This window comes from Triturus cristatus, chromosome 5_1 (assembly GCF_964204655.1).
Source record: "Triturus cristatus chromosome 5_1, aTriCri1.1, whole genome shotgun sequence".
In the NCBI taxonomy this organism is placed as follows: domain Eukaryota; kingdom Metazoa; phylum Chordata; class Amphibia; order Caudata; family Salamandridae; genus Triturus; species Triturus cristatus.
This window is the reverse complement of record NC_140587.1, coordinates 920569575-920713753: the sequence shown is the minus strand read 5'-3', so window position 1 is coordinate 920713753 and position 144179 is coordinate 920569575. Positions and strand designations below refer to the sequence as shown.

At 45.5% G+C, this 144179-nt stretch overlaps 1 protein-coding gene across 1 annotated transcript; it reads left to right on the top strand.

Annotated features, from left to right (window-relative positions):
* The first annotated feature begins 41958 nt into the window (after positions 1 to 41958).
* LOC146831609 (galectin-3-like) lies at positions 41959 to 117215 on the top strand. The gene is made up of 6 exons (XM_085605959.1): positions 41959 to 42096; positions 70454 to 70472; positions 85810 to 86238; positions 95307 to 95395; positions 100028 to 100193; positions 116994 to 117215. Exons 2-6 carry the CDS (start codon positions 70458 to 70460, stop codon positions 117147 to 117149), a joined length of 855 nt encoding a protein of 284 aa, XP_085462085.1. The 5' UTR covers positions 41959 to 42096; positions 70454 to 70457; the 3' UTR covers positions 117150 to 117215.
* Positions 117216 to 144179: the final 26964 nt, after the last annotated feature.

Genomic DNA, 144179 nt, shown 5'->3' with positions numbered 1-144179 from the left:
AAAGGACCTTCATCTTTAGTTCTTTCGTTTTCTTATCTGTTCTATCTTTTTCGTCTTTGTCTCTATTCTCATAATACTGTGCAGTAGCCAGTATTTGCGCTGAAGAGGAAACAGCCCAAGAACTTTCTGAGTCGTTTAATTTCTTACACAACTCGGGTAGCAGATTCTGCACAAATTTATCAACAAATAACCGTTGGCCACCTTCAGTGCTCATGTCTTGACCACTGTGGTCGATAAACGTTTCTTCAAACCTGGTGAAAAAATCAGACACTGTCTCATCTTTCTTCTGCTTACATGCGGATAGTTTATCCCAATTTACGCGCATCGCAGGCATTATAGTTTTCATGTGGGTAATAATTCTACCAGGGAGCGCTGCTATGAGGGGCTCAGGTTTTGCACCACCAACTTGTCTAGCGTCTGCAGCAACGATATTAGCCCATGTATCACCCAATTCTGCAGCGTGATCTACATTGCGAATGGATCCCCATAAAGGCTGTGGAACCACATTCCCAAACAGCATATCTATGTCAGCCAAATTCATTACACATGATTCTGCAGTTTGTGATAACTCCTTATAATATCCTGCAGGGTTTTTACGGGGATCAGGTAATGTCTGTTTAAGTGCTAACACCTCAGATCGCTTCCATGGGACATGTACCCAAACACGTTGAAAATGTGCTGGCATAGCAGCAATACCATGAGCGGCATCAGCCGCAACAGCTTCCTTCCATACCGGAGGGACTTCTCTCATAGGGTATTGTCGCGCTTTTCCCTTTCTCCCCACAGGGAAATCTGGTTCACGACTGTTGACAATCATCATTCCTCAAGGCTAGTAAGATCGCAACTGCTCTATTGACATCGGGGCCCACAATCATACCTTTTCCAAAATCGAATCTCACTCGACATAACTCCTGCGGGTTTGGGTTTGCACCATTATCCTCCAATTCCTCACAGAGGAATTCACACATTTTATCAAAGACATACCTCTGTTTTGGGGCATCCCATTGGTGAAAAACGTTAACAACTGATTCCACATCATAGAGTGAAGGGAAACCAATCCACCTACGCGCCAGATGATCTAACACCTCTTTCTCATCGGTACCAGGCAGCTAACTGCGCAATTGCTTACGCTGTAAGCCAGGAGTCGCACTAGATGACCCAAAGAAAGGCGACATTAGACTAGTAACTACATTAGCTAGTCGTTGTCGTGCTGAAGGAGAAGTTGAGGCGGAAACAGGGGGATAGACAGAGGGAAGAAAAACAGGTTCAGATACAGGTACCGGAGTAGTGCAAGAAGGAGCGCCAGAGGAGAGCGCTGGCGTGCTAGGCAAAGTCGCAGGAAGCGCAGGGGCAACAGGTAGCAAAACTGGCGGCCCTTGAGAGGGCTGCACTGCAGGGATAGGAGCCAGCTGAGGAGGAGCTGGCGGCTGCGGGAAGACTTGCGGCATATTTACCGGAGGTTGCGCATTTACAAGCTGTGGAGGTGCGGTGGCATTTTGCGCATACGGGGGTGGCGAACTTAGCAAATGGGACATTAGGGAATCTTTCTCTTTCTCTTTTTTCTCATCTTGCACAAGGGGTGACAAAACAGGGTAACATTTATCAATCCCTAGTTTGCGCTGTCTATGTAATTACTCATTCCTTTGTTCCTCCTCATTATCTTTAAATTGCACAGCTGCTTGCATCACTGACATACCTCTCTCTTATCTCTTTTCGCTAGCTTAATTTCCTTCTGTTTGGCTTCCTTTCGCCATAGGCGGAAAGAATCAAACATCGCCGGCCGGGCTTTCTTTTTAAACAATCTTACTTCCAAATTATCTAAGATATCTGTATCGAAACTACCATTTTGGGGCCATTTTAAAACACCGTCCTTTCTGGTGTATCGGATCCATATTTCATTATATGCAATGGGGCCCACGCCATGTTTTACATAAAGCTCATAAGTTGGAGTTCCAATTGGAGGAACCGGACATGAATCCTCTAACTGGAAATCCCTTCTACAACTCAAACAAAACCAATTACCAAATACACTAGCACCAGGCATCTTCGCTCACTAGTCTAGTTTCAAACGTCAAAGGATTATCGAATACGATAGTCTCATGAATACACGAGTCCTCTGGCTTTGGGACTTGCAAGCACCAAATCAAAATGATCCCGAAGGATACCAAATTCAAACTAGGAGACGCTCCACTTATACTTAACTGAATATTGATGATCGATGGCGTCACCAGAAGACTCTCTCGATTGTTTCGCTCTACCAAAATCGTCAAGGGTCCAAAACAGGGCGATTAATCAGGGCAGCAGTCCTTCGTAGCCGTCGGGATGCGGAGAACCTCGCAGAAAAGACTTTCGGACCACGTCGACATGCAGGGGTCGATGAAGTGGCGGCCTTCCTCCACAATTTCCACACGAAGCTCCTCACGAACCTCTGGCTTGGACCGGTACCACTGAAATTGCGCCGAGTTGGGTGCCAACTGAAGTACTGGGTATTTTAAGCCCAGCGGTGCAGGGAACACACCCTATGACTTCGGGGTTCTTCCTGTTTCAGACCTACAGAAACACAGAGTCTTCTGGGTGAAGTCAAAGATCAGTTTATTGGCTGCAGACCAATTACAGGCGTCCTAGAAGTACAACAGCATGTATGTTCTCAGGAGACTGCTGAAAATCACAGAAACGGGCTTCTTCTTAAATACAAAATATCCTGCCTCAGGCATACATTCCTTAGTTTTATGGCATGGTCATATAAAGTATACATTACAAACGAAAAAGCAGAATCATGATGACCATCCCACATTCCAGTTAAGCCAGCCCGCAATTATTTACACAGCAAGGTTCAGATCCCACATCAGATATCGATAGGCCCCAATAAACATGAGCATCTCCTGTTTGGGAAAACAAGCCATAAAGCAGGAACAGTCAGGTGCGAAAGAGCTTAGCTGGAGGCTTGTGTAGGATGAAAAGACTTTATGGTGTGTCAAGCCCTGATGCTAATCACAGGTGGCCAGAGGACGGGGAACTCGTGAGACCAGTTTGACCTGGGGCAGCGGAGCCAAGCTGCCCAGGTCACAGAAAAGTCAAGGAAAGGCACATGTGCTCTAAAAGGCCCGTATTCGCTTCATGCTATATAGCCTATGTGAGGGCAACCATAAGATGGCCACCGATACAAAATGGAACCCACGTAGTGATGTGGAATAGCGAATACACAGTGCATCCACAACTAAAACGTTACAAAAAGCACTTGTACATACCGCATTAACCATTCGCGGTTCACTATTACCAGGATAGACAGGGGTAGGGCCTTGCCTCCTACGCGGTCCCAAATTCTAAAGTACGACACCAGTTAAAGTGAGACGACGACGTATCTCTGCCCCATTTGGCTTTGATTACATGTTTAGCCCTACACAAAGCCAAAGCCATTACCATTGCCTTCCCTTCGTTAGAGTGTAGAGGGTGTGCCGGGCATTGAGGAGTCTCAGTAGGACATAGATAGAAAGTCAGAGTTTATCTGTGGCAAACATTTCATTGATATCTTTCAGCACTGCCTACCGGTAGCGTTTGAGTTTGGGACAGAGCCAGAGGAGATGTGTTAGTGTGTCTGAGTGGCCGAAGTTGCATTAACAGCCATTAGGATTTCACCTTTTGGCTGGGGTGCAGTACCAATAGTGTGTAATCTTAAGCATTGCTTCTTTTCCCGAGGCACAGAATGAGGAGGTGTGCATTTTGTGGAGGATGTCAGTCCATTTCTTTTGGATGAAGTTAAAGTCCAGCTCAGCCTCCGAGCTGCGGGGCTAGAATAGGTGCACAATTCCCATGTTTTGAATCGTGTACCCAGACCCGCCTTCTCCAGTACTTCTCGCAGAAAAAAGCTAGTGCACTCAATGGAAAGACTGGTCTCTGTCAATTGACAAGAGAAGTGCTGAGACTCACTCTACAGTGAATGTGTGCCTGTCTGTCAGTCTCTCAGACACCCTGGAAAAGATAGCTGCACAGTGTGAAAGATTATGTTTATGGCTGGTTCTCTTTTTCTTTATCGATTTAAAGAAATTTGGGGCAAACACGTTGGATTGTTTCTGCAGGACAGTAGGTTGGAGAAAGAGGTTGGTCTTAGTTTTGGGCTGATGATCAATAAACCAGGAGTTGGGGAAACTAGTGAGTCTTGAGTAGTGGCATCACATGTTGGTAGGTTGGGTGTTGGCAGGAGATACTTGAGTTGTTCTCTGAACAGTAGCAGGTTGGATGGGTTGTGATGCTCTACAGGAAGTCTGTTTCAAAGGCTGTTGGCAAACATTAAATGGATTAGCCCTCTGCGGAATATTTGAAAGTGAGTTATTGGGAAGACGGTGTGTGGTTGGAACACAGCCTATTTTTGGGGGTGATTTTGTCCTTGATCGATAGTGGTGCTTATCAGTACATGGCTTTGTGAGGTAGTGTCGTGGAAGTTGAAAAAGAAGCAAGAGCGAGATGCTAGCATCCAGGAAATACAAAAATGGATTGTTTAAATACATCCGTCCAAGAATGGTAACAGACAGTTGCATGTGTTAAAAACCTTAGCCCTGCCTGGTCTTTACAATTTATTATCATAGTGTGGACACCAATGTTTCGAGCTTCCCGGGGGGCAGTTCCTACGGCATAGGCAACTTCTCACGGACTGCCGCAGGCAGTGGCGTGGAATCGATACGGAGCCCCCCACGCACCCGGTCATCCATGCGATACTGCAGATGGGGTCAGGTCGCCACCTTGTCACTTGGATCTACAAAGCGGTACGGACCCTGCGGAGTCCTACGCTGGCGCCCCTTAGAGAATGCTGGGAAGATGACTTCCAAAGGCCTCTACATGACAGGGAGTGGACCAGGGCCCTGGAATACACTAACAAAAGTGTCCCGCAATTATCGGTTTAAGAACATACAGTTGCATATACTACACAGGGCGTATCTCACCCCCGAAAAGCTGCAGAAATATTTTCCTGACGGTGAGTTCGGTTGCCCCAGATGCCTGGAGCCTGCTGCCTCATTTAAGCACATGTTTTGGGATTGTCCGACGCTCTACAGTTACTGGCACACGATCCACACTGCCCTTACAACGGTTACGGGGTTCCAGGACCTGGACACATGGGAGGCGTGTGCACTGGGTATTCATGGGCGACATAAACATCAGAAGGTGGAGAGGAGGTTTGCTTTCCTGGTGTTGCTCCTAGCCAAACGATGCATTGCTATGCACTGGAAGACGCCGGGGGAGCCCCCTCTAGCGGCATGGGTGAGAGCAGTCAAGAAGTGGGGCAAGGCGGAGGAAACCACACTCAGAACAGAGGAGGCCCCGGGGATGCGCAAACACCCGATCTCCATGCCCTGGGCCATGCTAATGCACGCTTTCGCGCAGGAAACAGCGGCTGTGGAGAGTTCAAGACTGATTGACCCTCCGGGAGCGCCCACGACTCCGGAGTCCACCCCGGGTAATGCGCAGGCAGTCCAAGCACCCGGTGACTCGCATAGGCAGACACCACAGGTCCCACCGCCAGGTCCCTCATAGGCTATGATCGTGCTCCCGCCTCCCTTGCCCCCCTTCCCTCCTCCGCATGCGTGACCACCCCGACTTTATCCCACACGCTGGTCCAGCTCTCAAGCGCACAGCTACAAGTATTCCTGGTAGGCGACATAGTGCACCCCTTTTCCCTAGTTCTCTGTCTCCGGTTAGTTAACGGTTAGCTAATGGCTGCAACCCTATAGCCCCTACGACGCCCCTTGCATGGGTTCACTCACATTGCACGGCACCCAAGCGGCGAGGCGATCACTGCGCGCTCCAGTAGGGCATACCCAGAGGCTGGTCCCGGACACATACCTGCAGCCCCACTCAGGGTAGAGGCGAGTGGCCTGAGGGCCCACGAGACTGAGAGACCGAAAGGGCTGTGACTGGGCACTCCTGATATGTAAGCCTCTATGATAATGGCGCTATCGCCTGTGCTTGCGTGTATAATTGTTTATAAATGCCAATAAAAAAATGTTTTACAAAAAAAAAATAGTGTGGACACCAATGAATTAGAAAAATTACAAAAGGCAGCAGGGAGAGATTCCAAGACCAGGTTTACTAATGTCACAGCTGATGGAAAATATTGATACACGTACTCTGACCACAAGAAAAGTGTAGATCCTCTTTAATGCTGACCTAAATGATGCACCTCATGCATTATACTCTTTTTTTTAACCTTTTCCTATGTGGGAATATGCCTGGGGGGTTTGGGGAGTTGTGCCAATGTGGATGACTCTGTATATGAGGTATTGACCTGCTGGGAGCTTTTTTTTTGTTTGCATAAGAGTCCAAAACAACATTTCTATGTCACTGTACAGAAAACAACAAGAATGCTGAATGTATGATAAGGGAAGTGAAGGGGTTTGAACAAGGCTATTATACATGGTTTAAAACAGTGCTCGTGGTGGGTCAGAGGTAAGAATGTGTCCCCCACTCCAGCAAAATCCTCTCCTCCATCTGTGGCTTTTTGTATGTGTGTGAGTGTGTGTGCGTGTGTATGTAGATATAGAGAGAGAGAGATTCAAACATTTTAATCAAACAACACTGATTTGCTACAAAAGGTAGTTGGACAATTTAAAGAGTGTGGCAAGGTGCAATGTCTTTTTTTTCGGTGTTGTCACCCAATACATTGTGCAGCTGTAGTGGTAGGCACTACGGAAACCAGGACAAATAGCACTGGGGAACTGGCACCATCTGACCTCTCTAGAGACACCAGTGAAGACTCTGGAGTAAATAAATACAACCTTTGAGGCTAGGGGTCTGGGAGAGTATGAGGAAGAAGGGCAATAAGGTCTGTACAAGATTGATGAAGAGCATTGTGATTGACAAGAATGCACTGGAAGCGCTAATCAAGGGACCCAGCGAGAAAGTATGAATGAAAGAAATCACGAGGGGCTATAAGGACAAGGTCAGCTGGAAAGCTGACAAGGAAGATAGGGTGGGGTATAATAGAGGGAATGAGAAAAAAGAGAGGTAGGGAATGGAGAGGGTGTGAAAATGGACAAAGGAAATACAAAGTAGATAGCATAAAAAGAGCCAAGAAAGAGTGTGAAATACTGCACAGGAGATAGGAAAGCATAATGGAATGATTTTGACGGGATGGAACAGAAAAAGTTGGAGATAAAAGTGACAGAGAATAGAAAGAAAAAGGCAGGGATGAGAATGAAGTAAAGATAGGATGCTCAGAAATAATGGAAAGGAAGAGATAGAAACCAAGAGGGAGGAAAGAGGCGTGAAAGAGAAGGAGCAGTGGATGCACTTTTGGCAAATCTAAACAATGAGTGGGCCAGATGTTGTATATCATGACAGGAGTCTGCATCAGGAAACCCACCTAAAATAGGGCAAACTTCCCCTGAGTACTGATGGCAGGGACCCTCTAGTGGATAGATCACCACCTATGATAGACTGCTGGCAGAGTATACCCAACTATTAACTTCACTATCCAGGTTTACTTGTAACGGCTGTATTGGTAACATTGGTGTATCAATAGCCCCACAGCCCCTGCAGTATGGCGGGACGCTGGCCTGAGAGCTCTTGTCTGGCATGGAGAATGGGGGGGCCACCTCCATGTACTTTGCAGGGGGGCCCCCTCAAGTTTCGTTACGCCACTGACTTTGAGCTGCTTATTATCTCCCTTTCGAAAAACACCACCAAATGCCCCCAAATAGTCCTACCCCCCACACAAACATCTTGGTAATGAAGATCTGGATGTTCTATTGAATAAGCGATAAGGTCAGAAAGGGGCAATACCTGTTATTATTCTGTTTCTCGCCACAAAGAAAGGCTTTTGTCCTGTCTTGTACATACAATACCTCAGCAAAGTTCTGGAGAAAGAAAAGATAAAAATGTAGGGGCATATTATCAAGCACGTCGTTAAAATTATCGCCGCTTTAGGAGCAGAAAACTGCCGCTAAACTGGCGATAATGGGCTTGATAATATGCTGCAGAAAATTCCCATAGAAGCCCATGTTAACACCGGAACATGGGCTTCTATAGGAATTCTCCTAATTTGAATAGCACTAAAGCTGATCATCCCTTATACGACATGTAAACATAATTTGACAATGAAAACTCTAGTGTGCACCTTGCACGCGTTTTGTAAAAACAACACTGAAACGAGAAGAATAGAAGTACCAGCACAGTATAAGTGTGTCTGGATAGGCAGAAATAACAAGATTAATAATTTAATGAATTTATCATGTTCAAATTACCAATTATCTTATATATCAACAAAATTGTTATGAAAATTAATGTTGAAGTTTAACATTTCTATTGATTTCATTGTTGTGTGCCATACCAAAGTTAGAAAATGGTGCAAAACGTTCATGAAATGTGCTAGATGACAACTTGAGTTTATTGATTTTTAGAAATAATTTACATGTAGATACTTTAAAAAAAATTGTAGTAGGCCACAATTGAGGCTGAACGTTGTGTAATAATCACTGACAATTTAAAAAGAATTTCTCATATATGATGTGTTGACTTATTTCATTATGCTTGAACTTAATCATGAGTTTATTTGACTAAATAAGAAATGTTAACTTTATGATGCATTTGAATGTTTTTCCCCTTACTAGGCTAGCCTGGTGCAATGGACTTTTGTTGCGTTTTCTAAACATTGCTTTATCTGTCCCGTTCATGTAACATGCTTTCTTCACTGAAAGTGTAATTTTCTTAATAGCTCATTGTGCGGATTGGTGGGCATGCAACGCTTGAATTAAATTCATGAAGTGCAATAAAGTAAATAAGTTCTTTTCAACTAACCTGTGAGGACAGAATTGACCGTCGTTTCTCATGAGTCGCATAGGAAAATCTGTTGGTCTAGCAATTTGTACCTGATGAGCGAAGGAAAGGTCACATGATGATAAGATCATTGTGGTCCAACCATTGGTGTCATAGTGATAAATATGGACTATATAATATGCCTTTCTTAGGAGGAGGGAGGCTACCCCCTTTTCACTTTCCTTGCCTCCAGCCTGCCTGCCAGACCTTTCTCTTTTATTACCTTTGCCTTTTACCCTTGTGGATGAACGTGTCTGTTGGACGATTTGGGAAGTTTGGTGAGAGACCAGGCTTGAACTTTTCTGATTTATGCTCCTTTCCCCTTGCCTATACTTGTGAACTTTACCCTTGTGGACTTTATCCTGATGCCTTTGCCAATGATAAGAGTACCTTTGTGAACCAATTTCCTGCCTTTGTTGGTAGCAGGAATCTTTAGTGGTTGGAAACTGTCCTATTATGGATGCCGGCATTTAGAAATTGATTTACTTCGACTGGATGTGTGATTTTATATTTCAAGCTGTTAGATTTATGACCAAGCTTCTTAAAATGGTACTTCTATGCATTGATTTTGGATCTTTAATACAATAACCAAATTATCTCAATTTGTCTAAAAGTGTCTTAATGTTCTTTCTACAGAAACTGTGCTTTTTGATTGTATGATTTTTAAATGCATTCTAGAGGCATAGAATATTTACACTAGATACTTTTGATTTTGTTCTGTGTAGCCACAGCAGAGCTCTTAGTGTGCATCTTTCTGGTTAGACTGAACTTTTTTTAGGAGGTTTGGTCTTCCAATTACAATACTCTATTTCTTTAGTATGGTCTTGAGAGTAGTGCATTTGAAATTGATTTCAGATTTGTAAAGTTGGCTACCAATGTTTGGTCCTCATTGGGTAGCGACAGCAGGACATCCTAATGTCTCTCACCTCTCACTACGATGAAGAAAGTTCATCTGAGGACCAATGCCTCTGAGGAGTGTGATTATGGGCCCAGTGCAAGTAAACCCCAGAAAATAGTGCTTATTCCTCAACACTAGCTACCCTATGAGCATTTCTATCAGTGCAAAGGCTGAAAGCCATTTCAGCCTGCGTATCCTCTCCAGATCAGGGTTCTCTGGTTAGATCGCCAGGGTTTCCAGTGGTTTACAAATTCCTTAAAGGACTTCTGAATACCCTCCAACAAACTCCTTTCTCAGTGCTGCAATGCAATCTTGGCCTTGAAATTCCTCAAGGTACACCTTGAGAACACACACATTTATATCTTCACTTAAATAGCTCACATGGAAGGCATTTGCATTTCTATTTCTATTTATATAGGTGGTTCATTTCCTGGGGAGCTACAGGCATTGTCGACTTCCCGTCCCTTTCCCACTGTTTCTATATATAAGTTGTGATGTGGGTGAAACCTACCTTTTTTTGCCGATGGTAGTATGGTGGTTCTTGGAGTCACACACAGTACAAGTGATTCTTTGTTTCCTCCACATCACTCCTACTCCTCCAAAAAGGAATAAAGAATACACTTGCTGGGCCCATCAAGGGACCTCGGTCACTTTATTCACAGGACTAAGGAATATGGGGATCGAGAACAACCTCATATTTGATACCGAAGGCTCCGATTGCTGATGGGCAGAGCTGTTTAAAAAAATTTGAAAGGACTGTGTATTTTCCAGAAACCCATGAATGATACTGGTGCTATCTCCCTCAGCCAGTCGCTAACCTGGTTTGGCTGCAATCTTCTCATAGAAAAATGGAAAGGACAGTGATGATCTTAGTGTACTGGTGATATGTGCCCCCCTTTCACATTGGTTTACGCTAGATTGTTTTTCGTACATATTTCCTGAGCTGCCACATATGTCACACCAGCACATATGACCATACAGAGGAGTGTTTTTGTTTCAAAGTTTGCTGTTCAATGCCTGTGTACTTTGGGCACACAAATTAACCAGCAGAATCCATTGCTCATTACTTAGTTGCCTGAGGTATTTTCCAGTTGCTTATGTGATTATGGACATGCATGTTGTGATGGTGAATATCATGTGATGGTGATCGTGAAGATGTATGTGATGTAATGGTGGATAAGATGGCCGTGGATATCAAGGTGGATGTCATGTTAAGTTGGTTCTCAATGCTATGTTATCTGATAGATGAGAATTATTTGCAACTGTGATGTGATTCTGGGTGTAATTGTGGATGTAATGCTGAATGTGATTGTGATGTTATGCTCAATGGGGTTGCGATGTTATGCTCAATGGGGTTGCGATGTGATGCTGACCGTGACTATGGACCGATTCTGGATCTAAATGTGGATGTAAAGGTGAATGTGATGTGATGCTCAGTGTCATTGTGATGTGATGCTAGATGCCTTTGTGTATGCAATGATAAATGTAATTGTAATGGTGCATGTGATTATGAAGCTGAATGCAATTGTGAATGTGAAGGTGGATGTGATGTTTAGATGTGATGCTGGAAGGGATGTTATGGTGTGATCTTATGATGGTGTAGTGGTATTTTGTATGTAGCTTAAAGTTGGATGTCTTGTTGAGTATGATGTTATAATGCAGTGCGCCATTAGATGTGAATTTGAATGTCATGTTGTGATGTGATATTACTTTGATGTTTTGTTGGATGACATGCTATGATGTGACGTTAGGTTGTTATCTTGGATGTGGTTTCAGATGTGATGTTGTATCTGGTACTGTGATCTGGTGTTACCTGGAATGTGATGTTGAACATTCGAAGCGATGTTCGGTGTGATGTTTTGATGACAATGTGCCGGCCTTTGAGGGGAGAGGCTGCCAGAGGCGGTGTCTCAGTTAATGATGGAGAGTGCTGTACACATCTGCCAATGCCTTCTGAAAAAATAAACACAATCTGGCATCCAGCAGTAACCTAAGGGCATCAGATATCCTGAAAACTTCCCCGAGGCAGAATTGTTGTTTGCTATTTAAAGCATTTCAAATACAATTCCTCAAGCTGCTCACCTCTAGCACAGCATGTATCTGTTTTGAGACAGTGCTGCTCTTGACCAGGGAAGGGTTTGAAATCGGCTAGAACCATTACAATAGACAACACAGTAACCTACAGTAGCCCAAAAGCTACACGCTTGGAGAATGCTTGTTTGTTAATTAAGTACATTTTATAGCAGGATCTAAAGCCTTAAAAAGCGCAGGCCCAGTAAAGAAGCCCCGCCCCAACCCCAGGTGTGACTGCCTTGGGGGCCTCTATGTCTGTTGTCTGTGTTTGTGTGGTTGGCTCACCGTACATCTGTAGTGGGGCCAGGCTTGCTTGTCACACCATGAAATCGATGGGATATTTAATGAGAGGCCCTAAAAACTGCTTGCTGGTTAAAACCTGCAGGAAATGTACTTGTGCTGTTAAATGCTCTATTTAGCATTTTTTTCAAAACGTTCTTAAAGAGAGAACCCACTAATGTGCAGCGGGTCAGGCTCGAACACTACACTCGATCACTTTGAGAAATCGTAGATGTATTTATGTCCCACCCTTACTGGTTAATGCTTACATTACATAAGAATAGGAAATCGGTAGCATTATTGTAAATGGCTACTAACGAAAGGAACCTCGATGGTGATGTGTGGTGTTCTCTTTATTGGATTCCCATACTCCTCAGAGGGGGGGAACTGTTCCATCTATCGTTCGTGGTGCAGAGCGCATGTTTTCAAGTAGCAGAAATGTCAGCAATAATCTAGTTTCAGTTGAACAGCTAAATTTCCGCTTTGTCGTGCTCCTCTTTGTATCTACCGAAATATCACTCAAAGATTTATTTATACACAGATCTTTCAAAAATTTCTTAATTCAATATGTATTTGTTTATGAATATATGCCATCATTCTTTACAATTATATCTTCCCCAGAACCTTTTGAATAATTACCACCAATTTTGGAGGATTCCTGGAACATATTTTTACAAATGTTTTTAATAACTCAAATACTCATATCCTCCTATATGTTCAACACCCCGGGTACACTATAGCAAGGTTAATGCAGTTCCATCTGCAAATACAGTGAGTCATCCAATCATAAAGTCAATTGGATCAAATCCACTCATAATCCAATTTATGGGTGTTGCCATTGCCAACCCAAAATCCAGCGCATACCCCAAATGCTTCATGTGCAAAACAACTTCGGATACATGTGCATACACGTATCCTTAGACCTGCCGAAATGCTTGAATGTGATGTAAATATGTATTCTCTTTTATTCCAACTCAAAAAAGTTCTTGCCATCTGGAGTATGCTACCAATTATTGGTAAGGATGCTTTCTTTAAGCTGATCTCATTCACCCCAATGACGGCAGGTACTGCAGAACTTTCCATATCTCAGTCTACTAAATTCCTTCATTGGCATAAAATCCACTTAAACTAATTACCCTTGGGCAGGGGTATCTCTGAGAGTGTCATACAGTACATGTGTGCAATCAGACTAAGATGAAGGCCTCTGTATTGCTTAAATCAAACTCTACTACTGGGCCGCTAAATTACGTCCCATAAACGATTGCGTATTCGAGGATAGACCAGACCTGATGGCTAGGCTTGAAGTTATTATTCTGCATAAATATGCAGAACTTAATCAATCATTCAGTAAAAAGCCTGCACAAGCATTAGCCCGATCACTAAAATCCCTTTCAAATGCTGGCACCGAGCACAGAAGCTGATCAGATGGGATAGTGCCATAACTCTTGAAACTCTCATCTGGCAGGGCACATGGTTTATTCGGTTGAATAGCATTGACAGCTTCCAGTTGTGGGATCTGATTTTGATCTCAAAGACCAAAGACAGCTGGTAATCTTACTGTGAGGAAATGCCCTTTTTACAGCATTGCCCCCACATTTTGCCTGGAATTTTGGCTAGACTTAGTGCTGATTCACTGACTCTGAACACTGGGGTGCTGATTTCCAGCACCCAGTGTATCTGCTCTGACCCTTAAGGTTTATGATCAATTAGCTAATACCTGATTGGCATATTTAACTTACATATACGTCCCAAGTATATGGTACCCCATGTACCCAGGGCCCATAAGTTAAATGTCACTAATGGACTGCAGCAAACATTGTGCCACCATTAAAGTGATAGTGCAAAACGTCTTCATGCAAGCCTCTACAGCCTGAGTGTGCAGTTTTAAAACTGAAAATTCAATCTGGCAAAATAATCCTTTTGTCATGCTTAAACCTGCCTTTTTACTACTTATAAGTCACCTCTAAGGTAGGCTCTACAAGACTATAGGGCAGGGTGCATAGTATTTCAAACATGTGACATGTGTATATATGTTGTACATATCCTGGCAGTGGAAAAGCTCCAAAGTCGTTTTTTACTGTGACAAGGTTTACTCTCCCCATAAAAGGACTCAAATGAATAGCAATTTTGCCTCCAAATTGGTAGAAAAGTTGGATTTTAAATTACCATTTTAAAAATGCCATGTTTAGAAAGTTGATGTTTTTCTGCCTAAAACCTCAAGTAGCCCTTTCAGAGATAATCCCCAGCTGTCACCCGGCAGTGTGCTGGGAGGTTTAAATGCTCTCAGGAAAGGAAACTAAAGGGTCTTGGCTGGGAGGAGGTGTGACCTCCTCCTGACAGAATGGCCTGGGGGATGTGGCCACCAACTGTACCAGCTTCACAGGGGAAGCCTCTATCACAGGCAAATGTTGCTCACACTTAGGCCTGTTCTTGCCATTGTCTAAGTAGCCAGAGTAGCACCATTGTCAGTAGGGGAAAACATGTACCAGAATTGGTTTTGCAGTAGGAGTTCCTCTAGACACACCTCACACGTGTACCCATAACTCTAGCCCATGGAAGCAAGATTCTGACACCTTGAATTTGGGTGGAGAGATGCACTGTGGGATTGTTTGGTGCCAAACTCCAGAGGAAGTGAAGTAAGAGTGAGGAGAGTTGACAGTGGGAATTTAGCACCCATTGGCCAGGGATTTTTCCTGGCCCACAACTAGTGCCAGGTATAAAAGTGGCAACCCTGGCTACCTTCCTCAGAACACTGCTGGACCTGTGATAAACAGAAGACCTGTACCTGCTGAACGAAAGGACTGGAAATCAGGACTGAACACACTTTTTCACCTGTGTAAAAAGGCCTGCTCCCACTTGAACTCAGAACAGAAGAAGTGACTCGAAGGGCTAGTTGGCTAGTCTCCCATTAAGCTCCAGGGACACAAAACCTGCAAGACTCCTGCAACAAAGAAGAGCCCAGCTGACCAGCTCCAACTGGATTTGCCCTGGACCCTGCAGATGGCTTTTGGGAGATTGAATCCTAACTCTGTCAAGTGGTACTCAATGGGTCCTGGACCCTTGGCTGGTGTTAGAGTGTACTCTCTCCTCCTCAATATAGCAAAAGTGGACACTTAGAAAGTTTTTCTGAACTTTTTCCTAAAGAACCAAAGGCTACTATGTGACTGCCGAACCGCAACTGCAGTCATGGCACTGCCGATCGGATTCACCTTACTGGTTTGCCCCACTGAAATCAGCTTGACTTCCAGAAAAGTTTCTTAGTCCAATCATGTAGGGTTTCAGTAAGATCAACACTGACCCCTTCACCCGACCCGGCCGGCAGCCCGCTGTGCGGACGAGAGAATTCCTCTCAAAAATAGATGAAGGGCCTGATTAGGAAGTCGGTGGAGGGGAACACTGCGTCACAAACATGATGGATATCCCGTCCGTCATATTATGATCACATTCTATCCTATTGGGATTGTAATATGGAGACATGATATTTGTCATGTTTGTGAAGAAGGATTCCCTCCCCCAACTTCTAAATAAGGCCCTGAGTCAGAAGGTGAACTTTTCATCAGGATGAACCTGGACTAGATAGCCAACCCATAATGGCCGGCCTTAACATTTGACTTTCAACCGGTCTAGTGCGACCAGATACCCGTGGTTGGTGCTTTGCAGTTTTTGACACTAGAAAACTCTAAAATTCCTAAAATTCATATCTCTAGTTTTCCTATATCTAATTTTTGTTGTTTTGGTGTCTATTTGCTCATTACATTTTAGTAATTTTATTTCGTTATTGTGTTGTGTTTTCAACTTATTAACTGTTTTGGCTACACATTTAATTCCTTTGAGTTAAGCCTCACTGCTCTATTCCACAGCTACCCAGGACTGAGGTAAGGTTTAAATTAAAGTAAACTTACGGGACCTGATACAGAGTAGTGACCTCATTGCTTGTTAAGATCTCACAACCACTGCAACTAATAATTCACTTTCCCACGCAGACAATATTAAATCCTTTGAAAATTAGTGTTGGAGTTCTTACTACACATTTCTAAATTTCTTTGTAACTGTAAATATACCAATCCCTAGATATGTATAAAGAAGATCTGGGCTTCATCCAGAGTTCAACCCCTTGGAACGGAAGTTCACAATGAACTACCTTGAAGGGAAGGGTATTTCTGAACTTTACCGATCTATAGTTGTAAATACACGTGTTTCTCTCATAACGCTTAGAACTGGATGGGGAAATGACCTGGGGGCAATAGAAGACAAGGAATAGATGGAAGGCAAAATGGCAGTCAGAGAGTTGACAATATCACCTAGAAATCACATGATTCTATTAAAGTATTTTCACAGAATATATCACACTCTTGAGAAAATCTGAAAATGGGTAGAAGTGAGAGTCGGCACTGCCTATGCTGTAACAATATCATAGGCCCCTACATTCCCACTGCAAGGGAATACTCAACTATTCAGGATTATTGTGCCTGCATACATGACATCCTTCAATTAGTTACCAGAACTTGTTTTTCACTGGAAACCCCAAAATGGTATTATAGAGCCTAATGGAGAGTTGGGCCAGATCACGGGGATCCTGCTTGTTAGGTTCCATTGGCCTAATTATTGGAAAACAAGTCAATGCACATCACTGGCGGTTGAACCAAGCTCCACCCATGAAAGAATGATTCAAAGGGACAGATTAGGTTGCCATTGCAGAGGAATCAGTCTATAAAGCTTGTAGATACCGTAAAGTGTGGGACCCTGGTGGAACCACTTACAAAACATACCAGCTGTAATATAACGATATGCTTAACTGACCTGTATATATGAAGTGGTTATGTGTCAAATGCTTTATTGCATTCAGCCTTAACTCTGCTCTTAGACTGTTTCCCCATCGTAGGGGCCTATTGTAGCTTCAGTGGCTTAGCTTATTTCCTTTCTCAAACCATTAGCCAATGGTAAATAATTATTCCCAGACCATTGTCTAATACTAGCTTGTCCAACATACGCGCCGTGCGCTAGAATGTTTCACCTAGTGCATTCTGGCTGCCTGTGTGTGTATCTTAAGTACATTATACCTGAGTTGCCTCATTACCCAAAAGCAGATTCTAGCGCAGACGCTACAAGCATTTCCCATACCAACTTTGCTACTGGTTGTAAAAACAGATCAAACAAAAAAGACATAGGCCTCAAGCCCACTTGTTAAATTTTAGCTTGAGTAGATAGAAGCGTACCATTCACACCAGCCACCCTGTCAGCATGCCATGAGGTGAAACACTGAGTCACACCTTCTCTAAGAGATAACCCAGCCCTCCTCACACCTTTCCCTTTCCATTCTACACCTATCTCTTGTCAGTCTTTCATGCCTACCCAAGATGGTAAGAAAATTCTTGCTTTGACTCATTGCTTCATTTGTTAAACTTTTTTTTTTTTTAAAACACATAAGCAAGTGCATGGAACCAAAGATTTTCTTAGGACCCCTTAGCTGATGCTTTCAAATGCTGGGATTGCTAAAGACCAAGCATACTTTGTCTTGATTTCACCTTGTGCATCTTTTTTCACCACCCTATGTGCCTGGTCTCTAAATCTCATTCTTGAATGTTCTATTTCTTGATGCCCCTGTGTCACTGCTTTTACTGTTTTTCTATGTTTTTATTCATGGATCCTTTTCCATTTCCTGCCTTTTACTCTCCTGCTCTGGGTCAAAGTCTAAATATGACAATTAGGTCCTGGGCATTAGCATGAGAGTTCATGCCTACCCTCTACACTCACCAGTGCAAATTAAAGGACTATATTTGCTCAGGAAGAAGATTGGTAACACTTTGTTTGATCAAAGTGAACTATGTTGTGCAAAAACTTGATTTGGAAGAAATGCCAGATAATGGCATGGATTTAATTCAAGATTCTGTGTGTTTGGCATCTAAGTAGAGACTGCCCATTTCAGTTTACATTTTTCACCATCATCTGAAAAATTAAGCCCTGCTAGGATTCAAACGTACATAGAGCATGTATATTTTTCCACGCAGGTGCACAGCCAACTGAACTATTTCTTAGGATCAGAACCTGTGAAATACATGTTACATAACGATCTCTACAAAAGTTGCTTGTACCAACTGATCTATTTCACTAGAATCTGACTCAGCGGCCTGCAAGTTACAGCTTTTGCGGTGCAGGAGGCACAATAACATTGCCACAAAATTGTATGCCAATGGTAACAAGTAGTTAAAAATACAAGTTTGCCTGCATCCACTAGAGAGTGAATGCAGGTGCCTGGATTTTCATTGGGCTGGGGCAATGAGGGCAGGCTGGCAGGAAGTCACAAGTGCTGTGAGAGCCAGGAATCTCATATAACACACTGGTATTAGAAAAATGACACATACCTGAACTATGGCAAATGACCTCGGATCTCAATTGCAGTGTGCCTTCAAAGATTATCTGAATAAAACCTATGACTTTTGATTTTACTGACAAATTGAATCTGGAAACCCCAACGATTGCCCTATAATTGTACATTTTTTCTCAGAGGAGATCCACCTACACCCCTGAATTTGTTTGCAATTTAAAGCATATCAAATATGGTCAGCCCAGCTGCTTAACTCTAGCACTTCGTGTATCTATTTTTTGACAGTGGCCTCTCTTGACAAGGAGGGGTTTCAACTCAGCCTAGAACCACTAAAACAGACAGCACAGTTACCTTAAATCGCCCAAAGCTACACACTTTGCGAACCCTTATTTGTTAAACATGTACATTTTCTTGCAGGAATGTGAAGCCTTTAAAACTATAGACCCGTCATGGGGTCCCTGTCCCACTCCCCACTTGTGACTACTTTGTATGCCTCTATGTTCGTTGTCTTTGTTTGTGTGGTGACTCTGTGTAGATCCGCATGACTTGCTTGTCACACCATGAAATCAACGGGATATTTCACGAGTGCTCCCCAAGAGCTGCCTGCTGGTTAAAACCTGCAGATTTTTAGCAAATTGCTCTGAAAATTGAGTTTTTAAATCCCCATTTAGCACTTTTTTTAACATTCTTAAAGCAAGAACCCATTTATGTGCAGTGGGTCAGGGTTGCATACTGCGCTCTCTCAATTTATGAATTCAGAGATGTATTTATGTACCTCTATTGGTAATACCAATAATATTGTAGCAGGCAATCTCAATCAATGGCTGGACCCCTTTTCAGACAGAAAATCTAAATGCAAATACAGCCCCGACAAATCCCATAAAGCTTTCCAAGCGGCCATTACCATACGTCCATTATTCGATGTATGGAAAACGTATAATCCTGATATATGTGAATTTACGCTTTTTTCTAATGTTCACCATACCGAGTCCAGAATTGCTTATATTCTAGTTACCAACTATACATTTGTCAGAAATTGGTTCCATTTTTATTTCAGATCATGGCCCAGTTGTATCTTCTTTTGATTTTTCTCTTGGTAATTCTAAAACTTGTTGTTGGAGGTTTAATAACCACTTGTCAGATCATAACTTTATAACAGAAGCTACTGCTTTTATTACGGAACTTTTTTCAAAAAAACAAGTCTACTGATACATCTATTCCTAATAATTGGGATACTTTTAAAGCTTCTTTTTGGGCCTTCAATGTTGCTTTTTCTGCTCCAAAGAAACATTAAACTCTCAATACTGTGCTTTGCTACAGCAAATTAAAACTTTGGAACGTACTTATTTTACCTCAAATTCTTCCACTGTTTTACATGAGTTAATTACAGCCAAATCTATTCTTAATAAAATTGCTACTACTGATGCATGGGGCATTCTACTCAATATTAAATCTAAATACTACGGAGGTCAAAATAAGGCTGGTACAATGCTGGCAAATTACTTAAAAATCAAATTGGAACGTAAAGCTATAGGACCCATTCGTAATGAATTGACAAACACCACCGTGACTTCAGATTTTTCTGCTAGTTTCCAATCCTTCTTTCAATCATTATATATAAAGGACACTACTCCATCAGATCCTAATATATAAACAAATTTCAATCGTCTTCCCAAATCCCCTTCTCTCTCTAACGTTTAAAAAAAATTAGAAGCCGATATTACCCTTCAAGAAATTATAGATAAAACAAGCTAAGGCACCTGGCCCACATGGTTTTCCCATTGAATTAGTGGAGTAAATGAAGATGCAGGGTAGCCAGTAATGCAGGTGATAACAGGATGGTTCATTCTTTTAGATAAGAGTCTTAGGTTCCAGGTGAAAGATGGTAAGAAGGTATCAGGAAAGCCCCACCGGAAGCAGCATCCTTGTTGCTCAGCCCACGCACTCCAACTTACATTCAATCAACCAGGCACATATCAGCATTCTATTCCCTCACACTCACACTGGCTGAGCAGTAGGGGAAATAAAACTAAGGAGAGAAGGCATAGCATAGAAATGAAGATACCACAATTAGTTTCCTCCTTTTCCTCTTTTTTTGTCCCCAAATTATTAGACCTCTTTAATTATTTCCTTGCATCCTCTGATGCTAGTGGTTCCTTCATGCAAGGCCTAATTATTCTCATACCCAAACATGATAAAGATCACACCCTCTGTAAGAATTATCAACCTATCTCATTAATCAATTATGATTGTAAAATATTTGCTAAGATCCTTGCATCTTGCCTAGAAACTGTTATACCTCTCCTTGTCAATCACGATCAACCTGACTTAATTTAGGGTAGAGATAATGCCAGAATGTTTTTTAATATTCTCGCTTTAGCTAAAAAGCATAAGGACCCTCTTGCAGCCCTGTCCCTTGATGCTGAGAACGGTTCTTGCACTTCATGTTTATCACTTTCCAACGGTTTGATTTTAGTTCTAAAATAATTTAATTTATAAAACTATTATGGTTAGACCCTAGTGTTAGTGTCTTTGTTCATCATTGTTTCTCCTATTATTTCAATTTACATAGAGGCACTACACAAGGCTGTCCTCTTTCACCTTTACTTTTTATCCTTTGCCTAGAACCCTTCCTGGAGCATATTCGTTGCAATGCACTAATTTCTGGATTTAAACACAATTCCCTTGAGATTAAACTTTCAGCATATGCTGATGATGTTCTCATTTACATGTCTAATCCCGAATCGGCTTTAGATCTCTTTTTTACAAGAGACTGATTTATATTCCAGCATTTTGGGATATAACTTATTTTCTCCAAAACTGAAATTTTACCATTAAGCTCTTGCTGTTATCAGTATATGCTTGCAAATACTAAATTTACTTAGTGCCCGTCCAGAATTAAATATCCCGGTGTTTGGTTTTCGCCTATTATTTCCAATATTATCAATCATAATTTCAGTGTTTTAAAACCTAAAATTACAAACATCCTCTGATCCCAGGCTCCTCTCCATTTATCATGTTGGGGTGGATTGGATACTCTTAAAATTATGATTGTACCGCATGCCGGTTATACACTTTCTATGTTACCATTTAAGATCCCTAATTATTATTTTTCACAAATTAAATTTTTAGAAAATGTATCTGGAATAACGAACATCCACGCATTGCTTTATCTAAATTAAAACGTCCAAAGAATGAAGGCGGTGTTAAATTTCCAGACTTTAAACTGTTTCATTCTGGTTTTTTGATTAGACAATTTTAGGCTAAAACAGTGATTTTCATGACCCACCCATACCAAGATGGATTGTATTTAAATTATCTTTTCTGAAAGATTTTTCATCCAAAGACATCATTCATATGTCAAATAGTTCCTTTACTTCTAAACATCCTATTTTAAAATATTCCCAGCACTTATAACATACAGTGATTACAGCTCATTATGACTCTCAACAATGATTTCTTTCCTCCTCAATCTGGTATAATAAGTTTCTCAAATTTCGCAATGAATGCTTCTACTTTAAACACTGGAAAGAAAACGGTATTATGTTTGTTCACCAACTGATATGGGGTGATTCTGGTATACCCTTTCCAAAATTGCAAGCAAAATACAACCCACCAAGCACTTTTCTCATAGAATATGAATTGCTACCTTCTGCTATCCATTCCTTTTTAACTATTCACAACTTTCTTCCTCAGCCAGTCCCACCCCTACCCTTTCCACGTATTGATAATACTCAATTTGACTCTACTCCTAAAGTTGCTTATATATATTAACTGTTATTAACATCAACCTCTGAACGCACAAACAAATCTAATTGAAATATTATGGGAAACTGATTTTTCTGTCTCCTTATCTGTTCGGTACTGGGATAAATTGTGGCTTGAAATATTCAATATTTACAAAGCTGTGCACACAACACAATCTCTGTTTTTAATTTATAATAGAGCTAATATTACCCCAGAATGTATTTACAAATTTGATTCAGCTGCCTCCCCGCTATGTTGGCCGTGCACCATTTTTAATGGTACTTTAACGCACTTACTCTATTAGTGTTCACAGGTTTATAACTTTTGGAAAGATATTTGATCTAAATGTTTACAAATCCTCCATTGTAATATTCCATTAACAATACAAAATGTTTTCCTAGGATCTATGTCGCCTGACTTGGAATACTTTTCCTTGAAACCTTTGTTATTGGATCTGTTTATTGCACTTGCTTTCAAAGTGATACTATCCTATTGGAAACATGCTTCCAAGTTATCTGAGATCATGTGGTGGAATTTTATTTGCGATGAACATAGAATATCTACTGTTTCCTCATTGTCATTATGCCACAAAATCGAAGCGGATTTATATTGGTTATTTTTATTTATTTTTTTAGAGTTTTATATAGCGCAAACTAGATCCGAGAAATTGGGTATCAGAGCGCTTTACATGAGCACTAGTTTGGTTACAGATGGACAGATTCATTTTTTTTAGGCACGGGGAGATTAAGTGATTTACTTAGAATCACAGGATGTTGAGCGTCGTTATCAAGACTCAAACCCAGTTCCCCAGCTACTAGGTCGACTGCTCTATCCATAAGGCGACATACTCTGCCCTTCACTACTTCTCTATCTTTGCACTTATCGTAACATTAATTAGCTATCTTTCTTCCCATTCCTTTTCTTTCTAGTCTTCTCCTGCTCCTCCTCTCCTATTCATTTCTTTTTCTATTTTCCTTTTCCCTACCTTTTTATATAAAATAATACTCTTCTTTCGTATATAACAGGTTTTAGTATTTTCGTTTCCATATTATTAGAATTACAATACTTCTGACTTATAACTGTTTTATTGTAATGTTACCCTTATTCTTACGATTATAATCGTTCTCTATTTCCTCAAAGAAAAATTATTTAACAAAAAAAAGAGATGTATTTATGTCCCAGTCATACTGGGCAAAGCTTAATTTCATATGAATAGCAAATCTGTAGCATTATTGTAAATTACTACTTATGCCATTGGTTGGAAAAGGAACCCACAATGATGATGTGTTATGTTGCATTCAGCATTCATGGTGGAGAGCACATGCTTTCAAATAGCAGAGTCTTGAGCAATAATTCACTTGTAGTTGAATAGGAAAATGTACCCTTCTTCGTGTCCCTCTTTGTATCAACTGAAATATCACTCACAGATGTATTTATACACAGATCTTTCAACAATTGTTTAATTAAATATGTTTTTATTTATGAATATGTGTCATGATTTTTTACAATAAAGCCTGCCCCAGAACCTTTTGAAAAATTACTACCAATTTTTGAGGATTCCTGAAACATATTTTTACATATGTTTTAAAAAAACTCAAATACTCATATGTTCCTATACATTCAACACCTCATGCACACTAAAAAGGTTAATGCAGGTCCTTCGGATATATGGTAACGCATCTGATCTTAAGGTCAACCGGGATAAATCCATTTATGTTCCACTTAATGGGAGTTTTCAACCTATACTCCAGCGCATTTTCCAAATGTGTCACTTATGAGACCACTTCCCATACTTGTGCATACATGTATCCTTAGACCTGTAGAAATGCTGATCCTTCTCTCTTACACCAGGTCAAAAAGGATCTCCACATCTCAAGTACACTGAAGACATCTCCAATTACATCATTAATGACATCACTGATTACATCATCCAACGAGTGTGACGTTTGCTAAATGCTAAGGTATTCACTGAGTTATATCTAGAGAACATTTTCTATAAGTTCCATACTGCTAATAATTGTAAGTGTTTGCAACATGCTTTGCCTCCTAATGGGACTTGTGTATGTGGATGGTGTAGGGTCTCCATGAAGAGCTGAGCACGGGACATAGGTTATGTATAGAAAGAGCTTGCCACCTAATGGGGCTTTGGTTTGTGAAGGGTATGGTCTCTGTGTGAACAGCTGTCCCCACGGCAAGAACTGTGCGTAGTAGGGGTTTGCCCACACAACAGGGTTTGATATTCTATGGGTATTGGCCTCTCCCTCTCTATGATTAGTTGTGCAAGGGAGACTGCTGTGCATAGTAGGCACTTGGTAACCTATGGGCTTGAGTGTCTGCAGGGAGTGGGCTCTCTGTGAAGAAAAGTGCACATGGTAAAGACTGAGCTTAGTAAGGGTTGCCCACCTAATGGGGCTAGGTTTTGTGCAGAGAGTGAGCTTTCTATGACGAGCTCTGCACAGGACAAAAGCTGTTTCTAATAGGGTGTCAGCAATCTATTGCGGCTTCTGTGTGTGTAGGTAGATGGCTTGTTTAACACACAGTGAAAGGAGTGGGCTCCATACACACATACACTATATACAGCTCTACAGAGGGCAAACACTGTGCATAGCAGAAATGTGACCTACTGATGGGTCTTGGGTGTCTGGCAACAGTAGGCTCTCTTCTATTGGTTTTGCACATGGTGAAGTCTGTGTGTAGCATGTCTTTGGGCACTTAATGGGATTTGGGTATCTAGAGGGATTGGCTATAGTATAATTATTTTAAACAAGCATATATGTTCATTACATTTATGTTTTATATGATTCTGCGCCATTTAATACTGATTTACATATTTCAAAGGCAGTACTGGTATGCAGAGTAAAGCGAACAGTGATAGGATGGATGATTTCATCATTGTTTTCATCAGTGATGTCATTGAACATGTTGTGAGTGATGCAATATGTGCAGTCATAAGCAGCAAATGATGGAGGCACACATTACAGTGAGCTCAGTAAACTGTAACTAATGTATTTAGGTGTTTTAAAATAGTATGGTTTAACTGACATTTTCACCAAACTATAATGTCACCTCAATATTGATTCTTTTCAATATATACATACATCACAAAAAAGGTTAAATGGTTGTTATAGTTAGGTTCAGATTTTACACACACAAAACCATAGAAATTCAGCATTTATAGCTATACTTATCTCAAGAAACTATAACTTGTGCCCTAAGGTAACTATAACTCGAACCCTCGCCATGCAGTTTTCTCATCAATACTTTTACAGCAGATGTTGCAGTGATATTATCAATGATGTCATAGAAGATGTCATGACTGATGTAATATGTGGGGTAATTAGCAATGCATGGCTGGGCCGTGAGTTATAGTTACCTTAGGTTACGAGTTATAGTTTAACTAGATAAGTATAACTGCTGAATATCTATGGATTGTGTGAGTAAAATCTGAACCTAACCATAACGTCCCTGTAACCCTTGGTTTTATTAGTGAATTTCTATGTTTTTTTAAAAATTCTACTTCGTAACTAGAACGTCCCTGTAACCTTTGTTTTTTTCAGTTAACTTGAACAGTTTTTTAATAATATTTCCTTGCCATAACATCACTGTAGCATTTGGTTTCTTCAGTGAATTTCTAGGATTTTTTTTTAAACGTAAAGCAATATTTAATTACCAAACGTCAATCTGACCGCCTCCACGCACAGCATGGGGTTGACCACAGAGCCTGGCATGTGGCAAGGCCCTGCAGCCAATTCCCCGTATGCTGCCAACATCATGCCACGCACCGCCTTCAGCCATGCGCAGCATGTGGTTCCTGCACTCTGGCCAACCCCACCAAAGGCAGCCAATCCAAGAGGGGGGCATGCACCCCCCCACCACAGGCCAATTTTGGCCTCAGGAAACCCATCCCCCGGGGCCTTCGACATTATTTCAGGGGAGGAGGTACATGGCCCCCTCCCTGGGCCTTTTGGCCCCGGAGAGCCCAACCCCCAGGGTCCATCGCTGTATTTATGGGGTGCGGTGCACGCAGTCCCCCCTCCCTGGACCAATTTCAGCCCCGGGACTCATCTAACTGGGCCCAGGCATATGATAAAGGTGGACAGGGGCATGCAGCCCCCCTTTCCCAAGACAATTTGGCCCCAGGGACCCACTACCCAGCCATTTAACTTTTGAAATGGGGATAGGGTATGCAGCCCCATCCCTGGGTCAATATTAGCCCCTGAGGAACTCATGCCCGGGGCCTGGTCAATTAAAAATGTGTGAGGGAGTCATGTGGCGCCTCTCCCCAGCTAATAACTGAAGGGGGACCCACGGCACCCCTCCCCAGGCTGATTTCAGCCCCGGGGACCCCATCCCTTGGGCCCAGCTAATAACGAGGTCTCCAGGGTACACACTTCACAATTATTGGGGGCCACTGGGGAGTCCCAATGCCCCTGCGGCCCCAGCCGGCTCCCTGCTTCCAGCGGGAGCCAGAATTGCTCCTGCCAGCAGAGAGCAACTAAAAATGTTGCTCCCAACCATCTATTAGCAGAGTGAAACAGTTCTAAAGTAACAGGCCACACTGAATAATTGAGTTCTAGATCAATTAAAAGTGAAAGGGTTTTATTATAAAATTTAAACAAAACGTATAGAGTCAATGGCATGAAGGCTTTCACATGCAGAGTAATACAGAACATATAAAAATCTGAAATTATTTTCAAAGGCAGGAAAATCATAAGCAAATCGGGCAGCATCCATAGCAGCATATGAAAACTCAGGAAATTTGTCACAACCCCAAAATCAAGAAGTTAGTCATTGAGCTCGTAATTAAGTGTTGCGATAGGGAAAGTTACTCCCTTACACATACATTGGTGAATTGTCCATGCTACATCAGTATTAACAGAATATAGTGCAATTTTAATAAATTAAAAATCCATGGATCTGAACATGAAACTTGTTAAAGGTATCTGAGCCACCATTGATATAGAATCTTTTCACATACATTACGGATGAGTTGATGTTTAGTCACTGTAAACGAATAGGGAGGGCCCATGTATTGATGAATATATAATCATCAAGTGGTGTCTACCTTGGTCACAGCATCTTCGGAAAAAAATCACCAACAGCTGCGGCTGTGACTATACCAGTATAAAGGAATCTGGATTTCACACATTTTTGGAGCTACAAAAAGCAGATCATTTTCAGGGAATGATAAAATGACTAAGCGAGGCATACCTTCACCCTTGACATCGGCTTTGATGTATATGTCAAGGATCAAGTCTGGAAATACAGTTCAGCCTTCAGTCTATTTATTTATTTATTTATTTTATTTTTGCAATTATATATAGCGCGGACATGGCCTGAAGGCATCAGAGCGCTTTGCAACAGTAGCAGGACACATGGGTTACAGTGAGTTCCTGTAATTAAACTTGAACCTTTACATCAGTGGACGCGTGCAAGAGTTACCACATGAGACAAATGCAGTAGTTGGTCAAAGGCGTACACAGTTAAAGCATCCATTTAGATGGTGGGGTCACATACCGAAGGTAGATTGAATCCTGATTAAGAGAGTACTTAATTATGGTTGAAGGAGATTAACCAAGGTGTCTGTCAAATAGGAGGAGATTGGGGTCCCTTTTGAAGGTGACTGGGCAGGTGGTTCGGCGGAGGGAGGGAGGCAGAGAGTTCCAGATTCTTGTGGCACTACCAGAGAATGACTGGCTAATGTATCATTCTCGACTGAAGGTGGGGTGGTCCAAGAGCAGGTACTGGACATTTCTGGAATCCCTGTTTGCTCCCATATTTCCAGTTTCTCATTTAGATAGGAGAGTGAAGAGAAGTGCAGCGCCCTGTGGCTAATGCTGGTGGTTTTGAATTGGGCCTATACTTCAATGGAAAGCCATTGGAGGGGCTAGAAGGGCAGGAAACATTTGGTCAAATGTCTTCAGACCTAAAATGAAGAGTGCTGCTGCATTTAGTGTTGTTCTCAGTAGGCGTAGGTGAACTTCGGGAAAGCCTGAGAGAAGGAGAATTCCATAATCTAGTCTGTAGAGAACGAGAATTGCACCAATATGTTGAGGACTTGTTTCGGGATCAACTGTCTGATGCCCCAAAGCTGCCTGAGTTAGTGTTGTGTGCTTTTGGCCATTTGTGCGATGTGGCTGTGAAGACTAAGATGATTGTCAAGGGGGATACCAAGTGATCTAGCACTCTAGACAATGACAGGGCATCCATCCAGGATGGGAAAGTTAGCTATCCATTCCTGTATTGGAATTTTTGCTTTCAGATGCAAAATCAAAAAAACTCTGTTTTAGTTGGGTTGAGCTTTAGATAGTGGTTAGACATCCAGTTTTGAATCTTTAAGAGTGTGATTGAAATTAGGGCATCTTTTTCAGGGAATGAGATTTTCATGTATATTTAAGTGTCATCTGCGTAGAGGTGGAAGAGAATCCCTGAGTTTCTATGAATCACACATAGTGGTTCTAGATAGAGGTCAAAGATGGCTGAGGAGAGGATTGAGGCTTAAGGGACTCCTTGATATATGCTGACTAGTTTTGAGAACAAGTTACCCATTTTCACAATTTGGGAATGGTTAGTTAAGTATGAGGAGAACCAGTTGAGAACTGTGCCTCCAATCCCATTTGTTGTTCTAGAGTGCGAAGCCAGTCAAGATGGTTGACAGTGTCAAATGCAGCAGATAAATCCAGAAGGACAAGAAGGTAGGAGTTACCAGAGGCGGGGATTCTAAGGGAGTCATCGACTATTTGGAGTATCGCAGTTTCCGTATGGTGGCCCTGGTTGGATTGGAAGTGTCTTGGAGGTTCTTTGTTCAAATGTGTTCAGCGAGTTAGGACGCTCATCTCTTTGTTTGTAAATTGAATAGAATAATACTGTTTAAAATATCAGAGACACAATGGCGGTTTCTGATGATGGGCGGAGAGGCTGCGCCCCAGAGGTTTAGAAGCCCTATGGATGGTAATTGCAAAATGCAATAATAACATACAAATTGACATTGCATTGGTTGCCTAGAGTGACGCTCCTCGATAAGGACGTCAGGCAGTGAGGCATTTTTTCTTGGCCACATGCGCTGGTGCGCATGTGCCGAGTTATGGACGTAAAATTTCAGGAGCCTAGGGGCTGACATGGTGCCAGCCCAGGTCTTCAATAGTTTAGGGTCCCTGAGGACCGCCCAATAATGACGCGATGTAGCGTCGTATTTTGACCGCAACCATGGGTGTGTACAGTATCAGCCCTGTACTTCCTGGGGTTGCCTATCAATTCTAAGCTGCCTCTCACCACCCCTCCTTTTGAAAGGGAGGTGTTTCAGTCTTTGGAATAGTGCCTGACGTCACAACTCGTGGCTCTGTGAGGCCCTGTCACATGCTACATGCTCTGAACAGATACACTGTGCATGCTTCTACGCCTTGTGTATCTGTTTAGAGCACTTCAGCAGCTGTCACTAGTTGATCTAATATAGGGACGAAAACAACACAAAGCAAAGCATTAAACTGGTCGACGCGGTCTGGTGCCAGTTTACAACGTGGACTGGGGCACATTTATGACAGACAGCAGATTTTCCGACCATCGGGGAACGTGAGCGAAGGTGATAGGTGCTCGGCAGTTCCAGGACAGTCCAAATGGACAGCTGTAGAGTAAATACAGCACCAGCAAGCCTGCCCCTGACCGCGGCCCCCGCAGGGGGCCACTACAGCGGTCAGAGCCCCAGTGCCGTCGGGGCACCGGTCACCCCTCCCCACTCCCTCCCATGGGGAGGGGGCGGGGACGCCGGCCGGTGTTCCCCTCTCCTCGTGCTTGCCGGAGCTGACGCACAAGCGCGTCACTTCCTGGCCCCTGTGGGGAAGGGGAGGCTATTTAGCCATCCCCTACCCTCCTGGCGACCTCTTTGTCGCCCAGTACGCTGTATCGCCGCATCTAGGTCGTCGCTTCGCCATCGTGCTTGTTTATCTAACGGTGAGTCTTGCTGCACCCACTCCACCCCGGCCCTGTCCCTGGGCTGTACCAGGTCGACGGGGCCCTGTGGCACGGATTGCCATGGGCGGAGGGGGCGCAAGATACATGTTTGTGCATCGACCAGAGAGGGCGGTAAATTTGAGCAGGGGGGGGAAGCGTGAAACGCACTCGGCAGCCGCCGTTGTGATGACGGCCGCGGGGGGGGGGTTTAACGCTTGCGTGTTCTGTCGAGCCTCGAGGTCGGGTCCACTCCCAGTGACTCCGGGCAAATCATTTAATCTCCCCTTGCCCAGAAATGTATTTAAATACGGTGCTCATGCACAGCGCTCCGAGTACCTTCGGGTCGAGCCCGCGCTGGGATCTTGGGCAAAGCATTTAATCTGCCCATGGCCGGATTTGTATGTAAATACAGTGCGCACGCACAGCGGTCCGATTACCTTCAGGTCGTGATCACGCAGTGACGCCTTGCGAATCACTTAATCTGCCCGTGCCTGGACATGTACGTGAATACGGTGCTCATGCACAGCGCTACAATGCCGTCGGCCGAGTTCATGCGGTGATGCTGGGCAAATTATTTAATCTTCCCGTGCCCGAATGCAGATGTAAATACGGGGCTCATGTACAGCGCTCCAAGGCCTTCGGGTCGAGCTCGCGCTGTGACCCGGGCCAAATCACTTAGTCTCCCAGTGCCCGAGTGGGGATGTAGATGCGGTGCTCAGGTACAGCGCCCCAATTCCCTCGGGTGAGTTCGCGCGGGGGCTCTGGGCAATTCATGTAATCGCCCCGTGCCCGAATGCATATGTAAGTATTGGGATCAGGTATAGCGCTCCATGGCCCTCGGGTCGAGTTCGCGCTCTGACCCGGGCCAAATCAGTTAGTCTCCCAGTGTCCGCGTGTGTATGTAGATGCGGCGCTCAGTCACAGCGCTCCAATGCCTTCGTACCGAGTCGCTCTGTGGCCCGGGGCAAACCACTTAGTCTCCCCGTGCCCGAGTGGGTATATAGATGCGGTGCTCAGCTCAGGTACAGCGCTCCAATTCCTTTGGATCGAGTTCGCGCGGTGACCCTGGACAAATCACTTAATCGCCCCGCGCCCGAATATGTACGTAGAAACGGTGCTCATGCACAGCGCTCCAGTACCTTCGGGTTGTGCTCGCGCGGTGACTCGGTGGTAACCTGAGTCCGCGCGACAGAAAAGATAAGCCCTTCTCCACTGGGCGGATGGCAGCTCACGCTCTTCCCAGCTCGGAGGCTGGCAGCGGTGGCAGTTAGGCCACACCCCCCGTTGCTGGGTCTCACATGTCACATGCAATTGATTGCTTAAGGTAGGCCGCGTTAGGTGCGATTTTCCCCATTCATCCTGCCCGCGGCTAGGAACAGTGCAGACCGGGGGCACTGGCTAGAAAGCGCGACCGTGGTGCAGGAAACCAGGGCTAGAGCCTCGATGTTGCGTCCTGGGATATGGGTGGGGGAATATGTAACGGTCCCCAGGTACAGCCGGCGACGTTATGAAGGAAACCCGGGCTAGAGCCTCGAGGGCGCGCCCTGTGATTCTGGGCCAATCGCTTATTCCTCCACGGGCCTGAATATGGAGGTTAAATGGGGTACAGGACTCAGGGCATGGACTGCCCACACCTGTTTTCCCGTTTGTAGTTTATTAATGATGCCAAGGCGGTTGCCTAGGGGCGCGTGCAAGCCCCGGGTAGACAATTGCGGGGGAGGGAAGGCGAAGGCCCCCCCCCTCCTGTGCGTGTTGTCCTTTGCCTCACAATGGTTTGTTGTAACAGCAGCGTTGCTCGACGGATTAGAGTTGGACGAGGATAACGGAGGGACCAGTGAACGATACCGGACAGCACGTCCATTGCACTGCTCCCCGTATTCAGCGTATTGGAAGTGCTTGCCCCGAATAAGATGGATAACCAGGGATCCCCATCGCTGTTTACAATGGGGTCCAAAGTCGAGGAGACCCAGGCAGGCAGCTCAGAGGATGCTCATATTGTCGCTTTTCTAGATTTGGCCAGGACCAAGGGAACTGTTGAGAACCAGCAACCCCGCTGACTCTGGCATTGCCAGTGAAGTCCCGCCCACCGAACGGGAGCACAGCGAGGAAGCTGGCCCATCTAGGTCCAAGAGGACGTCGCCCCACAGTCAAGGACTTTCCGGCGGAGCAACCGCCGGCGAGGGGCAGAGCCGTTGCTCCCCCCAGAGCCGCACCCCCCCCCCTCCAGGCCCCACTGGCCTTGTGCGCCGGACCGTTTCCTACACCTCCCAGCTGCCCTAACCAGGTGGCATTTGCAACATCAGAAGACCTCGGTAGCTCTCGGACACTTTGAGAAGCTTCATGGCGGAGGTCAGAACGGGCTTAATGCTGGTTAGGCCGCCCACTGGGGCAGTGACCGCCGCCCCTGCAACGGTGCCGGGGGCGTTTACACAAGTTTGGGGGGAGGGGGGCAGTCCGTCCAGCGCCACCGGGGCGACCGAAATGGGAGGACCGGTACCTGCCATCCCTCCGCCCGTGGGAGGTCCGACCAATGCGGCGGGGGTCCCCACACCGACGACCACCCCCGCAACCGATATCCACAACCGATATAGCGTCAGACCTAAAAGCACCTTGTGTGCACCTGCGGTTTCGAGGCTTCCTGTCTTTGAAAGACAAAGCGCCGGCACGCCAGGTGCTTTTAGCCGGAGCAGTTACGGTGCTTAGTCCAGGAAAAGGACACCGCACGATTGGTGGCCCAGGCACAATCCACGGTCGCCAATTGAGTTGTTTGCTAGAGCAGAGGTAGGACATGGTTGAGCGCAGAAAGAGAGTCTCCTCTAATTTGACGCTCTTGGCGGTCCCAGCATTAGGGCAGGTAGCCTCCAGCACTATGCCCACAGTGTGGTCACTTGCACATCACTGCGGGGGCACTGGAGGGCGAGGTCGACCACGCTTTGCATGTCATGTCCCCCTCCCCCATGCCCACGTGGGGCAGGTGGAAATCAGGACAGGCGCCCTGCCGTATGTGTTTAGTAGGGTGAAGTCCTAAAGGTTACTAAAGCATATGTGCCACTTTCACCTTTCCAAATGGATGCACTTTCTATATACAACTCACCACAGCCATAAGTGCTGCCCAGTAGCATATGCAACTACAAGCATTGACGGAGCCAATAGAAGGGATTGCGTTGGTGCAGTGCACCTTTGGTAACATATGTTGGGATGCATCTCTGACCAATTGGTTCAAGATTTAGGCTAGGTCAGAATTAGGGCCAGCATAATGGCAGAACCCAGGGGAAATTTCTTAGGAACCAATGGCCAGCTGTTTAAGCTCAGAACACCCCCGGGCGGCAGGCCATGTGTCCAACCTCTCCGGAAGCAAGGCCCTCACAGTGAGGTAGCCCCCATCTCCCAGTCGCGGCCAGGTCTTATGGGCCTGCAGCCATGACCATTGGTACTAGTTGGACAAATGTTAATTTTAAAAAGGGGCGTAGGTCATGTCACCAGGTTAGTCCGGGCCAAATGGTGGTTGGTTGACTCAGGCAGGCGAAGGCTTAACACAGTTCTTGCCCAGCCCGTCAGTCCAGAATTAAAGCGTACCTGAGGTATTCCGGGGCCTATCCCTGATGGGGCATAGGACAATGGTTCGGCTCTAGGAAACTGGGACCTTACGCCCTGGTTCCGTCTTCCTCGGCTGCCGGCTACTTGCACATTGCCCAATTTATACTTTCCATGGCTGCCCCGATGCTTGGCAGCGCTGGGGTTCTAGGTTTATGTTGAATCTGTTTACATGCTTCCATGTTGGCATGGAGCCCACCGCGGGACAGCCATGTTGCGCTGTTGCGCTCCAGCCCATTCGAGGGCATCGCGACATTGTTGTAGTATCTGCAACGATGCCCAACAGCCTGGAATCCTGTGCAAATTACTTAACATCCCTGTGCCTTACAATATGTAGGGTCCCCGGGCTACGGAATTGGTGCTCATGTAAAGTGCTCGGTGTCCCGACGTCTCGGGTCGCAGCTCGCGCCATATAAAAACTCTATAAAGAATTTAAATAAACAAATAGTCGTAGTCCAGCCCTGCGGGCATACTAAGATCCGGTGACACAGCTGCCCACAGAAAAGGCAGTGCCAGCACACAGTGGACACATGCTACCGATAAAATGCAAGGGCTTTTATGGTTCTTGTCAGGGACCTTAGACGCACGCTGCAATTTTGCACTGGCCAGTCGCAATGGGGGACTAGAAGCAGCTACTTTGGCTCAGGTGCGCTTACCATGGCATTTTAAGGTTAGAGGAGGAATGCCCACTTGCGTACTACAGCACAGGCGGTAGTATTAGCAGCTGGAGCAGCGTTGGTTTTGATAAAGCCCAGCACCCTCGTTTTATGCCCACTCAAGGGAAGGTACTGACAGTACACGGGCGTGGCGCGTTTTCAACATGGTTACACAGCAGCAGCTCACTATTAGTACAGAAATAACAGGTACCCTCCCTCTTAGCATACAGGAGGTTCTGTTTACCAGTGAAACCGGCGAGTGATGGTAAGTGTGGAACACATGGCCTAAGCAGCGCAGGGGGAAGCTGGGCAGATAGGCACACCAGGGTCGTTAAGTGAAGCGCTGTGGGTGGGTATCGTGACAATTAACGTTTGTTTGCTCCCACAGGGAGAGGATCGAACGGAAACCAGTTCTTGGTCAGCACCAGCGGATAAAGGATGGTGTCCTTTGCAAGCAATCGGAGTTGGATAACCAGCGGGTTGCTACATACAATTAGGGGCCATCCACGAAGGGGACAATTCAAAGGGTGGTCCAAGCAGACCCAGGCATCATAGGTTAAGGCATTCACGAAGGATATTGAAGGACCAATTTGAACATCCCCGATACCCTAGGCGTCGGTGTTCCCAGGACCCAGCTTTGCGAGTACGAACTCCCGGAGCTGCCCCGGTCCACTGGTCTTTGGTTAATACGCTTTCATGGCTGCAGCTCCAGGGTTTTCAATTTCTGTAGGTTCAGAGATAGCTCTCCACCAGCCAGGTCACATGACCGCAGATTATGCGGAGGCATGTAAAGAAAGCACCTTATGTTAGTCAGCTCCAGATACCACCGGGGTAAGGTATTCAATTAGTCAGAAGTGGAAAGGTGAAGGTTTTGTTCCCACTAGCACAGGAGCTTTTATGCAGGGGTGCTGTCATTCGCAAGGCTAGGAGGTTAGCTTCCCTATTTTAGAACAAGGGCCGTGTATGTTACTCCCTGTCCTCTCATCCAAGTACGGGCTAACTTCTTGGCATGTTGGGATACTGTAGAGAAAGGGTTATGGGACACATAGGCTGGGTAAGGGACGTACTCAAGAAAGGTTTTCATGCCCAGGACCTGCCTGCATTGCCACTGGTCAGCAGCCCTTCAGTGGGAAGTATAATTGCATTCTCACCCTGGTAGTTACAACCCAAAGAGAGGCGCTGGGAAATGCTGATAGATAAGTAACAGTAAGTGGGTAACAGTCTCCGCCCCTTCAGCGACATCGTACCCTGGGAGCACGCGCGGTGTGCAAACACAGAGCTCCGACCTTAAGGGTGCCGAGTAGCAAAAACCAGTAAACATGTGCAAGGGTTGCGTCTCTGGCCTCACAGCGGTGTGAAACTACCATCATTTAGAGGTACGCCCAGGTGAGAATGGGGCGCTTCTTAATGTTCAGAGGACCATTGCGGTTTGTGGTATCTCCCAGCGGATCCACTGGGAGTGTACTGCAGCCAGCAGTAAACTGGGAACCTGGGACACCGACACTTGTGCCAAGCTTGGGGGGGATGCGGTCAGCCAACATAGTGTGCTGCCATCCCAATAACTGGGGTAGCAAGGTGTTTCAAACACAATGGGACACCATGGCAATAGAACATTTGGCACGTCCAGTGTGTAACCAAAGCTAAACTTCAATGGAGCAGGTAATTTGTCACCGCTAGGGATGCCCCGGGTTGGCAGGAGGTACCCCCCTGCCGCCCCCATACCGGGGAGTATTCTAGGATGGGGAAGTAGGACATAGTCATCCTAATGTTTGGACCATACTGTAGACAGTGCGCACTGCTCAAATCAGACAGATTCTCTAAGCTGGTATGCCTGGGGGGTTTCACCACAGAGGGAACCGAGCGGGCATACTTTCCATAAGGAATAAGGGATACATGGCAGGGGCAGGAGGGCCCCTTGCCCATTGTCATGCACGTCCGGTTATGAGCACTCCTGTGCGTCAGGATTTAGCAAACATAGGGACTGTTCAAAGGTTAAGTATAATCCTTCTCGCCTTAATAGCCAAAGTAGGCAGGCGGGTGGGGGAGTGGTCACCTAGCATGGGGGCTGCTGTCCCATAGATGGGGCACGCAGGTGTTCAGGCACACACGGTGCTAAAAAGACGGCAGCTAGGTGAGATCAGCAAATAGATGGGGCAATGTGAGCCTTGGTGTATGCATTCGCCCCGCCCACAGCTGGCACGGGGCAGAGGCATGTGATGCAGTGGAACATACCCGAAGGAGTGTGAATAGTTCTTGGCACAACTTCTCAGGCTTAACGGGCCTTTGGTTTCATCAGACACTATCTGACCCAGGCTAGCGTCAAGGGCTTTGGGATACAGATGGGGCCATCCATAACCAGTTGGGATGGTTCTCTGCATCTAGATTTGCAGGAAGCTCTAGACAGAAGAGGCTGCAGCTGTTCTGGTGGGGGGCCCAGGCGGCGACGGTGAGCCACCTCCAGGGCTGTGGCGGAGTTACAGGGCGATCTGGAAGCAGGCCGATACAAAGGGTACCTCTGTGCGGCACCATAGGGGGTGCCTGAGCCAAAACCGAGGAGCCTCAGGGGAGGGTCCCGGAAGCAGTGTCGGCGCCCCACTAGTCCTGCGGGCGGTTGTGGGCCTGAACAACCGGGGGGTTTGCTATGCGACGCTCCGCCCCGAGAGGGGGGGCGTGAGTAGAAGTTACCAACGGCACGTGATCCTAGAAAAGAATGACCTGGATGGCAGCAAAGGCGGGGTTCCCTTCCGCGCTGCCGGCTCATCAGGCGGGCAGGCGGCCCAGTTGGTTGCCTGCCCTTGGATCGCCCGTAAGATAACCCACCCATTACATATTGTAATATGTAATAATCCTGCAGCAAATTTTACCCAACTCAACAGTCTGTGTGTGTGTTATTTGGGTAAGGGGGGACAGAGGGGTGCCCCTGGCGGTACTATGCTGCCGACCGCAGCCCCCACAGGGGGCCACTACAGCGGTCGGCGCCCCAGTGCCGTCGGGGCACCGGTCACCCCTCCCCACCCCCTCCCAAGGGGAGGGGGCGGGGATGCCGGCCGGTGTTCCCCTCTCCTCATGCTTGCCGGAGGTGACGCACAAGCGCGTCACTTCCTGGCCCCTGTGGGGAAGGGGAGGCTATTTAGCCTTCCCCCACCCTCCTGGCGACCTCTTTGTCGCTCAGTACGCCGCATCCCTCCCTACCGCTTACCCGGCGTAGGGGTCGGTGGGGCGGTTTCAGAGCGTTGTAATGTTTCTTTTTTCGTTGCAGGCGGAGTTACAGGGCGATCTGGAAGCAGGCCGGTACAAAGGGTACCTCTGCCCGGCACCATAGGGGGTGCCTGAGCCGAAACCGAGGAGCCTCAGGGGAGGGTCCTGGAAGCCGTGTCGGCGCCCCACTAGTCCTGCGGGCGGTTGTGGGCCTGAACAACCGGGGGGTTTGCTATGCGACGCTCCGCCCCGAGAGGGGGGCGTGAGTAGAAGTTACCAACGGCACGTGATCCTAGAAAAGAATCACCTGGATGGCAGCAAAGGCGGGGTTCGCTCCCGCACTTCCCGGCTCATCAGGCGGGCAGGCGGCCCAGTTGGTTGCCTGCCCCTGGATCGCCCGTAAGATAACCCACCCATTACATATTGTAATATGTAATAAACCTGCAGCAAATGTTACCCAACTCAACAGTCTGTGTGTGTGTTATTTGGGTATGCATTTTGGGGGGTGGGGACAGAGGGGTGCCCCTGGCGGTACTATGCCTCACCATGAGCTTTTGTCCCGAGCAAGGACAGTAAGTTCTGTGTGATTATTTCCTCTTCCAATACCAGCCTCTCAGTTTCTGACTCCAGTACAAACCATTCACATCATGGCACCATATGCATAGCTCAGGCTGCAATTTCAATTCATAGAGTCTGCTTCACTCGCATAGCAGCAGGGCTTTAAGTGGGCCAGGTCTCACCGGTGCTGAGCACCAGCAGTTTTTTAAAGGAGGTCTCAAAACGGGTCTCTATTGGGCTCTGTTTTGTGCCCTGGCACAGGCGGTCCATTTTTTTCCAGACTGCAGTGATAGCAGGCACATCATGTGCGCGTGCTCATACTGTTCTCTTCTCACTAGTGGAGAAGTTACGCCATGACGTCATGGCAGGTGAGCGTTTTAGGGGAAGGGAAATACTTTAAAGAGTCATTTTCTCTCTGGATTTACCTTCTCTTTTTGAAACTCGGGAGCAGCAACATTGTCATGGTGTCACTAGGGCTTTAAGTGGAAGTTTTTATAATATTATATACAAGCCAGAGTTGCTGCTTATTTATCTTATGCAACTGACAACAATTGCCAAAGCCAATAGTCCTGACTTGTAGGTATGATGTTACTTGTTGTTCATATATCTAAATGCAATGACAGAAACAGAAAAATATGAGTCGGGCGGCAAACTATCATAAGCACAGATGATTTTTAGCTTATATGTTTTAAAGCCACACCCTTAGTTACATTGGCCACATCCCTTTGAGAGACCCCCCCCCCCACCCAGTTTTTTCATCCCACTTAAAGCCCTGCATAGCAGTAACACTGAATTCCACAAACCGTTCTCATGTGCACCACTTTCGTTCTACAAAGTATACGGGGGAACAAAATGGTGAGTTACTGCTGTTTCTTTGAGACTCAGGTCAATGTAGTGGAATATCTGGGGTCCTGGCCAATACGTGTATCCTCTGCCCTCAGGTTGTCTTTGGGCCTCCTCCCTCAAGATAGTCTTTGCTAGCCCCTGCCTTTCACAGACCAGGGTGTCTTAACCCACACTCCTCGGAATAAACCACGAGCCAAGTTGCTTTTAGTGTGCACTAAACCGTAATTAACTTTAAATGTTCCCTTTAGGATCGGTAGGGGGGCAGCACCAAGATACAACATCCGTAAAAGAAAGCTGTTTATTCTGCGCTATGCTGCTTCAGTAAAGCTACTTCTACAGACTTGTTACAAGTAATCAACAGATCTAAAGGCTGCTTGAGAGCCAGTTTATGGCTTTAAATGATGAAGTCATTTGAGGATTCATGATGAGTTATTCTTTTTCAGATGTACTTTAAGAGTTTTACCAGCTCATACAGTAGTGTGTTGGCCCTTCTAATAGAAACGTATAAAAAAGGTTTTGCTCTAGGTTAGGTACTGGCTGATTTCAATATACAGTTTGAAAACATTTCTTTAATTTTAAACACTGATGTTTTTGTGGCAGTCTATTTTGTGCTGTGTGTGGTATAGTATTATTAATAATTTGAATATTTACAGTATTTATGTTGGGAGGCAGGGACTTTGTAGCTTTATGAGTGCACATTTTGCTATTTACCTCTCCACCAGCAGGTTCAATCCTGAGACTGGGTACATATAAACTTCTGCAGTGAGATTGCATTAACAAACTGACTTTTCATAACGTAACAGTACATTTTCCACCAGTTTCTTTAATTTGCATTTAATTTTCATGTACGCATGTGTGTGTCTGTCAGTCTGTCTCTGGAGCGAGGGTTTTCCTCTCGTCTTTTCGGCCTCTTTGCAGAGCGCATAGAGCAATGGTCACATATTCCAGTTCTGATTCTGTGCAAATACGTGTGAAAGAAGTATACAGTTGTCAACATTTTGACAAGGCAAAAGTCAAAGAGAATGCAGTGCTTACAGGTGAGTTGGTGCATAGTGTGTTTGGGCACGGTGAAGTGAAGGAGATACAAGCGAGTGCATTCACAAGATGTGGAGAGAAAAATGGCACCAAAACACTGCTCCAAAATACACCAGTTTTTTTTTTTTTTAAATGCCAGGGGGAGGACCCTCGAGCCCCCACCCCCCATTTAAACATTGGGCTTGTTCATTCATAAGAAAAAAATAATTAATTGCTCTTAAACCTTATGACTTTAAAATTCCACCGGCCGTGACTGACTAAGGCGCTGGGAAATGTACTGTATATCAGTCATTCCGCTGTCTAACTGCCTGCCCAGGAAAGCACGCGCAGTACTCATTGCCTTCCCGATTGGTTGCAGTAGACTAGTGCACGACATATATCATTGCTGGCTAGTGTTTATCACGCGCAAGGATCACTTATGAAGCAGCTCGGTAATTGCTTGCCTGGGTTAAGCAAGCAAGCCTGCAATTACAAAACCAATCGATTCAGCACAGGCAGCACATGCTGCACAACGATTGGAATAACACTACTGACAGCGCAGGCAGCAGTGAGCTGCCAAATAACACTAACGGAGCGGGTCCAGGCATTACTGCGAGGCGCTGAGAGAGAGTCAGCCTTTAATTCATTTTGATTGCGTGACAAAGATGCGTGTGGCATAGTGCCAATATCGGCAACTGTTGTCGCATAACACATAGAAGGGGCGGGGACAGCCTTAAATACCCCTGCCCCCTCCCCCGGAAGTAACCATTTGCCGGACGTCTGCCCTGGCTGAGCCCAGGCACTGGACCGAGTGCCTTCATGCGGCACTTAGGGGGGCTGCTGAGCACCCCCCCCCCCCCCCCCAGCCTTGCACTTGTTCACTTGTTGCAATGTCAGCCATGAACGACCCTGTGTGCCCTGGAGAGGTTAGCAGTCTAGCTGCTGTCTGGAAGAGGAACTGCCAGGAAGGGGAGGAAACAGGAACGGGGTAGGGGCAGTATAAGGCAAAGTAAGTGCAGCCGAGGCAGCAGGACATTGCAGGCGGCAGAAATAAAGGCAGATGCTACAGTGAAGCATCGTGTCGTTTCTATGATGGAGAGACTTAACTCCTGTTTTGGCTGTTTCCCGTCTGACTGCCTCTGCTTTTTTAGAAGTCAATGGGGAAAATACATCCTCCCATGTTTCCCCCCAAACCACACTGTTTTCCTGTTCTAACATGTTGGCATGTATGCAATTAGGAAGGCAGGGTACGACTCACCGCACCAGTCTACTTGCATTATTAGCCATATAGTGCTTGGTGTTAAATAGAGGTCGTTGCTGCTACGCTGATCCTGGGTGGGGTTACTGGTATATTACAGGCGCATTAAGACCTCTCAAGTTTCACAGATACGCGTAAAAACTTTATGGAGTTCGTATATTTATTTCTCGGCATTCTGGTACTTGAAGTTTCGATATTATATAGACTAAATAGGCCTGCAAATCTCAGAATGTGACGAAAGAACTGACCTCAATGAACAAGAAACTGACCTTGAGTTTACTCGCGCATTAACCTTGGAAATATTAAAGCCCTGCTCTTTTAACGGTGGGATTATTTCCTCGATGTGTTTGGCAACGTGCGACACCGCCATCAGCACATTAAAGCACTTTGAGGCCCTGGCAAACGATAGGTAAGAGTTATAGTAACGCATAGGTGTGCGTGCGATGCGTTCTGCTATACCCCCGCTCAAACAGAACTTTTAAAAGGTGTGCCTGCCATTGGGAGCGTTTTAAGCAAAGATAGGATTTGTAGTAAACTATCATGAATCACTTCGCAACCGAACGTTGACACTTGTTTATCAGCAAACACGGTCCTTTTTGCACACTGTTTTGAATAGGAAAAAAAATACCACCACAAATCCAGTATGAGTCACAGCTTGTGCAACCGCACAGAAGACCGGGCCTGCCCCGAGTAACCCCCACCTAACCATGGAATGCATCACCGTGGGGCGGGACCCTCCGAACCGGTTTTTTGGGCAGACCTTAAAGGGTGTGGCCAGATCCTCAGCCATAAACGTGACTGAGCCGTCTAAGTTTCCTCGCGGAGCTCGCGCTGCACGGATCATCTCCCAGGCATCCCCCCGGCTCCAGACACGGTGAAAGCTACTCCGCAGCGGCAGGTATGTGATCGCACCCTCCGAAGCTGAGGTGGGGTATCCCCAGGACAGAGGCACGGTAGAGTTCACCTCCCAGGGCTGTGGGGGAAAGGAAACCACGGGAGACCTAGCAAAATTATATTTACTCACTTACCTATCTAATCACACAATGTTTTTTTATTTATCTTTAAGATTTCACTTTTTTTTTCGGAAACGGGTGCTTTTAATCCAATAGGATCTCTATATAGTACTCTTCTTTCTATTTGCATACCTGACAACACTCTGGGGCTAAAAGAGGTGGGATTGTTTAGTTCCCAAGAGGGTAATTGCCGCTGCCCAACATACCAGTGATCATGACCAGACTCCCGAGTGTTACTGCCGGTGTCATCCATTTGCCCACATTCAGTGGTCCCAAAGCACCCATCGCACTGCATGTCCATGCGTGGGCCCCCAATGCAGTGCCCCTCGTATATGCTTTATCACTGTGGTGCAGTGCCCCTCCTTCTCGTATACACCTGATGTGCACAAGGAAGGAGGAATATTGGGGTGTTTCAACGGGTGCGAGTGTATGTTTTAGGAAGGCTTCCTCTATCTTGGACTTCTATCTTCATTTTCCCGCTATTTTCTCCCACCCTTCAAACACATTTAGCCCCCTCTGCCCTGATCTCCACTTCCGACATCTTTGTTTTCCTCTCTCTGTCAGTTTTCTCTTTTCGCCTGCCCCTCTCTTCTTTCTTCTCTCGTGTATCCCCCGCTTCGCTTTCCTCAGACCCTTCAAGTTAGCCCATGTCATCTGCAGTGGCCTAACGAAAATTTAAAGCCCCCCCCCCCCCCCTGCAAGGTACACAGGGGGCCCCACTCCGGATTTAATTCGGAGCTGTCAGGCCGGAGTACAGTGCTGAGGGGGCCCCCTGCAGCTCGGGTACGCCCCTCTATAAGCATCTCATGCTTTGCCGTTTTGGGTCTCTCCTCCCAGGCAGCACACACTGAATTTGTCTAAGACCTGTAGTCAGTTTACAGGGAGCATATAGACAGCCCATTGGTTGGCATTATTGTCACTCATTTGCTTGCAATCATTAGCTTCTGTTGGCTTTCCTTACACTCTTGTGTCCATCTATTTCCCTCTTGTATCCCCTTCCCACCTGCGTGCTGTGCTCCTCACCTCCTCTCTCCATGTTGGCTCACACTCGTGTGCTTCCCCCATCCCTGCATTGCTTTCATGTGCCTCACCCACCCTGCGCTCCGCACTGCTCTTGCCAAGGTGCTTCTCTCCTCTCCCGTCTTGTTCTGGGTCGTATCCAAATTTGGATGTCTGATTTTGATGTGCTGTCCCCACTTCAGGCAGGGTTTCGCTCACATATTGGGACCCTGGACCAAGTATTCAGGGTAGTACTTCTTTACTGGAAGGTAGTTTTTCTGGGAGGTGGTAAGTTGTATGCGGCATTTGTGGACCTAAGGTCTGCGTTTGACCTTGTGCCGAGGGATAAGTTATGGAAAGTACTCTCGGATATGGGCATGCCAAAAGAATTGGTATCTTTTTTGGTTACCATCCATGAAAATACGTATGCCCGTGTCCGCTGGGGTAAACCTGGGGAGGTGACGGATAGATTTAAAGTGTCTAAAGGTGTTCGACAAGGGTGTGTGCTCGCTCCCACTTTGTTTTCATTATTCATCAATGGGGTTATAAATTATTTTTCCCAACAACCCTACTGATGCACCTACCCTGGCTGGAATGAAGATTCCCCTACTCATGTTCGCAGATGACACCCTTTTGATCTCGAAGACGAGACGGGGTCTGCAGCTAGCCCTGTCTCGCTTCGAGATCTTTTGTCGTGAGCATGAGTTGGAGATAAATGTTGGGAAAACCAAGTTTATGGTTTTTCGTGGTCCCCGGCACATTAAGGCGGAGGTGTGTCTGGGTGGTGTCAACTTATCCCAAACGGCAGTGTTTACTTATCTTGGGGTCACCTTTAGCGAGACTTGCAGCTGGTCTCACCAGCTGGATCTTCTCGCTCTCAAACATGCTCAATTGGGAGGAGCTTTGCTGAAAGAGCATAAACACTCCTTAACAAAACCAATAGCTCCACTCATGAAGATCTACGGCTCCAAGATTCTACCTGCCATTTTATATGGTGCTGAGATCTGGGGTTTTAACTTGTCTAAGTTGATGACCGCCCAGAATAAATTCCTCCGGTCAGCTATTGGGCTCCCTCAATCCACTCCGCGCATCCCCTTATTGTACGATCTGGGAATCCAGCCTATAGAGGACTGGGCTGGGTATAGACCTTTGGCGTTCTGGCGTCGCCTGTGGACTACTCCTGAACTAACGACTTACGCAAAAGCCCTCTTGGAGATCAAAGGGTTGGAGGGGTCGCACAGGATACCCTGGCTGTCTAGTATTAAAACCCTGTTGATTGATCTTGGGATGCGTGACCTATGGGCTAACCCAGATTCAGAGGTCTTCCCGTCAAAAAAGGTCCTTAAGGATGCATACTGGAGTTTTATTAAGAACAGGAGATGTGCTTCCCTCATAGGCACCACGATGACTGTCACCTTCCTAGTTTTTAAGGACGAGTCTGTTTATGAAAGTTACTGGGATACTATTCTGAAGTATTTTGATCGTAAACTGTATCACCAGTTTAGAGTGGGCGCCCTACCACTGCGAGGACTCACCAAAAGTTGGAGTCCTCGTGGTAGTGATAAATGCCCCTTTTGTGTAGACAAGATTGAAACCATGGATCTTTTTGTTGCCCAATCTACCAACTCCCTCGACGCGTTTGGCTTCGACCTGTCTGCAGACTAATGACAGGTTGCTAGTAGAATATTGAAAACAGATACTTCAAAACCTGTAGTAATAGGTGTTGCCAAATTTATTAGTTGGGCATGGATCCTTGGGGCAAGGAAACTTAAGTCGTGATTTGTGTTTGTTAGTTGCTATTAATTAGCATCATATTATGGACCATTAGGTTAACTGGCGTGTCCCTAATTGTATTTTTATCATGTTGCGATTATTTTAAATCTACTGTTTTATGTAATATTTTAAAGGTTTATGAGTCTTATCTTGTATTGTAATATGAATTGCATTGTATATGAATTGTTTTAATATGTGTAGAATGTCTTTTATGATGTGAATCGAATAAAGACCTATTGACTGACTGGCTTCTCTCCTCTCGCCCTCCATGTTGCTTCTGCCCGCCCGCGCCCTCCATTTTACACCCCCCTCACCTGCCATCTTACTTCCTCCATCCTCATCCTCTTTGCTCCTTCCCTCACATAGGTCCACATGGAAGGAAAGGTTGGGGTGTTTTCTGCTACAGGTGTGAGCTTTTGCTGGTACAGTGGGAAAGAAACCAGGACCGTGGCAAAAAAAGCCCTACGGGACTGCATTTTTTTTGGGTGGAAATTAAGGCCATGTATCAAAAAAACGGCCCAATATGGCTAAATGGTCCTGGAAGGTGTGAACATGTAGTTTCCTCGTCTGCTGCCAGGCGCCCCCCCCCCCCTGCAAAGTAAACGCCACTTTAACACCTACAAGGCCACCTCTTTCAGGGTTGCCAGGTTCTCAGTTCGATTTTTGTCTCTTGTGTGACACTTCGGCCTTTGAAATGTGAATGTGAAATGTTCCTATGTGTGACATGTTGAGTGACAGTTTATCGCTGGCATTTATACTGCTCTAATTCTTCTTGGATATATGTATATCCCACAATTGTGTGAATACAACACCACATTCCAGTCTCAATAAACGCCCCTCTTCAATATGGTTCGACTTCAGAACCCCTCCGCAGGGTTCACTGCAGGGCCTTTGCTTCCGGCCTACTCCAACATGGACAACCCAGAGGCCTCTTTAAACGCAGTACAGACTGCCGTCCAGTGTCGTGTGTCCCCCCCCCCGTGTGTGCGCGTGTATGCATACAACGATAAATCCGAAGTTGCGAAATGATGATGGGGTGAAAGCCAGGGCTGGCTGAATGTCTCGCATTACAAGGGTCCTTTGGCTTCTGTGCCAGTTTGTCCTCGTGACACGCCCCTTGTCCCAGCTCCTCAAATTAACCTTTTCATCCTCCAGTACCGCACTGGTCAAACTTCCCATTAAACCGCACAGCACTTGTATGAGTGCTGCTATGAAAACAGTGCCATAAACGGAATAAAAAATGGACAGTAAAATAGGAGTGTAGTCTGCTGACATAATACGAAGGGATTAAAGGATGAACTTTCCAAGGGTCAAAACATATTTTGGATAGACCCCCCCCCCCCCCACCACCCCCCTTGAAATGCCGTTTGCTGTGAATTCTAAGACCAAATTATAAATATTTTCCGGTTTATCGACATAAGGACACGTCAGTCGGAGTAAAGATGCCAAGTGGCTCTTTAGCAGACTGTACTTGCATCCTCGGATTAGGGGCACATATTTATTATGACTAAAATAAAACTTCAAATACCATGATTCAGAGAGGCGTTGAATAAAAAGCCAAGACTTGCTTACAGTCACTGAACATGACCTGTGGCAACTTGGTGCAACAGTCACAGAAAGGAATGGTTTTACTTATTTTTGAAAAACCATTAGAAAAGTTAAAATGTTGCTTAATTTTTTCATAATCTATCAAAATTGATGCTTTACCAGGTAACGTGAAAGGAAGGCCCACTCTCCTGCTGTCTGTGCCACCTGTCTCCCTGATTTAAGCTACATTGTAACGCGCTACCCATGTAGGCAAACCCCTCCGTGCCTTGCATAGAGTTCATAATTGTTATATATATGTTGCAATGTAATATCTGGCAGTTGCAGCAGACGGCTGCCTTGAACGGAATTGCTGGCTGCCGACCGAGATGCTGTTTCTGCCCCCGACTTCACTGGGTGGCCTTTGGTGTATATCACGAAAACATCTTCTGAGAGCTCCCCCTCTGGTCCAGTGAGCGTCCACGGGGCTTTTCGCGCTGCACCTATCTGTATCCTCAATGGTGAGGTCTTTCCTTTTTATTCCCCCCTCCCCCTCCGTAGCAGTTCTTCCCTTGTGCCGGACAGTTTTCCAGTGGGTGCACTTCCCTTCCACAATTTCTGCATCGGGCCCTAGTGTTGCGGTTGGTTGCTCCCAACCGTCTCGGTGTGGGTGGCTCCATATGGCATTGACTGTCTCTGACTCGATGTGAGGCACTTCACCTTATTGGAGCGTTGCTGGGACAGTCAGCAACTTCTCCATTACCGCGGTGTGGTACACCAATAACTCATGTGAGGCTCAGAATGTTCTCGTCACAGATTCCAGGCTAGCACAGTATTAGGCCTCAGTCACTGACCTGCAGTCCTGTTGGGCTGGGCATCTTTTGTTTGATCATCTTTGGTGCACATGCTTGCCAACTCAAGCATGCGAAAAATACACAGATGGAATCCCCTTTCCACTGCTGTGCTTGCATTAGGTCCATGAGTCACAGGGTCAAGACTGATTTGCATATGGCTGGGTCTGAAATGAGGTGGCGAAGTGAGCTAAAGAAAGATGATGGATTCAACTCCGATCTGTGACTGGGGGTGAGTGTCTGAAAAGTTTCAGCGCTCTGTCCATCTCCTTGTGTTTGATTTTTTCGCCCTAAGTTGGCAGGGTATGCCCAGATGTGGGTCCCTTGCTCAGTTTGCTACTGGATTCAAGCTAGCCTGGCTGATGAGGGGTGTTACCCGGAAACCGGTGCCAGTATGCTTGCTTCCGGTTCAAGGAAGACCTGGCTTGGCAGTTCAGGCTGGACTGTTCCAATGAGGCACAGGGTCAGACTGATTTGCATATGGCTGGGTGGGACCTGGGATGGCAAAATGAGCTAAAGAACGATGATGGATTCAACCCAGATCTGTGACTGGGGGTGAGTGTCTGAAAGGTTTGCGCACCCTGTCCATCATCTCCTTGCTTGCATTAGGTTGAAACATTTAAAATAAGTTTTGGGTCTCCCTAGCGTGCGGTAGCTTGCAGGCCAGCTTCACTGGGCCTCTGCATGGTGCTGCGCTAGGCCCAAGGTGCTGTAGCAGGGATGTAGGGGTGTTGTGGCACTGTTGCAGCAGAGCAGTTCGCTTGTGTTCTTATGGCAGTCGGGGTGATCATCGGCATCTGTGTCCTTGTGATATATTCAGCTTCTTTCTCTATCGTTCATGGTCTTCCAAGTTCTTATCCCTAATTGGGCCCTTACCAGCAAGGCGGGCCCTCTGCCGAGCTTGGGTTCTACAGCCAGGGACATCTTAAGGATTTTGAGGGCCTTTGGCCAAACCTATTTTTCGGGGCCCCTTTCAGATCCGCTTTTAACCTATGATCCAGGTTCAGCTTTTTCATGCCCTCTTTGGCCAGGTCGCTGACCGTGCACACACACTCGTTCAAATTCTAAATGTGTTTACATCTAATACTTGGGGATGGTGATGTGTGTTTTCAATATTGTAACACGCAGCATCTCATTAATAATACTGTGTGAATTATCCCCGTTCCACCCTCCGATTTCTCATATGCGAGATCCTGCTTGGATCTAAAAACATTTTTTTTCTTTTTTATATATAGATGTATGTTGCACAAAACAAACGCATTTGTTAGCAGAATGTTGGATTAGTCTCACACAATATCCACATTATTCAAGGTCACGAGGGCAAGACTATCTGTAGAACAGAGCTGGCTCTACGGGGGGGGGGTGAAAAGCTGGGACCAGAGCCCCCTTTGCCCATGCCTAAAAATGTCTCTAACCACGCCTTCCCACACAGCTCACCTGCGCTCCCTCCAGCCAGTGAGGGTGAGGCCGGAATGCGGGTGAGGCCGAGTGCGAGGCAGGTGCTCCCATGCGGCGGACTCGGCACGGTTGAAGGGCATGGGTGTGTCGTAAAAGCTCCCGCCTTCTCACCCGCGCGGGGCCAGCCACCAATGACTGCCGGGTCCGGGTGCCTGACACAATAATGATGCATACACTGATCTGGGGTACAGACCTGGTCCACGAGCAGTCCTGGCTCCTTTTATTTATGTCCTCCGGCTGACGGGTTGCAGGAGGTCAGGGGTCACTACGGGGAGCAGGGTGGTTAACTACAAGCTTCAGGTAGACTTCTATCAGGTTAAGCTGTAGCGAGTTTGGTTTCACCGTACTGTCCTTCCCGAGCATTATGAAAATGCTCTAGGATGGCAGTTTGAAAGTGTTGGGGAGTAGGATTACAATTTAAGCCGTGGCCTACCGCCTAAACCAGTAGGGGGCAAGTATTTATTTGTTTACATCTACAATGTGAACGGCACCTTCAGAGCTCTAAAGTTAACCAGTTTCATGCGTGAGTAACTAATCCATAATGGTTGTCAGAATTTATTGTATAACATCTAACTAAGGTTGTAAAAGTTTTGTTATACTTGATGGAAATATCATCACTATTGAACATAGTTGATTATTCATACTTGCATACTCTGGTCATCCGAAAGCTTTACATTCTAAATCTTTTCATTTTAATATTTCATTAAAAGCGTTAGGGCAGTTCTGAGGTTAGTTTTGAATCGGGGCTGAACTGGGAACCAAAAGCACTCTGTCTCTCTTCTCCCCGAACCCACCCGCACCCCCTCCCCCTCCGAGCTGGGCTGTCCAATACTGATTTGAATGTGACTGGCTCTAATCTGAGGTGGCATGGTGGGCAAAAGAACAGTGGGTTGGATACTACCTTGAGCGATTGCCCTTGGTCAGACTTATTACAAGTATTCCTCCCATCAGCTTTGCGTGTTAGACAGTGACCGGGCACATAGGGCAGGTCTGGGTTTTTTAAACTGGCCTCCAAGCGAAATGCCTGGTGGAATAAAAGGCCTGTCTGGTCCTGTTCTGAGCAGCTTCTGCATTCCCCTCATTAGGTTTCTAAAGTTAAAAGTACTTCTATGTTTTGGGCACTCGCTGTGCTTCTCCTCTGGTCCAATTTACCAAATAACAAAAACATTGGCCTCTCACAGAAGCCAAATACATTGTGTCGGCCCTCAAGGTTTCCAGTGTTCCCACTCTGTCTCGCCAACCTCGGTGATGAGTGTTACTACTCAGCAGATTAAAGTGACTGTGGGCTTCAGTCACTGAGACGCTCTGCTTCAGGTGCAAAATCGGGGCATTTGCCCTTCCGCATCAGCCAGGTGCGCGACATGGGACAAATGGCTAGAAAGCAGGGCAGACTCTCAGAAAATGAGAAGTTTGTCCACCCTAGACATATCCAATTTTGGAATAGTTTCTTGTCGGAGAGTTCACTCCCACCCACTATATTTACAGTTGTGGACCTGTAAGAACCCAACATTTTATGTTGAATGCAGAGCGGAGCAAGCCACAGAATTAATTGACAGGACCCAGTTTTTAAATAACCATTTTGTGAGAAGGCATGCAATTTTCAAGAAAATTTTCAATACAATTTATATAATATATTAAATAAAAGAAATGTTCAAAGGTCAGATATATTTTTGATGTTTGGGATTCATTTAATACATAGAATTACATCACTGTATTGTGTGTGGGTTTCTTACATGATTCACTGTGAGGTGCAAGGATTTGCTCAGGATCACACATTTTGGTCACAAAGTTAGGTTCTGAGCCCTGGTCACACAGGTGCAGAATCTGTTATTCAGTCACAGACCCCATGTGTCTGTAGTGTGTAGTATAGAACACTGATGTTTGCATGATGTCTTTCGAGAGCTAATATATTACAATGCACTGTCCCTACCTCTTAGAGTGCAATATACACCTTTGAAATATTTGGTTATACGGATATCTCTTGAAAAAAAAAATGTGCACCTTTAATGCGGTTAGACCTATTTTGAAATGACACAAGGCATTGAAGGGGGTGACCATCCCACTGCCACTACCGGGCAGGGTGCCTCTGTAGGAAAACAGCTGCCCTGCCAATAGTCATTTAGTTATTACAAAATGACATTCCTAAAGAATTCTTCAGGAAATTTGATCATAAAACCAGGACACTAGTGTGGGCTGGTGGTGCTTCCAGGATGGCATTGAGAATATTGCAAAGGACCACCTATGAGAAGGGAAAGAGAGGTGGCCACCCTTAAGGGATTTAGGCATTGGGATGATATGGGGACATATACTATATTAATGGTCAACTCGCAGAGGGAACTGAATAGCGTTCAAAGTCAAGGGGAGTGCAATATAGAGATGTTAGATCACTTGTGGGACGAAGCTATGAAGATGCCAAAAAAGCCTGTTTTCTGGCTGGCACCCCTCTTATTACTCCATAGGATTTATTACACAAGGGCACAGCGTTACAATTTCAGTAAAACTCTGGATGGTACATGCTCGGGGGTATGTGGTGGACAGGGCACATTCTTGCACACAATATGGGCATGTCTAATGATGAAAACAACTGGTGACACATGATGGGTAAGATGCTGGGAAACGCCAACCACTCAAAGTTGCAGCACCAATTGCACTATTGGGGGTATGGGAGGCTTCACCCTGAACGGATTTCGGGAACTACTGGTGAACCAGGGCCTTATTGTGGCAAAAAGATGGCCAAGAAATGGGGATGCCCGGAGATTGGGTGTAAAATGTGTACAGATTTGGAACTGAAGAAAAAAAATTATATATGAATACCTCCGTCTCCCAAAGTATGGAAATCTGGAGGTTGGGCGGAGAAGAGCAGCTCCGGCTAAAGTTATGTGGTTTGTTTATCTGCTGATAGACTTCTCCATTACTAAAGAATATTAAAAGGGTCCCTGCCTCACAGCGACGGTGGGGCGAGAAGGAGGAGAACACCAATAGGAATATGAGCATGTACCTCTGGATTGAGCCAACATTTGCTTTTCTGTTCTGCCAATGACCTCACTGCGTTGCAACAAAGTGCAAGTTTTGACAATGTTCAGTAAAACTCAAGGCTGGCCCATCATTCAAAGGTCTCCTTGGGCCGAGCCATAACTGGGACAATTGGCTAGAGCCCGGGTCGGGTCTCAGTTTGCTAGCTAACCTATAGCTGTGCACAGTTGTTTTGGTGGCCTGTAGAGCATAAAGACACGCTCATACGGTCTGTTGGCACTAGGAAGGTAGAAAAGGAACGCAGCCTGAAATGTTAATCTATAAATAGTTTGAACAGCATTTTAAGAGCTTACTGAACCAAAAACACAGTGGAAATGTCCTCATTTAATCAATGAGCTTCATAAGAAAGCGGCCAGCGAGAGAACCATGTGCGTTTTCTTACATTGAGGGAATACCAGATTCTCATCTGCAACAGATTGCAAGGGTAAGCTGAAATGATAATGGGTAAACCGTTTATGCAGAAAGAGACCAGCCAAAAATGTCTTGGTGAACCTTGCGCAGAACTTTGATAAAGAGACTCTCGCCTAAATAAGCAGTCAGTTTAAGGTCCGGAGGACGGATTTTCCATGCTGAATCTGGGAATCCTGGTAGCCAAGCTAGTAGTGTTCTGTACTCCCGCATCGTTTTTAAAAGTGTGGAAGGTAGGCCTAATAAACTGCATTGCAATAATTCACATGAGAGCCAGTAAAGGCCAATACAACCATATTGTGGCCCTAAGGGGTGGAGATAGGACTTGATTCTTCACAGTTATTAAGTTGGACATTACAAACCTGCACCACGGCAGACAATATGTTATCCATTTGGAGGTGGTCATCAAACGTCACCTCTAAGATCTTTACCATTTTAACAGGGGTAGGACTGTGGAGCAGACACCGGAGATCATCAAAATCTTAGCTGTGTCCTCGTGAAATTTCTACCAACTGCTGCCTATTATTCCTTGACTTCCAACTTGCATTTCTGGTAGCCTGATTTCTGGCCGATCTTGGTACTGCCTGCATGAAGTGTATGGTTGGAGGCCATGGGTATCGATAAGTCCAGCAAGTGATGCCACACAGTGGTTGAAAAGGTGAGGTCACTGAGGATCGCTCGTGGATCCTCCAGGAAATAATAATGACCTTCAAAGAAAAAAGGGAAAAGTTGATCCTCTAAATGTGACTTGAGAATGACCTGAGGGACCAGGCTCTGAATTGGTCAATCTCATTAAAACCACTGCCCCAGAAAGGGAAGGCTGCTTTTGTGAGTGGAGGGGTGGGCCAAACCAAAACCGTGTGCTTCTTCCACTGCTAACTGACGTGTTGGCACGTGAATACCTGTGTTCTCTCTAGCGGTTGTACATCAGAGCTAGGCATGTTCTCCCCTTTTTCTTCCTGTCAGTGAAACCGATTTGTCTATTTATTGTTGTGCAAAATAATTTGTACATTTTTAAGGGGTCAGTTGCATGCAAGAAGGTTGACTTGGCCTCAGTAGTCCAAACACTAGTAACCCAATTTATGGGAAGCTCTGAGTATGTTAGCATAACCTTGACATAAAATCGAGGCGATGAACAGTGGAGGATCTGCAAAAATGTTTTTTTTTTTTTTTGTTTTTTTGTTGTTGTTTTTTTTACTTAATAATTCCCTTCGTGGAATGATCTGTATTTCACTTTTTAGGTCTGGTGTTAGCCAATACCTATTCAATATGCTAAAATATGTTGTTCTACTTCTAGGGGGTTTTCAGTCAGTACTCTTAATCCATTGGTCTGTTATTTAGTCATTCTCATTTTTCTTCAGCCCACTACTGTATGCAGCTTAGGGCAGTGAGTGAGCCCACTTCAGTTATTGGCTGACTTCATTGTGAGTGATAGCAGTTTGCTCTTTCGCCAGGAGCACATCTGCACACAAAGTAATTCCCTTTGTTGCCAGGGATTACTATGGCAATGTGTGCTTTTTGAGACCCCCAAATATATTTTTGCTTTTAGCCTGTCTTTCACAAAAACAAAAATATATATATATATATTTCAAAGAACGATGACTACGCCATGTGCGGGTTTAAACATTTCTTCTGCCGCCACCAAACGCGTTTCGACTGCCAAGCAGTCTTGCTCACTGGTACAAGTATTGTAAAAACGCGGCCATTTTTTAAAGTGCAACACGTGCAGATTGTTACTACAACTCTAAATGACATAAAAAACAGACTCGTAGTTTATGGCAACATAATCACATAAAATGTTTTCTAAGGCATAATACTTTGGTTGTACAGTTTTTCTAATGAGCAATTTATTTGTTTCATTTACTTGTATCACGAGGGCAATTTAATTCTTGTATTCTCTATGTTATCGCTGCTGCGTATATTGCATATTCAAGCTTCAGTAAGCTTTATTGATACCGCATGCAAAACGACAAACGTAGTCATTTAGACTAACGAGAGCCTGTTTAAATTTACTCGTATATTATAAATTAAGCTCAAGTGAGATTCATTAACACAGCGCATTACATCCTCATTTCGCTCAAGTGAGCTTACACTTACTATATAATTTGATGAAACCTCGGCTCAACAAATTAACTTGAATACAAATAATTCATTCATTTGCCCAAAAATTCATGCCCAAGTGGGCTTAAATCAATCGACTTTTAACAACCATTCCATACTATTCATATTTAGTGATTATTCTGAGTCTGTCATGTTTCTCTCTCTTCTTAATTAAAACATGCTTTTCAAAGGCAACGCTTGACTATTGCCAACTATAATTGAGTGTGTAAATCTTCCTCCATGTTCAGGCCTTCAGGTTGTTTAGAACTCAACTCTATAATATAGCGAGACTCAAGTCTCCGCAGTTTCTTGACTCTATTGCCTCTTCTCACAAAAAGGAAAGTCCTTAAGCAAAATAATAAGCTCAGGTTTGGTTACGTTTTACAGATTACACAGCAGTTTATGGCCCTTCTTTTTCTTGACACTGGTAGATTTAGCCGCAAAACCAGTCACCAGGCCCGTTTTTGGGTCTGGCCTAGAGATGGCTTTAGCTGTTTTGCCACCCTCATGCCCCCACCCCAAAAAAATGGCAAAAAGCAAATGTATTTGCAGGGACTTTTTGTCCCTGCAAACTTCTTCTTCCATTGATCTGTTTCAAGTTGGGGTGGTGTATTTTTTTTAAATTTATTTATTGGGAAACAACCTTTACAACGCAGTCATTGCATGTCACTACAACACAGTCATTACATCGCATGTCATTACGATGCATACCATTACAACGCATAGTACCCCAACACCTACCCAACTGTTGCACCCCCTGGAGTTAGAATAATAATTTTTACCCCTACACTATCCAACACTTACCTTAAATGCAATGTAATGGTATGCGTTGTAATGGTATGTGTTGTAAAGGTATGATGCGATGTGATGGAATGGGTTGTAAGTGTAGTTTTAAAAAATGTTTTGTAATGGCATGCGATGTAAATGTTTGCTTTACAAAGGCTTTTGCAATGTAAAGGCATGCGTTGTAAATGTATGCATTTGTAATGTCCTACTTTCTTTTTATTTTGGTATGGGGGCGCTTTATATAACGCATACTTGGCCCAAGGCATTAAGCAGATTACTTGAGAATACGATATTTGAACTGAGTAGTTGTTGTGATGCCTTTTTTAGGCACAAGTAGGTTACGTGATTTGCCCAGAATCACAGTAGGTTGAGCCAAGGTGATTTGTTTTAAAGGCAGGAGCTCTAGTCCTTAGGCTACATCTCCTCCCTGGTGTCATTCACATTTTGCTTTTACTCCCCACAGCAAGTGGCATTGGCCAATGGGTCAGTTCATTTCATCTATATTGTCTCTTATGCTGTGACTGATGGGAGTTTTGCTGCTCACTCATGCCCAGCTGGGAGAAATGGAGTGCTTTTCAGTGCCAGGGCTGGTGTACCTTTGTCTTTTGGCAAAACGCATGTGTTTGCAAAAAAAAAACCTTCATATTAAAAGGCTTGCCAATGCATGTTAATGTGTGCATCATCCGTGGCGCATTTCATGGGCTTGTGTCTAAATATGATCAAGGTTATATTCAGAATTGGATGGATTAAACCCCGGTTCCAAATTTTGGGACAAGGTTTGGAGCATTGCTTAATTTTTCTGTTTCTGGTTTTTTTTTTTTGTTGTTTTTTTTTTGTTGCCTTTTTTTTATTTATTTATATATATATATATATATATATATATATATATATATATGTATTTATTGGTCTTGCTACATATTTGGTTCAAGGCCAGTGGTTACTAACGTTACACTTCGGTGTTTTTGCACTACTAGAAGGCTTTTATAGCACTATTTGGGGCATTCGTTTGTGGGTGAATACATCGTAATGCTAAAGAAAACACAAACGGTATCTACACAAAAGCAAACTAGTCTCTGCGCTCATGCAGAGCGCTGTCATTCATGACCCTCCCAATAGATGTCTGAGTTGCTGTTTACAGTGGTTCTGCAGTTGAAAGACCTGTAGTTACTATTAGCAAAGTAAACACAACCGGGAGTGCCCGAGTGAGCCAAAATACACTGAGCTAGCAGGGTAACAAAAGCTTTATTCTTTTCTGGAAACACCGCGTGCACATGAAATGTAGCTGCTCCTAACAGATGACCTGCTTTATTCTTTTCTGGAAACACCGCGTGCACATGAAATGTAGCTGCTCCCTAACAGATGACCTTAAAATTGTAGGCAAGCATGCCAAAGTATTTTAATGTAATTGCATTTATATAGCGCTTCATACCCTTCAGGTGGCGCCAAAACAAATGTGCAGGTATTTAGCATGCTGATCTCTGAAAGTGCCATGATGGAAGAATGTGGGCCATGTCGGTAGTATGAGATGCTGTGTGCGAGTACCAGAATTGTGCTTTTCTCATGGGTATGTCCCTGTATGTAGGAATGAATCTGAAAAGGGTCTGCGGAATAGGACGTGTACGCATTAACAGCAGGTGTGCGAGGGTAGGAATGTGTGTGTTTTGTGGGCATATGTGGGAAGTGTTAGTGCATAAGCATGTGGGGGCGGGGTTAGTGTCTACATGCAAGGAAGACACTCTGGGCCATGATGCTGCAAGCGTGTAGCTGAGCCTGAGCACTGGCTGTAGGGAAAAGTGAGAATAGATGCTTTCACGAATTCATATATCAACAATCTGTGGAAATGTCGGGGAGCTACAACTCATTTAAGATTATGGCATAATAAGGCCTGTCTTTATGCGTGCCTTACAGGGCTGTCGTAGCCTGAACAACAGTTGTTGAGGGCCAGACAGGTCCAGTGTAGGCAGGAAACCGATTGACCAGTATTAAAAGGTGTCCTAAATCTAGCCATGGTGTTTTATCAATTGTCTGACCAGGAGTAGCAGACGAGCCTTACAAGAGAAAATATGGATATAGGGCCGGATTACGATCTGGCGCTCTATGGTCTCCTGACCGCCTTATTAGGAGTCGGGCAGTCTGACTGCCGCAGCCACCAGGGAACTGTGTTGAGGTGGTGTAGAGGCATCCATATGCATGGCGGGACCGCGGCTGTCTCGCCAAGTATATTAGGAGCTTCCTCTCTGCCAGTTTTTATGGCGGTTCCACCCTGGTGCCTCTGCACCCTGTGGATGCACACGGGGGTGAGGGTGGGGGGGGGGACAACATGTGCCATATTTTGTGCATGCACACCTGTTCCAGTACGGCATGGACTTAAGTCCATGCTGTGCAAGAACTGTTTTTGGTGTTTCCATTGCGGTGCCTGTTTTTAGAGAGGCTCCGCTGTGGGAATGCCAAAAAAGCCCCCCAGACATGAGGAACCTCATAATCGGGTAGTGCGGTGGCAGGGCAGACCCGGCACCGCACCCCCAAAATCATAATTGGGCCCTTGGAGGTAGCACTCAAGAACCTGTGGACTTCAGAAGCCAAGGATGATTGGATACCTCCGCAATAATGTGGATTACTCTTCACGCTAGTGACACTAACCGCCAGCGTTTCCAACTGTATCATTAAGTTCAGGCAAGGCTCAATGGACTAACTGCAGCATTCTCTGTGCAGTAGATTACATTTCATGCCAGCGCTGACCCCCCACATTACATGGGCAGATCAGGAATACATTTAATATCAAGTGGGTCTTGATGAGTCCACCTAGATTTGACACCGATAATGGACATAGTGTGATGTTACAGGTTAGGTCTGGAGCGTAAGGCAAGCATTCCATGGATGATTGGGAGAGATTGGTGAAGCCTAAGAAGTGTGGCCTGTTGTGGCCATAGAGTCTGATAGTTCTAGCAGTACCCGAAATACAACTCGCCAGTGCCCGTGTTAATACAAACCCAGGGCAGTTTGAGAACTCATTTCAATTCATGCTTCCCTCTTACAAATTGAGTAATGTACCGGTGATAGTACAGCAAGTTACCATTGATGCCGGTGGTGCTGTTCATGCAAACATGTCAAAATCAAATGCATATCACATATGATCAGCTAGTGAAATAACACAACCACACGAATTGCAATTTCCTCCACTGCCACTGTTTGCACTAGCAAGAGAACTTGCATCCCTTTTTTGCGATCTCCCTACGGATAGTTCCAGCAGTCTGTTGGGAGTTAGCACTGTATACCATACTCCACAAAGCCAACCCATCCTCCAGATGGGTTAGCTTTTGTGCCCTTCTCAGTCGCCTTGGTCCTGTTTGTTGATTTCCTCCATATCTGTGTTTGACCTGCCCATGAGCGGTTTAGTTTCCCCGTCAGATTTGTCATTATTCCTGCTCCAAATGCAGCATTGCAAACCAGCGCTGGTTTCAAACATGAGAGGCTGTATTACTGAAGTGCTCCAAGGGCGCAACGGGCCCTGGCACCCGCTTTGCGTGTTCCTGTACCACTTTGGAATTACAGAAGGAGACGCAAAGACGAGAGGCTGTATTACTGAAGTGCTCCAAGGGCGCAACGGGCCCTGGCACCCGCTTTGCGTGTTCCTGGGCCACTTTGGTATTATAGAAGGAGCCTCAGACACTTGTGTATCCCCTTCAGTAAGGATAGCGCTGGCACACATAAAGCACCAGTGCTATCAGCGGGCGTTCCCTCGTTTGCATGGGGTCGTGGCTTCATGCAAATTAGGGAATCCCTTTGCCTCTGCGCCGTATTATACGTGAGCACAGAGACAAAGAAGCTGTCAGGCGCACTGACAGTACGACACCTAAAATGTTGTGCACTGTCAGTGTGCCCCCTGATAGCAGCCCTCTGGAGGGGAGAAAGGGGGTCCCATGCCCTTCCCCCCCCCACCCCGATATCCCCTTGCAGATGGGTGCAGTCACTCATTTCACCCACCTGCAAGCGGATCTCTAATCCTTTCAAAACAGCAGCTTAGGTTTTTTATATGAATGCGAAGCCCTGGGGGCAGCGCATTCATCCTAATGCATAGCATTTTCCTTGATTGCGCCGGGCGCACCCTTTAAAATGTGCACCCGGCGAAATCCAGGAAAATGCACCATATGTATAATATGTCCCCAGGTAGCTGACCTTTAATGCCACCTAGTGATCACTAGAAAAACTGCAGCACAAACGTGGAAGACTCAAGATTGATCTTGACAGACTAATATAAGTAAGATTGGTAATGCTAATCGGTCTTGATTAAAGATAAGCAAGACCAGTGGCTTTGCCAATACTTGTTTGTTCACCTGAGACATGCGTAGATTAAATATATACATTAATTTCAGTTGAATTGCAAGAAGACTAGGCAGTGTAGGGACAGTTCAGCAATTACGCTTTACACCACCGCCACTGTTCACCCCAACAGGAGAATTCATATCCCTTCAATTCAAGTGTGAGCCTTAAATGCATGTTGTAATCCTAGTTTCATGAATGAATCTGCAAAATGCATTAAAGTCTCTTACACACCTCCCATTTACAAACCTGAAAAACATTCGTTTTTTTTTTTGCTGGTTCATAATTAAGCAATGTAGGTTTCATTTTTAAATCGTAACAATTTTTCGTTTTTGTGACGAGCATGTCTAGTAACTAGACACATATAGGGGTTGTCTCAGAGTCCACAAATGTGAGATTTGATAATACATGTCAGTTAATCCTTACTTAATGTTGGCAGTGAGGACTGTTCTAGGCTAAGTGGAGGATCCGTGTAGGACCCCTTTTGTGGGGCCAAAGGACAGACAGGCGCCTGGGCACCAGCTGTGGTGGTTGAGGTTGTTTGCCACTGGTGTCCTGGGCTCCGCCCTAAAAAGGGCTCTGCAAAGTTGTCCAAGTCACCCCTTGCACACTTGACCCTCCGGGTAGGGAGGGCAAGCAATCGCAAGCTTCGGAGGGATGTAGTGTGGGGCGCACAAGCTCAAACTGCTCCAGGAGACCACAGAACTTCAATGTCTGAATAAAAAAAACAAAAAACTACTTTTATTCTGACAGTATAATGGAGGGGGTCTCAAACAAAGTGGTAAACCTGGTTGTGATCTTCAGGGGAGTGTTATGCCATTCCAGTTTTCTTCCTCCCACCAACGGAGTTCTCTAGTTTCAACAATCACTGGTAACATGGGATAAGTTGCTAATAAGGCACAGATGCAGTTCACTCTACATACCCTATAGTGTAGCTGTGCACAACTGTTCACTTTTCTTTTATCACTACCGGTTCTTCCAGAAGCCTGAAGTTCATATAACAGAACTCCTACTGTTTCTTAAGTCTCCTGTTCCACAAGGAGTTTAGGCCCTGTGGCTACCTGTATTGTGTAGAGGCAGTTCCAGCAGTACAGGAGGAGTGCTTGTTGCAGACCCGCTCTCAAGGCAGCTCTCATCTATGGGGCCATGGCTGCGACCGAACTCGTACATGTGGTGCTGGGACGGCAAGTGCAGCTTCTGGGCCAGTCGGCAGCAATAGGCGTCGTTGGGCCTCAGGGCTATTCAGAGCTCCCGCTTTGGCGGCAGCAAACGACTTCTGACTCCAATATTGGCTGTGGCAGCACCAGTCTCTTGGTGCAAACAGGCTATGCCTGGCAATTTCAAAGTCTCTGCACAGTCCGCAGAAAGAACCGCTCCGGGAGACTAGGGGTGCCTTGACACACAGGCTACTTGTGTCTTCACGTTTTTTGTAGTCACTCACTCCTGTGGGTTCCTCGAGCTGGGAGCCCGCTCAAGTCTCTCTTCCGGCAGGACAAGGCATACTCCTTCGCTCGCTCAGCAGGCAAGCAGGCTTCAGCATAAAGTACAGACTTCAGGTAATGCTCTTCACCTCTGGGAGACTGGCTGCCTCGCTGACACCAGACCTTTCTTGGGTAACTTAGAACCTGGAACTGAAACAAAGTAATGTGGTTTGGGTCTCATTTTTTAGACACCTTTTCCAGACAATGAATATGGCTCCAATATCTAAGGTTTTAGAGCTGGTTTGGATTGATTCTATTTCAAACATCATTTTCTGGCTGTTCTTCAGACACCGCTTGTGTGCAAGGTAATGACTCTCACAGCAGGTAGCATTTGTGCCGATCCCATGCGAAGTATCCGAAACATGGACACAGCGAAGTGAGGTCTCTGCATCTGGCTATTATCAGCTTTCCTAGAGCATTCATCTGGGACACACACCAGGGCAAACCAAGCCTAGAATATTCCTCTCCCTGAACAAAATATATTGCAGTCGGACCCCCCCTACCCGCCTCACCCCTGCCATCCACCAAATGGCAGTGCACAGGAACTAATCGGCAGCCCTTTCCTAACCAGACCTTCATTGAATTGCCAAAGGAAGCCATTTCTGCACCCTCCTTCACTTTCTGGTCACCAGCCTCCAGCTGGTGGATTGCAGACCATACACTAACCACTGTCTGGGAAAGCTGATCCAACCTCCAACGTATGCCAAGCTAAACCAGGGGACATAAAACCTGGATCACACTAATACAGCTCTCGGATTCTCACTATAGTCTTATTACCATATAAGCATGTAACATTTAACTCACACTCACACTCTTTTTCAGGGGACTTGTGACTGGTAAGCACTCCAATACTTTAGTCTCGGATTCTTTCCCAGCAGTGAATGCAGGATTGGATTTCTGCTAACGCTGGGCTCATGATCAGGCGGTCCAAGGAGCCTTATAACACTCAAGGTTGGCTTCGGAGTCCTTGACTGTTGAACCAAGCTGGTAATGTTGCATCAACAGGTGGGTGTAGAGGGAGATGGCCATACCATGCCCTTAGAGGAGCTATGGTGGAGGGAGGATGCAGGGGATTCTCATGCGGATGAATCTGGCTTAGTGGGACCCCACCTCAACCTCTGGTGTCCGGACCCGACAGAGGAGTGCAATGGAGGATACACACAAGTCTTCTCTCTGACAAATACTGAGTTTAAGAAAAATAAGATACCGGCCCGGAGAGACTGGGCCTGCATGAGACAGGTTGTATTTGAGTTTTTCAAGTTATGTACACGGGCACATACTCCTCATAACCTGCCATCCATCCCCCAGCCAGCCTGGTACTCAGTCGCATTCACCCCAACAAGGGTAAATAAACATTTGATGTCTGCCTCTCTCGTACAATATTCATAGCCATTTCATATATATTCAACTAGTTACGCCACACAGACAGCACCCCTGTCTTGTAGACAAGCACTGTGACATTGGCACTGTCACCACCACCTTTCCCATACTGGATGTCTGTCTGTGTTGGTGAGCCAGGGCAAACTCCACCTGCTCAAAAAAGTAATATCTGCATGCCAATAGTCTAAAACATTTGCAGTGTTGCCTTAACAATGTTTGCCCTGCATGGCTGCAAGAAAATCTCCCCATTTGCTGCCCCCAGAAGTCTCAAAACACCCCATTGAGCCTGGTTTCAGTGCCCACCAAGCCTGTTCTTCAGGTAAAAAATGAAATACTCTGGCACTTCCCACTACACCACTGCTGAAACCACACTTGATTTTCTGCTCTGTGTCCATTGCCCCTGAAGACTTTCCCATGCATTCCCCCAGCACCCATTACCCCATACAAACCATTAACCAAAAAAGAGATGTTTAAGTACCACCTGCCAAAATGGAGTGGGTCTGGGGCCCAGATACATACTATGGCAGAAAATTGGCGGTGCTCTTGCGGGCACAACTGGATTTTTTAGAAAGCAAACTGGTCGCCACACGACTGCACGGGCAGCTTGATGATGTTTGTCAATGCTTAGTTAATTAATTTTTGTTGATTAAAGTGGTTACCGCATGTAAATTTTTAATGGTGAGCCTGACACTAAATACCTGGAAGCAGGGTTGATCTCAGTAAATATCTGCCAAGGTTTTCTGGCAGTAACCAAGGGAAAATAAACATCGGCAGTGGTTCTGCTTTTATTGCAACTGTGGTTAGCGGGGCATAGACATATCGTTTGTTGCTTGTGTTTACAATGCGTGCTGTGCGCTATACCCGTTGGGTCCATTATGCTAATAAATGTGTTCTACTTTTTTAGGTCTGGCCTTTGAGACCTCTAAAACTTCCCCTGCTATATAATACACATACATAGAGGTGCTTTGTATCGGCAACCTTTCACCCATTGGTCTGTTAAACTGTCATTCATGTTTATAGCATGGGTCAGTGGATCAGCCATCTTTATCCTTTGGCCCCCTTCACTTTGAGTGACTGCACAAAGCCCATGCACATTGTTCACATCCGCCAAAAACAGTTCCTTTCTCCTTAGTTGGATAGCTGATTCAAAGTTTGCCTTTTATTGTTTTTTTTTTTTTTTTAAATATTATTTTTGAGTGTCAGCTATTACTTTTCCATCCCCTCTTTTTTTTTTTTTTACTTTATGCTCTAAAATGTTTAAATGCAAATGCCATTGTAACATAGCTGCCTGTGATTGAGTGCTTGATTACGTGATTTACTCCCATCTCCTTCACATATATTAAAAATAAAATGCGTGGTGCAATTGAAAAAAAAGTGTTACTTTTATTTTTTACTTGCCTAGTAAAATAACCTCAAAGCTGAATGTTTTTTCAATTACATTTTTTAATAAAGATAAGACACACTTTTAGAGGACATGCAAAAAGATCTAACCCAGATCTCTTGACTGGGGGTGAATGTTTTGATTTGTTCTGCATTGCGTCCATCAATTGTGTGTCTTACTTTCAGAGCACAGCATATTTTCTTCATTTAAACAAAAATATATCTTGTGCTTACATAAAAAAAATATCACTCTGGCTTCCTAGACATATTGGCTATGGTAATGCTTGTTTTAACTAGCATCCCAGTACGAGGAGTGCAAGAGTTAAGTGAAGCAATGAAATATGTTTTGAGTAGTATAACCATGTCATCCTTAGATGTGTCTGGGGCGCAAGCTAGCCTGTGAGGCGTGAACGAGTCACACGGCGTTCCTTGGCGTGCATAGGGATGAGAGCGGCCAGCTTGGGTGTACCGGTCGGTGTCCTTATAAATAATGCATACATTTAATTTACAATGCCACTCCCATGGAAACCAATCCTAATCCACACAGCAGGTCGGTTGGATTAAAGCCATTGTAACCGTACATGGGTACTCCTAAATTGGGTCATTCTATCTACAGATATTTACAGCTACACAAAGGTGTAGGTGCAAGACTGATCCATCAAGTACAGTAGACAAAAATTCAAATTGCGTAAACTGCTAACTCCAGCCGTATTTAAAGGGCAGAGTGGAAATAAAAATTGATTTCTAAATATCGCATTATCAGAATACTCAATCTTCTAAATTAAATGTGTACTAGTCCATGCTATGTACAAAAGTCCTACATTGAAGCATTTTCTTTTATGATAATGCTACATTTCAAAAATAGTTCTCATTTAAGTTCTTGAAAAAATAGCGGAGTTGCTGGGTGTCTTGGTTGGTCCAGCTGTGTTCTCTACTCCAGTCAGTGACTGGCGGCTGCTGCAACATAGCCCCCCCCCCCCAACAGTGTGGGCGGCTCGGCTGGGCTGCAGGTGTGAGCTGCACAGCCTGAGTGCTGGGGAAGCGGCTCCGAGCCAGCCCGGGCTGAGTTACGGTGCACCATGGTTGCTGCCCCGCGAACAAGCAGTAACCAGCCACGGCACTCCCTGCTGCCGGACAGGACTTGACCTCCGCATCTTTCATCACTCCCCGCACTCTGGCAGGCAGCAGGATGTGAAGTCACGTCCGCTCCCGCGACGCCACAGCGACACAACCTGAGTGGGGCAGGGCTCGCCCAGGTGTCAATAGTAGCTATTGGGCATATTCCTGTTGGACGGGCATGACCTTAGGCTATGTGGTGACTCTGGAGCGCGGTGGGAATTAAATGCAAAAGAATACATTTACCACTCTGAGCCGGCAGCTGCTGCTGCCTTCGTGCCAATATCGGCAACACTAACCATCCCCCCCCCCATACAGCAATCTCTCAGCAAAATAACCAGATAAGACACCTTCTTTGTGGAGAAAATTGCTGCAGGTTTATTGGCATTCCACAATGCCAAGATTGGTGGATTAGTTTACGGGCGATCCCAAGGCAGGCAGCCCCCCGCCGCCTGCCACCTGATGAGTCACATTACACCGTGGCCAATCCAATCAGTGTCAGTCAGATTTGGGGGAGGGGCTACCCCTCCCACCGGTAGACCGCCAGTCCACTCCCTTGCTCACGCCCCAGAGGGGGGCGGAGCCTTCAGGCAACCCCCGGTTGCGCAGGTCCACAACCGCCCTTAGGACTAACGGGGCGCTGTCGCTCCTCCAGGGTCTAATGCGAGGACCTCCCTGTGGATATTTGGTTTTAGCACTCTTACTGTGCTCGTGCAGAGTGTACCCTTCTGTACCTTACAGCCTCTGGATCGCCCTGTAACTCTGCCACAGCTCTGGGTGTGGCCACCATCACCCCAGAGCCTCCCACCAAGATAGGCTTCCTTACCTACACCTTGCTGTCTCTGAGACCTCACCCAGAACAAGTAAAAACAGGTCGAAACCCATTCTGGACAGGTGTACCCCCATCCTCATCAAAACACCCTGTGGCCTTGGTGTGCAGTAACCCCTTACGGATGAAGGCAAACCCCCTTAGCTCAGAGAATTCCTTCATGGCGCTAATACCTTCCTGCAAGAGACCTCCCTGGCTTCCCATGATTGTGCGCCCTGCCCGGTGCGTTATCTTCGCCCTCCATATCTCACAGGTCCCCAGCCGGTTGCTCAACTTACCTGTGGTGACCGTCAATGCTTGAAGCAGTGCCCTTCTCCCCAGAGATGCCAGATTATTCCTTCCCAGGTGTAAGACCAGTACATTAGGAGGAGGAATGCCCCCCCCCCCAACCAAGACTGTTGTGGCTTCTTCATCCAGCCGGTCCAGCGCATGCCTGGGTATCCTAGCCAAATAAAGTCTACTTTGAACAGTGAATTTCCGCATGATGCGGTTAGCTCATTTGCACAAGGCTTCCTGGCCTCCCTAGACCAGGCTCCTTTCTTCACTAAGCAAGGGGTTATCCTTGACCTCTATAACTCACATGTCCCTCAATGGACCACCCGGTCTGTGCCACAGCTATCTTCGGCAAGCTGTCCTAGCGCTAGCCTAGGCCCCCAAACCGAATTGACTCAGTGGTGAAGACAACACCTGTCTCTGATTCCTGCATTCCGCCCCTCGTGCCATCTAGACGCACAAAAGGCCATATACCCAACCAATGGTCCTGGCAAAATAAAGAAATGCTGGCTTGCTTAACACCCTAAATTGAGTACTGCACACCTTTCTATACACTCTAGTTTGCACCTAAGCCTTTTTACCTACATCCTGCTTGCTCGAGCCCCTCTCAAGGTCCAGCAAACCTGTCCATGCCCCCTCTAACATGGGTAGGCAGCTTGCCTACATCCAGCTGATACCTAGGCCTCGCCCCGGTCCAGCAAACCAGTCCAAGGCCACCTTAGTTTTCTAACACCCTTATTGACAACCGCAAACCAGTATAAACAACTACTCCAGCTGGCACATAGTTGCACAATAACACTGCACCCCATCAAACCCCTGGTGCTTCACGGTGTGCCTTTGGAATGCTCCAAGTTTGCCCGCACATGATACCTTAACCTATCTCCCGGCCACTCCCCGGGGAGGTTGCGTACGGCTGTACCTTATAAAACCTTGGGATTCCCATAGTCTCCCCCCCCCCCCCCGCCTGATGCGTTCCGTTGCTGATTGCCCATAGCTAGCTTCAGAGATCACACGGTTCCTGGCACGTCAGGGTAGAGGGCAATGAGGGCGCCCAGTGGGCGAGGTGAGGTATATGTACCTCACCCACCCACCCCCTCTAGCCGGAAGTGATGCAGCACGCCAGACCCTTGAGGGTCCTAACCACTGGGAGGCTGCCTCTTGTGGCACTAAGGCGGCCGCCCTCTTAGCGGGTCTCCTTCGTGGACCCCGGGCAGCCGGCATTAGCGCACCAAGCCTGCAGGAGCAGTCGCGCAGGCCACACACCATCTGTTTCAGGGACAGCACTTGTGTTGTGATTACTGAGACTATGCATAACAATATCCTAACGATGTGTTTCAGTGTGGTGATGCGTTCGTCTAACGCCTAATGCGTGGTACTTGGCAGTACTGCTGGTAAGAGTCTGAGTTGATGATTTACAACCTCCATCCCCACATTAGCAGAGATCTGAGACAAAGCGTTTCTTTAACACCATTCCCCCTAGCCTGTACTCCACCTGTCACGAGAGTCTCCCGTCCAAGTCTCGCTGGAGGGACCGTTTATTACAAAGAATTTCTGTTTTAATTGTGACGTAACAGTCAATTAGCTTGCCTGCCTCAACATCTGTTATTCATCTCGCCGTCCTCCTGACTACTTTTGCGACTTAGGGCGAAGAATGTGCGGACATGTAGACACTTAAGCAAAACATTTTACACCTGTAAAGCACCCACGATATTGTACTTTTGTTAGCTCTGCCCTGCCTGTGTATAAATAACAATTCTGTGCAGCGCTGTGAAACCCTAATTAATCTTAGTTGGGCTGTACTTAAATTTGAAGAGATGTTTATTTTTCAGCAGCCAGATATGCTCTTAGAACAACACTCCCAATTTCCGAATCTTAAACACGTTCATGGTTGTGTCTTTCACGTTTCTGACTCACTGCCTCGCCTTAGCTCGAGGCGGCATTAAAAAAAAAAAAAAAAAAAAAAAAGTTTTCTTAACAAAATGCTCGGTTACTCTGGAAACGGACCGGTTTAAAACAAAAACGCAGCCTAGTGGACTACATTGTTAACCCTGGCTTCGGCTAGTTTCATTGTCCACTTTTCAGGAGGGAAGGGCCTTGTGCAAAAAAAATGTGAAGTCTTTCATTCGAAGACCGTGTTAGGTGAGTTGATTGTTTACCGTGAGTAAGAGAAGCATTCTGCCTCTACACGTCATTCCAGACGCCAGCCTGCTGTCACTTGTTCTTTGTTTGAAGCCTTTGTGGAATAAAGTCATGTAAGAGGACCTCCGACTGATAGGGTTTCAGAGCGATCTATGGGCAAGGCACAAGGAAAGCCGCCTTTTCTCCGTAAGATATGCACTTTTGTGACCCACAGAGGACCTGCTGGTAACTGTAGTCCAGATCCCACATTGGTGGATGAATGTAGCTGGAGAGGCGCATCTTCTCTTGCTTTCTTTCGATCCTTGAATATAAGGCCCTGTGTAAAGCAGGTGCTGGAGAAATGACCAGGAGCTGCCTGGTATCTTGTGATGGGCTGCTGTTCTGGAATTGAGCCACCGTTTCACAAGTTCGATCCAATAATTCCGCATGAAATGGCCTACTCTTTGTCAATTTTAGGATTACAGACCTCACTAAGAGTCCAGTGGAAAACTGGGTGTAGAACAGGCTATCCAACTGAGCTGAACAGGGTTTCCTCTGCTCCTGACCGATGTTGGCATGGTACCTTCGGAGGGTGCAGCATACTAGACCTTATTGCGACATTGGACTCTAATGCGTGATGGTGGAGTATTATGTCAGATCCCCAAGTAAGATGAGAAGGTCGGGGCAGAGGAGATTAGTGTCCTTTGCTTAGAGACTAACTTAATTTGAGGAAGATCATCCGCCGCCCCCCCCCCCCCCCCTCCTACAGGAAGTCCTCCCGGTTGGGAAAGGAGGGACGTTTGTCTACCACGGCCCTTGTGGTAGGAAGGGTGAATCTTTACGTCAATGTGAGCCCTCCGTGCAAAAGCAACCATTCCAACCCTCCTTTTCCCAACTGAATAGTATGGCAGCCTGTCCCCTTTTTATTTTTCCCTTATTGGTTTACAAACTGTGAGGATACTTGGATAACGCCACCCACAGTTTCAGCTTATTGTCTTTTTAGCACTTCACGAGCAGGAGGTGCCCTTTGATGAACTTGGGTGGCCTGAATCCTGAGTAGCGCCTTGAGACCCTCACGGGTGAGTAGCGCACTCTATAAATGGTTTGATACCAAGGGCTTAGTTTGTTTGTTTTATGACAAACTGCTCCAAGCTCAGTAAATGGCACACTTACGCCTGCTTTTTGTGTATTCTGCAAACCCCCGCTTTTCGGGATAGGGATTAAAGTAGATTTTTGGAGACGCTGTGCTCTTGCACGTTTATCATAATGCTTCCTACTCGCATGACGATTTGCAACGCAAGGAATGATATGAAAGAATCCTATGAAAATAAGTAATAGGCACTGTGATACTTGGCCTTCCCAGTGTGCTGGAGTTTCATATAAAAAAAAATGTGGTTCAGACCAACAAAACTGATCGAAGCAATTGAATGTGGAAAACATGCCGTCTATATATCAGTGGGATCTGGATTTTTAATTAGGTTGACGCAGGTAGATCACTGCACAGGAGAATAGCACAGTTAGTAAAGAGTTGCATAAGATTTGGGAGCAGATTCATTAATCTAGGCACCCAGGTCTGCACATATGGCTTGCCCACGGCATAATCTTTTAGAATTGCAGGCTTCTCAATGCAGTTTTTCAGAGGTTAGGACATTTATTCACCCTTCTACAAGCTGTCTGATTACAAAAGGCCTATTGTGGGCATACAGCCCGCCCATTGCTTACTGTTCATTAGCTGGCTTACTGTTACTCATTTGCTTACCTCTAATTCAAGAGATTTCCTTGTCCCAGCTGGTCCATCTTGTTTGTCTTTCCCCTGAAGCATAACCTCGTTACCGCCTCCGATTGGCTGGCTCCTGCCCTTCCATTGCTTATTTTAAGGGAACTACTTTTTCTTTTTGCTTAAGCACTCCATGAGATGTGTTTTTCAGCTCCCCCTCTTGTGCTTCTACCCACCTACCAAAAAACTCCTAATGAATACTACCATAGAATTACATGATGGAACCAGACTGAGCCACAGTTATTCCCCATTCTTGCTTGCAATTAGAATTGATATTTTTACGAAAATCTCTGGAGTGAGTGGCGGAAGTAGTCTGAAAGCACCATATTGTGACAACCTTATGCTTATTTTACAAGTCCACAGGATGCTGATTTCGATCTATCCATTGTACTCCATGCATTTAATTAGAGAGTTGGAGTCTTTCTCTTGCGTGCTCTTTCTCCTCCCTCCTGGCAAAATTAAAAATGTATCTATTTCGCAATTTGCTCACCTTGATGGGTCTACCTCACATGAAATCGCATAAGCACCACATTGCTAAGTGACTATTTTTCCTAAAACGTTAGCTAATGTTTATTTTTCATATTTAAAAACAGTATCTTTTACTTGAATAACTTTTCATTATCTTTTTAATTGCAGGAAGATGTCCGAGTTTGATGTAAGTACCCAGTATTATTTCTCTCCGATATCCAGGTCATTCTATGTATACATTATTTTGAACAATTTAGCATGTGAAGTGTTGCAGAATGTTTTGCTTTAACTTGTCAAAGCTAGTGTTTACTGCAAGATTGCTTTAAAAAATAAAATAAAATCTCAGTGTGATGCCTTTTCAGGGATTTAGTGAAGTCGAATATTTCAATACAATTGTCTGGGTTTTTTTATTCAGCACTTTTAGGAGCACTTAGGCACTCTGTGTAACTCTTATTGACACTATGGGTCAGGGGCACGTAGACCATTTCATCGTATATCAGACCGGTCTTCTAAATCCTTAATACAAGATGAAAGGTTATAACTATAGCCTATTTAACAGGTTCTGATTCGACATCTTACGTGGAATATAATGGTAATTTTCAAGATTCAGATATGGTTTATATATACCTAGCACTTTAACAACTCTCGCTTATGAGAACATTTATTACAAGGTCAAAAATATATGCATTCAAGCAAGTAATAAAAGATTGTGAATTTGACTTTTTACTATGAAGTGGCCGAATTTTAAATCAAGAGGTATTAACTTTAACGATTTTTGAACTTCTATATTTATCAATGTTTTATGTCAAATCCTTTGAAACTCATTTCAAGTTTTGCAACATTCCAAATGTATTTGCACTTCTAAGCTATGGAAAGTTTTGTACTTGCCTAATCTTTTTAGCATAATGACCACGAAAGTCTGTTGTCCATGACTATACCGGTTTTCGATTACGTGATGGATGCTGCACTTCAAAAGTTAGAGCTGATGTGTGCCTCGTTATGTGAACAAGCCCAACAAGGTGGGCGGAACGCGTCCTCGTGCCATTTTATCCCTAATCAATTTTGAACAGCACAAAGTGGAGTCAGTGTCCCCGTTTCCTGTGAAGCAGCACGGTGGGGATTCTTGATTAGCATTTATGCGTGTGTGTGTGTGTGTGTGTGTGTGTGTGTGTGTGTGTATATATATATATATATATATATATATATATATATATATATATGATATAGATATAATTATTATTGACTGTGCTATGTGAAAATCAAGCTGCAGCACACTTAAAATGGTGAAGCACATTTAATCGGTCAAGTGATGTATTTGTCTATGGCCTTTCTCCAACCTGAATGTGATGCAACATGGAAAAGCTATTGATTCTTGTATCCTTAAGCCCACCAGGGATTATCTGATCACATGTACGAAGTAAACCTCATTAAATAAAATCATAGCCCCTGTTAAAAATTACTACTTCTTATTTATTTTGCATTTTAATGACACACACATTTATTTTCAGGTTAAGCAAAAATAAGTAACAATCGGATATAAATGGACATATTTACTTACTAGGCTGAAATTCGGATAATCTGAAATAAATATACCTTAAGTAGCGGCCATCAGAAATTGTGAAGGTTGAAATTGTGACCTAAAACCGATTAAGTGCGTCTTTGTTGAGTTAAGATTTGTGGCTTATGAATAATGGTGGGGTAAGAAAGTATAAACATTCTTGGATTCTCTTTTGGCTGGAGTAGTGGACAATGCACAGGGTGTTCAACTTGATCCTTTCCGTGTCTCTAATGAAGGCAAGCGAGGAGCGTTTTTTGTGCTGATTGGATGTGCTCCCGTCACAAAGCTTCTGGCGGTCTGGCCACCTGGTTTTGCCATCTTTGAATCCCTGTGTATGTAGCATTGCAGTAATTGAGGTATCCCATGGCCAATGCTCTTGTGAGTTCACTAGATAGGCTATTTGCAGAAGAGGAAGAATTTGTGAGAGAAAGAAAAGCAGGACGTTTCGCCTCATATGAGAGGTTTGCATCAAAGGTAATTCCCGGGCTTCTATCTTTTGGTTAAGTAGATGTCAGAGCTTTGTTCATGGAGAAGAAGCCTTTTCATCCAGTGGAAAACGTGCTCTATCTATAAGGTAATGTTAGCCCGGGTTTATTGACTTGGGTATTATCGTTATACTTTTGGGAAGTCACCTGATACTGCTTGAGGAATCTTGTCAGAGGGCGTATTGTGATGTTGTAGAGGAGGCAGGAAAGCGGTGTATCCCTGTCGCATGCTGCATGGGACCAGTCATGAATAAATTTCATTCGATTGTGATCCAATCCTCCCTTTTCAAACACTTGGAAAAAATAAAAACAAAGTCAAGACCTATTTAATCATGCCTTCCTTATTTTTCCAGCTTTCCTAGGAGAATTCCTTAGTCCACCGTTGATAATGTTGAAGATTTCGAGGAATGTTATGGCTGATGTTTTTGTTGTTTACCCATGGACAGGAGGAAAGTTTGTCCGCTGTGGCTGAGGTGGAATTCCACTCCCCTCCTGGGTCTGATTCCTGGCACTGGGTATTTTTAATGAAATGATTCTGTTCCATATATTGTCATGGTTGCCTCCTAGATTTAGTTCCCAGGATTGTGTTGGGTAAGATAAATTAGAGATTGGTCTGTGGTTTCTTAAATCTTTGAGTCCACTTATGGATTTTTCTGGAGTAGTATAATGGTTGTGTGTTTTGAAAGGCAAAGGCACACTGTTTGAAAGAGTGGCATGTGTCCTCCATAGGTGTGGTAATTGTTTGATGCATGTGGCTCTGCACAATTCAATGGGTAAGTTCCAAAGCTTTTATCCTGGTGGCCTGTTTCGGTACGCCTCTTTGAGGAGTTTGCAAGGATGGCGGTGTCTTGTGTGCCTCATACTGAGGAGCCGCACTTGTGAGGCCTTTGACTAGTGCCTTTTGTGCCCCAGCTTGTTGCTGGTTCATTTTACCTCTGCTGGTTTCCTGTTGAACCATTTGTTCGTTGAATATGATCTTTTGAACAGACACCTGTCACCCTCTCCATTTTGGTTCACACGTCAAAGCTGATATGGTGCTTATTTTTTTTCCAGTTGTCCAGTGGCTGACCTGTGCACCTGAAAGATAAGATTCTATTCCAAGCATTGTAAATTGACCTGGTGGTGTCTTGTTTCTGTTCACATACATATGCAATTTGAAAATGTGTACTGTTAGAACTGGGGGTTTCTAGTTGGCAGAGGTAGGTACCTTTGACCAAATAGGGACCCTTGCTTCTAAGTCAGGGAAAGGGGATTACACTACTGGATAACCCCTGCTCACCCCATTGGTAGCTTGGCACGAGCAGACAGACTCCTCTCGGAGGCAGTGTGTTAAGCATTTGCGAACACATACAGTGAAAACACTACAGATGGACACCACACAGGTCGTATTAGTATTCTTTATATAGACTTATCACAAGACCATAAACGACAAAAATCCACAGTACTGTACTCAATAAGAATTCTTCAAGATGGTAGAAATAGTTTAAAAATAGGTTCTTCACTTCAAAGCAGTTTTTAGAAACTTATAACCCCAACGGGAGTTATCACGACGTCAAGGTCAAAGAAATCCCAAAGTATGGCGCATACCACGAGGTGAGCGGCGTCTGGCCCGGAGTCAAAACAGGCCCACAAAGAACAGTACCTTGGAAAAGCAAAAACAAAGACCGCTCACGGTATCGGGAAGGTGCGGCGTAGTTGGCGCGTCGTCTGTTCCTTGCTTCGGGGGGAGATGATGCATTGGGACCTGGATGCTTGCGCAGGCAGGGAAGGCGTCAGTTCCTGACCGGAGAGGAGGTGACGTCACGATGGCGCCGAAACCACGGTTCCGTACGATGTCGATGGATTCTTGACTACCCACGTCAACGATCGGCTCCGCGATGTCTGCTTCGGAGTCGCTGCGGCACAGCAGCAGGTGTAGGGCCGGCGTCGGAGCAGCGCTCACGGCTATGGCAGGCTTATGATGTCATTCACTGATGTCGATGTGGCACGGCGGCCGGCGTGGGGTCTACGTTGCAAGTCGGAGCAGCGCTCACGGCTTCGGTGCAGATGACTGCGTCGTTCGCCGGCGTCTGTGTTGCAAAATTCCCTCTGTAGCAACTAGAACAGCAAGTCCCAGATGCAGGTAAACCGAAGGGGTGTAGTCTGGTATCCCTGAGACTTCAGCCAGGAGGCAAGCTCAAATCAAGCCCTTGGAGTAATATTCTGCAAGATGATGAAAGTTCTTTTAAAAGTTCCTTCTCTCCTTGGCAATGAAGAAAGCACTGCAGGCCCACCCAGCAACACAGCACACTCGCAGGGGGCAGTCCAACTCCTACAGCTTCCTTGGTTCTTCTCCTTGGCAGAGGTTCGTCTTGTTCCCAGAAGTGATCTGAAGTCTTGGGGTCTGGGTCCCCATATTTATACTACTATTCTCTTTGTTCTCTGAAGGCAGAGAGGCCTGGGCCTAGTCCAAACCAGTTCTGGTCAGTCCTGGAGCACTTTGTTGACAAGACTCCTTTCCTTTCACAGAGTAGGCCAGGGACATCAGACGCACCACAGGAGGTTGAGCCAGCATTGTGGAGCGAAGGCACAGCCCTATTCAGGTCCCAGGTGCCACTCCTCCCACTCACCTACAGGCTGATCTCTCTTATCCGCCCTGTGCTGACTCACCCTGTCTCCTGTAATCCCCCAGACCCTGTCACTCACAAAACCAGACACACAATACACAACCTAGCAGAGGCAGGCTTGGATAGTTAGGCACTTTCTCAAAGTGGTATTTTCAAACACAGAATGTTAAAACCAACTTCACTAATAGATGTATTTTATCATTCTGTGTTCAAGCATACTAAACTCTAATCACTACTTAGTTCCCTGAGTCAGTTAGGATTATAAGATGTTATAATCAAACTGATCATTCTGGCCTATGGGGAACAGGTAGCCTTGCAATAGTGAAACGAAAATGGCTGTAATTCACTATTAGGACGTGCCATACACCAGGGCATGTCCTACCTTATACTTACAATGCACCCTGCACTTGGGCCTACCATAGGGGTGACTAATATGCAGAAAACTGAAGATTTTCGGACTGGCAAGTGGGTGCACTTGCCAAGTCGACATGGCAGTCAGACTGCACACCGGCTCTGCAATGGCATGCCTGAGACACACTTTACAAGCTGCTTCTGTGGATGGCACAACCAGTGCTGCAAGCCCACCAGCAGCATTTGATTTACAAGCCCTGGGCACACATGGTGCACTCTACTAGGGTCTGACAAGTAAATCAAATAACCCAATCATGGAGTCACTAATCAATACATCAATTTAACATAGGGAGAACTTGCACTGTGGCACTGAACAGCAGTGGCACAGTGCCCAAAGCATCTAAAACCAGCAAAGAGATCAAAAACCCAGGAGGCAATCAGAAAAAATGGAAGGGAGACTCACGCCAATGGTACCAGGTCTAATCTGTACTATGAAAATTCAAAAAAACGTAAAGTGTCCTTCATATCTGGTACTGTTGAAAGGTCATGTTCTGCCCACTTTGATTGATTGATTGATGTACTTATAAAGCGCAACTATCACCCTACGGGTATCTTGGCGCTTGCATTGGGAACCCGTCCTGGTTTTTCCCTGTAAGATAACCCGTACTGGGCATCCCCAAGGTGAAAGCCAGGCATCCCGCCGCGGGGGGCCGTTGTGGAGATTAAGCAGGCTTGTTGCCCAGAGCTGCATAGTGTGAACTCGTGCTTAGAGTGGGTACCAAAGCGAGAATTATCGAGTCCGTGGACGATTGGGCTCTGGACCCTGCCGCGTCGGGAATCGAACCCAGGTCCTGGGTCTGATCTCTGCTTCAGGGTATGCCTCCTCTAACCAGTGAGCTACACTTCTCCACACATCTTGGTTCCTGTACACCTGGTAAATTTGGATCTCACCAACTCCAGTACATACATTGCCTATTTCTCCTGCCACAGTAGAACTGTTCTTGTGCCTCGTTCCAACTTCTTAGAGCTGGGTACAGGCTATATTTTGTATAGGAGTAAAAATTCAAATATGGGCCTAACCTGTCATATCCAGAAATAATTGTGTGTACTGGGAACATTAGCGGAAGGAAGCCCAGTTTCAAAGGAATAACAACTGCAGGTCCCTCCGCATTGACCATATTAGTTCAGTGTACTGCTGTCAGACCTCCTTCAGGGAAACATGAGGAAAGCAGAGGCTACTGGGCAACAACCCTGGGGGCAGGGATTGTTTGCCTGTGATATTTCAGGGACCGGCCTACATTGGCTTTGCAAACCCCCTCAGCACTTCATTCTCAGTGGTAGCGACAGTGAGCAGTCAGTCTTCTCAGCCAAGTAGGTAGTGTGGGGATTCATCAAGCCATGAACACAATAGTCAGCCATTAGCTTAATAAATGATTGTCCAACCTAGAGCTTATCTTTTAGAAAAGAAAGTACTTTAATGCACCCAAACCATATGCTACATCCTACAATATATAGCCACGAATCAACTTGTGCAGGGCCACTGACTCGGGACTTAGTCTACTACTTACCCCCACGCCTGGATTATTACTGAAAGCAATATCAGTTTTGCCTTTAGGTTTAGCTTTTTCCTTCCGTTAGTTTTTGTGAATGCCATTTTTTTTGTATTTCTTCTTTTTTTACTCTCATTAATGATCGTGTGTGTATCAGTCATTCAACTATCTTCCTACTCGATTGTTCAGTGTTTGTCTGCCCTGGTATATCCCAAACCATGAATCAGATTTTTCACTCATAAGGCCATATTGCGTCAATGACTGGGGCGCTGTGCGTGTTTACACCCGCTTTCTGCTCTTGCTTACTTGAGAAGAGGCACCAGACATTTATGCTGTTCTTATGTAGTATCCAGTTGTGCAGATGCACATGTATCGCCAACACAATGTAAAGGGGGCATTCTCATACTTGCAATGGATTTGGCTACATGGAAATAAAGGAGAGATTTTGCCTGTGTTTTATTAGACGCGGAGGAACAGACAAAATGCCTTCATGGGAGGAGGGGGGAGTTTAACATCCACTTGAGAGCACACCTATATTATCCTTTCAGGATGCATGAAAGATACTAAGGGCCACCCCACAGGAAGCTGCAGCCATTGACCCACCTCCACAGAGGTTTCATGGTGTGTGCGAACAGTGAAACACTAAATTCCAGTTTGAATTGCTGCCTAGTGTCTAAATCATTAGCTCTATCCAGCACAAGCCCTAGACTGAGAACAATGCTTCCATAAAAAAAAATATATATATATAATAATTGGACCTGCGCTCCTGTTTGAACTGGGCGAATCCAATTTAGTGTGTTGACTAGTCGTCATAATTCTGACCCCACCCCCCCCCCACCCCTGCATGTGGTTCTGTAATATGGTCCCTGGTCTCCACGCAACAGTTCTTCCTTTCCATATCCTCGGTCTTGTGGCAGAGTACTCCCTCTGAGTCTACCAACTATCCAATGAAAAGGAAAGTCTTCTGCCACGTCAGGCGGAGCTCTAACCTCAATATATTGCACCACTGCAAGGCAATCAGTTGTTTTTAAATAATCTCTACTAGTTAACTCCTGTGTCCTCGATCATAAGTGGTCTTTCAACTCACTTTTGCAAACAGGATAGCATCTCTTAAAATCATCTGTGGATATGAGTTGTGGTGTGTGTGTGTGTGTGTGTTTTTAAAAAATTTTTTTTAATTAAATGACGGTCATTGAATCTTTCATTGAAATCACTACACTGAGCCAGATTTTTCAATACCTGAAATGGGTTTTCATTGGAAGAAAAGATCGGGCAGAAGAAAATTGTAAAAACTGCATTGTTTTTCAATGAAACGTCTGCAGTAACAATTTTGCATATCTTGCTAAAATGTTTTTATAGAAATGCCTTGAAACTTAACCATCGGCATAGCCCAAATACTGTCTCTACTCTAACCCAAACATCGTGCCTAGCAATTCGTCTGATCTAGGCTTAATCCTAATCAATATTATGAGCCTAGCCGTGCGTTTGAACCTCTGCCTGGTTCTAGCCTTGCCTTTACCCAAAACCAACAGGCTACAGTTAAGACCTTTCACTGATCTTGAATTCTTGATCCTTCACTTTGTCTTAATATATTTAAGTATTTCTTTGAAATATGTCCTTGTTTTATCATTTCAAGAAGGTTATTACATTTATAAGAAGTAAACACAACCAAGTAAAGTGACATATAAGAAGTAAGGAGGAATAATCTAGTATCTTAAAAACACAAACTGAAAACAAAAAGGTACAAAATGGAGAAGAGCAGTAGTATAGTGCCGGGTGCAAAGCATTGCACTGTTTGGGGCCAAACATCACATTAGCCCATTGATTTTCATGAAGCAAGAGTGCAGCTTAAACACATACTTCAATATTCTCTGGGTCATTCTGTAGCCTAAGACCGAGATATGTATTCCAATTCGCTCTTAACATAAGACAAAAAGTCGGTTCTAGTATTGTGGTGAAGATATTCAATGCGATAGTATAAAATTGATGGAGGACAACTATATTGCCCAGTACTAAGATTGACAGTGAAATTTGGTTAACCATGATGAGTTTACTCACAGCTTAAGAAAAAGTAAGTGGAGCTTTAATCAAGGATATGAGTTTGTCTTGGCCCAAGTAAGACCTCAGATTTCACCTAAATACATTACCTAGTTGGGGTAGGATTGAATTTAAAAAAACAATGGCAAGTTCTATAGTGAATTCCTTGACCAGCATGATCCCAGGCAGTGTGAGATTTCCTCATCTGTCTAAACCGGGCTACATTAACATTGCTATGGCAAGGCAAGAAAGCTAAATCTCTTTCAGTATTAACCACCAGAGTAAATGTAGGGAAGCGTATTGCACACTTATGTGGCTACCAAACAGCCTTTCTTTGCCGACACGTGAGCCGATGGGTTTGAACTAATCACCCAAATCTATTGAGCTGGCTACAGGTTGAAAAATGTCTTGTTTCATATTTAATTTCCCTCTAAACAGAAACCGCCCCCCCCCCCCCCACTTGCTAAGTATATTATTAGACACAGCACAGACCTTGAAATAGCTAGGTGCGAAGCTCACTATAAAATTAAGAAAAACATTAAAGTGTCTGTTTGGGGAAATATAATAGATTTAGGGCTACATCTATCAAAATTGAGAATACCTAATTGTGAATTCTTGATAATCGCAATTAGGTCATCGCAATTTACAATGTATGAAACTCAAGTTTCAGATAGCGATTGCTAGCGGTTCGCAAATCGCTCTACCTCATTAATGTTAATGAGGTAGATCGCAATTTGTTAACCCCTATGAATCGCAAAAATCACTGGGATGGTAGCCTGCTGAGGTCCGCAGACCACCATGTCCGTGATTGCTTTAAAGCCGGGAGTGAACTCTACGTTTTTTAAAATACTTGATTGTGTGTTTTTAACTAAAGACCTACTCACCCCTGCTCTTGAACAGCGTTCTCAGCGCTGCAACGATTCCTTCATCGCCATCACAGAGGGCGAGGCGCGTCCTTAGACACGCCCCCTCAGCTGGCCACGCCCCCGTGACGCCCTCCCTCTTAGGTATAATTCATGTGCCTCGCCAGGAAGCGCAGCGGACGGGCGCAGCGGGCGCGCCGTCTGCGCGCCGAAGGCGCGCCAAAGGCAAGCCCGTCTGGGCCCGTCCGGGCCTGGACCGGGCCCAGGGCCTGTCCCCCTGTCCATGCTGCTGATTCCGCACGTATGTGCTGGACCAACTCCCAGCTCCACTCTCTTAATCCTTCCCTCTGCGCGGCCACTACCCCCTGCAAACCTATCCATCTTGAATCAGCTCCATTTCATTGCTCTCAATGCAACTTCACTCTCCCGCCCTCCCTTTCCCATTCGCTACCTTATCCCATGCCGCAGCTCTCAACCCCTAATCATCGGACGCTGAAAGCAGGCTTAGTCAACTGTCGGTCTCTCCCCCGTCATGCCAACGACATCTGGTTGTTGATTTCCTCCGAGGAGTGGGACATTTTATTCCTCACTGAGTCTTGGATGACTGACTCCTCCTCTCCGGACATCTATTTAGCCATTCCATCAGGCTATGACATAAAATGTGTTAATCGTGCAGGGGGAAAATCGGGAGGCGGATTAGCAATCCTCTTTAAATCTTATTTTCAGCTGACCATTACCAAACTTACCAACATTGGTATCATTGAAGCCCTCTATTTCTCAGTATCCGATTCCGCAGCTGTTATTCTTGCTGGATCTCTAGTCTATAACCCCCCCTCGGCGGCTTCTCTTTCTCTTACCGCTCTCACTCACCAGTTAGCTGATCTAGCCTTGAAACATCAATACTTTTTAGCTTTAGGTGATTTTAACCTTCATGTCGATAATTCCCTCTGCTCAAAAGCGAATAATTTACTGGAAATCATGGACAGCCTTAATTTTACTCAACTTGTCACTGGTCCTACTCATGTGGCGGGTCACACCCTGGACCTTATTTTCGCTAATTTCCCCACTATCACCGTCTCCCCCTCCCTTCCTCTTACCTGGTCCGATCATTACCTTATCCCTTTTTTTTTGGCCTTAGACCGTAAATCTATCCCTCCTGTGCCCAGGAAAGAGCTGGGAAGGAAGTGGCACAAAGTCACTTGCGCTTCCCTGGACCCGATCTTTCATTTCCAGACGGACCATCTATCCCCGGATATCGACTCTAATATCGCCAGGCTCAACTCCGCCCTCATCAACGCTATTGACCACATTGCCCCCCAGAAACTCATCACTTCCACTAGATCCCGTCCTTCCGCTCCCTGGTTCTCCACCTCCCTCCGCGAGGAAAAAAGTAGCTGTAAAGCACTTGAACGGAAGTGGAGACTAAATTACGATCTTGAAGCTAAGCTTGCCTATAAGGCGGCCTTGAAAAAATTTCTCAAACATAAAAAAACAGCCATGAAAGATCACTTCTCGCTCCAAATTACCAAAGCCAAAAACTCTTCAAAAACTCTCTTCTCCATCGTTAAAGATTTCATTACCCCTCCGGCCAGGACCACTCAGGTCGCAGCTAGCCAGAAACTATGTGAAGGACTCTCGGACTTTTTCCTCGATAAGATCAATAAACTCTGTGTTCCCTTCCCTAAAGGGCCAATGCCTCGGCCTCCTTCTACCGATCCCCCTACCTCTCCGTCCCTCCTTGCCTTCAATAAACTTGCCCAGGAGGATGCTATCAGACTACTCATTCATTGCAAGTCTGGTGCACCCTCTGACCCCGTTCCGGCCAAAATTATGGGTGAACTGGCCCCCCTGCTAGCCGACCCTTTCCTCTCCGTCTGGAATGCCTCTCTGCACCATGGCTTTTTCCCTACCACCTGGAAGGAAGCCTTGGTGATCCCTATTCTAAAAAAGGCAGATGCCGATCCCACTGTTTTCACCAACTACCGCCCTATTTCCCTCCTCCCCAAACCTGCTAAGGTTTTGGAAAAAGCCGTGCAGTTGCAACTCTCGGAGTATTTGGAGAACAACCTACTACTGCACGACTCTCAATCTGGATTTCGGGCGGGATACAGTACGGAGACGGCTCTGCTGGAGGTCTCGGAGACCATTCGGGAGTGCGTGGACAGAGGCGAGGAGGCCATGTTGGTCCTCCTCGACCTGTCCGCGGCATTCGATACGGTATCCCACTCCATCCTCCTTGACCGACTACGGCATATGGGCATTGGCGGCACTGCCATCAGTTGGATCGAGTCCTTCCTCTCTGGAAGAAGTCAAAGGGTGCTGTTGCGACCTTTCAGATCGGAGGAAAAACCCTTATCTTGCGGTGTGCCACAGGGCTCGGCCCTCAGCCCTCTGTTTTTCAACATATATCTTGCCCCACTGGCCGGCGTGGTGGAGTCCTACGGAGTCAGGGTGGTCTCTTATGCTGATGATACTCAGCTAGTGTTCTCCTTTAGAGGCCACTCTGACTCCGCGTTCTCTAACTTCCGCCGGTGCCTTAACAACATCAGTGATTGGATGTCTGAAAACCATCTAAGACTCAACGCAGACAAAACAGAGGTGCTGTTTTTTAACCAGAAAAATTCCATCCCCTCCTCCTGGTGGTGGCCCACGGCACTCGTTCCCGCTCCCTTTCCCGTCCATTCAGCCCGTAACCTGGGCTTCCATTTCAATGACTCCTTATCATGTAAGACTCAGATTCAAAAAGTGACCTCTGCCTGCTTCCTGAAGCTACGCATGATCAGGAAAATCCTCCCCTACCTCCCTTTGGATTCCCGCCGGACAGTTACCCACGCTCTCATCACGTCCCACCTGGACTATGCTAATAGCCTCTATGCCGGAGCTCCCCAATACCTGATTGACCGGCTGCAGATTGTCCAGAATGCGGCGGCGAGGCTGATTGGCAATATTTCTTATCGTCAGTCAGTTGCCGCATATCGTAAGGAACTGCACTGGCTACCTGTGGCCAGCCGTATTCAGTTTAAGATCCTCACTCTGACTCACCGAGCCATTAATGATCGCGGACCAAACTACCTAAAAAAACGAGTTTCAATATCCCGGTCCATCAGATCTCTGAGATCCAATGACCTACGCCTTCTGATCTCTCCCCGCTTTAGACTATCTAGAATGGGTGGCAGAGGATTCAGTGTCATTGCTGCAAAACTATGGAACTCCCTGCCAGTCGATCTCAGATTCTGCCCTTCCGAATCTATCTTCCGGGCCAGACTCAAAACCTGGCTCTTTTCCAGACTCTGATTTATCATGCCACTTCCCCTGTTGCTCCTTCTCTCCCCTCTAAGACTCAGGTTCTAGCGCCGGGACACCCCTTCGGGGGTAGCTGTGCGCTTTATAAGCTACATAAATAAATAAATAAAGTAAAGCAATTTTTGTTTTTGTTTTTTGTAAAGCAGACCGTTTTCCTTAAAGGAAAATGATGGGTTACAAAAAGTAAAATAAAGTTTTTCTTCATTTTTTTTTTTTTTTTTAAGAAAAGGCAGTGGTCCGTGGGACCGCTGACTGCTCTTAAACGCTGTAACAAACCTTCACAAAGGAGGACCTTCCCATTTGCAAATTGGTTACCACCCACTTCAAGTAGGTGGTAAAATGCTAATGTTTTGTGACTGCATTTCGGTCACAAAACATTCCTACATGGCCATGCGATTCGATATTAGGAAGGGACGCCCTAAACACGCCCCGTCCTAATGAATCACAAACCCATTTTGCGATTCGGTAACAGGTTAGCGAATTGCAAAATAGGGTCTGCTGCATCTGAAAAGCATTTTTTGCGTTTGCAAACGAGCCGAACGAATCGGCCCATTTGCAAAGACAAAAATGCAGTTGCCTCTAAAATCCTAGGATCTCTGTTGCTGGTAAAATTCGTCAAGGATGACATCTTCCTTGTCTAAGACATAGTCAAACTGGACTCTCCTCTGTTGTATTTTGAAATTTGAAATCTTTGTAACTTATTTTAGAAGTCTGCAATTTTTTTAAGTAATTATTTCAAGGATGGAAAATTGTCAGATAAGTGCTTGCTTTAGATGAGAAACGTGCCATTCTGGGCCACATAGCTTCAAAGATGTATACCAGCACCAAAAGTCTACGTGGACCCTGATAGTAAAATCCTAATTGGACGAAGCAGCATGTTTAAGGAGCCGACCTCCTTTGTCACAATTTATGTTGGGACTTAAAAGTAGTCAGCATGATAAGAGATGTGTACCCCCATCTAGAGTGCCCAACTGCACTGTTGTCTGGATCCCTGATACTCACTTTGTTTTGGTCATAGGCAAATAAGGATCCTGTATATGCGCCATGACATAGGAAGAGGGGAGCGTTAGGAGCAAGGCCCAGGGGGGGAGCCCTATCATGAGGACTCCCTGTGCACGGAATCCGCTCTTGTACCGATCGGGCTGTAGCCCATGTGATTGATTGTTTCAACGACTCCTGTGGCGGCCGCAACAAACAACGGGTGGAGGGAGCGCAGGGGGAGGGGGTAGCGAAAGGGAGCACACGTTTGGGAGGGGTGTTAGATATTTTTTAATTTAAAAAACGAACCTGAAGCCGACAGCCGCCTCCCTAGTCACACTTCCTCTTCTCTTCCTGGCAGCCCCTGCGACAGACTCCCATCCAATCTCTGTGCTGCTCTCCTAGGAGAGCAATGCAGAGATTGGCCTGAGCAGGCTGAAAAGATGCTCTACTCAGGCCAGGGAGTCTGTGGGGGTTTCTCCAGCCCGGCTGTTCAATGCAGCTGGGCTGGAGAAACCTAAGTGTGCATGTGTGTTTGAGACGGCCTGAGACGACCGGCCAAACGCACATGGGCAGGAGTGCACATAACACTCCTCCTCCCGTGCTCCACCCCTCCCTGCACAAGCTGGCTCCGAGCTGTCACATGAAAAATAAAACTATGCTAGAACATAGTTTTATTTTTCATTTGCTGCCTCTGAGCCAAGCAGTGGGGCAATGGTCCTCCCCATTGTGGGGGAGACTCCCCTGCCAGTGAACCCCCCCCCCCCACACACACCCAAAGAAGCTTTGATGGCTTGCCCAATGCTCCCTAACAGTCTGGTGCAGAAGGGGTGCTTGGTCCAGTTGAGCAGGGTCCATAGACATCTGGGGTATAAGGTCTCCGCCAAAACCGGCTGGGTGTAGTAGCCTCATGCTTGTCCAATGGCCCTATGAAAGAGGTTCTAACATTTGGCCCCTCGTCTGGGTCTTCCCCTTCGTCTACAGAATGACCCCATTCTTGGGGAAAAACCTTCATATAATCACAAACATTACTAGGCACCTTCTAGACTTAAAAAGCTTGGCATTCTACCCACTGATACATGTTAGAAACGCGTTTTCTGTGGATAAAATGGATAAAATCTTAGGATACACATTTCTTGTTACTGTGCTATGAGGACACTTCCATGTTTGCGGTTGCTAAAAATAATGTTGCTGTATAATTTAATTTAAATCAAGTGCTATAGGGAAACTATTAAAGATAGTATCTTGCCTCAGGATTGTTGCATTTATTATTTTCCTTTTTCATTTTACTGTATGATTGGTCTGAGTTATGCTTTGAATTTCTTTCTTGAATACTGTGACCATATGTTCTGCAAACTAAGCTGCCTGTCTAAATTGCCAACACACTATTCTGCACTGTAATTATTACTTGAGCTTTCACTCGTGGTTGCACAGTGAGGATCGGGTCCTTGGGAAGAATGCTGCTCAATCCATTAACAAATGCAGTCTTAAAACCTGACGTCACAAGGGAACCTGCTCTGGGTAGACATGCCCCCATGCGTGGCGTTTTAGATGTGTGTTCTTTGTAGTCACATGAATGGTACTATTCATGGGTCACCACTATGCCACCGAGGTTTGTGTGAAAACATTTCTAGCTACAAAAAAAGACCAATGTTGGGGACACAGGTGAGAGTGAATGCTTCTAACGAGGATGATTACCTTCGTTCCATTTATGCCTACCCGAAACTTTGGTGAAAGCTATTCCATATCACTTGGCCTGCTTTTTCAAGGTTTTTTGTTTTTTTGTTTTCCAGTTATCCGATGCAGTGCCTGGAGGAGCAGCACCTACTGTGCAAGGGTCTAACCCACAGCAACCTCCTAACTGGTCTCCAAATCCTTGGGGGCAGTACCCAGGAGCCGGGCAGCCATACCCGGGGGCACCTGGAGCCGGGCAGCCATACCCGGGGGCACCTGGAGCCGGGCAGCCATACCCGGGGGCACCTGGAGCCGGGCAGCCATACCCAGGGGCACCTGGAGCCGGGCAGCCATACCCAGGGGCACCTGGTGATGGAAGCCAATTCCCTGGAGCGCCTGGTGGCGGGATGGCATTCCCTCTTTTTCCTGGTGCAGGACAGACTTTCCCGGGATTTTCTGGTCCTACACCAGCACCAACTGGACCAAGTGCCCCTCAGCCAGGTGTTCCAGGTGGGCCTGCGCCACAGTCTGGGCCTGCAGCACCACTGGTAAGTGAACAATATGAAGTGCCATTAAAACTGCACATTTGTGATCTTGTTAAACAGATTGTGTTTTTTTTTGTGTTTTTTTTTTTTTTTTTTTTTTTCATTTTTTTTATTGCACGTTTTAACCAATAGTTTTATTTATCATGAATTGGAAAACGTTGGGGTACATGGAATTAGCAATTGTTAGGCTTCTTTCTCACTATCTTCCACATTCTAAATGAGCAGGGAAAAAGGCATAATGTTTAGCAAATCTACTATGCCTGGCTATTTTATGAGAGGAAGGGCTTGTTTATTGATTGGTGAGTTGTTTGTCATCGTAACTATGGGTTAGTGGATAAATGTGAGAAAGTGTCAACGAATGGATCAATGAACGAATGAGTAACCCGAGTGCAAGGATAGATGAGTGAGTGAACTTATGGATAAATAAATGGGCGAGTACATGAATGGTAGAATAAGTGACTGCATGGATTACCGTGTTTTTAACGGTTGTGTGAGGGCATCAAAGGAGGCAGGTAGCTTACATCGCTCTTTTTTTTTTTTTTTTAACTGACCGAGCCCTCAGACCGTAGTTGATCATTTTATACAAATGAGAACTACCAATATTATGACAATGCAAGCAGCACTTTGAGAGGGACACCATCTTGCCAAGAATTCCCCCACTATGTCATAATGCTCAGATCTGAAGCAGTCTAGTTCTTTCAGCATGTAGGCTGTGCGACTGTAGAGCTCCACTCCCTGCATTTAGCAGGCACAGTTCAGACGGTTGCCCAGTTCCAGGCAGGAGTACGGAATGGAGAGCCGCTGCAGGAGTTGGAGGGCTGTGGCAGACCAGATACTGTTGTCTTGTATTAGTGATGAGCTCAAAGTACATTAGGAAGCTGGTGCCTGCAGGAAGCATTTAGAGCGAGTGACAAAAGACCAGCCTTGATGGCATCTACCCCAAATCTGTGCGCTAAAGAAAAACTTGGAAGCTCCTTCACCCCTACCCCTTTCTTTCAAAACTGGCCGCTGCTCTATTGGTAGCGGGGGACGGGCAACCGACTAACTTTGGTGGGCACTTCACTATAGTAAATAATAAAGTTGATGCACTGGAGGGTGCAGAAACACTAGCAACTCCTGTGCCATGTGGAGAGCAGTGATGGCACTGCAACCTCTCCACACCGAGAGGACTGTGAGATGCCCTCCACTGACATTTTCACCAAATTGCAGGTAGTTTGCAGCTTAGCTGCTCCTACATCTCCCATTGCATTGGAGTAGAGCTTCAACCCAACTGCCCAAACTTTGCATTAAAGCATCCTATCTAATTATTTCCCAAGCTGTAATGTGAATGATGCACAACATAGGCATGTTTTGTTATAATTGTGACCTAGTTCAAGCGGAGAATAAACTGATGACGTCTCGGCGTCTCATCAGAAAAAGAAAATCTCTATTTTGTTTCACTGATTCTTCTGGTGGTGAGTGTGGTGTTGTGAGGGCAATTCTGCTCGGGCAAGAGTCTGGGAGTAAATGGACAGCTGGGAAAGAGAGAGCAGCTGATATTTATGCGCTTCACCAACTGTGTTCATGGTGTCTTTCGGATGGGACTAGTAGACCCCATTTGACTAAATACACCAGAGGTGCCTACTGAAATTTGTGCTACCAACACCCCTGAAAGGGCCTCAAGGATGTTTGGGTAATTGAAGAGTCCTGACCTTGACTGACACTTGGGTCGGCCAGTCGTGCGTCCAACAATACTGAGCGGACCTATTCCATTTTACCCAGGTGTTTATCAATCGAGTTTAATTGATCGAAAATGAAGTGCAGTTTCGCCTCTACAAGATGGCTGATCTTCTCACAAAGATTACGAGAGCACTCTGTGGGACCTACAGCCCGTCTCCTGTTGGCAGGATCTGTGAAGTGGAGTCGGCCTCAAGTGACCTCTGCTTCTGCTCTTGTTTACTACACTTTACAGTGGACCAATGCCAGAAGACCACACAACAGCCTCTGAACTAACATTCTCCTCATTGTGTAGCTTCATCCTATTTCCTGGCACAGTATCAGCTGAAGAAGCAATATTCTGCACCTAGAACGTTAACACACTCTGCAGGGCGAGACCCGGAAGGGCCCCTAGGCTGTGTGCGGGAAGCAATAAGTGGCTCTCTGACAGTCTAATTTATTTAGAAATCAAAACGCCCACGACGTGCTGATATGCCATTGCTGGCAGTATGACCGTTTGTCTTGAGTTGGTTTGGTCCGTTCTTCCATCTTCCAAATTTGTAGTAACAAACCAGAGAACAGTATTTAACTTTTCAGAATAGATTTATTATCGGAACTGACAAACCAGCAAAAATCTAAGGATGGAACGGCTTAAGGGCCAGCCACGGTAAAAGAAGACCCTGTCAATGACACATACTTTAGAGCAAACAAATTAAGCCAGAAGAGTAGAAATAAAAGTACCTGGCTTGTAGAGTGCTTTTCAGAAAAACCAAGAAGGGTGGTGGGGATGGCCCAACCCAGCCTCTTCCTGGAGATGATAGGGGAAAATGGGCCCCACCCTAGGCCCAAGCTTTGCCTGGGAGCAGGCCGCACGTGTCGTGCACAGCCGAGGGATGAATCTGGCTTTATGCGCCTGTTAAGAGGGTCCCACCTCCATCACCTTCTCCTGCAGGTCTAGAAAGCACAGATGCATACTGGGACTTGCAGTCACCAGGGAGAAAGTCACCTGCGCCCCCTAGTACTTGCTTTTGCTGCAATTGTGCTGCCGTAAAGTAGGGTTGCAGGTCTAAAATGACAGAATCCCAGTAGTAATGTCTTTGTGCTCTTCTTATCATATGTTTTTAACATATGCACTAGCTTGCTACATGCAGTAATCACACACTACATATGTAATCCTTTCTGCTCTGGGAACCTGCAGTTGCTGCCTCCAGGTCCTTCCACCCCAGTGACAGATATTATGTTTCCTTCGTCCTCCCTCTAGAAGTCCTTGTAGATCTTCCTTCCTCCAGGCCTTCCCTGCTCTCTTTGCTAAAAAATGAAGAGTAGCAATGAAACCCAGCGAACTCCCAACAACAAAAGTTTAGCCCAGGAGAGAGCAACACAAACTTAGTAATTACAATCAAAATATCAGATTCATCTTTTACCTTAAGGAATCCGGTGTATAAACATATGTTGGTCAATCTAAGTCTTCTTTCTTGGCATACAGTTGCAATGTCTTAGGAGGGTGGCTTGGGTAAATGATCATGGTTTTTTTATTTCTGTGCATTAAAGCATATGTTTTTCCTTGTTTTTGTTTTTTAGAACTTGAATTGTTTGATATGCATGCAATGAAAGTTTTTTAAATCTACTGAAATCGACCAAACTATTTGTGATTTACTTCCCACTTACATTTTACACTTGATCACATTTATTTCTAGCCATTCAGCGTAGTTCGTCTGCTGAAGCAACGATTGTATTTGCCAGTGCTTAATTTACAAACAAATAAACAGAACCAGTGCAGGGGCTCAACGTTTTCCACTGCATAAGGCCCGAGATGCCAAATACCAAGGCTGCCTAGTCTTGATTCCACCACTCTGACTTTTCTTCCACCACTCTTTCTCTCTCTTGCTCTGGGTTTATCACTGATGATGAAAAAGAAGCCCTGGTTCCAAAAGTAAGTGCCCACCACCTACACAAATTAAGCACTGGTATTTTTGCAACTTGGACAGCTAATATTCTATAATAGTTAAACAAGTGATCACAGTTCTGTGATATTAAGAAATAGGGTAACTTGAGTTCATGGTTGATAAGGCTGACGGCAAATGTCTAAATTACTTACCGGTAAGGGCATTACTCTACGTCCTGTTTCCTCTCTTAGAGCCATTACATTTGAGGCCGTCCTGCCGCCACATATGCCAACCCCATGTAGAGGTTGACTTTGGCAGTGAGGGCCGGAACCATCACTAACACCACTGTCAAACACCCTGCCTAAAGGAAACTCAGAATACAACGCTCCCAACTCCCTTAATCGCCTGGCTGTGTTAATCAACACCATAAAGACGGTCTTAAGTGTGAAGAACTGCAACTCTACCTCCTCTTAAAGTTCAAAGGGAGATGACCTCAAAGCCTCCAAGACCACTGTCAAATCCCAGGAAAGGGCTAACCTAACTGACCTGGGACAGGAACTGGACTGACCCTTTAAGAGACGTGACCGCAAACCGTCCTCATCCAGCAAACTCACAGAAGTAGGATCTAACCCCCTTCACAGCACACCCTTGGAAAAAGAACCATCAATGCCTATTATAGGAACACTGAGTCGACCATTTCCTAGAAGCCTGCAAGATAGCCAACAAAGCATCCAAAACACCCTGACTCTCAATCCCCCTCCTTTCAACTTCCAGACCGTCGAATGGAGACTCCACCCTCAATTTGGGAAGTCCAGAGGAGACTAAACCAGTGGCATAGGCCACGCCGCAGCCCTCTGCATCCTCAACAGAGTAAACCAATTGGCTTGTGGCCAACAGGGAGCCACCAGAAATACCCTGGCCCTCCACTTCCAAACCCTCACCAGAAAGGGCCTGATGAGAGCAAATGGAGGAAAAGCATATATCGGGCCATCTGGCTACTGACATGACAGCATCTGGAGCCCAAGCCTGCACATCTCTCCCTCTGGTACAGAACCTCTGAAATTTGACTTTGCTTCATGAGACAAATAGATCCACCACTGGAAGACTCCACATCTGAGTCGGGGGGGGGGGGGGGGACTCACCGATCCAGGGAAAGTTCCTGAGAGGCAGAAATGTCCCTGCAGAGTAAATTGACTGACACAATGGATGATCCCTAAATGTGAAGTGCCCTCAGAGCCCGAAGAGCACCCTGACCCCAGGAAAACATCTTGTAAGCAATCTTGTTCAGATTGCTGGAGCAATCCCCGCCCCCCCCCCCCCCCCCTGCCTGTTCATATAGACCTTTGCTGTGACATTGCCTGTCCTCACTAGAACCGCTCTGCCCCTGCAGCTGGGAGATGAACACAAGAGCCCTTCTTACGGCTTTGACCTCCTTCCAATTTGCGGAATGGCTTGCCTTGGTGCGAGTCCAACATCCTTGCTCCTGCAAGCCATGTCATCTCTTCCAGCCTGACAAACTGGCGTCTGTGGTAAGGATCACAGGTTTGGGAGGATATAGCATCACCCGTACAACAGATTGTCTGAGTAAACCACCATGCCAGATCCTCTCTCACCTATCAACAGAGAGGAATAGAACTTTTCAAATCCTGTGATTCTGGATCCCAATTGAGCAGAACCCATGCAGCTAATCTGTGGCGATAGAACCGAGCCCATGGAAATAAGAAGTTAGTCGATGCCATGCATCCCTGGACCCTGAGTCAAGAATCCATCTTTGGGCAGTCATGTTCCAACAGACTCTTGATCCAGCAGAGTTAGGAACTGTGACCCAATGAAGACCAGGTCTTTTTACTGACTTGAAGACTTTCCCCAATTGATATGGAAAGCCATGAGAAAGAAGCTCATCCTTCTGCCGATGGGGCCGGCACCAACCAGTCTTCTAGAGAAGGGTGTGCAAAAATTCCTTTGGAATGCAGAAGTGCCACCAATGGAGCCAGGACTTTGGTGAACGCCCTCAGAAATGATTGAGCCTAAAAGGGAGAGCTTGAAACTTATGGTGGTCGCACTCCAGAGCAAACCGCAAATATTTTTTGATGCAAGGTTTTGAGTGGGACAGGGAGATGCGTCTTCTAAACCTATGGACACCAGCCAATCTCCGGATCTTATTGGAGGAATAGTTGACTGCAGAGTCACCTTCCGAAAGTGAAGGGTCTGGGTCCAAACATTGACCGTTTTAAATCCAGCCCCTGTCTGTAATCTCCCGGCACCACCTGGACTAAACATAGAATTGAATAACCACCCCTTTCTCTTTCTTCTGGAGGGACCTGAATGATTGCCTTTTTCTTGACCAACAGTGCTTCTCCCTGTAGCAGTGTCAGTTGTTTCTGGCCCGTGCTGGCAGATGGTTCACCTTGAGGCCGATGCATGGAGGAATCCTCCAATACTCCACTGCATATCCATTGCTCACCATGTGGAGTACCTATGTGTCCGTGACATCCTTTCCCATCCCTCGACCAAGTGACGCAGCCTCCCTCCAACTGGGAAATCTCCTATCGTCCCTTAAGTGTCGAGCGCTTCTGCACTGGCCCCTTTTTTTAAAATCTTTCTTTGGTGCAAATTGTCTTGGATGATACTTCTGCTCAAAGGTAGAAAATGCCTTGAACTCCCTACGGGGAGATGACTGGGAACTCTTGTCCCAAAACCTCTTATAGTCCTATCTACCCTTTATAAGGAAGGTTATGTTTTCGGTCCTTAAAGGCTTTCAAAGTCATGTCATCCAGCTGTTTGCGCACATAGCATTTTGCCCAGAAAAACAATCCTCACCAAAGCTGACTTTTCCCCAACCATAGGTGACGCCTGGCTGCCACCAAAGCCCTTGAAGAAATTGCAGTAGCTTTCGCTATATCCAGAGATATCTGCCAATAAATGGGCTTGATGCTTCATGCCAGAGAACAGCTGCAAACACTCATAGCCCTCCTGGATTGCTATTGCCAGCTGATCAAACTCTTTAAAAACAGGTTGTGCCTACCCCTTAAAATCGCGCAGAGGTAGACAGATCGCAATAGCGCTAGGGTCGGCCCTCCAAACCATACTTACACATTGGCGATCCCCCACACTCCCCACTGTCACCGGATGGCTGCACAGACTCTGGCATGTGCTCGGGATGGAGAAGATGTCGCTGGCAGCGGCAGGGGAGGTAGAGCGGTTTCAGGAGCTATGGCAGCCATTCCAGTCCCTCCTGGTCACGGAATTTAGAGGACTGACCTGCCCGAGATACCTAAGACTCTTGCGGCTGACGGGACAGGAAGATTCACCCTCTTGACCATGCCTGAACGGGGGAGAGCTGGGGAGGGAGCCATGGGACCGCAGGGGATTAGGCGATGGCCGCACTGGACGAGGGGAGGGGGAGGGGGGACACGGGGGGTCGGGGAGTTGAGGGGAGGGAGGAGGGTTGTTGGGGGAAGTTATTGTTAGTTTTTCTTTTTCTGTTATAATTTTTGGGAACGGAGCAGTGCCTCAGGGACCAGTCTTAGCTGAGGGGCCTGCCACCACACCGGAGCCCTTATTGCCAGGGGACGGAGCATGTACCTATGGGCTCGCTTGTATAAGATGTACCCCTTACGGGGTGGGACACGGCGGGGTAGTTCCCCAACCTTAACCCAGGGCGAGAGAGGACTCTATGATGCCCTCCAGATTCAGACGCGGCCGGCCCCCGAGGGGGTTGTAGGCGACTTGCTGTGTATCAAATTGCCTTAGCAATAGCGCCCGGGAAGAGCCTACGATGCGCTGATACTTACGTTTGATTAATTGCCGGCCCGTGGGGTTGTAGGCTGCAGAAGCAGAGGCCGTTGACGGTTTTGTATTAATGTCAATAAAAAGATTTAAACCTAAAAACAGGTTGTGCCGTATATGCCACTTACAAACTAGCCTTCAATGCTAGATTTTCTGCCGCAAAAGCTTTCTTCACCCCTACATCAGTCTTTTTATCAGCCAGATTAGTAGGTGCACAATCTGAGTTAATGGAAGTCTTGCTGATCAGGGTAGCCAAAATAGCATTCACTTGAACATTATGCGGAAGCAGCTCATCTGCCTCCCGCATGTAGAGTTTTTGCAAAAAACGTGGAACTGACTCCTATCCACATCTTTCCATTCAAACATCACCATGTCCTTAATTGTACCATGAAAGGGTATCACCATGGCACTAGGTTTAGATTACTGTGAAAATAAAGCTTCCTCCTCCATATCCAGGTGAAAATTAGGAAACTCCAAATTCTGACGCACACTAGATCGGGTATCCCACATCTCGTGTCTCCTCGGCTATTTCCCCGAAGAAGTAGGATGATCAGAGTCTGAAGAAGATGAATCATTTGATGAATGAGTTTGAGAAGTCCTGCCCCCCCTTCTTTGAACTGGCAGAGGCCAAAGCCTTGGCAACTGTAGCTTGCAATCATATATTGCACTTTCATCAGACTGAGATAACAAAAGAGGCAAAGACTCTGCCGAAGATCTGCTACCAGATGCCTCCTTATCCGGAATTTAGACATCAACCAAGGAGGACCAGGAATAAATAACCAGCTTCCTCTTTGCAGCATGTTTTCCCGACGTTGTCGCCATCAACAAATTGAAACAAGCCTGCATCAAACATCTCTCCTTTAAATACATTATGTGCCTTGTGTTGTTCCAATGCCCACATCAAACACAATACCACCAATGGAGGTCACCCATATGTCCTCCAGTCTTTGTTAAACGTATATTTAGTGCCTAAAGAGATGAATATTGTCACACCTGGGGCCTTACCGCCTTAATTGGGAAGCTCCGCTAACCTAGAAGCGGTACCCCAGTCACCAAGAGACCGCGACTCCGTCCAGGTGTACCCCCCCACCCCCCACGCTGCAAGTCTCTGTTGCCCCAGAGTAGAGAACACTCCAGCAGCGTGGCTTATTGTATGTGCTCCCCCGAGGCACTGTTCTAAAGTACTCATGTAACATCCTTCACTTGCCTCCTGATTCCTAAAGGCGGTTACAAAAACACTTCATTACCATTGACATGTAGCAGCATGGCTCCAATGGACGTATGTGGACAACAAATTATCTCCTGATCCAAATGGCGGCCAGCGGGGGCCCCACCATTGCCGACAAAGACTGGCAAGGCGACAAAAGAACAGGAGGTGTGACAGGGGGCTTTTTATTGGTTAAGACTACATGGAATTGGTGTCTGGGGAGGCAGGAGGTTCTCCAATGCAATGGCTGCAAGCGAGGGAAGGACGAGGAGGTAATAGTAGATTCTTTCCAAAGTCCTTTGTTGGCTATGCTTATGTGTACTCAGATGTTGCTATTACTTGTCGAATTCCCCTTTATCTAGAGTATTTTATGCATGTTAAATGTGGTTCTTATGCTTATAACTATGATATGCATTTTGTAATAAATTCAAAGCATTTCTCTAACCAGCCTTTAAATACTAACTTAAAATATCTCGTTCTTTTCTTGTTTACAGAAAATACCATTCGACTTGTCACTGCCATCAGGAATAATGCCACGCTTGTTAATAACTTGTACTGGTGCAGTTAATAAGAACACTCGCAGGTAAAGTAAATTGGCCAGTCATTTGTAGTCTTAAGTGTTTGTTTTTTTAAACAAATATTAATTGTATCATACCACAGCTAGTAGACCATATTGTCTTGACGATCCTCTTTCTTCCAAAAACCTTATTTTTCTTAATATTGTGTTAATGATTGGCACTGGTCCTTGTACCCATGTCCCCAACATTATTGGAAGATGGCTTCAAAATAGTACTCATTGAGCTGGTATTGAAATGATTGCTAAATAGATAATTCGTGGTTTTGCCTAGGTGGAAGTTTTCCCAACGTAAAACGCCTCTGCAATACTCACAAAGCGTAAATTTGCATAATCTGTAAACCGCTTCTCCTAACTCACTCGACATCACACACTTTTTTAATAAAAATTTAAGGCCCGATTTAGAGTTTGGTGAATGGGTACTCTGTGGCAGTGCCAACGGAGTGCTCTGTCTGACAAACTGTTTGCCTAGGCATTTTTAGGTCTCGCCTGACCCAGCGCATGCGCTGGTCTGGCAAGACTTATTGAGAGGGCTCCAAAAAGTGCTACCAGGCCAGCCTAGAGCTACAGTGCATGTGCGCGGGCGCCGCGTTTTAGCGCGATTACTTTCACTTTCGCGGCCGCTTGGCATAGCCAATAGGTCTCGCTTTTGGGACCTTATAAGTATTTAGTTATGCAACTATTGCATGGCTAAATACTTATAAGGTCCCAAAGGCGAGACCTATTGGCTATGCCAATGCTTGTTGAGTCTTGCTGTCTGCCAGGTCTATGCAAACGGAATAAAATGTATTTCTTCTGCATCAACCTTCATCCAACAACTCCAGTACAGGCCATCGGAGGTAAGCCATCAGACAGTCTACCCTATTTAGAGTAGGCTTTCAGATTATTATTTTAACAATCCCTTATGGTCCGGAATATCTTGGCCGTAAGAATAAGTAGAAATACAAAAAAAATTCCCCACCACTCCATGGAAGGAAAATCCCATGTTGGTGGGCTATTTTATACTTTTCCAAAAACGAGTTCCTTCTTTGCGAGTTTGTTTTTGGAAAAGTAACAAACTTAAAAAGTTTGGTATAATCGTCCATCAATGGTGGATGCAAGCCAAACTTGTAAATGGCGTCTCCCACCTAAGATGTCAAAATGCATTTGTCTGCCTTTATTGACTTTTTACTGCACACTTCATATACCACATCGTATCTAGGTGCTAGAAAGTTACCAGCAATAGAACCATAATTGGAACAGACACTAACGTAACGTAACATCCATCTTTTAAGGTTGTTCTCATAGAATGTCATGGATTGATTTTCTAGTAGCTCAATTAGTAGCCCAGGCCCTGAGCATGTTCTGTCACTGCGTGACTTGTGATTCAACTGAGCAGAAAAATTTTCAGAGCCAACTTCCTGGATTTTGAGGGATAATTCGGTTTGCTTAATTGGTTCCTCTGTAGCTGTTCCGCATACCAAAGACCAGTCAGATTGCCTCATTCTTCACCCAATGGAGGCTGGTCAAGTGATTTTCTGAATGCCACAAACAATATGTGATCATATTAAAGCTTGAGTTTGGGCACCTCCACCCCCTGAGAAGAAAAACAAAGCATCATGTGGAGCTAACCTATCCTAGACTTGTATTCCCATGCCTGCCGACCAATACTTGATAAGACACACGTCTGCATTCCAGATACATCTGAAGTGCAGAAATTCATTGGACCACCGCATAGGAAGGGAGGACCTAGGCCACAGTGGGATGACACATGCATATGTTTGAGGCCTAGGAACGTTATTTCTGTCTTGTCTGCTTAAAGTTTCAATTGAATGGGAGATGTGGCTTAATGGCTAGAATGGCTGACTTTGAAGCTGGGGAACCAGATCACTTCATCTCACCGAGCCTAAAAATTAACGTGTCCACCTGTAATGCAGCTGGTGTTCATGTGAAGCTCTCGGATACTTTCGGGTAGGATCGAGTTCGCGCTGTATAAAAAAAAAAACTAAAAAAAACACAATATGCCCCCCCAGTCAGTAAGTGATTTTGCTGAAACTAAATAAATATCTCAAAGTTGTTGGTAGGCCCACCTACCCACAGATGGATCTGAAAATCGTCTCTGCATTGGTCTGGAATTAAAGCCCTTTAGGGTGTAAAGCCTGTAGCAAATAACTTGTATAGATGATAAATTACAATAGGGAGAGGGCCGAGACTAAGGAACCCCACAGTGAACTGCTTGAGAGGAAGAAAGATATGGTGTCCGTCTAACAATTTGTTTTACGTATTTTTTTTTTTAAACTTCATGATTCACTATATGCAGAGCCACTACAATCATGTGGCAGGGGAGGACCAAATTATGTGGCACGTTGACTAAATCATGTGGCAAGAAAAGGCAATTTATGCAATGTAATGAGTCACATTTTGTGATAGTAGTACTTCATAACTTTGGCATTTTTATACGTTAACTCTGGGCAAATGTTTCACCTCCTTAGTACCAGTTTAACATCCAAATAAAGTAATCAATTATAGGGTGACCACCACCTTTGTATAGATTTTTTTCACTGTGTGGCAACATGTGTTGTCCCTGCCATATTCGTGATCTTTGATTCGAGCTGAACATAATTTTGTTTTGGGTTAAAATCTGTGGATCATGCAGCAAATAATGGATTATATGGTTAAAAAAAAGGCGAAACGGTTAATATGTGAAAAAATCCCAATTCCTGTGCCCTGACTATAGTGTTAATTCTGAGGCCAATAATGGTGATCGCTTGCGCTTCAAAAGCAGTGTATCGAAACCGCCAACTGGATGAAGTGACTAATTGTAATTTGTGCAAGGCATACACCAGAGTAGTTTAAGGACCAAATCTGGGAAAATAACCCATCTGGAAGGAATCCAGGATATGATTTTCTTCAAGATGAGCCTTTGATTTGCACACCACAAATACCAATGCATTTGCCCGTCCAAAAAATAAATTTGCAAAGCCAAAATCCTGTTTCTTAGTCACAAAATCTGGAAGGTTGGGGATTTATTTCTTTGCAAATTGGTTTTGCTCACACGGAAAGCCCATCAATATGGTGCAATTTGTTTGTATGCAATCTAATTGTATAAGCAGGTATGTGGGCATTCCTCGTGGATCCAGCAGCAAGTGTTGGAGAACACCAACCTGCGGTCGTCCGCCAAACATTTGTAGGCGATTTACCACCATGAAAATGCTTGCGCATGTCACATACACGAGCGCGGTGTTATAGGGTGGAGTTGGGGAACCTGCTCCTAAAATTGGGTCTGTGGGAGGGGATTTCTCCACCGGGTAAATATTTCCGCTGTAAGAAGAATAATGCAATTTTGCATCACATTTCCCCATGCCGTGTGCATCTGTTTTATTTCTTTTAGCAGAAATATTTAAACATGGTAGTACCCATGCGTTTATGTGAATTCCTAAAAAGTCTTAGATTTACTCTAAATATAAGAGGACGACAACTCGACTAAAAGTGTGGTTAAAAAAAAGTTGGGTGGGTAGTTGATCCGTAGGAAATGAGGTGTTGAGTCCACGCCAAAAAGTGTCATTTAAAGTTTTCTACCTAGATCCGAGAATTATGGCACATAATAAGTAGGCCTGGGCTAAATTTCCGTTCAGCTCGCGGAAATTGCGATAATTTGACATTTTCGCGTTCCGCGGAGAGCGCGAAAATGTCAAATTCCGCAGCCTAGCGATAATTTGTTTCTTGCTCGCGCTGTAAAATAATACATGCGCGCGCGATCGCCTTACCTGAATCCCCGCGTTTGCCGACAAGTTTTCCCGATCCGGTCGCGTTCTCCACGAGATGTTGGATTGTTGGTAGCCATTTGCGCTGTCTCGCGACAGTTCGCGCCCGCAGTAATGTCATTGGTCGCGCAATCACGTCTTTCTTCTCGCGATCATGCACCGCGAGAAGAGTGAAAACAAGATGGCCGCGCCCGCGAGCAACCGCATGGTTAAGTTGGCGAGCCGCGACCACGCAGAAAATACCGCGAACGGGCGGGAAAAAAACTTCCGCATCTTTGCGATATTTCCGTGTGTTTGCGGAGCTTTTTAACATTTTCGCGATAATTTGCCAAAGTCACTTTCGCAAATTCCGCCCACCCCTAATAATAAGGACATCTACACAGTTACGTTGTGATTGAAATGATGGGTGTAATGCCACTCTAGAATTGAGAAAATGTTCTTAATTTATTCCTGCAAAAGAAAGGACTCTGTATTGCGTCAATAACTTGTTGTTTGTGGATAGACATGAGAGGAGTAGGCCTACACCATAAATAAGCTGAAAGGGTTGCAGGACAATTGCTTGTTGATGTAATGCCATACTGTTTTGTTTACTCAATAAAAAATAGAAACGGCTAAAGTTCCTTTTTTAAAGACTTAATTCTCGAGTGAGGTTTTTTTTTTCTTTTCTTCAAATTGAGCAGGTTGAACCAATTGCAGAGCTTCGGTACTCTGTATTTAAAAAAAAAAAAAAGTAAATACATGGATTTGAAAGCTAAACTAGAATTGATTTTTACTAATGAAACCAACGTGGTCACAGTGCTTATTTCACTGAACACAGATCAGTTAAATTGTGTGTTTTACTACAGATTTCATTAAATAATTATTGAATCCTCTTTTATTTTATTTTTTTATTTTTTAGGTTCACCTTTGATTTTAAAAGACATAACGACATTGCTTTCCACTTCAATGTACGCTTTGACGAAGCCCCTAAAGCTATTGTGCGTAACTCCCTGATAAATGATCGGTGGGGATCCGAAGAAAGGCAAGCTCCCAAGTTTCCATTTGAATGTGGCAAACCATTCCAGGTACATGAATTTTAATAATGTGGATTGTATCTCTTGAAATATGTATATTATGCTACCAGGTGGTCTCCTTTCCAGAGGCCTCATCATCGGACGTTTATTGCCAGAGTACATGTCCACCATACATACCCCGAGTGTGCAAGAAAGCTAATTGTGTGATCGCGTAGTAGATAACAAAGAGGGAAATTGTACTTTCATACTTGAGAAGCAATGTAGGTATGCCAGATCAAGCCCCTAGTTCTATGCTTGAAGGTAGAAAGCTCCCTCGTACGGTTAACTAATTTAAAACTCCTGTACAGTAGCGGCTACTGTTTAAAAATAAATAAATAAATATGGTGAGGCATGATCACGCCAAACTCATCATATTGCTGCATACCTCCCTGGCGTCACACGAGCAGGAATTGAAGGAATTTTTTCTTGCTCAGTGGAACGCGAATCCAACCAATCCTGGAGCTGTAGTCATCAGCGTGAGAGCAGCTCCAGGATTGGTGGTAGCAGGCTAACCCAGTGCTCATTTTGAGACTGGAGGCCTGTGCCAGCAGCCGGGGGACTGCTGAGTCTACAGTGTACATGTTGGGCTGGTTTAAGTAGCCAGCCAGCCAGCCAACCTGACATGCGCACTGAAAGGGACTGCCGTAATCTGCAATTGCAGGATTCAGACCCACCTTCTGCCTCGCACTGTACACAAAATAAAATGACATTATTATGCCATTTTATTTTTGTGTATGCCTGCTGCGCTTGTAACAGGCGGGGCGACGCCCCTCCGCTCTCGTGGAGGAGTTGCCGCTGCTCCAGTAGTAATGCTACTGTAGAGACCTACATCAATGGCTGAAAGCTTAATTTGGATTTCAGGGATATCCTGAGTCTTCGTCCTTGTTGGCAGGAGGTCACGTTTTGATTCTCTGAAAATGTTTAAAGATGAATATGATGAGAATAAACTGAGGTATAAAACATGGAAAAGTGGAGTTTCTATTTCATTCAAGGACCTAGCCATTGCCAGAAAAGTCTTGAGACTAGAGCAACATTAATATTAAAAGAAAAATACAGTCCACAAAGTGTAGTCCACTGTCGCATATTAAGAATCTGATCACGTAATGTAGACTTGGATGCAAGAAGTGGAAATTCTATGCATTATGGCCACACGTTGGGCCCGTTCTCTGCAGAGACTGGAAATTCAGCAGGTGAATTCAGACTTTCTATTTGTACAACAGGAGTTTTGAAAAGAGGCCAATTCAATTGTAGGTGGACTGATTTCCAAGGTGTTAGACTGTTCATTGATCTTAACAGGGCTTGGTATATGCTCTTGTTTATAGAGATTAGTCTTTTTCTTGGTAATGGCAGTAGGAAGAGGTCAATGAATGTTTGGCTTGAGTAGGTGGTTGAGGTCTAACTTCACTAGCAGTGTCCAGACCGATCCTGAGATTGTTTTCCTAGATTACCTTCTTCAGTTACTAGTTGCCTAATTCTGCGCGGTTTATCATGTTTTTGATGCCCTTATTCAAATATAGTTATGTTAGGGATATTTTTAAAGCGCAATGGTTAGCCAAGGGTGCCTGGCGCTAGTTACTTCTCCTTTAGACAAAAAACAGAAGGAAATAGTTTTATTTAGCAAAAGGCCAGGTTTTTAAACCCTTCCTGAATGTTAACAACGCAGTAGCATCACTGGTAAAGGACACTGCCTTTGGCCATTGGAGGAACGAGTGGATCCCTTCTGGAGATCTTTATACTTTTCAACAGGATTTCATTGTTCTGTTGTGGGCTACTAAAGGGTCAAGGAATATCCATGCAACATGCTCATTCTCATCCGATGAGCGAGTCACATCACCCCCCCTTTTTTTTGTGTTGGTAATCGACTAGTTTCCATCCACTTTTTGGATCCAACCCTGAGTGTTTGTTGCAATGCTAGACAGACCCTGGTACTAGGTAGAGTGCATTTACTAACTTTATTCAGGGTGAACGTGGGAAGTAACTCCTTTATGAAGGTAATTGGGCACAGTTTAATTGGTTAGTTTGAAAGAACTTTTAAACTTGAGGACTAATCTACTAATATTTGATCTGCTTACAGAAATGCTGTAAACCAATGTTGGTTGTTTGGGAAGTTCCGAACGTAGTCATTTTATAGGTTGTTTCGTGTGTGTCCCTGTCCCTCCAACTGCTAGTTTGTTTTTTGTTCGTGATCAGATCAATATAATTCCAAACAAGAAAAGGCAACATTCCTGCAGGTGTTGTGAAGGGAACACTATCGGATTCTGTGATATAGGGGTACTCACCCATGAGTATTTACTGGAATGCGACATCAGTAGACCCCTCAACCAGAGTGATGATACATCTGGGTCGACTCAATTGGAGCTATTAATTCTGTAGGGATAGTGTAAAATGATCTATGGTGTAAGCATACAAGACAAATTTTAATGATGGTTATCCTGGTCAGATTAAAAACACATCCGTACTAATCTTAGATGCAGGACGGTAGTAATTGCCTCTACGCCACTTGTCTGATCTACATGTTACGGTCTTTGCTATTTTGCCCATGTGGGTCAGGAGGCCAGTTTTAAATGTCTTTTAAAAAATAGGCTTCTGTACGGTTAATGTGTAGTAAATATTGTTAAGGGGAAGTAAGGGTTTATTATGTTTAAAAGGTGGTATGAAGTTTTGGGGGCTCAGAGGTGGGGAGGGTATAAGGATAGTAAGGGGTTAATAGGTTTAAGGGATGGGTAGGTGTTTTTACGGTTCAGCGGAAGGTAGCTGTAAGGGTTTAAAAGGTTGTTGGAATGGGTAGGAATAAAGAGTTGTAATTAAGGCTCAAGAATGGATACGTAAAGGAGTAGTAAGGCATTTTGATGTTTAAGTGATGGGGGGGGGGTGTATCATAGGATTTGTTTTATGTATTTAGCATGTATTGGCTGCAGACACTCCTGCTATGCACACTCCTGTCATCTAGTGTTGAGCCCGGACTTTGCAAGTTGCTGTTCACAGGGGAGTCTTTTATGGTCTGTCGTCTTATGTCCTCCTCCTCGGCATTGTGCATGCTCAACGGCTCCTTTGTTAGTTTATTTTTTTTCCACCAGATGGACTGCATTGAAACTCTGTAGTTTTTGATGCTCCTGTGGCCTATGAACTGCTAAAGGATCCAGCAGATCGAAGATCAACGGAGACAGACACAAGGCTTTGGCAACCGCAGAAACCGTGTACTAATGGTGAAAGCCCCCAACTTCCACGTCGTCGCCATTTACATTGATTGAGAATGTTCGTCTCGGGGTAATGGAGGCTAAAAAGAGTTTATTCAAGAGGTGCCCTCGATGCAACCTAATATGCCTATTCAGACACTCTCAAAGTCCGTAACCTGTGCCTGTCGCCAGAGCACAAGTGGCAGGACTAGGTTTCCTGCAATCTTTTTTAAAATAAGACCAATATGGACATGGCAGCGGAGGCGGACTTCTCACAGGAAGAATTCCACAGCAAGGGTGAAATGGACACAGAAACCAGCTGGGAGGAGGGGGGGGAAATGTCATCGCCAGCCCCTACGACATCACTTCTGATGAACCCAGTGGGGGAGCAGAGTCTGACATACAGGTACGATACGCAGCAGACTCCACTACCAGGGTCGGGCCCAGAATAAAGACCATCTCAAGGGCCATGAGTTCAATTGACCTACCCCAGGTAAAGAAGATTTTACATAAGCCTTGCACACCCCCTTCTCCCCCCCCAGCCACGCCACAGCCCTCTGGCTATGGTCTGCATTGAGAGTGAGCCTTGGAGCCGAGAAGGGAGGAGAGAATTTTCAATCCCATTCAGGCAACAATGTCTACAGAGAGGGCTGGAGCTGACACAAGGCTGGCATCGATGCCAAGACATCCATTGACCTCGACACACATCCGTGCCGACAAAACACAGGCAAGTGGCTTCGGCATCAGATAAGGAATTGTAGCCAAAGAAACTCTCAGCATCGACCCAATCGGAAACGAAACGCACATCGACTCAACAGAAACTAAGAAGTGCAGTCACTCTTCGACATACAACACCTTTATGACACCTACACTTAAAACAAAGATGCCTTCTTCGGGAACATCAACAAAAGTTCCAGGGAAGCAGGCAAAGCCAACACAAACACACTCAAGAGGAAAAAAGCAATGGTTTTGAGGGTCTACACAAAATAATGCAAAAGAAACACCATAAAGAACCATCCAAAAGACCGGGTCAGAAGTTGGATGTGCCACAGCCCCTACCCAAACAAGTGGCAACTGAGCATAGGCCCACAAGCCCCATGCCAATCAGTCGGCCTCTTTTTCCTCATATAAAGTCCCCCTCACCGACTAAAATGTGATGGAGGTGCTGATAGCCCTGAGTACGAACATGTAGATTACTTCTCAAACTCACACAGGGATGCGCAAACCAACCTAGACCTGTGGGATGACTATGATGTGGTCCTTCCAGACACCAACATAGAGCCACCAATACCAACGAAGGCTTTCCCACCCGAAGACACCTCGTACCACAACGTTATACAAAGATAAATAAATAAGCTACCAATGCACACAACAGAGGAAGAAACAGATTTTTTAATAGAAACTCTTTCCAAAACAAAACGGACAGTACGATACTTGCCTCTGATAGGATCAATGCTATAGGTATCCAAAGATATTTTTAAAGATCACATCAAATTCAGGGTACTTGCACCCAAGGATCGAACGAAAATACAGGCCTTCTCCATCAGACCCTATATAAATTGGAGTACATCCTGCTGTGGACTCTCTAGTAGTCACAACAGCTTCACTGGGGAAGCTCCACCTCCAGACAAGGAGTAAGCAAATTGATGCAACGGAGAAAAGGGTGGCAACCGGACATGCCAATCATTGGCAAATCGTCAATTCAGTAGGCCGTCTGTCACGATACAACAAGGAAAACTGGGTTGAAATGTAAGTTATTGCAACATCGCTCATAACAATATAAGAAAAAAAAAATGTCAAGACCAAATTGCTAAATGTAGACCAATATCCAAAGCATCAATCCGGTGTGCTCTGGATAGTGCAGACACAGCGGCCAGAGGAATCAACTCATCGGTTATGCTACGTAGGAATGCATGGCTATGCATATCGGGGCTCAAACCCAAAGAGCGACAACACATTCTTAGCATACCCTTTGAGGGCGAACATCTATTTGTTCAGAAGGTTGACACACAACTAGAAAACAATCAAAAGGTAAAAGGAAACGGCCAAGTCAATGGGAGCCTGGAAAATCTCGACACAAAAGCAATGGTTTTTTTACCCTACCAATAGAGAGGGGAATCTAAAAGATCACACCCCAGAGATCCCAAGTTACCAATGCCAGCAGCAGCAATACCACCAACAATCAGGAAGAGGATATTAGCACAGTGGTTATAAGTGGAGAGGCAAAGATAGAGGAACGCCCTCAAAGGCAGCCTTAAAGAGCAAGCAGTGACTTCCCAACCATTCTCCATGATAACACTTCACCTGTCGGTGGAGGCTACAACAAATCCACCAATTGTGGCCAGCAGTAACATAGGACCAATGGGTCTTGGATATCCTCAGTCTAGAATATTTTCTAGAGCTCCAACAACAACCACCAAACATCCCACCAAGAAGACACACCCTCGATCCTCCGCACCTACTCCTCCTGAAGGAAGAAGTACAAGCGGTATTACAAAAAGGGGCAATATAACCTGTCCAATTCAAACATCAGGGTCACGGATTGTACTCCCTATACTTCCCAATACCCAAAAAGGATGGGACGCTCCCTTTTATACTAGACTTGCACCTACTCAATAAATACATCCTATCTGAACACTCTCACATGGTGGTACTACAGGATGTGATACCACTACTGCAGGGAGGTTACTTCATGACTGCGCTAGACTTGAAAGACTCCTTATTTCATATACCAATCCATCTGGCACATCACTGATAACCTCCACTTTGTGGTAAGTGGATGTCACTATCTGTTCAAAGTCCTGCCCTTCGGGGTAACAGCCCCATGTGTATTTACCAAATGCCTAGCTGTAGTAGCTGCAAAGCTGAGGAGGGAGAATATACACGTCTTCCCTTATCTAGGCAACTGGCTGATCTAGAGTGCCAGTAAACAAAAATGTCTACAGGATACCCAAAATAGTATCAACCTCTTACATGGGTTGGGATTTACAACAAATGCGTCCAAATCCCATCTGCAGCCACTCCAGATACAACCAGACCTTGCAGCCATACTCAATTCAATAACAGCGAAGGCCTACCCCAATCCTTGGAGGGTTCTAAATGTCCAGACCCAGCTGGCTCCCTTTCAGTCACATTGTAGCTGATCAGTGAAAATGGTGATGCACCTTTTGGGTATGATGACTTCTTGCATAGTAATAGTACCACATGCCAAACTCCATATGCAACCCCTACAAGAGTGCCTGCGACTATTGTGATGCTAAGCAGAGGGCGACATGGAGGATCTAGTGTTGGTTTCAGCCAGGGTCCATCGGGCACTACAATGGTGGAACTCACAAAAGGTAGGAACCTTCAAAGGCCCAATTCTGCCTGTGACCATTACAACAGATGCATCACTCATGGGTTGGGGTGTTCACATGGAGGACATCACAGTACTGGGTCACTGGTATGCACACCAAGCAATGCACATCAATGTTCTAGAACTACAAGCCATAAGGATGACTCTCAAAGAATTCCTACCTAACATTACCAGGAATAATTTTCTGCTGCGCACCGACAATGACTGTGATGTACTTCCATACAGAAACAAGGAAGGAACCATTCCTTACAACTGTCTCACCAATCACAGGTCAGATGCAACAACAAGCCCACACTTGAATCTTACTAGGATACTTCCAATGGTGGGGGAACTCCAATAATAGATCTCTTCACCACCGCACAAATGCAAAATGCCAACACTTTGCATCCAGGCACCCATACCCACAATCTGAGGGCAATGCACTATGGATGAACTGGTGAGAGATATTTGCCTATGCTTTTCCACCTCTCCCACTCATTCTGTATGTGGCCAGGACTTCACTAACAATGATACTCCTAGCTCCAACATGGGCAACTACCACCAGGATGTATGGACATTCTCAAGAAGCCAGAAGGCCAGCCAGAAGGGTGTTATGCAGCAAAATTGAAACTTTGAGTCCACTGCTACGCAACATAAACTCTTCCTCACCATCTCAAAAGCAACCAGTATGTTTGTTGCAGATGCAAAAAGCACATTTAGCATACACAGCTATAAGACTGCATTTAGCAACAATCTCTGCCTATCTACACAACAGGAAACATCAATCTCTGTATCATACCCATCATAAAAGCTTTTATGGAAGGACTTAAAATGGTAATTCCACCACATTCGTACCATCGTGGAACTTTAACATTGTGCTAACAAGGCCATTTGAACTTATGAATAAATGCGAAATACAATTTCTAACATGGAAAGTGGCATTCCTTGTTGCGATTACATCGCTACGAAGAGTCGGAGAAATATATGCACTTACTATAGAGGAACCTTATTTCCAGCTGTTCCAAGACCAAATTAGACTGCTCACAAACCCAAAGTTTCTGCCAAAAGTTATATTGCCTTTCCAGACCTTAGATTTACCAGTTTTCTTTACAGAACTAGAAACCTTTGCAGAAAGTTACATACACTAGATGTCAAACGCACTCTAATGTACTATGTGGAAAGAACCAAAACATGTAGGTATACATAACAGCCGTTTGTGGCTTTTGCAAACCCAAGGAAAGCTAATCCCATCTCAAAAGCAGGAATCGATAGATAGTAAAATGTGTACAAATTTGTTAAATCAAAGCAAACCCTACCTATGCTGCCAAGTGTTCATTTTATAAGAAAGCAGCATTAATGGTTTTCTTAAGTAATTTTCTACTAACAGACATTAGTAAAGCAGCAACATGGACAAACACACACATTTTTACCAAGCACTATTGTGTGGATGTACAAGCCAGACAACAAGCTCTGGTGAGACCTACCGTTTTGCACACATTATTTCAGGTAAATGCACAATTTGATGCGGTAAAGCCACTGCGAGATGAGTACTGCTTTACAGTCTATGCCTAGCATGTGTATCTACAGCCAACACATGCTACAAATGGAGTATGGTCCTTACCCTGTAAAGAATCTATTTGTGGTTGTGGTGTATAGTGCTGCAGATTAACATACACCCGCTCGCTTCCCCAGCAGGTTTAGATGGTGGCACATAAACACAATAATATTCAGCATGTTCAACAGCACAAAGCAAATTTAGCAGACTATATCCTCACTTCCCATATGGCAGGGAAAAACATTAAAATCTAACAAAGGAGCCATTGATCTTGTGGAATGCAACGCACAATATCTACTATAAAAGATTTCCTCGAACAACTTGCAAAGTCCGGCCCAACACAGGATGGCAGGAGTGTGCATTGCATGTGAATCTGCAGCACTATACGCTACGAATAGATGCTTACAGGGTAAGTAACATGCTCCTTATTTATTGCAGAGTGTATGGTAGTCACTCTGTAGCTTGGATTCCCAGAGATAGGAATTCCTTGGATTTTTGCCTGCTGATAACTTTGTCATCATTTTACTGTACAACACTACTCCACTTTATGCCCCTCCACTCTATGCCACTTTAGGGCACTCTGACACGACCTGCCTCTCCACTCTGCGACACTCCATAACAATTCACTACACGCCACGACATACCACTCCAATGTATGCCTCTCTACTCAAAGAGACTCCAGGGCACTGTATTCTGACATGCCTCTCCGCCCCTCCACTGTAAGGCTCTCTGACATGACACTCCACTGTACTCCACGGCATGCCACTCCACAATACTCTACTCCACTCTATGCCCTTCCACTCTTGACACTCCATGACACACCACTCCACTCTCTGCCCTTCCACTCTCTGCCCTTCCACTCTCTGCCCTTCCACTCTCTGCCCTTCCACTCTCTGCCCTTCCACTCTCTGCCATTCTACTCCACTGTATGGTCCTCTGTCACACGTCAATCCACTGACACTCCACTCTATGCCACTCCATTCAACGCTATACCAGTAGACTGTACTACACTCCACAACACTGTACTCCACAGTTTGCCACACCAATCTACAACACTTGCTGACACTCTACGCAGCTCCCTCTATGCCATTCCATGCCACTTTACTGTGTAGTAAAGTGGAGTAGTGTCGCTCTGCCACTCAATGCCGCTCCACTGTATGACACTCTACTCAACTATGCCACTGAACTCTGATCCACTGCACTCTGACACTCCACTGTACTTTGACACTCCACTCCAACCCACCTCGCCCGCCACTCTCTGCCCCGCTACTCTACTCATTATACAATGCTTTGTTACACGCCACTTTCTCTGTGACACACAATGCCACTCTGCTCTACTCCACAACACACCACTTTGTGATACTCTTCGACACCCTATGCCACTCCACTCTGACACTCTATACCACACTGCGACACTCTGGGACACTCTGCTCCACTGTACGAAACTTCCTCTAAACCACATCATTCCACTTTCTTTGACATACTACTCCACTCTACACCACTCCACAACATTGTACTCCACCATGCTACACTCCACCCTGAAATCTGCAACACACCCCTCCACTGTACTATGACACGCCGCTCAACCACACTCCACTCTACACTATGCCAATCCACTGTAGCCACAACACTCCTAATAAGGAATGTTTAACTTTCATGAAAGTACTGTGGTAGCAAAAAATGTAAAAACAATTAACACTATACTAAACAATATTACAAGATTTCAAGTACATTTATCTATCTATATAGAGATAAATATGCTGACCTCCGTACATAGTATTGTCAACTCGCTAGCCTCACTACATTAACTACAACTCGTGCCTTCCCCATGCACTGCTTATACCCTTTCATATTACATCACTTATAGCAAGTTAAAGCCTAGCATTCATTACTAGACTCGAGCCATCTCAAATGACACAATTTATGAGAACATTGTTCATGGTAGAGGGGCGAATTATAGTTAATTTATTTTGGCTAGTGAGTTGAAAACACTGTACGGAACTGTGCAAGTTATAGTAAGGGTTGGGTAGGGCGCAAAATATAAATGTGTTATAACTATAAAATTCCTAGAGTCCGTAGTTTAAGTAGGTTTTCTATACAAATTATGAACTAAATTATTCCTAATTATAACTTCTTCTCAAGCTTTGTTTTTTCCCCTTTTTTATATATATATTCAGCAGTTTCACATTGTAAAGTACAATATGGTAAAACACCGCGTTCTAAGTTGCCATGTGATAAATGGCTATGTGGTAATGTCCGATATTCACTGTCGGAGACCCCTATTATGTATTGGTCTTTGGTTTTGGATGTTGAATGGTCCTGGATGTTTTGTTTTCTGTGAACCTATTGAACTCCTACCATTTTGGAGACTAGCATTTTAGCAGTATGGTTTGGTTTCTATTCATCTTCTGTAGTGCATTGTGATTTTGAGTAGGATTTCTGAATGTTTCCAGGAAGCAGGAAGTTCACATCTTGTCTCTCTTTGCCTATCCTTGAACTGCATCCTTGGAAGTAGGACATGGTTGTTCACCGCCTAATTCTTTGTGGAGTTTGAGCTTGTATATGCATGCGTGGCCCTGGGTTTGGCAATCTGGTATTAGAAACAAGCTCTGCATAAGTTCTTTGGCTTGTGCTGGGGATTGATCTTGATTAACAATCTGAGCTTTGTGGTTGATTCTGTTTCTAGATTGGATCTTTCTGTTCTTTCTTTCATTTTGGATGTTAGTGTTGTCTACTTAAGGTAGCAGCACAGGTACATTTCTCCCAGCCCATTGGGGGTGGTGATAGTGCAAACATAACATCATAGATACTGTGCCTGCTCAGCTTGGATCTGAAAAGACAATGGGTCCTTGTACAGAATTCACTTAGGACAAAAGAAAATTAATCTGTGTTAATGCAACTTAAACAAGATCGAGAGGGATCTACGGAAACAAATGCAAAGGTGTCAGGAATGTCACCTTTTTATCATTCCTCTGCTCCCAAGCTGTTCCAAAAAAAAGCAACTTGGCGTAATATTCTCTCTACAAAATGAGAACTAACACAGATCTACAGTATCCTGAAATAGAATGTGTTATGGTAACATATAAGGCAATGATGTGCAGAATGTTTGAGCAAGAGAATGGGCCCTCCTGGAAGCAATATATACCTGGAGAAGGCATACGGTTTTTAAAGTTGTATACTAATGTTCTGCGTGTTCCCATGGAGGGACTGGGCCCTACAACAGCTAAACATTGTGGGGAGGTGTGTGGATGTAGCTGAATCTGAAACTTCTGTAGCCATTCCCCTCTGTATGTTGTAAGACCAAACCAGCTGGCTTCGACACAGAGTGATGGTCTCTGCCCACCCCACCGCACCACTTTTCAGGGCGCAATGGAGGGTGACCATGCAGTGATCAGGGAAAGCTGCAGCACTTGAGTGCTCTCGGCAATGGCGGCTCTTTGTTAAGGAGAGATGGCAGAAGCTCTGCCTAAGCTAAACGCTTGTAGTTTAGGCTTTTAGCAAAGATTCGGGCATGACGGAAGCATGCTGGGCTGTTAGCTGTTCTTTCTCTTTTCTGGCAATCCTCCTATGTGCTAAATCTACCATTCCCACCCTGCTTATACTACTGGATCTTTGATGGAGGGAAATGGTGGCTGGGAGTTTGTGGTTGGCATAGCACATCTGCTAGTTTTGAAGATACATCTGGTAATTGAAGCATTACGAGATGGACCTATGCAGGAGAGGACTTAACGTCACTAATAAAGGAAAGGCAATATGGCACGGGTTACCAGATGAACTAATCTTATTGGCAGCCTCAACATTTACAAGGAATTGTTGGCCAAAGTGGCCAACATTGGTGGGAACCACAGCACTGGGATGGTGAGGTTGAGGACGATATGAACACAAATTATAGGAAGGCCTATCAAGAAGTTGCAGAAGTGGTGATGCATGGATATAGACCACCTCTGGAGGCACCAACACTTATCAGCTGCTTTGCTACTAGGATATTACTGCCCCTTCTTGAGAACATTGCCAAACTTTTAGTGGTCGGTAACAATACTTCTCTGCATAATAAATTTGAACTTTTAAGGTTCCGATATTAATTGGTGAGACCCTTTTGTGTATGGAAAGTGCTGGGCAGTTAACACAGAATTGTGGCTACCCTCAATCCATCTTAGCATTGCTTTACCCTGTACTCTTTTCCAGCCCCTTGAAGATGGATCATTCTGGTGATATCACTAGGCTTGAATATGTGAGGCATGCCCGAGTGATTTACCCTGTTATTTGCCTATGGGCAGGCCCTGCCTCTTGCCTTCCAAGCAAAGCCAGATACTCAATTTAGTGTTTGGCTTAGCTTATGTATTTATTTGAATTATTTATTTTTTACACTACATGAAACTCGCGACTTCGCTCCAATTCAAGAATCGGTACAAAATGGTGGTTGAATCTAGTACTTAAAATGGCTGCTGGTGAGCTCGTAGAATAAGATGCTTCCCCCCCCCCCCCCCCCCCTCAGGAGTGCCTTATATTTTCTGCATGTCTAGCTACCCCTTACCACTGCGCTGGGCTATGCCACATTTAGGGTTGGCTACCCATGTCCGTGGAAACCGCTCAAGTCTTGAGTAATCGCTGACTCAGGATTTTCAAAATGAGTAGAAAAAAATTCAGCCATAATCCAGCCAATAAGACTGTGACAGAATTCGGCAGCGAGTTTAATTTTAATGCAAAACTGTAAATATCTTGAATGCCACCGGCACCTTTTCTAAATGTGAATATCTGGAAAAACAACTGTAAACACTTGCACCAAATCAAGAAAACATGGTTTCCGAGAGTGAAATTCTAGTTCCATTCCAAGTTTGATTATAATCCATTTAGTTTAGTTTTTTTTTTTTTGCTCAATACTTTGGCAAAATTTCCCATGGGAGCTAAAATGGGAATTATACACTTTTTCACCCACATCCCTCTTAACTTTGTTTACCATGGACGGAACTTAACAAACCTTAGCTGACTGAGTTAGCAGATTGTCAAAATTTGTGCAAATCTATCCTCTGGGTTAAATTATAAGCCAATCTAAAACCGCCTTTCAGTGGAAAGTGTCTAAATTTGACTAGTTCAGCCACACTTTCCATTGAAAATATGTATATATTTTTTTTATATGGCAATAACGTTTGACCCTGTGGACTGTTCTACGCCAAACTTGCCAGTCACTTGTCTCAGTCATCCAAGTCTGGGATGCCTATTTTTGAGCAGATCGGTTGTGGTTGGGAGGGGGACATAAAAGAAGGGAGGGTAGAAACAAGATGTCATTTGAGATACAGGTGTGTTACGACGTTGTTGAGAGGAGTTTAGCACTACTGTATATCTCCGCGGTTTAAAATTATGTTTCAGAATAGCGCAAATCCTGTTCATCCCAATTTCCATGTTTTTCTCAAATATGATTGGCTTGTTATGGGGAATTTTTTTCCTAATATCTTAATGTGCAACTTTTTGTCATGCTCTGACAAAGTTTCCAGTGATTTTGGGGGGGGGGGGGGAATCGTGAGGTGTCGGACCCCCAAGGGAGTTCCCTGAGGCATGGAAAATAGCCCCAAAAAATGAGTTCACTGTGAATAAAATCGTAATTTTTACGAAAATGGTGATTTAGGGGCCACCATTTTGTGTGCGTCAAAAAGGGTACCATTTTGTCCTGAAAGTTGTGAAATGTTCACACAAATAGGGGGAGTGGCAGGGGTTGGCATTGTACTGCCAAACATCAATGGGTTAGCATCAAGGCTTAGCCCTTGTCCAAGTCCTGTGGCTATCTTCCACTGTGCACGCCCAAAGGCCATGCACAGCAGGGGTTGTGCGCTCATGATGGGTAAAATGCTGACCTGGCCAAAGGCCTGGCCCAGCTTCCAACCCCTGCTGTACAAAGCCGAGCTGCCTGCAGCAGAGATTGGCAGCCTGCCGCAGGTTGGTCCCTGAATCTGCCCACAGGCCAGGCCCTGCAACCACTGCCTGCTAGCGCACAATGGTTCTTGGCCACTCATGCCGGTTTAAGCCAATGGCCAGGCATGCACGTGGCCAAGGGTTGTTCGCAGCAGGGGTTGGCTACCTATGATGGGTTAGGAACAGGGCCTGGCATAGCACAGCAGCCTCCCAGGAGTATACCAGATTTTGAATGCACTTCGTGCTGAAGCTCTATGCTCTTCAGCTGGAGTATGGAGACACTTTGTGCTTGTTTCTATGACTGCATTTTGTGGCCTGAGCAGTGTTAAGAGAATCAAACATGTTTATTTATTTATGAATAAATAATGTATGACAGTCATCTTTATTAAACCTGGCAATGTGTGAATTCACAAAATATACATTTGATTATAATTATTGTTTTGTTTTGTTTTTTAAAATCTTTGTTTTTTACAAAGACAATAGGTCTGCTTCATCTGTTTTATTTTATTTAGAAAGTTTTATAGAGCGCAAACAAGATCCTAAACGGATATCAGAGCGCTATACAGTCAGTAAAGTTACTATACAGCAAATATATGTTAAACATAGCGCATACACAGAGCATCTTGTGAAGGCAAAGCAATAATCAACATGAAGAAAAACAAAATGTCTAGTTGCATAGATGGTCTATTATCACCATCTAGATAGGGCATGGATGTGATTGGAACCCAGATGTCTATAGTCCAAAGTTAAGTGAATTTGGCCATGAGTATCGATTTTACCTCCATTTTGAAAGAAGCAGTGGAGGGGTGAAGTCTGGTTTCAGGAGGTAAGGCATTCCAGATTCTGGGAGCCATCCCGGAGAAGGATCTGTTATGTTTTCTTCTTGTGGAACCTTTGTGGTTTCAGTAGTAGGTTATCCGCACTTCTTGAAGGTCTGATCCCGCCAGAGATCGTCAGTTTCTGTGCCAAATAAGTGGGTGCATTGTGATGCACGGCTTTGTGCGTCATACACGCAATTTTCAAATGAATTCTGGCTTCAAGGGGTAGCCAGTTCAAGGATTGAAGATCCGGGGAGATGTGGGAATTTCTTTTGGATCCAGTGATGAGTCTAGCTGCAGAATTGATAGAGGCTCTTAATGGTGCAGTTGATACTTTGGGTAGGCCACAAAGAGAGAATACCGTATTCCAGTCTTGGTATTACTAGAGCTTGTACTGCCTGTTTGAAGTTGTTGGGTGGTAGGAAAGGTTTAAGTTTCCTTAGTGTGTTTATCTGGAAGTTTGCTCCCATTGTAGCAATGCTGATGTGTTTTTGCATATTGAGGTTATTGTCAAGAGTAATTCCGAGTGATTTCGCTGAGTCCACGATGGTAGGTTGAACTTTGAGTGCCGTAAGATGTTTAATCCACTCTTTCATTATGGGGACTTTGGCAGGTGGAGCTATAAGGAGGAATTCTGTTTTTAGGGCATTCAGTTTGAGATGGTTTTCTGCTAGCCAAGTTTGTGTGTTCCTAAGCGTTATATTAAGTGATTTGATGTCTTCTAAGGAGTGGATCTTGAGGTATAGTTGTGTGTCGTCGGCGTACATGTGATATTGTATGTTAGATGCTTGTAGAACTTCGGTGAGTGGTTCCATGAAGGGATTCAACCGTGTCGGGGAGAGTGAAGACCCTTGTGGGACACCTAGAGTTACTGGTATGGGTTTGGAGAGGGAGTTATTGACCTTGAATTGTTGTGTCCGATTATGGAGAAATGAGGTAAACCAATTTAGCACTGCACCTGAGAATCCAATTCTGTGTTCCAGGAGGTCTAACATGATGTTGATATGCAGACCTCTTGATAAAGCCAATAGGTCCACTTTTTATATTTTGGTGTTCTGACCCTTTGACTAATTCAGTATATCTACCTTACTTAAAATAGCACCTTTTATATTGTCACATCACATAGTCAGCCGGGCACTCCTGCGGGGGTTAGGCTCAGGGCCTGGCCACCGCACCCAATGGCTCTCTCCCAACCTCACCCAACTCCTCTCTCCCAACCTCACCCAACTCCTCGCACAGCCGTCATAGCCAAACACATCGCCCAAGACACAGTTTAGGTTCTACCCTTAAGTTTAAGGAAAACTACCTCATTGACATCACTGTGCATGGCAGAGCCGCGGGTTCTAGTTACTGGTTAATTGTGCTTTTTATTAAATACATTTTTAATGACCTGATTAGGTATTGTACTCTTCATTTTGCTACAGATAACCAAGCTCAACAATCCAGTATTTTACTTTCCAATAAAAAAAATTCAAACTATCCCCAAATTAATTTAGTGCAAAAATGAGTATTGCGTAATTTGCTCCAATGTGGCGATCTTTGGGTTCAGGCAATATTTTACAAAATACTGGGCCTTCAGCGTCATGGTTTGTCGCTCGAATCTTAGACGGCGATGTTGACCACTTGCATATGTGCTGGTTATTTTCTCCATTTATTTTTTTTCTTTCTTTTTCTCCTCCTCCTCCCATTTCTCCCTCTCGTTCCTCATTTTTCTCGCCTCATTTCTCTCTTTACTCCTTTCTCTCTACTCCTTTCTCTCCCATGATTTGTAAGCCTAATTGGATTCATTACATGTTATAATTTCTTGTATGAGATGAGCTTCGTACAGTTATGCATAGCATGTTAATTGTCATTTTTCAAACACTTTCGGGTCTTTACTGTGCCCGCTTAAGTATTTCCCTGGTGCAGTCTCTTAATCTATTGGGGGGGGGGGGGGTCGGTTGGTTAAATTCTACAGATTAATCATAGACCTGGTAGGAAGTGAAGTCCACCTGCAATAATTCTCTATTTTTCTTGTTTCAGATCCAGTTTTTGTGTGAGGCAGATAATTTCAAAGTGGCCGTCAATGGTGAACATCTGCTGCAGTTCAAACACCGCGTGACCGATCTAAATCAAATTAGAGTTCTTTCAGTCTATGGAGACGTCACTTTGACGAGTGTTCTACCAACCATGGTTTAGAATAGTGGATTAATGGTTCTGTCTTTCACCAATGATTTCTTGAATAAACAATGTTTGAAACTGTAATATCGTAAACTTTTTATACTGGAAAATGTATATTGTTCATCCACTTGCTACTGCACCATTGTAATTTATCACAACTTCTGTAACTCAGTGAATATTCATTCCATATTTCTGAAGAAAAATGAATGGTTATCTACTTGAAATTTGTACATGGCAGCACAAACAAAAATGTTTACTGCTGAGACAGAGCACTGTAAAGTCACCACTCTCTAAGCTGGGTCGGAGGTTCTCATTTGGCCATAAGAGATCAGTATTAATGGCCTCTCCACTTTCACCAGCTGCCAGCCTGGTGATTCCTCATGAAACTGGAGGCTGGCTTCAGCTACGTTTGGTAGAGGGGAACAGGTTTTGGAGAGGGGCTATCCTTCCCAAAATTATTCAATTCAGTTGATCGGCTCAGTTTTAATTGAATGGTGGGCCAGGATTAGTGCTTAATTTGAGCCAGTGGTGTCCGAGGTGCTCAGCACCGGCACTTCATTACTTATGACAGCTGCCAGATGGTGGTGCTCTTTGTATAATTTAGAGATGAGCAGAACCGCAATTGTTAATTTGTGTAGCTTTGGGGGCCTGGAATAGTCTGAATTGTCACAATTGTAGCAGTGTGCTGGTTAGTAGCTGTGTAGGTACTGTCATTGGCAACACTGGCAATGGGTAGTGTAAGCTGCAGATGCCTCCGGACTAGTGCCCTGGCACTTATTTTATTTTTGTTACAAATGAAACACTGGCTAGGGTGACCCCACCATTGCGTGCAGTTGCCAAGGTTCAATGCTCTGATGTGAGCTTACCCTTAGAAGAAAGCTATTGGCTCTATCACATGATTTACTCTTTTAGAACAGGCCTGGTTGGAGGGCAGAGGCTTGTTTCAGCCCCCCAGGTTTAGAATCCAGCCAATCCTGGTGGCTAAAAACTGGCTTCCACCCTCCCACCCTGGTCTGTTCTACAGTAGGCAGTCCTGTGTCATTGCTTATGATTATTTAACTAACTAAAGGGACGTTTGCATTAGATAAATGGTCCTCAGCAGCACGTGGGAGCCGAGAAGGTAAGGCAGACCAGGACCTGAACTTCGTGAGCTGGCAGTGGCGTAGCCATGGAGACCACTGTCGGGTGAGTGGGAAAATACATCCTCAGTTGCAGCGGGGTAGGGTGTTATCGCCTAGCATGTCTGCCAAGTGTAGTCATTTGTGTGCTTGGTATGTTACACTGTAACACCATATTTTAAAAAAACTTTCTTTGACCGCCCCCAACTGCTACATGTGGTCTTAGTTTAACACCGTGAGCAAAAATGATGGTCTGAAATGCAGCCCAGATTTACCAGTGGGTGAGATGAATTCAAGCATCCTAGGCATCAGTGGTTTTGTTTTTTCTAGGTGAGACACCCGAGGTGCAACCGCTGTCCCCAGACTTGGGTCTCTTCCAGTGCTCACTGTGCTACACTCTGGTCTTGCTTATATTTCCTTTTAGATGGTAACCTGGCCCAGCAGTTTGGGCTGAATTGTTCTTATCAGAACACCACTAGATCTGAATTTCATAGAACTCATTCTGGAGTTGCATAAATGCTAAGAAAATGAGTCATGTGGCCTGAGTAATTATCAGTCCTAGATTAATTAAAGCATTTTATCCCTCACTTTTAAGCCTCTAGCCTTGAGACTACTTTAAATATCTTACCAGCCTCACGATTAAAATATATATTGAATAAAAATACATACAGATGGCCTTTGAGTGAGCCCTCTTTATCCATTGGTCTGTCAACCAGTCATTCACATTTTGCTTACACAATCTGCTGCATAAAGCTTGGAGCGCTGGGTCAGCCCACTTCAGCCATTGGCTCAACTCACTGTGAGTAAATAACATTTTGCCTCCGCACATCTGTTCTTAAAGTAGTGCACTTAAATGACACGGCTCATGACAAGTCTCTCTTTTCATATTTTTTTTTTTTCTTTTTCCATTTTTCTTGCATATGTATTTTTCTGTGGGCGCTTCTTTTATGGGTTACCACCTTAGAATTGTTTTTTAGGTCTAGCCTGCCCCAGCGCATGCGCTGGTCTGGCGAGACTTTTAGTGAGGGCTTCAAAAAATGCTGCCATGGCCGGCCTAGAGCTTGAGTGCATGTGCGCGGGCGTGCGCTTACGAGCAGAGGCGCCATATGGCTTTCCTCGTCATGCTCATTAAGCGCATCGCTTGCCTCGCTTGATCGCGATCACTTTTGCGGCCGCTGTTCTCAGTGAGCCAGTATTTTCACGTATGTTCTTTCTAGCAGCCTGGGTTGTTTGTGCATCAGTAATGTGTGTTCTTTATGGCTCCCCGCTGTGCACGTCAGTGATGCACATTATGTGGGACCTGGTGTGCTCTGCATTGTGAATGCATGTCCCGCCTGCCTGCATTGCTGTGCCTTGGAGATGTTGATTTTCCTCAGTCGCTTGAGGGCAGGTAGCGTAGAAATGTGTTATTTCTGGCAGCGTGACCTTTGACGTGTGCGATCATTGGACGCCGGTTACATCGCAGACAGTGTATCGGAGACCTAAGATCTCCTGCAGCGTGGACTTGCACCGGAGATGGGTGCGCTGTATCAACAGATGGTGTGCACTGTTTTATTTGTATTCTCTCGAGCATGTCATGTGCACAGATGACGTGTGTGCTCTCTACCAGCATCATGCACGCTTCTTCTGTCACAGCAGCCGTGTAATTAATTCTGTCAATAAGGTTCCAACTCCTTGCGAGATCTGGGTGGTGGTCGGGGGATGATGTCACTCTTGACTTGGGCCCTGCTAGAATATTGTTGTGTACTACAAGCAGCGGCACATCGACTCTATTTGACCGTGCCGCCCCTGGTGCAGAATGCAGCTCTGTGGCCGTGGACGCCTTTGTCTCGCTGTGCCCAGGGACCACGAGCAAGGTTAACAGTTCCCTGCCACCGCTCAGGACGCCTCCCTGTCTTACTGCGTGCCCATGTTACGCCACCCCACATCAATCCCAGAGCCGATACAGGGGGTGGGAAGCTGTTTTGGCTGTGTCGCACAAAGCTCTTTGTCTTGCTGAGCTAGGGATCATCTAAAATGCATGTGTATGTAAAGGTGCGCAGCTCAGATATGAGAGGAGATGCAGTGTGCATTTTTTCCTGCAGCATATGGCTTGGATCCAATTTGGCAGCGCACTGTATGCACACGCATTCTTTGTAACGCTAGATCTGCCTTCACTGCTTCCTGCAAAAATGTGTCTGTCCACATGTAGCTAATTTGTTGTTCTTCTGAATACTTGATGGCTTTGGTGCAGAACACATTTACTGGTCGCAAACTGTGATTTTGTAAATTGCACGGTTTGTTACCTATAAATGTGTTTTTGGCATATAGTAAAACTATGTAGTAACTTGGTAACATGTTGCCAAACCGCTCAATGGTTTTAGGAAACCATACCGAATCGGTTTTTGGAAGGGAAGGCACGTGTTTAGGGCAGTGCTTGAAATGGAAAAACTACCCACACACACCTGAAAATGTGCGATCCATTTCTATTTCACATGAACTGTATCCTCAGACAGCCTGCAGCTCACTGCAGCTGTGAGTGGTCTCTGGACGCCTGGGGTGTGCGTAGGTGGTGCGTGTGTTATGCTTTGAAGTGTGTGATGTGCAGTCTGGCAGCTTTAACCAGGCAGCAGCGGACAGTGGCACCCACGTGCAGACCCTTTTGCTGCATAGCGGTAAAGTTCTGCAATGTGCTTTATTTATTTATATCTACACAGCGCGTGCGTCACCAGAAGGTGTTGGAGCGCTTTACTCTTTACATTAAACCAGGTTTCATTACAAAGAATATAGTTTTACAAACATTTGCTAGTTATGTGTTAAACGGTTTCACATTCTGTCTTCGGTGACCCAGCTACTTAACAGCAAGCATTCTACTGTGCATTAAGAGCGCATGGCGTTATCTGCCTTCCTCGGTGTCCTTCAGGGCCGGACTGGGAACCACAACCGGCCCTGGCAAAGTGCTCGGCCGGCCCTGGGGGGGTGCCACCGAGCTTTTTGCCACGGCCGGTTTTCGGCCGATTTTGTTAAAAAATTGCCCACAATGGGCCCAAAACCGGCCCCCACCCGGGCGGCGCACCGAGGGATTGCCTGGTGCCCGCTACAGCCAGTCCGGCCCTGGTGTCCTTAGTAGTGCAGGGGGGGGCTCTTTGAAAATCTGGGTTTATTTAATTCGGAAATGGAAGTCACAACGCGAATCTCCGCACAGAGACCTGGTTTCAAGAAGCGGGATTAAGTTTTGATGAGATCAGAGACGTTGTATTATTGTTGCTTTTTTGTTACATAAGCGCTGTATATCTGTTGGAGGAGGGATGCTGTCCCTGGAAAGGAAAGACCTTCATGCGCTGCATGGTAATTAATGAGTCGACTTCTGGCAGCGGGCCATTGGTGATCTGTTTCCAGTGACCCGACCTCTGATGTGTTCAGCTATTCCGAATGACTGTTTGCCTTTGCAACAACCCCATTCCTGTCAAACAAGGGAGCGTTACATTGCACAATTAATTTTTAAGTCACTTAAACACTTACTGTTTCATATCCTCCCGGATTTAATATAAAGATAAGCATTGCATTAGCCACAGTGGTTCATAACAAAAGCACATTCAACATTTTCCATGTGGAAAAAAAACCAATATCTTTTTATCGAGGCGATGTTTTTAGACAGTGGCGCAGTTCCAGGAATAATATCAAATTAATGGAACACACTTTTAATAGAAGTGGACAACATCAGATCCCTTTGGAAAGCAGAGTTTGAAAACTTAAAAAATAAACTACGCTGCAGGGAAAGTACTTTAATCTTGCTCGAAATAGCGCTCTATTTTAAGTAAATGGGGCAAGAAAATAAGTTTTCTGCGCATGTAAGAAGTGCCTTGGCGCACACAGGCCTCAAGATGTGTAACAGCATGCCCACATATGTTCCTGCTGGGATACCTTTAAAAGTAATTAGCATTTTCTGATCTCCACAAACTTGACATGCTTGCTTGCAACTGCAAAAACTACTTTTTTCACTTCCGCTGAATTCACAGGGTTCGCCTCTCATTACTTTGCACCGTGGTGCTTCAATTATTACTCATTAACATCAGGGCCGGACTGGGAACGAAAACCGGCCCTGGCAAAGTGCTCGGCCTGCTTAAGGGGCCGAACAGCCTATAATTAAAGCTTCTTTTATCAGAGTTAATATTTACCTAAGGCAGATAATAGAACCGCCACACACAATTAAAGAAAATTTAGAAAAGTTGCACAGCTACAATAGGAAGGCTAAAAAAATGTACCCATATATCCTCTGGAGGAGTGCACGACTTTTCACCCTCCGTAATCCATCAAGGCCAGAAAAAAGCAAACCACATCAGTATAGCTGACATGGGTCATAGGAGAAAGGGCTGCAAGCCATGAAACACTACTGCAAATTACCTGATGCCAAGGTGCTGATGACCACTCCACACTTTCCAAACCACATAACAAAACAAACCAGCATTGGCATAGCCAATAGGTCTCGCCTTGGGGACCTTATAAGTGTTAAGCTATGCAACGGTTGATGTTGTTGCACCAAGGATATTGTGCTGCATCACTAAATACTTATAAGGTCCCAAAAGCGAGACCTATAGGCTATGCCAATGCTTGTTTACCAATGCTTTATTACTACCTTGCCATTCGAAGATGGGTGACATGTTGCTTTCAAAGGATCTCTAGTGCGGTAATTCCATCTTAAAACAGATTCTATTAGTGAGTTCAGTAGGAGATGCCATTTCAACTTATGAACCTAGTAAAGTAAGGCAACAAACATTCCCCATTTAACGAAGGCAACAGTGAGGGCCTTGGAGCTCCTGTCTTCAGTACAAATAAACTTCACTAAAATGGCGGCCATCGAAAATGAAGGATAAATATTGTCAATGCCATCAAAATGTCTGACTGTGCTGATGTGCAATCAAGAGGACTGAATCTTGGTGGATCCCACATTGTGTTCCACAATTCACAAAGCAAATGCAACAAGGAGCGGGCATTGCATTCCGAGCTGAAGCCATGACTGGAAATCCTTTTGCTGCTCGCCTATCCGCCTCATTGCTGCAGTGTCCTGCAACTTGGGGCTCTTGCAGAATAGTGTAAAATAAAAAAAATAAAAATATATATATATTTTTTTTTTTTAAACGAGGTCTTTGCACTATAGCAGTCCTCCCTGTGCAATGAGGGACAGACTTGATTTTAATGGGTTAAATGTAATTCCCTTTTACAATCCTAACTTTTCCCTTGGGCTTGCCATCTTGATTTTTGTGCTCTGTTATGTTCTAGAGTTGTTAAAGTTCATGATAAACTTGTAATTACTTCTACTAGGAAACGGTGGTGATTTCTTTCAGGGAGGGTACGCAAGGGGCAACAGATATAACTGCCGGGGACCACCTATAATGGGCGATCATAATGATTTTGCATGTGATAGATATATATATATATATATATATATATATAGTGGTTTATTAGTTTGGGAGGGGTCTGAGGTCCATCATAAGTAATAAAGGCACTATCATTTTAGGACCAGTAAAAGGTTTCAGTAATTTAAACCGGAGCCCAACACTTGGTAGCTATGGCCCAGAGCAGGCAGGCTTAATTAACTGGGAGAAAATGTGTAAAGCATATAGTGATACCAAAACAGTTAAAGTAAAAAACGCAACACAATAAAAATCCAACTCCTATTTATAACAGTAGAGAATACTTAAATGTCAAATGACACAAAAATATTAAGGGGAACCAGAAATATGAATTTATAAAAATGCAGGTAAAAAAAGCACTAAGCACCAGTACAGGCCAACTGATTGCGGTAGACCAGGACCCAGGTGCAACTTCAAGCCGACCGTGATGGAGAGTGGGTCGAACGCATCAAAAAGTTTTAACTCAATCGGGGATTTTACCTTGGGACTTACTCTTTTTTCTGGAAGTCAAAATCTGTCCATGGAGCACAGCAGCAGGAATTATCCAAGGAGGGCTCCAGTATGTTGTATAAATATTTGAGGTCCCAGTGAAGCCATTGGTTTTCGCAGGAAAAGCTCTGAGCAGGAAAATGCCCAGGGAAGTAGTCTCGCTGATTAGATACTTTTGGGGTCCTTGCTCAGTCATTTTTTTTTACCCTTGTACTTAATCCTTTTTTAGCAGGGCTTGAAATCTTCAAGTGGGACAAGGCTGTGTCTGAGGGCTCCATCAGGCCACATACCCTCTAACCGAGTTCCAGCTGAAACAGATTTGCTGCTGTGGAGAAGCTCTGAGAGGGGGAGACCTTTTTCTTTAGCCCAGTGAGGTCATGGTGTGGCTCATAGGCTCAGTAGGTTTTTTGGTTGCTCTGGAGATCTTGGGGTCCAAACATGTTTTAAATCCCAGTTTTTCAGGGGTGATAGGCCAGTGAGACACAACCAAGGGCCCTAGAACCTCAGGAACAGCACTTGAGAATCAGGACTCCATTACCACTACATGCCTCCTAGACTGCTACATGCGTGCCTTGTAGGACTCGTTGGCTCAGGTTCTACCTATCGTGCCTGAAGAGGACAGAACCATCCTCTCTCAAGCCATACAGGATGGTTGTTGCACAGCGAAGTTCACCATCGGCTATACTTTGGATATAACCAACTGAGTGGTCAGGACTTTTAGCACCAGTCTTGCCATCTAAAGACAAGCATGGATGCGGTTCACTGTTTTTTTTTTTTCTTCCTGGCAACGTCCAATGAAACTTTATGGACATGCCCTTTGACGAATCATGACTTTGCGCTGGAGCACTTTAAAGACAGCAGGGCCACAGCGTGCTACCTTGGCCTGGTTGCCCCTGCACTCCCCACCATGTCAGCGACCCTCCCAAATATGCCCACCTGGGGCTTTGTTAGAGGGTTTCAGCATCTACACCAGCTACCACCTAGCACTCTCCACAGCACTTTTGTGGTGGTGGCCGGGGTTTCCATAGATCACTAGGGCAACAGGGAACGTGCAATCCAGTGTACTGCCTCTTGGGCTGTCACAACCAGCTAGCCTCTTTGATGTGTTCTTCGGAACAGTCTCTGTCAGAAGCTGGGTCCACCATTTTCTACTAGAACGTTACAGATCGGTCCGCGGGTTTAAACCCTTCCATTCCAGTAAATCTTGACGCCCTTGCCGCCATACTAAGAATGGCTGATTGAGGACAACTTGTTCCTTTTGAGGTAGGAAATGTAGACTTGTTTTTGGCCAAATGAGACAATTGGAGAAGTGGGCAGTGTTTATTACTCCTGCTTTTTTTTCTGGTGTAGATAAACAATGGAGACCTCCGTCCTCTTTTAGACCTTCGCCCTCTCAATGCCTTCCTGCGTAAGGACAAATTAAAAATACTCACTTTAGCCCAGGTCTTAACTGCCATCGACCCTGGAGACTGGTTGATAACGTTGGACCTGCAGGAAGCTTATTTTGGCATCCATGTCCTGCAGGCCCACAGGTACTCTGCTGTTCATGGTGGGCCAAGAGCACTTCCATTTCACTGTGCTCCTCTTTGGGCTCACCAGCGCCACCCAGGTTTTCACGAAAGCGACGGCAGGTCATCTTCGGAGGTCATGGTTACCAGTCTTCCCTTACCTTGATGACTAGCTGCTGAAGGCAGGTTCGCTCTAAGCAGGCGTCACAGACTACAGAGAAAGTCTTAACATCGTTAGGGGTACTCAGTCAATGTGGCAAAGTAACACCTGACTCCTTAACAGACTCTCCCCTTCATCGAATCTATTCTGGACACAGTGCAGCTTTGCACCCATCACTCAGAATGGGGAGTCTCGGACATTCCAGCCATTATCCAAATGTTTCAGCCTTGATCCTTTATCTCAGTCAGGATGTCGGAACTGATGACCTCTTGCATCCTCTGGGACTGATGACCTCTCGCATTATGCACACATGGGGTCGTATTATTTATATATATATATATATATATATATATATATGTATATGGTGCACTTTCCCTGTTTGCGCCACAGCCACCTTTCAAAAGGTACGCTGGGTGCTAAAGTCTTATGCAGAATGGACAGGGCGTTCAAGTGACATATGGAGCAGCGGCTTTAAAGCCGCTTCGTGTTTCACAGTGCAGACAGCATGCCATCTGCACTTTTAAGAGGGGAGAGAAATCCCCTTCTAGGCCAATGCAGTTAGCGACTGCACCCACCTGCAGGGGTATGTCTAGGGCATCCATGGGACCACCTTTTTCCCCTCCAGAGAACTGCCTTTGGGAGGCACACTGAAGTGAGCCACCTTTTTATGACAAACTTTCTGTACATCTCCTAAAAGCATGTTTACCTGTTTACCCCCATCAGTAACAATATGTGGGGGCAGAATGAATATGATTCCCTCATTTGCATGGGGCAAAGTCCCCCTGCAAATGAGGGAATGCCTTCTCATGTTAGAGCTGGTGCTACATGTGCACCAGCGCTATCAGTGTTACAGAAGGGGATGCACAAGCGTCTGCTGCCCCTTGTGTAATACCATTGTGCCCTGGGGGGGGGGCACAATGCAGGTGCGGGGCACAATGCAGGTGCACATACCTGTTGCGCCCTCTTGGCAAGAAGTATAATATGGCCTGAGGTGGCATATGCGGGCTCTGCAGTGGGATATGAAGTCCCAGTAGCCACAGCATCAGGGGATCTCTCAGCTCAAGTCCGGATATTGGAGCAAACTCTAAAATATCTTCATTGGTGGCTGCTGAACCACAATAAAGGTCTGCTGCTGCCCCACTCTCCATACCTGACCCCACCCAGAGCTGACAGTGGTGACCGATGCATTGCTTCTAGGTTGTGTGCCATCTGGAAGATGTGGAGATCAGAGATCTATGTTCCCTGGCAGGGGGTTAACCCCACATCAAAGTGTTGGAATTGACAGACATTCACTTGGCTTTGATAGCCTTCCTGCCATCCATCAAAGGGAAGCTGTATTAGGTGTTCACTGACAACACCATTGCCATATGGCTCTGCAACAAGCAGGGCAGGGTGAGGTAGGGGCCCTTCAAAAGAAGCCCTGCGCCTCTGGACATTGTTGGAATGCCAGTGGATTTTCCTGGTGGTGCATCATCTGCTGGGATCTTTGAACCCCTGGGTGAAAGAACTTAGCCTGCAGCACTTGGCGGATCATGAATGACAGTTTCACCAAGAGGTGGTGCAAGGTTTCCATGAATGGGGAGAACCTTGTCTCGATCTGTTCACCACTGCAGAGAACACACAGTCAGAATTCCGTATGTTGGAGTTTCCAAAGTGGCTCTCACACAAAGATGCATTTCACTTAGAATGGAACTTCAGATTACTGTATGTCTTCCCAGCGATACCACTCCTGCACAAGTTATGAAGATTAGGACCGACCTGGCCCAAGTCATCCTAGTGGTGCTAGATTGGGCACGGAGAATATGCATCCAGACCTACTGGGCATGAGCATCTGTCCTTCAGTAGGCTGCAACTCAAAGATCTCCTGTTGTAGCAGCAAGGCAGGGTTCTGCTTTCAAACCTGCAGCAGATGAGCACGTTTGACCTCCTCCTCCTCCCCCCCCCCCCCCGATCATAGATGTAATTTGGCAGCCAAGCGTCTCTCTACAAAATCTGTATACACCTGCCATTGTGACAAATGTATGGTCTGATGTGAGATCAGGTCTACCCACTTCATGCCAAGCTATCTGAGGTTTTGTTGTCTTTAGCCCAGCAAAGCCTTGCTTTGGGCACCATTTAACTATTTCTGCCTTTTTACGTTTGCTGGACCAGCCTTCTTTGTTAAAATCGCGTGTTGTAACATGGTTTCTTAAAGGGTTTCTTCCTTCTCCTTTAATCATGCCCCACAGGAACTTCAATTTAGTTTGGACTTTCCTTATGTGCTTTCCATTCAAACCTGTGCACAGCAGTCCTTTCAGTTCTAAGGTTACTCCCCCTTAAGACAGCCTTCCTGGTTGCTATAACATCTGCAAAAAGGGTGAGCGAGCTTTAGGCTTTGTCAGTTAACCCTTCCTTACGCTAAATTCTGTCCAGACAAGCTGGTTCCTTGACTCGTGCCTCCTTTTGCCAAATGTGCTGATTTCTATCCACATTGGACAATCTATCACCTTTCTGACATTCTTTGCTCCACCTCGCCCTTCTAAGGAGGAGCGGTTATATCAGCTGGAACCGAAAAGTACTCCCAGCTTCTACATCGATTATACCAAAGACCAGTGAGTAGACTATAATAATAATCCACATTTATAAAGCGCAAACGGTCACCCATAAGGGTCTCTAGGCACTGGGGGCCGTGGGGAAGATTAAGCAAGCTATTGCCCAGAGTCACATGGTGCTGGGCTAATCCGGCGCCGGGATCGGACCGTGATCCCCAGATTCCAGAGTCAGTCACCCTGGCTGGGGCGCCACATCTCTTCCCTATCACTATCCGCTCTGTATCGGATTTGCTGATGCAAAGAAATTCAAGGCCCTGCAGAAAAGTACCATCTCGCTCTAGATTGTGCTGTGCATTAGGATCTGCTATGCATTAGCAAAGTAACAGTCTCCTGAAGTCTTGCAGGCTCATTTTACTAGAGCCAAGGCTGCTACTGCTGCGTGAACACATGTCCTGGACAGTTGTGATGTGGTTACGGGGTGTCACTCCATATGTTCACGAAGCACTATTGTCTGCACAATCGGGTCCTTGGAGACAGGCATTTTGCCTATTCAGTCCTGAGGGACTTTTTGGTTTGCACCAGTTCATAGATCCACTTACTGTGAGTTAGCATCTACTATAAGGTGAGAAATATGCAGTTCGTTTTTTATCAGAAGAACAAGTTACTCTCCTTCAGTAAAATATTTTCTTGTAGAACTTCATCAAACCACAGATTCCCAAACGACTTGCATCCTCCCCGTTATATGAACTGCCCTCTTTCACCTAAAAAGATCCCAATTTAGGAATCTGCACGCCTGTCTCCACCAAGTTTATTTTGGCTCTGTCTGCGGGCATGTAAGAGTGAAGAGAGCAACTGCTGTCAGTGTGTATGAGTGCCACCTATTTAGGACCATGAATGTCACATCTGGCTGGGACAATGTTGGCGTGTTGCCGCAGGCACCACCTTCCGGCACATAGTAGTCCTTAAAATGTTTCTGGATCCAGTCTGGAGAATAATCTAAGGTGAGGAATCTGTGGCTATATAGAGTATCTACCAGAAAGGGCATTACCGAAGGTGTCATGATAGCTTTCTCAGTAACATGCTAAGTAATGTGTGAACCAATTACAATGCTCTTCCCCACAGTCTGTCATGCCGTCCATTGATGCTTGTCACAATTTTGGCATCAGACGTTTCTACCTTATGTGCCCAACACATTCACTGACGAAGACACCTTGTAGTCCACCGAGCTTGTACTTTCACTGTGTGAGGGCTAGCTCGAGGTCTTTCTGTCCCAGGCTGACAGGTGTGCTACATGAGCTACCTTCCTAGGTCACATCATTCATGAGTGTACAGGGCAGCATGGCACAGTGACTTAAGAAGTGTGTTTGTAGGCTGAGGAGTTTGGTGTCATTGCTTATTTTGCATTGTTGGCAATACATGCATCTGCTGCCAGTCTGACTGACAAAAAAATCCTTGTGAGGCATATGTAAAAAGGTTCCAAGAGGTTAGTGGTATGCAGGAATTGCGGTTTGTTCCTTTTCAGCTTATTAGCCCATGCTGCTTCTTTAGCTCTCCTTCCCATTGGAATGCACTGTAAATCCAAGGGTGCTGTCTGACTATCTATACACACATTCAGGATTGACACTTCGTGCAGTGGATGAAACTCCAAACTAGTTCGCGCGGATCAAGGTTTCGCCCAAGAGAGAGCCAAAGATAATGGCACACACTTCATAACAAGCATTGGCAAAGTCAAAAGGTTTTGCCTATGCGAGAGCTATTGGCTTTGTCATTGTGATTTAACCATGTTGTACACATAACATAGGATAGTTGCTGTTCAGCAGGGCTAAAAGTTAGTGGTGTAGAGTAGTGACATCGTGGAATGTTGTAGTGTGGCATAGAGTGGTATACAGTAGATTAGAGTGTTGTGGAGTATAGTGGCATGGAGTGGTGAAGAGTGGAGTAGAGTGTTGTAGAATAGTGTTAAGGAGTGGCATGGCGTGTTGTAGAGAGGAGTAAATAGGAGTGGAGTGGCTTAGAGTGGGGTGGTATGGAGTGATGTGGAGTAGAGTGTTGTGGAGTGGTGTAGAGTGTTAAATAGTGGAGTAGAGTGTCATACAGTGAAATGCCTTTGAGTGTCATAGAGCAGAGTAGAATAAAATGGTGTGGAATGTCTCTGACGAAGGTGGGGTGTCAGAATGGAACAGCATGTCATGGATTGGCATAGAGTAGATTGGAGTACAGTGTCTTCGAGCAGTGTGTCATAGAGTGAAGTAAAGTGTTCTGGAGTGTCGTGAAGTGACATGGAGTTGAGTAAAGTGGTGTGGAGTGTCAGAATGGAGTGGAGTAGCATGTTGTGGAATAGAACAGTCTTAAAATGGAGTGTCCTGAGTGGGGAAGCATAGATTATCCTGAAATGGAGTGTAGTGGAATGTCATAGAGTGGCATGGAGTAAAGTGGTTTAGCATGGTGTTGCATAGAGTGGCGTTGAATGTAGCAGAGAGGAGTGGCGTAGAGTAGAATGTTGTGGAGTTGAGTGGCGTGGCATAGCGTAAAGTGGAGTAAAGTGGCTGGAGCTGTCTAGAATGTATAGGGCTGCACTGGGAACCAAAACGGGCCCTGGCAAAGTGCTTGGCCAGCCCCCGGGGGGGGGGGTGGGTTGGGGATGCGGCCGAACTGTTTGCCATGGCCGGTTGTAATGTAATGTAATGTAATGTAATGTAATGGGGTTTTTATAAAGCGCAGGTTGCACTCCAGGGAGCATCTTTGCGCTGTAGAGAAGAATCAGATCCTGATGATGATACATGCGGAAGGTAATTAGACTAGATTCTTGCACTCCCATTCAGGGAGAGCAAAAATCCAAGTCTTGAGGGCCTTTCTGAAAGTCGCTTCTGTAGAGATTTGACGGAGGGAGGAGGGAAGAAGGTTCCAGGCCTTGGACCCAAGTACTGCCAGAGATTTTCCTTCTTTAGTCTTGAGTCTGAACTTAGGAATGGTAAGAAGATTGGCCGTTTGAGACCTAAGGCATCGCGTGGGGTTATAATGTTTAAACATTTTTAGTATATAGTTGGGTCCCTTTCCATTGAAAGCCCTAAAGGTGATCAGTAGAATTTTAAAGAGCACCCTTTTGTTAATGGGCAGCCAGTGTAAGAGGTTCATTGCTGCCGTAGCTGAGGTCCTCTTTTTCCACCCTAGTACTAATCTGGCAGCCGCATGCTGTACAATTTGTAATTTATGGCGGACATCTTTGTTAGTCCCTGCATATAGGCTATTACAATAGTCGATGCGGGAGGTGATAAGGGCTACTGCGACCGTTTTCCTTGCAGAAAGGGGAATTAGGTCGTAGAATTTCCTGAGTCCTTTAATGATTCCGAAGCAGGTCCCTGCTACGGCTGTGGCTTGCTGTTTGAAACTCAGGGTGGGGTCAAATTTGATCCCTAGGTTACGGACTGAGGAGGCAGTGCTAGGGGGAGCAATGGCATCATCAGGCCACCATACTGAGGGATTGAAGAAATTATCCTTACCAAAGGGAAGGATTTCTGTTTTCCCAGTATTGCACTTGAGATGATTCAGGTTCATCCATCTGAAAGTGGCGGTAAGGCAGCTTTGGAGCCTTCTTTCGGCTTCTTGGGTATCATTTTCCAGTATTAGGATGAGCTGAGTATCATCTGCATATGCAATGGTGTCTATGCCAAAGGATGAGATAAGAGTGATTAGCGGGGCCATGTATATATTGAAAAGTGTGGGACTTAAGCAGGATCCTTGAGGGACTCCAGATCCTACTAACTTTTCCTCTGATCTGTACTGTCCTAAGACCACAACTTGTCTTCTATTCACGAGAAAGCTCTTTATCCAGTTAAATGCGGTTCCAACAATTCCTGCCGCGGCTAGTCGGTCTAATAGAATGGCATGGGACACCGTATCAAACGCCGCGGAAAGGTCTAATAGAACCAGGACTGCTTTCTTTCCCTGATCTAATGCTCCACGGAGGGTTTCGGAGGAAAAGATCAGGGCTGATTCTGTGGAGTGTTGGGCTCTAAAACCTGCTTGGTTGGGATGCCAGATGTTATTATTTTCCATGAAGACAGTAAGTTGTTTGTTAACAGCTTTCTCTGTAAGTTTACAGAAGGCTGGGAGTAGGGAGATCGGACGGAGGTTTGTAAGGGTAGCGGGGTCCGGTAGTGCTTTTTTTTGCAGGGGTTTGACTGCTGCGATTTTCCATTCATCAGGGACCAGACCTAGGGTGAGTGAGGAGTTTATGATGCTATTGATGAATGGGTTAACAACCATTATTAGTGAATGAAGCACTAGCGGAGGGCAGGGATCAAAGGGAGATCCGGATGTAAGTTTAAGGATTTCTGTCTGCGTTTCTTCTTTGCTTACCGGTTGAAAGGAGGCAAAGGTATTGATTTTTAGTCCGGAAATGATGACCTTGTTCTCCTCATTACTGTGGGGTTGTGGGAAATCTTTGGTCAAGGTTAAGATTTTTCCCTCAAAGTAGTCTGCAATAGTGTTGCAGAGACTCTGTGAGGGGGGGATAACTTTCTGCATAGTTTTGGGGTTGAGGAAAGTGTTAACAATATTGAAAATTTCTTTTTGTTTGTTCTTGCTATTATCGATGGCTTCCTTGTAGTATTCCCTTTTGGCCGTTTTAATCGACCTGTGGTATTGACGACGGGCGATTTTGTACAAATCTTGGTCATACTCTGTGTAGTTGAGTCGCCACTTTCGTTCAAGAGCCCTAACTTTCCGTTGTTCCTCTTTTAGAGTGAGAGAGAACCACGGGGCGATAGGTCTCTGTTTTCTCCTGGTCCTCAAACAGGGAAGGGTAGACTCCTGGCCCTTTATGAGTGAGTTGATCCATTCCTTAAAGGCCTGGCTGTCTTTGTCGGGGGCTCCTGACAGAGTCGGTCTAGATGTGTCAGCTTTTATCAGGAGATCTGGTTGTCCTATCAGATCTTTCCAACGGGGTCCTTTCATGTCAGACCCTGGGTGGTCGTTGGATTTCTTAGTCCGAGGATGAGATGTTACGGGGAATTCAAACGGGATATATCTATGGTCTGTCCAAGTTAGTATTTGCGGGGTATCTACCTTAAGTGTTTCAATATTGGAGCAGATGCAGTCGAGTATATGTCCCGCCTTGTGAGTGGCGGAGGTGGTAAGAGTTTTTAGACCGAGTACATTCATAGTATCGGTGAAGCAGATTGTAGCCTTATCCAAGTGGGCGTCTAGATGTATATTTGCGTCTCCCAGGATGGTGAAATTGGCTGATTTGAGGACTAAGTGGCCTAAAGCTTCACCGATACTATCAATGAAGTCAGTATGTGAGCCAGGTGGTCGATAGATCAGGGCCCCTGTAAAGGTGAAAGAGTCATGTATTTTTAGAGCAAAGCCAACATTTTCCGCCCCTTTGAGGTCAGGTATAAGGAAAGTTTGGCAATTGAGGGTGTCGCGATAGACAATAGCAATGCCTCCACCCCTCTGACAAGGTCTATCCTCTCTAGAGATTAGATATCCTGGGGGTAAGGAGTTTGTTATGTCAGGGTTACTATTTGGTGTCAGCCAGGTTTCCGTCATAAAGAGACAGTCAAGTTTATTCTCCATTATGAGATCAAATATATGTGCGGCGTGCTTTCCCATAGATCTGACATTGATCAGTCCACATCGTAGATTCCTAGCTTGTAAGGGTGGCTGATTACTTGCTTTGAAGCCAAGGCTGTAACTACAGCACCTGCAGGTCCAAGCACCAGACCAGGTGGTCAGGTCAAGGGATCTGGTGCAGGATGTTGGGTCTGGTTTGATTTTTAATAAGGCCTCTCTTGAATAGATAATTTTTTGTGCAGGGGGGGTGGCACTGGGCACGGGCGAGGCGCGGACGGGCGCAGACGGGCTTGCCTTTGGCGCGCGCCCGCTGCGCGCGTCCGCTGCGCGACCGGAAGATGCACATGACTATAAGGGAGATGGGAGGGTAAATGGAGGCGTGTCCACACTAAGGGGGCGTGGCCTGAGGGATCGAGCGGTGATGGCGTGCGAGGTGTGCGAAGCAGGTCCTGCAGCGGCGCCAAGAACCGCCACGAATCCCTGACAAAGGCGAGCTTGGATCCCCAATTAGTGCCCAGGAACAAGGTAAACAGTTTTAAAAAGCAATAATATATGTGACACTCAAAATTTAAAAGCAAACTAGCTTACTCCCGGCTTCCGCCTCAGGAGGATACAGTTCTCTGACTGGTTTTGAGGTCGGAGACCTTAAATAGTCTCGGTAGGGGGCGTGTCCACACTAAGGGGGCGTGGCCTGAGGGATCGAGCGGTGATGGCGTGCGAGGTGTGCGAAGCAGGTCCTGCAGCGGCGCCAAGAACCGCCACGAATCCCTGACAAAGGCGAGCTTGGATCCCCAATTAGTGCTCAGGAACAAGGTAAACAGTTTTAAAAAGCAATAATATATGTGACACTCAAAATTTAAAAGCAAACTAGCTTACTCCCGGCTTCCGCCTCAGGAGGATACAGTTCTCTGACTGGTTTTGAGGTCGGAGACCTTAAATAGTCTCGGTAGGGGGCGTGTCCACACTAAGGGGGCGTGGCCTGAGGGATCGAGCGGTGATGGCGTGCGAGGTGTGCGAAGCAGGTCCTGCAGCGGCGCCAAGAACCGCCACGAATCCCTGACAAAGGCGAGCTTGGATCCCAATTAGTGCCCAGGAACAAGGTAAACAGTTTTAAAAAGCAATAATATATGTGACACTCAAAATTTAAAAGCAAACTAGCTTACTCCCGGCTTCCGCCTCAGGAGGATACAGTTCTCTGACTGGTTTTGAGGTCGGAGACCTTAAATAGTCTCGGTAGGGGGCGTGTCCACACTAAGGGGGCGTGGCCTGAGGGATCGAGCGGTGATGGCGTGCGAGGTGTGCGAAGCAGGTCCTGCAGCGGCGCCAAGAACCGCCACGAATCCCTGACAAAGGCGAGCTTGGATCCCCAATTAGTGCCCAGGAACAAGGTAAACAGTTTTAAAAAGCAATAGTATATGTGACACTCAAAATTTAAAAGCAAACTAGCTTACTCCCGGCTTCCGCCTCAGGAGGATACAGTTCTCTCGGTTTCAGTCGATTTCGTTACAGCGGCCAATATTTCAGCTATGCTGCAAAAACGGCTCTGTAACAAAATCGGACCCCAATACTGGCAGCCCGCCAGGGAAATGCCTGTGCGGCCAGTCCGGCCCTGAGAGTGTAGTCGCGTGTCAGAGAGTGGAGTAGATTGTCATAGAGTAGAGTGTTGTAGTTTTTAGTATAGTGGTGTCAAAGGGAGTGGCGTAGAGTGGAATGGCGTAGAATGGAGTAAAGTGGCATTGTGTGTAGTAGAGTGGAGTGATTCATGCAATATGTGCCAGCTTGAAGCTGCTTTTTGTGTGCTGCATCTAAAAAGATGAACCCAAAATCCTGCTGTCTGCGTGTGTGGAATTTAAATAGGTGAATTCCATCCTAATCCTTCTAAAGCTATCTGGAGCAAGACTGACCCGCAAAATGAAACCACCCCAGTTGTTGCTCTCTAATCAAGACAAAAGGGAGAGTGATGAAGACGCCAACTAATGTTAAGTGATGTGTGGGCTTTAAGCCTATTTTAGGTTTGTTTAATGTAGAATAAATCTCGAAGAGACAGTACATTCGTGCTGCTTCAGGCGAAAACTAAAATGGACAAGTCTGTTATCCCACCCCCACATCATGTGCTTTGAGCTGTAAGCAGATATTGTCAGATGGTGTGGCTAACTAAAACCGAAATGCAATCAACAATGATTGGTTCTGGCCCCCTCCTCACAGTTTTGGGGTACCCTTGAATTTGGAAGAAGGTTTGTAACTGCATACAGTCCCCAAGACTGGATAAAAGCGAGACCCTGTCTTTTATCTCGGGCTCATGATTTGACTCACTGAAGCTCTGCACACCCGTGTAGAGAAAGGAATGGTCCATAGTGCCAATATTGGCAACTCGCCCACCTGCAAACACAGCAATACCATAATAAAGAACACACAAGACACATTAGTTGGAGAAAATATAGCTGCAGGTTTCTTTTTGCATAAGAAATATGCCAACATCGTGGGTCAAATTACGGGTGATCCAAGGGCAGGCAGCCCCTATGCTGCCCTGCCTGCCTGAAGAGCCAAATTGCACTGTGGCCTACCCAATCAGTGCTAGCCATTTTGGGGATTACCCCTTACATCCTGTGGACCACCAGTCCACCCATTTACTCACGCTCCTTGAGGGAGCAGAGCGTATCCAGGCAAGCACCAGGTTTCTCAGGTTTACAACCGCCCAAAGGACTAACAGGGCACTGTCGTTCCTCCAGGGTCCTGCCGTAAGGACTTCCTGGGGTTGTTTGGCATTTGCACCCTTCTTGTGCTCCTGAAGAGGGTACCCCTCTGTACCATTCAGCCGCTGGATCACCCTGTATCTCCGCCATAGCTCTGGGTGTGGCACCCGTCATACCCAGGGCCCCCCCACCAAGGCAGGCATTCTTACTTCCCCTGCTGATTCTAGGGCATCACCCAGGTCCAACAGAAACCGGTCCATGCCCACTCAAGACAGATGGACCCCATCCACATCAAAACATTCTGTGGTCTTGGCATGCAAGAATCAGTATTTGATAAAGCCAAAGTCCACTGTTCCGTGAATTTGCGCATGCCGCTGTTTACCCTCCGGCGAGAAATTTCAACGTCCTCTCCAGACCTGGCCAAGCCACACTAACCGTGGAATGATCTCATCCACCATAATTCACATGCGCCTAATTGGTTATTTAACTTACTCATTGTGGATTTCATGCTTTGTAACAGAACCTTTCTACCCATGCAAGTAAAGTCATTGCCTCCCAGGGGATGGCCATGATGTTGGGAGGGGAGCCGCCTCCCGCTAGTCTGTGTCGCAGATTCTTCAGCAAGCTGTACCATCGCATGCCTGGGAACCCCATCCAGACTATCTTAGTGAGGGAAAAACCCATGCTTCCAATTCCTGCTTTTGGTCCATTACACCACCCTATCGATGCAAGAATGGCCGATCACCCACACCTTTGATCCTGGCAAAATAAAGTAATGCAGAGTTGTAAGTATCTTTTATTAAAAACACTGCACACATTGGCAAACAAATACAGGCTCTGTAAATCTCCTGTAACCTGCAGGTACCAATCCTTCCAGCTGGACCGGTTCCCTACCAACCTCCGGCAGGTGTGCCCCGACCTTATCGGGGACCCTGTTGTGTTGGCACTAACGAGGCCAAGCCTGAATTACCAAGCCCTTCTTCTATGATTTTGAATTCAGGTTGAACCAAGCCCTCCTGCTTGTTGGGCTTGTACTTGGTTTATTTTACCAATCTTTTTTTGTTTTTGTTTTATATAGCGCAAACGAAACCCATCAGGTATCAGAGCGCTTTACATGAGCAACAGTTTCATTACAGATAAACACATTCTTTTTTTTTTTGTCAGGCACAGGGAGATTAAGTCATTTGCCCAGAATCACAGGATGTGTAGCGTGGTTGCCGAGACTCGAATCCGGTTCCCTAGGTCTGAGGTCTACCGCTCTAGCCGTAAGGCTACATCCTCTCCCCTCTGTAGAAAGTTCGATGGCCTCCATGGATGTTGGAAACTTCTGTTCTCCGCTTTAACCACAGTTCCCAGCGCCCATGCCTAATTTACCAGCCCTTCCTTTATTTGATTTTGATTTCGGGTTGACTAAGCCCTCCCACTTGGTGGGCTTGTACTTTGATCATTTTACCCTTCTGTAGGAAAGTTCGATGGCCCCCTGGAGGTAGGGAACTACTATTCTCCTCCTTAACCATAGTTCCAAGATCTGTCCCTCTGTGCTAGTTAGCCCTCTGATTGGGGTTGGCTGGGCCCTGTATTAACCCTTCAATGCCCAGGACCCGACTTCTGGATTCGCTAGTAAACGTAGAGGTGTCCACCTTCAAGACCACAAGTATATTTGTTTAAAAAAGCTATTGATGAGGCAACACCTTATCTTTATCGACTGACCTCCATTTTGGTAGGAGGACCGCACCGGCCAGGAATGGGACCCCTTAGGGATATAAAATAGCTCTCTTGCAGCCAAAGTTCAGTGTGGTACATCCATTATGAACTGGGTGCAACTTTGTGCATTTTCATTGGGGGTAGACTAAGCCCTTGTTCGCCCCCCGTTAATTGGATTATCCCAATTCTAAGGGTTCAGACTGATTAACATGTGCCGCTCCCGCAAGTGGACATGTAGACAAGGATCGGATTTAAGCTGTGTCCTGTCGTTTCGAGGATGCCAGGTGACCTCCTCATCTCAACCAAGACAAAGGTGGATCCAACCAAAGGGGATGAGGCCTGGTGTCCCCTAAGTGTACTCCTACTATTCTGCTACATTTCATGTCCTTATTGCCTGCAGAACCCATCAGTCTGACTGCGATCACAAGTGCTGTGTCACCAGATTGCAAAAAAAGGTTTGCCAATGCTTTTGGATGTGCCCCTTCTTACCTATGAATGCAAATTGTGTTCTGGTAATTGTCAGCATTAGTGCCCCCAAACAACTGTTTGCAACACTATTGAAATACCAGCACCCTTTTTGTAATGACAAACGGACGCAACTCCAAACGTCCACCCCCACCCCCCCAGAAGAAGGGCTGCAGGAGGTTCCCTAAAGCGTAGGAACCCATCCCCTACGCTCATCTATTACAGTATTCTGCTCATTTTCCTGTAATCCTGGCCTTCACTCTCTGACTGCGATCTTTAGCTAATGAGTAGCCATGCTGTTATCCCCACCCTTGCACTAGTATCCCTTGCCCACCCTTGGCTGGTGTGTACCAGGTTGCAGACAAAAGGATGGAAAAGCTACTTGGATGGTGAGACCAATAAGTGCAGATCACCTACCCTTTCTTGGATTATGGGGATGCCGGATGTCCAATAAATTGTAGCCTTTGTGCTGTAACCCAGTATTTCGCAAAACCTTGTAACCCCAATACACTTTAAGTCTGACAAACATATGCAACCCACCGGGCTGCAATGGCGAAAATGCAGGCGCATTTGGCTTATCTACCATTCCTGTTGGCATGACCAATATGTTTGCCCTACAGTTTGTTGATGCCACTATGCCGAACAAAATAATAATGTGTTATACCCGGTTTCAGCAAAAGTTTGTCTTAAGTGAACCAGACCCAGTATATTGGCGAATGTAACGCCTATAAAATTGTGAATCCCAGCACAGCGCTTTTGGAATGGTGGGAGCAAGAGAACCACATTTACAGATTACCTGCACTTTCTTGAATTGTGGGAATGCTGGATGCTTTCAAATAACTGTGGCCTGTTGCTCGAACCCAGTGTTTCCCCCAAACTTTGGAACCACTGCATGCTTTAGGATGACCAGCTTAAGCAACCCGCCCAGCTATGTGGCGGTAAGGTGGGCAACCTCTAACACGCACTCGCTTATCAGCTTTTCTGTTGACTTTAAGTACATTTGCACAAACGCTTTTATTGATAAAACTTATAGCATACAAATTATTAATGTGTCCATCCGGTTTCAGTGACTGTTTGTCTTATGTGCATCTGCCAGTGATAAAGTACTTTAATTTGTTTGGCTGTGACACGCTCGTTTACAGAGAAACCCTCTCCTGTCGAAACTGACAGCTACATTCGCACGGACGGGTTTCAGTGCATATTTTGTCTATAATGCATCTGCCGTGAGTGCCTAGATTTGATTTGGTTGTGTTAAAATAATTTTTTTCATCCCACTACAGGGTTACAAGGCATGTGCTTAATCTTTTAGCTTTGACTGCTGGGTGTGCCCAGTCGATACACAGGTATCACTTTGCAATTACCTGGACGGCCAAATGGAAGGAGATAGTCCGCCCCAAACCCCGAGCAAATATAAACTTGTATAGCCCGTTCTATCGAAGACATAGCCGCATGTTCGCCCTCGTTGGTGTGATCTCTGGGCTCTTACCTGTGTGGCCAGGCTTGTTCTGCTACTCTCAGTGAGGGGGACCTCTGATACCAATACTGAGGGAGTACTCTGTGTGGGTGTATTGTAATTGACATTAGCGGTGCCCCACACAACCTGAGTATTCATACGTATGCCTTCTCGAAAGGTACCTTGGCGCTCAAGAAAATGGTATTCATCATATGCCTCCAGGATGAAAGGCAGCGTGAATCTGCTGAGTTTTGTACCAGTGACCATGAGGTCACCCACCGTCCCCTACTGCTTTTTGTATTTCTAAAGCCAGTATAGCCGCGCTTGCGCTTCATCACTACTGGATGATAATGATCAGCACTGGCAAGTTGCGAAGGAAGAAAGTGCAGAGGAACGATTAAAAACATTGGGAAGACCAGAACAGTGAGAACGCCATATGGCCCTTCATGGCAAACGCAAGAGGTGCAGCACCATGGGATCCCCTTCCCAGTTCGACAATGGCCAATACCACAAACCAAGGCAAGTATGCTGAAGGATTGTATTTGTGAGTGGCTGCCCAAGGGAGGGACAAGCTGTGTACATGGTTTTAACGCAGTGACACCTTAAACAGGCCACCGGGTAATGGTGAGACAACACAACCGTTCATCAGTTGCCAGGTGAGGCACACGTCAGAACTGGACAGCTTAGCTATCCTCAAGCCCAATGCTTAGTGTAGTACAGTGGTGCCTGAGCAGTAGGGCATAATAATCAACAACCATGGGGCATATCAGCAACGAGGCAATATAAAATTATCGCCGCTTTTGCGTCTGTTTTCAGGTGAAAAGCGGCGATAATTTTATCACCTAATTAGCAAGGTCACGCTATCGCGTGAAACCTTGCATTAGCGCCCGTATTCTTAATGCCCAGCTTTGCATCTCTAATGAGATGCAAAGTGGGTGTTCCTGACCAGACATGACTGGAGAAATGTCGCTAAGCGACATTTCTCCTATCATCAAGCCCCACGCTATGAAGCATAGCGGCAAGAAAAGTAGCGATAACCCCTGTTATCGCTACTTTCCTTACGCCTGCTTCAGGACTGACTTAGCCATGATATCCTATGAAGGGTGGATATCATGGCCAAGTATGTGAGGCCCTATCATCAAGCTAACGCCAAACGTTGAGGGCATATTATTAAGACAGGCGATAAAATTATCGCCGCTTTAGCGGCAGAAAACTGCCGCTAAAACGGCGATAATAGGCTTGATAATATGCTCTATGGAATTCCAATTGAAGCCCATGTTAGATGTGAAGGACATCTAACCTGAGCTTCAATTGGAATTCCTTAGAGCATATTATCAAGCCCATTATCGCCATTTTAGCGGCAGTTTTCTGCCGCTAAAGCGGCGATAATTTTAACGCCGTGCTTGATAATATGCCCCTTCGTGAGATTATCGCTGGGTTTCCAGCGATAATCTCACGTTTGGCAGTTAGCGCTAGGATTTTTATCGCTTTTGAGATAAGCGTTGCTAATAGCACGCTATCTCAGCGATAAAAATCCACGTTAGCCGGCGAAAATTATCCTAGCGCTAAGTGCGCTTAGTGATAATTATCGCCTGTTGTTGCTGATATGCCCCTATGTTTTTCGATGCTTGAGTATTGCTCCAGATGAATTTCCATATCAATTTCCCAGCCACCAAAGTTCTAACTGTAGCCTCCCGCACAGAAGCCCCTGTCGCCCAAGCCCAAGGAATGAAAGCCCAGGTGGACTCCATATCCCGCCATTCTCCGCGCAGTACCGTACCAGCCCCCAAACTGCGAGTGCGTGCGCGTGCATTACCTAAAACCTCTCTCACTGCATAGCACGTGGCACAGCACCAAGATCCCCCTGCCTGCCCATGCAGGTGCAACGATTATCAACTCCACTGAATGAACAGCCGTTACTCCCGTACCGAAACACAAAATAATTATTGTGGTGAACTTTTTATTTAAGCAGTATGGAGATTTAGACGCCTCCCTGGAACGCCTTAACATAGTATGCAGCATGGTTTTTAAATTCAGAACTTCTGAATGAAATCCCTGCCAGCTCCAATTGGACATGTAATGAGCTGCATGTAGCGAGTTTTAGCGGCGTGCCCATGGCTCCCCCAAAGACCAAAAACCATGATATTGTTGCGCAGTGCATGTGTGTCACCCAGTTGTTTTAAGGTTGTGCTGCGTCATAATGTATTTAATTTATTTTACTTCATTGACTTTGTGTAGCGCAAACTCGGCCGCAGATATTGGGGGCATATTATCAAGCCAGGCGATAAAATTATCGCCGCTTTAGCGGCAGAAAACTGCAGCTAAAACGGCGATAATGGGCTTGATAATATGCTCTATGCAATTCCAATTGAAGCCCATGTTGGACGTCCTTCACATTTAACATGGGCTTCAATTGGAATTCCATAGAGCATATTATCAAGATAATTTTATCGCCTGGCTTGATAATATGCCCCCTAGTGCGCTTTACATAAGTACCCGTTCTGTTACATTGCGCCTGCTCCTATTTCGTATCATAGTCCGGCTCGAACCTGCACTCGCAGCTCGATAGCCGGCTGCTATAGCCTTACATCTTAGTAACCAGTACCACCGTACATCTCCGATATGACCCTCAAGCTATTCCTACAGGCGCTCTAGAGCGCCACAAACAGAAGAGCAGAGGCCGCAATACAAAATTCCTTTTCTAAATACTAGAAGCAAAAGTGCCTACAGCCTGACCATTATAGTACGTAAACAGTGGCCCTTGGCCGAATGATCCCCAAGGAGAGTGGCAAACCCATAATAGTACCCCCAGGGGCACCCCGCCTTCCCCCCTCCCCCAAATTAGGTTACCCAATGACACACAAGACACAGTTGTAAGTGGGTAACAAATGCTGCAGGTTTATTACATAATTCCAAGATATGTAATGGGTGGGTTATCTTACGGGCGATCCAAGGGCAGGCAACCATCTGGGTCGCCTGCCCGCCTGATGAGCCGGGCAGCGCGGGAGCAATGCCCGCCGGTGCTGCCCTCCAGGTGATTCTTTCTATGATCACGTGCCGTTGGTATTTCTACTCACGCCCCCCCTCTCGGGGCGGAGCGTCGCATAGCAAGCCCCCGGTTGTTCAGGCCCACAACCGCCCGCAGGACTAGCGGGGCACCGACACGGCTTCCGGGACCTCTCTGGAGGCTCCTCGTTTTGGCTCAGGCACCCCCTTGGTGCCGCGCAGAGGTACTCTTTGTACCGGCCTGCTTCCAGATCGCCCTGTAACTCCGCCTGCAACGAAAAAGGAAAACATTACAACGCTCAGAAAAACCCCCCCCAACCACGCCTACGCCGGGTAAGCGGTAGGGAGGGAAAAGGCGAGGTGGGCGACAAAAGAGGTCGCCAGTGAGGGTGGGGGAAGGCTAAATAGCCTCCCCCTCACACCTGGGCCAGGAAGTGACACGCATCGCGCGTCACTTCCGGCCCTGACAACGGAGGGGGGCTCCAGTCTGTGTCCCCGCCCCCCCCCCCGAAGGGAGAGGGTGGGGAGGGGTGACCGGGGCCCCGGGGCCACTAAGGCGCCGACCGCCGAGTGGCCCCCTGCTGGGGCCGCGGTCAGCGACATTTACTTTCACAAGCACCGAGAAACAAGCAACACCAAGACTGGTCAGTTCATTGTAGACACATAGGAACAGAACTGCCTGTCTCTGTGGTGCAACGCTGCGACACCACAATGAGGTAAGGTCGCAAGATTGCATGTTACTCACATTATTTGCTTGGTGCAGCTGTGTATTGTGAACCATTGGTGCATTCACCCACCCCATCACAATCTAACCCCACTGCCGGGTTCTAAACTCACCTCAGCCAAAGATATTTGTATGTTTATTTATTGGCGCCACAAGTTAGTGCACGAGCAGGCAGAATGCACCTTCAAGCTCGGCTCATTTTGGGCTTGAGCGTCCCAAAAGTCCGC

Bases quoted from the DNA above. Each gene is read 5' to 3' on its own strand.
- LOC146831609 (XM_085605959.1), top strand. The intron at 86,239-95,306 runs GTAAGTGAACAA...TCTTGTTTACAG, and splicing joins CTGGGCCTGCAGCACCACTG to AAAATACCATTCGACTTGTC. The intron at 100,194-116,993 runs GTACATGAATTT...TTCTTGTTTCAG, and splicing joins AATGTGGCAAACCATTCCAG to ATCCAGTTTTTGTGTGAGGC.